Source organism: Cornus florida, unplaced genomic scaffold (genome assembly GCF_030987335.1).
Source record: "Cornus florida cultivar Cherokee Brave unplaced genomic scaffold, ASM3098733v1 CherokeeBrave_3.0.0_Hap2_Chr06, whole genome shotgun sequence".
NCBI lineage: Eukaryota > Viridiplantae > Streptophyta > Magnoliopsida > Cornales > Cornaceae > Cornus > Cornus florida.
Window position 1 is genome coordinate 85895740 of NW_026775576.1, and position 127601 is coordinate 86023340.

General features: G+C 34.8%; 12 protein-coding genes and 3 pseudogenes across 15 annotated transcripts; 7 read left to right on the forward strand and 8 right to left on the reverse strand.

Moving 5' to 3' along the window:
• The first annotated feature begins 6482 nt into the window (after window positions 1-6482).
• On the forward strand, window positions 6483-6632 carry LOC132315133 (U2 spliceosomal RNA; annotated as a pseudogene).
• A 4050-nt stretch (window positions 6633-10682) lies between these two features.
• Window positions 10683-18876, forward strand: LOC132312537 (uncharacterized). 2 transcript variants are annotated; one of them, XM_059810926.1, is made up of 8 exons: window positions 10683-10856; window positions 10947-11138; window positions 12402-12633; window positions 14007-14173; window positions 15430-15554; window positions 16136-16196; window positions 16794-16842; window positions 18489-18876. In XM_059810926.1, exons 2-8 carry the CDS (start codon window positions 10959-10961, stop codon window positions 18563-18565), a joined length of 891 nt encoding a protein of 296 aa, XP_059666909.1. In that variant the 5' UTR covers window positions 10683-10856; window positions 10947-10958; the 3' UTR covers window positions 18566-18876. The 2 variants fall into 2 exon arrangements, with proteins under 2 accessions (XP_059666909.1, XP_059666910.1); XM_059810927.1 differs by having other exon boundaries at window positions 10684-10856; window positions 12420-12633.
• A 155-nt stretch (window positions 18877-19031) lies between these two features.
• Window positions 19032-22917, forward strand: LOC132314490 (F-box protein At5g07610-like). Its single transcript, XM_059813351.1, has 2 exons — window positions 19032-22038; window positions 22069-22917. The coding sequence occupies exons 1-2, from the start codon at window positions 21487-21489 to the stop codon at window positions 22729-22731; spliced, it is 1215 nt and encodes a 404-aa protein (XP_059669334.1). The 5' UTR covers window positions 19032-21486; the 3' UTR covers window positions 22732-22917.
• Window positions 22918-23158: 241 nt separating this feature from the next.
• On the forward strand, window positions 23159-23671 carry LOC132314491 (F-box protein At5g07610-like). Its single transcript, XM_059813352.1, has one exon. The coding sequence runs from the start codon at window positions 23159-23161 to the stop codon at window positions 23669-23671; it is 513 nt and encodes a 170-aa protein (XP_059669335.1).
• A 7376-nt stretch (window positions 23672-31047) lies between these two features.
• On the forward strand, window positions 31048-33671 carry LOC132312538 (F-box protein At5g07610-like). The gene is given in 2 exon segments (XM_059810929.1): window positions 31048-32918; window positions 32920-33671. Coding segments are annotated over 2 exon segments (1314 nt in total). The 5' UTR covers window positions 31048-32189; the 3' UTR covers window positions 33505-33671.
• A 184-nt stretch (window positions 33672-33855) lies between these two features.
• Window positions 33856-35120, forward strand: LOC132314492 (F-box protein At5g07610-like). The gene is made up of 2 exons (XM_059813353.1): window positions 33856-33864; window positions 34257-35120. Exons 1-2 carry the CDS (start codon window positions 33856-33858, stop codon window positions 35118-35120), a joined length of 873 nt encoding a protein of 290 aa, XP_059669336.1.
• A 4752-nt stretch (window positions 35121-39872) lies between these two features.
• LOC132312539 (acid phosphatase 1-like) lies at window positions 39873-43815 on the forward strand. Its single transcript, XM_059810930.1, has 3 exons — window positions 39873-40560; window positions 40739-40948; window positions 43499-43815. Exons 1-3 carry the CDS (start codon window positions 40148-40150, stop codon window positions 43674-43676), a joined length of 801 nt encoding a protein of 266 aa, XP_059666913.1. The 5' UTR covers window positions 39873-40147; the 3' UTR covers window positions 43677-43815.
• Window positions 43816-44604: 789 nt separating this feature from the next.
• LOC132312540 (U-box domain-containing protein 35-like) lies at window positions 44605-52364 on the reverse strand. Of its 2 annotated transcripts, XM_059810931.1 has the most exons (11): window positions 52235-52364; window positions 52049-52135; window positions 51138-51316; window positions 50492-50613; window positions 50287-50408; window positions 49156-49346; window positions 48485-48798; window positions 47656-47757; window positions 46676-47104; window positions 45428-46177; window positions 44605-45053 (listed from the first exon to the last, which is right to left on the reverse strand). In XM_059810931.1, exons 3-11 carry the CDS (start codon window positions 51301-51303, stop codon window positions 44871-44873), a joined length of 2379 nt encoding a protein of 792 aa, XP_059666914.1. In that variant the 5' UTR covers window positions 51304-51316; window positions 52049-52135; window positions 52235-52364; the 3' UTR covers window positions 44605-44870. The 2 variants fall into 2 exon arrangements, with proteins under 2 accessions (XP_059666914.1, XP_059666915.1); XM_059810932.1 differs by lacking the exon at window positions 52235-52364 and having other exon boundaries at window positions 51138-51307; window positions 52049-52204.
• A 3419-nt stretch (window positions 52365-55783) lies between these two features.
• LOC132312541 (uncharacterized Rho GTPase-activating protein At5g61530) lies at window positions 55784-65120 on the reverse strand. The gene is made up of 10 exons (XM_059810933.1): window positions 64975-65120; window positions 64334-64443; window positions 63986-64248; window positions 62539-62601; window positions 62440-62458; window positions 59827-59925; window positions 59655-59732; window positions 59322-59566; window positions 58486-58648; window positions 55784-56571 (listed from the first exon to the last, which is right to left on the reverse strand). The coding sequence occupies exons 2-10, from the start codon at window positions 64392-64394 to the stop codon at window positions 56426-56428; spliced, it is 1137 nt and encodes a 378-aa protein (XP_059666916.1). The 5' UTR covers window positions 64395-64443; window positions 64975-65120; the 3' UTR covers window positions 55784-56425.
• A 1963-nt stretch (window positions 65121-67083) lies between these two features.
• On the reverse strand, window positions 67084-69956 carry LOC132312542 (hexose carrier protein HEX6-like; annotated as a pseudogene).
• A 4914-nt stretch (window positions 69957-74870) lies between these two features.
• Window positions 74871-78747, reverse strand: LOC132314493 (protein TIC 214-like; annotated as a pseudogene).
• Window positions 78748-87345: 8598 nt separating this feature from the next.
• On the reverse strand, window positions 87346-90491 carry LOC132312543 (hexose carrier protein HEX6-like). The gene is made up of 3 exons (XM_059810934.1): window positions 90198-90491; window positions 88987-89309; window positions 87346-88617 (listed from the first exon to the last, which is right to left on the reverse strand). The coding sequence occupies exons 1-3, from the start codon at window positions 90325-90327 to the stop codon at window positions 87547-87549; spliced, it is 1524 nt and encodes a 507-aa protein (XP_059666917.1). The 5' UTR covers window positions 90328-90491; the 3' UTR covers window positions 87346-87546.
• A 3580-nt stretch (window positions 90492-94071) lies between these two features.
• LOC132312545 (hexose carrier protein HEX6) lies at window positions 94072-97351 on the reverse strand. 2 transcript variants are annotated; one of them, XM_059810938.1, is made up of 4 exons: window positions 97016-97139; window positions 96356-96465; window positions 95858-96180; window positions 94072-95287 (listed from the first exon to the last, which is right to left on the reverse strand). In XM_059810938.1, exons 2-4 carry the CDS (start codon window positions 96378-96380, stop codon window positions 94217-94219), a joined length of 1419 nt encoding a protein of 472 aa, XP_059666921.1. In that variant the 5' UTR covers window positions 96381-96465; window positions 97016-97139; the 3' UTR covers window positions 94072-94216. The 2 variants fall into 2 exon arrangements, with proteins under 2 accessions (XP_059666921.1, XP_059666920.1); XM_059810937.1 differs by lacking the exon at window positions 96356-96465 and having other exon boundaries at window positions 97016-97351.
• A 619-nt stretch (window positions 97352-97970) lies between these two features.
• Window positions 97971-100913, reverse strand: LOC132312544 (hexose carrier protein HEX6-like). Its single transcript, XM_059810936.1, has 3 exons — window positions 100571-100913; window positions 99709-100031; window positions 97971-99090 (listed from the first exon to the last, which is right to left on the reverse strand). Exons 1-3 carry the CDS (start codon window positions 100698-100700, stop codon window positions 98011-98013), a joined length of 1533 nt encoding a protein of 510 aa, XP_059666919.1. The 5' UTR covers window positions 100701-100913; the 3' UTR covers window positions 97971-98010.
• A 287-nt stretch (window positions 100914-101200) lies between these two features.
• On the reverse strand, window positions 101201-109975 carry LOC132312546 (hexose carrier protein HEX6-like). The gene is made up of 3 exons (XM_059810939.1): window positions 109815-109975; window positions 102993-103315; window positions 101201-102459 (listed from the first exon to the last, which is right to left on the reverse strand). Exons 1-3 carry the CDS (start codon window positions 109933-109935, stop codon window positions 101386-101388), a joined length of 1518 nt encoding a protein of 505 aa, XP_059666922.1. The 5' UTR covers window positions 109936-109975; the 3' UTR covers window positions 101201-101385.
• Between the last annotated feature and the right edge of the window lie 17626 nt (window positions 109976-127601).

Consider the following 127601-nt stretch of genomic DNA (forward strand, 5'->3'; position numbering starts at 1 on the left):
TTGTTATTTTAGTATTTTATATGTTAATTTTTTATTTACCGACTAAACCACTTGAATATATAAATAAATAAAAATTTATATACTCTATTAAACTACTAATACGGGTACGTTTTTTAGGGGACTTTTATACTCCTGGCATGAGAGAAGGGATGAGAGAGGAAAAGACAGAGAGATGACAGATTTCATTGTTTGATAGGAGGGAAAGTAGGAGGGAGGGAAAGATATGACAAGTTTTTAATTGTTTGCTAACAAATAAATAACTAAATAAAAGAGAATAATACATAAATATGGCACGTCATATTTTATTATCCGATCAATATTAGAAAAGGTTTTATATTTCTATTTTTCAAAAAGATGTCAGCTATTCAAGTTTCACTAGACGCGAAATGCCTGATTGAATTATTTTAACTTTCAAAATAAAATATTTTTGCTAACAATTTAATTGTTTCACTTAAATTTTATTAAACAAAAAGTTTAATAAAATTTAATTTCCTTAAAACATCTCATTCGCCCTTTTCTACTACTCTTCTACTAACTTTACTCATTCTTCTTACCAAACTGAGCACACATTAACTTATTTAATTGATAAATCTTTGTTTAGGGTATATTCTGTAACATAAAATTAGAGTTTTAGAATTGAAATCGGTGAATTTTTAAAAAAAATTGATTCAATTTTCTTAATTAATTTTCTCTAAATTTAATTTTAAAAGTTCAATTCTTAGCAATCGAATATACCTTTACTTTATTTGGATTCTAAATTTTTTTAACGATTTGCACCTTTACAAGCTATTTTTAATGCCCAAGAAGTTAGAAATTTGAAACGTGTGCGCATGAAGCACGTAGTGTGTATAAAAAACATGCACCCGTATGTAGGAATACAGCCTATTCCTTTCACATAGAATTGATGGTGCCCAATATGTCTTATTGTCCAAGGGAAAAAGAAGGGAGAAAAAATATCAACGTTAAACTATTGATTTATGATGAATGTTAGTGCACGCACATAGTGCCGAGGTTTAGTTTGTTCACACTCGATTCATTCATTTGTTTGTTTAGCTTGACTCGGTTTAAGATTTGAATTTCAATGGACAAGTTTGGACTCGAGTTGCTATTCTTTTGAATAGGTTGGATTCGATTCGACTTTGTTTAATTAAAACAACCAATCTCAATATCATTGGTTTAGATTGAATTTGCATTCAAAATCGCTTTGACTTATTTCTTTACCTTATAATAATCTACAAGCTTACATATTCATGAACAAATGCAACTCTGTACAAATTTATGTGTATGAATATTTATTATGAACACATGCGAACTTGTACAAGTTTAGTATTCATTAGTTTGCCATCTGCACCAACTAGCCAAGCCAAAAAAAATTCGAAAACAACTCAAAATTGAAGTTAAACTCAACCCATTAACTCAATGAATGACTTCGTACCGAACTTTAAACAAACCAATCCCCAACTCTTCAAGAACAACCCACTCATTTGCAGCAATTAAATTTGTGAGGCTTTCCTACTTGTTCCCTTGACCTTTACATCAAATATGCATCTTGAGACGTTTTAAGTTTTTTTGTGTTAGTGGTCCCCTGATATATATATATATATATACACACACACACGTTATATACTTTTCAAACTATGATATAATAATATAACACAAAATGACGAGATCCATTTTATAAAATTTAAATAATTTTATCAAGTTTCAATCACATTTTCTATTAAGCAGGACCAAATAATTTCAGATTCCCAATCTTGCAAATGCTATTGTTTGTCACATGTATACACCCTATCCCAATTTTAGGCGACAAGACCATAACCATAGCCATAGTTCATGGTTGACGTTATAGACATCCCTACCACACTTATCCACAGGTACCAAAGTCAAAAAAAAAAAAAAAAAGGACTGTTGCACATGATTGTGGGTTCAACACTCGCCCATTCTTGTATTGTTCTCAATAGTACCAGTACGCTCCAGCTTTCAAGGCCCAAAGTTGAAACACACAAAAAAAGATGTTCTAGTTTGTTCCAACAATTTGTAGCGGTGAGAACAAATTGGCCCAAGATGGAAGTAGGGTTTGTTTTCATCTGTCGTGGGCGATTCGGTAGGCGATTGTAGAGGCGATATTGCGCGCTCTGGTCTGCCGTTCCGGAGGCGAATCCAAAAATCCCACCTGTGCGTTGCTGAAAACGATCTCTATCCCACCTCTGCGTTTTCCGGCGAACCCCACCTCTGCGTTTTCCGTAGATGTGTCACTCCAGCGAGCTCTTGTGCGCTCTCGTATGCCGATTCCGGAGGCGATTCCAAACTATTCGTGCTATGTTGCTGAAAACAATCCTAGATCTGAATATCTGAAGTTTGAAAACGACGACCCACGAGTAGGATTGCGCTCTCGTCTGCCGTTATTTTCAACCTTCGTTATTTTTTGAACTCAATTTTTCTTTGATCCAAATTCTCAAAATAGTGTAGCTGCTATATATATATATTTTTGTTTGATCCAAACTCTCGTCTTGCAATTTCTTCACCTGCTATATATAGATATATATAGTTTACACTCTTGTACTTGAATCCTCATTTTTTATATTTGTCAATCTAAAATTTAAAAAATAAAAAATAAAATGGAGAAAGAAAAGAACGAAGAAACAAATTGTGACTTATTATTAGATAATATAATATGTGATCAAATTTGTTTTTCTATTTTTAGTATAAGGGCACTGTGAAGAAGCAAACTTTCTATTTACAGGTTTTTATAATATTTTAATAAAAAAACTGAACACTCGTAACTTTTTCATGCAATGAAATTTATTGGTAATATTTACAGGTTTTTATTGGTAAATTTTTAACAAAGGAAATATAACAATTTTTTTTGGTAAATTATAATTTTGGAATTTGTCACTTAAAAAAATATATATATATATTTCATATTTTTTTTTTACTAATTTTGGTTACACTTTTACCCTACCAAACATGTTTTGTTCTTGTATTTCTTGAAATGAAATACATTGTCAAACATGTTTTACCATGTTTTTGTTCCAAAAGTCTTAGAGCAAATTTTCGTCGCCAAACATGTTTTGTTTTCATTTCAGAATACCACACTACAAAACACTTGTTTTGTTCTAAGCTAAAGCATTACACTATACCATACAACACTTCCCAAACGGGTGTGACCATGTTCGAGTTCTCTTACTTTCTAGATTATGAGGATAAAAAATAAAAAATAAATTTTTATTCATAATACAAAGTGTAATGACGTGACTTTGTTCGAGTTAGTAATTTAGTAATTCAACAGTACCTTAAAACATTTTAATCAACATAATATCACATTATGTTATCGTGCTAAATTGAATAGTGCTAGGTCCTTAAATGTATAAATCTTGGTTGTAAATATACTGTATTATAGATTCACATGCACTCATTTCAGAGCACATGACCAACTTTCTAATGCAGTTTTTAAGAATAAAGTGCAAAAAAATCCCTTCAAACTATTGTCTTTTAACAAATAACTTGTCTGAACTACAAATTATCTCTCTGAATAATTAATTTGTTATAATTAAGGACATTAGATAAAACTATTTTATCCTTTCTCATTAAATTATTTTTATTTTATATTTCTCTTATAAAAATGTTAATTATACCATTTACCTTAATTTTATTATTAATATCAATTCATCATAAAATGGGGGAAAAAAAAAAAAACAAAACGAAAAAAAACAAATAAAATTTTAACTACCATTTTCTAAAGTATTAATTTATTATTAAAAATTTATTATTTATAATAAAACTTATTATACTAAATTTAAACTTTGTTTAATTAAAACAACCAACCTCAATATCATATATAGTTTGGACTTAGATTGAATTTGTATTCAAAATCGATTTGACTTGTTTCTTTATACCTTATGCTAATCTACAAGCTTATATATTCACGAACAAATGCAATTCCGTACAAACCTATGTTCAGGAATATTTATTATGAATAGATGCGAGCCTGTACAAGTTTAGTATTTATTAGTTTGCTCTCTGCACTAACTAGCCAAGCCAAAAAAAATTCGAACCAACTTAAGATTGAAGTTAAACTCAACCCATTAACTCAATGAATAAGTTCGGACCGAACTTTAAAACAAACCAATCCCTAGCTATTCAACTCATTTGCAGCAATTAAATTTGTGAGGCTTTCCTACTTGTTCCCTTGACCTTTACATCAAATATGCATCTTGAGAAGTTTTAATTTTTCTTGTGTTAGTAGTCCCATGATATATATATATATATATATATATATATATATATATATTCAAACTATGATATAATAATATAATACAAAATGACGAGATCCATTGTATAAAATTTAAATAATTTTATCAAGTTTCGATCACATTTTCTATTAAGTAGGACCAAATAATTTCAGATTCCCAATCATGCAAATGCTTTTGTTTATCACATGTATACACACTATCCCAATTTTATAAAAATCCAAGTAGTAAAGTTAGAAAAGCCTTCAAATAATGACATTTAGGCGATGAGACCATAACCATAACCATAGTTTATGGTTGAAAAATGGACTGTTGCACATGATTGTGGGTTTGACTCTTCCCATTCTTTTATTTGTCACCAATTAAAATGTTGGCGTCAACGTGGAAAATGAAACCCTAAATGAATAATATGATTGAGAACATTTTGACCACTCGTAACTCCTTCATTTGTTCATTTTCGGTTTTTAGACAAAAAGTCAAGCACACGTAACTTAGTGATGGATTGGTAAATTGTCCAACTTTCTGAGTGTGACCATGTTCGAGTTCCGTTACTTCTTTGATTACGAAGATAAAAAGAAAAAAGAACTAAATTTCTATTCGTAACACAAAGTGTAATGACGCGACCTTATTGGACTAAGTGATTTTACAGTATCTTAAAACATTTTAATCGTAATATGACATCATGCTATCGTGCTAAATTGAATGATACTAGGTCCCTAAATGTATAGATCTTGGTTGTAAATGTACTATATTATAGATTCCCATGAACTCATTTCAGAGCACATGACTGGGGTTTCTAATGCACTATTTAAGGATAAAGTGCAAAAAAACTTTCCTTAAACTATTACCCTCAAACAAATAACTCGTCTGAATTACAAATTCTCTCCCTAAACTATTAATTTGCTATAATTAAGGACATCACATAAAACTATTTTATCATTTCTCATTAAATTGTTATTTCTTATTAAATTATTTTTATTATCTTTTCACATGTAAAAATTTTAATTATTACCATTTACCTTAATTTTATTATTAGTATCGATTCATCATAAAATGGGAAAAAAAAACAAATAAATTTGTAACTACCATTTTCTAAAGTACTAACTTATTATTAAAAATTTATCGTTTATAATAAAACTTATTATCCTCAATTTAAACATTATTACCTTAAAAAATACCTTCTTTTTTCATACAATATATTCATGAATAATTAATAAATTTTTTAGATAAAAAATACATTATTTTTTATGCAATATAGTCATAAAAAAAATAAGAAATTACTTAAATTGTTTTAAATTTTCTAATTAAAATTTTTAATTAAATAATTGATTTCAAAAATTAAAGGTAAATTTAATGCAAATTTAATGGAGAATATGCCATCAAATTAGTATGAATTTTTTTTTATATAATTTATTTCAATAAAAAAATAGATTAGGTGTAATTCAATAAGAAATGGTATTGTAGTCATTTAATAAAAAATAGTCTAGGCCAATGGAGTATTTTGCAATAAAATGTGATAGTTCATGAGATATTATGTATAAAGAATACTTAAGAGGGTTATTTATAAATTCAAACATAGTTCAAGTGATTTTTTGCATTTTATCCCAAAAATAATTAATGCTTCCCTACTCTTTTTTTATTATTATTTTTATCTTAGAAAAAAGTGAGTTTAATTTTCTTTTTATATACTTATAAAATTATTGACTTCTTTTGTTTTTAAAATTTTTTCGTTGTTGACTACCAAATAATGGAATTGATAAACGTTAGCCCATGGCCCATATATGAAAATCTTATTCATCGAGTCCAACGAGAAAGTTCAAGTTGGACTGGATTTGAAACTTAGGTTAATATAGCTTACTTTCACGACTAATTTAACTACCATAAATCAGGATTATACAATACTTAATAATATTTACATTTACAAAAAAATAATAATTACAATATTCTGTTGTCACTGCGTATAGCAAATTTAATTTTTTCAAAAACTTATATATCTATAATCTATATCTATACTATTATTAAATGTGCAAAGTGTTTCAGTATTTCAGTATTTATTTATTAATTGATATAAATTTTATAAAATTTAAAATTACCTAATAAAATTAAAATTAATTCAAATTAACAAAATATAAAAAAAGTTTAATTCAAATTACAAAGTCTCACATTGGTTTTAAGTAAAAAGGATTGCATGAAAGTCTCTTATAAAACTATAGAGCTAAAGAAATAATAATCACACATTCTCGGCCTTTTGGCTAAGATCAAGTGTAGTACTAAATTTTTTTAGGTCGGCCTTTTGACTAACCTTTTTTGGTCAAAAATTGAGAATTATAGAAATCCAAAATTTAAGAGTAAAATACAGAAACTCTTTAGAGTTTCAGTATTTATCTATTAGTATTTAAGTATTTATTTATTTATATAAAAAAAAATATTTAAAACACTAAAATCTACATAATAAAATTTAAATTAACCTATTTATCTATTTATTATTATGAATTTTTTAATAAAAGAAAATCTAATTAGACAAGAATTATTAATATAAAAATATTTATTAATTGATATATAAAACAAAATAATTTTTCTAAAACTCTACCATAAATTAACTTTTATTATAAGTTTCTTAATAAAATAAATCTAATTAGACAAAGATATATTTAAAGAAAATAAAATAATTTCTATAAAACTCTATCACAAATTACTTATTTATTTTCAATAAAACTATATTACACTAGACAAAGATATATTTAAAGAGTTTCTATAAAACTCTAACACAAATTACCTATTTATCTATATATTATAAGTTTTTTAATAAAAAAAAATCTAATTAAACAAGTATTTTTAATATAAAAAATTATTTATTAATTGACATAAAAAGAGGTTTTAAAAGTGTTTCTATAAAACTCTAACACAAATTACCTATTTATCTATTTATTATGAGTTTTTTTTTAATAAAAAATAAATCTAATTAGACAAGAATTATTAAAATCAATAATATTTATTAATTGAAAATTACGCAAAGTGTTTCAGTATTTCAGTATTTATTTATTTTATATAAAAAAAATATTTATTAATTAATATAAAAATAGTTTTTGTAAAAATAGTTTATATAAAACTCTAAAAATTACCTAATAAAATTAATCACATTCTATATTAAACTCTAATTTTTAGTTCAATATAAAAAAATGGTTATTTTTTATGGATAATTATCACAATATAACCGGCCCGGCCCAATTATAATTATGTAATTATCAAAAAAGGACGCATGCCATCATCCTATTAATTCAAGAAGCCTATACATAGAGGCATGGAAGAAGGAGGAAAGAGTACAGAAATTGAGAATTCTAGAAATCCATAATTATAAAAAACAGAAACTTTGCCAAAGAGTTTCATTATTTATTTATATAAAAAAAATATTTATTAATTGATATAAAAAGAGTTTTTATCTATACTGTTATTAAATGTGCAAAGAGTTTCAGTATTTAAGTATTTTTTTATTTATATAAAAAAAAATATTTAAAACGCTAAAATCTACATAATAAAATTTAAATTGACCTATTTATCTATTTATTATTATAAATTTTTTAATAAAATAAAATCTAATTAGACAAGAATTACTAATATAAAAAATATTTATTAATTGATAAATAAAACAAAATAATTTTTCTAAAACTCAACCGCAAATTAGCTTTTATTATGAGTTTCTTAATAAAATTAAATCTAATTAGACAAGGATATATTTAAAGAAAATAAAATAATTTATATAAAACTCTATCACAAATTACCTATTTTATTTTCAATAAAACTCTATCACACTGGACAAATATATATTTAAAGAGTTTCGATAAAACTCTGACGCAATTTACTTATTTATTTATTTATTACGAGTTTTTTAATAAAAAAAAATTGAATTAGACAAGTATTATTAATATAAAAAATTATTTATTAATTGATATAAAAAAATGTTTTAAAAGAGTTTATATAAAACTCTAACATAAATTACTTATTTATCTATTTATTATAAGTTTTTTTTTAATAAAAGTAAATCAAATTAGACAAGAATTATTAAAATAAAAATATTTATTAATTAAAAATTACCTAATAAAATAATGTAACGTGTTTTAGTATTTCAGTATTTATTTATTTATATAAAAAAAATATTTATTAATTGATATAAAAATAGTTTCTATAAAACTCTAAAAATTACCTAATAAAATCAATCACATTCTATATAAAACTCTTATTTTTAGTTCAATATAAAAAAAATAGTTATTTTTTTTGGATAATTATCAGAATGTAACTGGTTCAGAAAATGACACATGTCATCATTCTATTAATCCAAGAAGCCTATAAATAAAGGCATAGAGGAAGGAGGAAGGAGTATAGAAATCGAGAATTCTAGAAATCCAGAATTCAAGATTAAAATACATAAACTCTGCTAAAGTGTTTCAATATTTCAGTATTTATTTATTTATATAAAAAAATATTTATTAATTGCTCTCACACCCCCTCAGGTTTTGACTTATTGTTCTTATATTAAACCTCAGCTAAAATTGCTCTCACACCCGTATAAAAAATATGAAAAATGTGTTTTTACTATTATACCCTTAACTTTATTAAACCACATGCTTATGTCATTGCTGACATGTGTAGGTCAAACGTGAAATAACAATATTACCTTTTATTATTTAATTGCCAAAAAAAAAAATTAAAAAGTAAAAATAATATCCTCAATTGCCACCACAGCCACCACTGCGTTGTCTACGACCACAAAGGTCTTTTCTGGGCCATCTTAGATCCTTGACTCCAGTACCTTTATTCATGCCTCATGCTCACCCTTACAGAAGCCTCTTCAGATATTGACTGCATATCAATCTCCACTCTCTGTGTCTCACCACGGAGCCATTACCACTACTGGCGTGCGCAGCCGACTTGCAACCGGATTCTCACTCTCCGGTCCCAATTCAGAGGTCCAATTTTAGGTGCTCTCTAGATTCCAATGTCGCTGCATTAACATTATTTAAATAAATCTTTCCATACATACATACATACATACATATATATATATATATATATATATATATATATATATGTATGTATATTTGTCAATAGGTAAAGTGGTTACATATGTGGTCCAAATCTATATATATTTATATGGTGCAGATCTTGGACCATATATATATGTGTGTGTGTGTGTGTGTGTGTATATATATATAACAGATTAATCAAATAAGTTTGTAACACATGAATCAATCTATATATGTAAGTAGCAAGAGCAAGATAGAAAGATTTTGCATGATATGAGATGTGTAGGGATTTTGAAGGATAATATTATAATTTAATATTTTTATAACAACTTCACTTATTTTCTCTCGTGTCTTTCGCCCAAATTTTTAGACAGATGAAAATTTATAAAGGAGGAGGGATGAGCCATCCCTCCTATTATCCTTTCTCTCTCTGGCTCTTTCCTAGTGAAAAAGGAACTTTCTTCCCTCCTATTTTCCTTCCACCCCTCTTCCTTTTTTTCCCACTGAACAGAGCATTTATCTATTTTTCAATGCTCTCCACTATAAACACTCGTAACATTTACAGTAGCAAATCATACTTTTGAAACATCCATTAACAATTGGTAAAATTATGAAATTAATCAACAATAGTCATTATTTCTTAAACTATAATTAAGTAGTATTAAAAAATTCATAAAAATTACAATCTTATATCTTAAGGAAGATTTTTCAAACAAATCAACTCGTAAAGTATAATAACTATACCTTGGAAATAATGAATAAAAATAAAATTTACAATTTTGTAGTCCTGTCTCTTAGAACCTTGAAGAAAACAATGTATAACATCCGTCCTCAATTCTATCGTATCTTGGTCTTTTAGTTAGTCAATTTAAATAAGTGTTTATTTAGGTTAATGTAGAGGGTAAATTTGTCCACTTACATAATAATATATTATAAAAGGCTATTTAGGTAATAAACAATTAAATGATCACTTAGTATCAATTAAGTTTTAACCTTGGTCAGTATTCACCTTTTGTTGACTTTAAGATCACTATAAAGCAATTATGTTTAATTTTGACCACCAAAATATCATTTTTCATTTTTGGATAAATCAACTCTCTATTTGGTTGCAAAGAAATGAAAGGAAAATAAAATGGATTTAAAAAAAAAAATTTATATCATGTTTTTTTTACTTAATATATAGTAATGTGACACAATTTTATTTATTGATCACTATAAGTTAAAATTATTTTAAATATAAAAAAGCTATGATGCATATAGTGACAACGCTACTAAACTAAAATATCCAGTCACATGCAAATTTACAAGTGAAAAGGCCATTTATGATCTTCTCATAACCGTTAGATTAATCTACTTCGCATTTAACGTTCCAGATATTTTCTTTTTCTCTATTATCATTAGGGTTCAAGTTGCAAAAAGAAAATAAAAAATAAAATTAGGGTTCAAGAGCCATAAGAGAATTTAACAAAAACAAAGAAAACCAAAAAACAGCTTTCCAAAATGAACAGCAACAGCAACAGCAACAGCAACAGCTGAGCAATCAGCAGCAGCAAAAAAAACCCTAGTCATCTCTGTTCGATTTCAGGTTATCTTCTTCAGTCCACACTTGTAATCTTTTCTATTTAATTCATCTTTATTTGAAGTTATCTGAGAAATGTTGTTCTGGATTTGATAGATAACGTCCACAATGTTATCTAGATGGAGCAGAGCAATTACTCATATCTCTAGGGTTGGATCGCAGAAGAGCTTGACATCTATAAGCGATTTACATGTCATTTCATATCGAAACTATTCCAAGGTTGCTGCTGCTGCTGCAGTACCAACATCGCCCGATGTTGCCGAGAAAAGCTATGCAAGTAAACAGGAGGTATAGATACACACAGATAGATATAGTCAGAACTACCATTTTCTTATTTGTGAGAATGTATATGCAGAACATCAATATTTTAGGTCGTTTTGTTGATTAAGGTTAACTTGGGTTACTGATATTAGCTGTCAGTGTTCTTCTGTTGTGTTTCGTGTATGTTAAAGACTGATTAATTATTTGCCTTTTGAATTAACAATAATGAATTCCGCGAGGAGATATATCCGCGTGAGATAAATTTTTATGTTGCTAAATTCGAAATTTATAGCTGCATGCTTTCTCCATTTCAATGGTTTTTCTGTTGATGAATTTATTTTAATTAGACAATTAACTTTTACTTAATTTTGGTAATGAATGCATTTGTTTTGATTTTAAATTTTGGTTGATTTTGTGTGATAATATTCAAAATCCACATTTCCTTTTTATGTTTCTATTTCAAGCACTAAAAACATGCAAGATTAATAAAATATATGAAATGAGAAGAACAGCTAGACAATAAGGCAACTTTTATGAGGCTGGGTAGATTGTTTACATCTTAGGGACTAAGAAAGGACCTTCTCAAGTAGTGAGGCAGAAATGTGAATAAAGGTTGACAGTGCAATCTCGCCTCTTTAATTGAACCCCCAAAATGCTGAATCCCAAGAAAAAAAAAAAAAGGAAAAAGAAAAAAGCAATTGCTGTTATATCCATAATTGTGCACTCCTGTTAGATAAGAGTGGAAACTTTGGTCTCACTTTGCATGAGCTATCTTCCTTAACGTCACAATTTTATCTTGTAACATACATGCATGGACCTTATTTTGACCAAAAAAAGTTCATACTTTATTATTAACATATTCTTGTTCATTATCTTCCACAAATTGATATATGAGGGTTGATATTAAATTTTTGTTTTTTGTTTTTTTGTTTTTTGAACTCTTCCTGATAACACATTGCAAGATACTTCCATGGCTTCTTTCGTGCTAAGGCTACAGATTTTGTTTCATTTATTTTTAATTAATTTGTTCTTTCATGGAAAGTCATTTGCTTCCAAATCATAGTCAGTTTTAGTTTTTCAAAGGTGTTTATATAAAATTCAGGTACACCAATGAGCTATTAGATATTCTCTTGATATTATAAAATTTTTCATATCGATAAGAGAATTAGCTCTTAGATGGTTTAAATGTTGTAGGTTGAGTGAAAGACTATGATTTTGATTTCATCTAATGATTTTCTATACAGCTAAAATGAATATATTGCTGAATGCTGTCCTGATACTGAAAATTAGGGTACATTCTTTGAGCAGGTAAATTTGAGTAAGCAGTTTTGGTCCAAGCCCTGCTCATTGGCTTTGGCCCCTGATTCCCCTCTAAGAATTGAAGAGCCAAAGTATGAAGGCATTCGGCGTATTATCCTCAAGCTTTTGCTATTCTATAGCAAACAAAGCATATCCATTCGAGGAGCAAATGTGGTGTACCGCCGTGTAGTTTCTCAAGTTGATAAACCTGCTATATATAATGGTTGGTCTATCTTTGTTCTTGTTCTCAAGCAATGCAATATATATATTTTTTTCCTTATGCTTTAACAAACTTTAGTTTGCCTGTAATTTTAATATACATATGTTTTTTTTATGTAAGTAAGATTATTCTTTAAAGAGAAATTCTGGATTTACAAATACAAGTAGCATACCGTAGGGGGCTACATGAAAAAAAACAAACAAAGCAATACTTCTAATGAATAAATTATTGGCAAAAAAGAGTGGGAGTCCCATGAAGTTCACATGAACTCTACTCGATTCTGTTCATAGTAGAAAAATACAGTACTTGACATTTCTCTTCCATTTTTAGAAGAGCTGATCTCAATCTTTCATCCCCCACTGCCCTAAGGGGGAAAAAAATGGAAATAAAGTCAATTTGATATAGAAGTTGTCAAATTCCTTTACCATAGAAATTTTAATATCATATTTAATTTTTTAAATTACATTATCTTATCATTTACATCTTTAAATTTATATTTTGTGATTCCATTTTTGTTGTATTGTCCAATTTTTTTGAGGAGATAAGCAAAGAGACACTTCTCAGTGTACCTTTATTTTAATGATGAGAAATTCAAGTTTTTTAGAATGGGAAAGAACGTTTTGAGGCAGCCATTCAACCGAATTACACTATCTATTGTTAATTCAGTCATTAACACTTCGTACCACCATACTTCAAATGATCTCAACCACAGAACTCACAGAGGAATCTCTGAAATGGTGTAAATGACTTATTATTTAACATTTTACATTTAAATCGAAATTATAATATAAATTACAATGAGGGCATCAGTGGTTATATTGGTAATTGATGGTGATCTAAGTAGAAGTGTGATTGGTTGCTGCAACTTTAGTGATTGGGATAGGAATGACACGGACCACAACTTTTATCAACCCGAAGTTGGTGGATCTTCTAATATCTTTGGCCAAATAATTGATTCTAAATTCCATCAATCCATGCTTTGAATCCTTAATGTCTATCCGTTTCAAGTCTCAGATGCCAAGGAAGTCTTACTCAGAAATGGTTAGCAAGTATGGTCATATGTCTTTATGTGGAAACGAGGTTGATGATGTTAAAAGGGTGTAGAGGATAAAGTTCTTAGATATTATAAATGTCTTGGATTAGTTCTTTCATATGAAATATGCATTTCAATCCTATAAGTATAAATGTGATCTCTGCACTGTGCTAATTCTGTGATAGTTAGTGGTGGCTCGTGAGGTCCTTTTTTAACAACATGAATTTAATTTAGAGCTTTGTGTTGCATTTGGGATAGGAATAATATTGATATCTTTGTAATTATTTAGATCTCTGCCATCCTATCTTGAGTTTTAACATGATTTTTACTCCTTCACATGCAGTATTTAGCTTGGAAAAGACATTCAAAACTACATTCTCTTTGCTCGTGCTTCATATGTGGCTTTTCTTACGCCGCTTGAAAGAAGAGGGAAAGGAAGGCTCTGAGTTTGGGCAATATGTGTATGAGATTTTCAATCATGATGTGGAGCTGAGGGTATCTAAGGCCGGGGTTAGCAATCTACACCCATATGCAGAGTTTAAACTTTCAAATTTCAATATATATATATATATTTTATTCCTACTATGAGTAAAAACAAATTTCCAGAAACAACTCTCTTTTCAAATTTAGGATTTAGCATTCTTGATACTTGCAGTGATCTTTCTCTTTCTGGAGAAAGATTAAGGATCCATCAGGTTAACCATCATTTTGGTTTAACATTTGTATGTCAATGAAACAAGCATGGAGTAACGATAAATACAACTACCAGAAATCTTTAGTGGCAATTGCTTTGTTAATGGTAAATTGCTTGATATGCCAAATGTGAAAACGTGGATTTGAGTCTGAGAGCAGATGCTTTTAACAAATAATGCAAAAGCTTACTTCTGTGCCATTATTACACCCCTCCTAGCACCTTGCATTAGCGAAACAAACCCTGATTAATGGGCTTATAACTATTAGTAGTATAATATTTTTGTAGTTGGGTAAGTTTTTCTGTTTGTTACCGATTTGTGTTTATAAAATGGTAAATAAATCAGCGTAGCATCTAGCTTGACTTCCAAGAGTTTAATGTTTGATCGGTTTGGAAGGAAGGAAAAGTAAGAAAGTATGTACAAGGTTTTATATGAAGATGCTAAAAAAAGAAAGGAAAGCAGGGAACAATAAACTGTATTGAGGTGTTCATATACATATGTTGGATATGTTAGAACCAGAAATTTCCTCCTCAGAATGGACCTGTTGCTTTCCGTTTGCTAGGTCATATTTGGGGTTCGCCTTGCACCAAAAATTGACAAAATTGTGTGATTTATCTAGTTTTCATTTTACATTCGTAAAACCATAAGAATAGTTTTAGAAGTAAATGCACCTTTGTCTTTTTATTTATCAAAAAAAAAAAAAAAAATACCCCTTTGTTTTTCACTGTTCAATTTTTGGTGGAAGTGATCTTGACCACATGAGAAATATGATGCAAGTCCATACAAATTTTAGACACGGCGTCCCTATTCCATTGCTGGGCTACGATTACAGTACCTAGGTATGACCTGAAGAGTCTCTGTGTGTGTGTGTATTCACTCCTATTGCTCACTGGGAATCTATCAGTAGTGTTACATATTGATTGATGATATAAAAATTTATGAGATGGGAATCTCTGTGGTCTTTTGTACAATTGAGGAATCTTATTTTGAACCTATATCAGATTGAGTAACATTAAACATGTACATTTTAGGTTAAATAGCCATAACGCCTCCACTTTCTCCTTGGGATGGCAGGTTAACTTACTGTTGCACAGATGGATGAAGGATTTGGAGAAGATCTTTTATGGAAATGTTGTTGCTTATGATACTGCCATGCTTCCCCAAGCTAAACAGGATGAGTTGCAAAATGCGCTATGGAGGTATCGCTTGCACTAGAATTATAACATAAATCTTTTATAAAAGTGTCAATTAGTCTAATTAGGATGTTGTACACTTGCTTTCACATTTAATTAAACTGTGGGGTGGGCTACTCTTATTTATTTATTTTTTAATTAATATTGATAATTCTATCCTATGACTCAAATAATTCCCCTTTACAATCTTAGTAGTCTTAAGGCAACCAGAAATGTTACTCATCTGTTACTGCATGACAATGTATATGTGTATATATGCTGAATAACAATAATCTTTATATGAGATTTTTGAATATAAATTTTCTAGTTTTTAATATTAATTTTATGTAGAAAATTAAGATTCTGCTACAATGAAATGACCCTAAGCCATATTCAACTTGTGTTGCAGTGTACTAAAACCATCAATTTTACTAGTTTGGCATTTTTAGTAAAAATGTAAAATTTGATAATTAATGATATAAGAGCTTGGGACTAATTATTTGATGTTCTCTCTTTTCTGAGATGAATTGCCATGCTGTTCGAGTGACTCCTTGTTTTTACCCTATCCGCTTTGTCTGACTATGCATTGGTACTTACTTGTGTGGCAGGAACATCTTCTCTGATGACGGTTTGTCAAAACCAAATGATGCTGGGTTACGTGCAGTCCAGGCAAGTTCATGTCTGCCTATGTAACTCGAGTTATTAGCTATATAGGATGTCTCTTATTTGGTCAATCTTACCATTTGTGGTAAGATACTATACGCAAACTACTTACCCTCCATCAAACCCCACACCTTCCGGGTCCTCCCACCGCCGGGTTTTGCAGTATGAGAAATCTGTAATCTTCTAGGGAGTGGTTGGTGAAGTAGTTTTCTATTTTGGGTATGGAATCTGCCAGGCAAAGTAACCTGCATTGCTTTCCCCATTAGATAGATACAGTTATTACAGTGGGTGTTGTTCTCATTTTTTGAAACAAAGTCATATGGCAATCATTTGAATTTATTGATGTGGTAAGTACTATTTGTCGTGTAGCTGTAAAGGCTTCTACAGGGATGCATACTTTTCCACACTTTCAACTTCCATCACTGCTTTTATGGTTAAGACCATCGAGTTTCCATCTGTAACAAAATTTGTCAGACTTTAATTGTAGTTTTTCTTTTAGTTCGTCTTACTGTCAATGCATAGGCCTCATCATTCTCTGTACTGTAGGCATAATGCATTTTAAACAAAAAGGTCTAGCACAGTGATTTTTGGATTTATTTGCAGGCTATGTCAAGGTATGTTCGTCGGGAATCTAGTTGCCTGTCGTTAACAGGTAGGCCACCCCTTTTTACGTATCCTTCTTTTCCCTAATTCATATGCATTCTTGTGTGATTTTCTTATGTAGTATATATTAAATTAAGAATGTGTATATCTTTTTTGTTGTTTGGAAAAACTTGAATCTGGTCAAATTAGTCGGCACAATGAACTCAGTGCTTGAATAAGGCAGCTATGTTGATGGGAGGTTGTGGTGCCAAGGGGCAGTGCACAGCCAGCCAAAAACTTCCCATAATTTTATCAATATCTTGCCCGTATGATTTAGGATTGCTGAGCTGCATGAGCCCAGTTTGGTCCTTGTTCTGAGTCTGGAGAAATTATAATTTTTGAAGAAACGTGGGTGGCATTTAAAAATTCTCTCAAAATTGTCAGGATTCATGTCCGCATGAATAATGTTTTTAAATGGCCATTAGCAATCTAAAGAATTCCTCTTTTTTATTTTAACTTTTTATCCTGGCTTGAGATTGACTGTGAAAATAAGACATTGGACGCTTATCTGGGTGATTTATTTGAGTAAATTATATAGATTAGAAATTATATTTTGTCATCTCTTTCTATTTTTTATCTATGTTTATTTATTGTTGAAATTGGACCCCACATCTAGTTGGTAATGGGCAATATATTACCTGTGTAACGATCTGTCTTTTCATGTAGCAACAAAACAACATGCCTTCCCTTGTATCTGCAAATAGAAAGAAATTTTCTTTGGGAGAAAGAAACATCACCCACGCTTGAGACTCATAAATGGTCATAACTAATTCCTCGGGCCTTCGATCCATGAACTGTATATTGCTATGAATTTTAGTGACCTTTTAGCTAACTATCATAATTTCCAGGAGGGGGAACTTATTCCAAACCCTTCAAGGCTGAGTTTGAATTAGGAGGGGTGCACACAGTTCGGTTTGATCTGGTTCTAGGATGAACCAGAACCAAACCGGTCCCAACAGCTCTAGAAACATTAGAACCGAACCGATCTGTCAGAGCTAGTGCAACCAAGTCAAGCCGAACCATAAATGATTGGTTTGGTTCTACAGTTTTGCGCTCTTTTTTTATTATTATTTAATTATTTAATTTTTTTGTAAATATACTACTATATGATTATCCTATGGTAATTTATATTCTCTACCAATAAAAACTGAACACTTGTATTATATCACATATAAATTGACCAGAAATAGTACTTGGGTACGCTTTCAAGCAGCTCACCAAGTCACATAGCGAGCAATACAGATCCGCTTGTGCCAAACTCATTGATGGTCCTTGTGAGTTGTGACAGTATGCAATATTATACACTCAAACTGCAAGAATTAAAATACGGGTTTGGGTTTTAAGGTGGCCACTTTGTGCTGATAAAGCTGTCTACTTGGTCAATAGATGAACCTGTTCTAACCTTTGACTTGCCTCCTTTACAACCCAATGAGCTTCAAAACATGATTTGACCTCACGTATACAGCCCTTGCATGTGTATTTTGTACTGAAAACAAATGTTCTTGTGCTTCATGTCACATCCTTTAATTTTCTGCTTTCTCATGTATTTCAGCTGTGTTTGTATATCTCTGGTAAGGTTGCGTAAACATATGAACACTTTCAAGACATCTAATTCTTTGATTTCTCTTTGATGAAAATGTAATTCTGCCTGGACAGACAATGCAGCTATTTATTCTGGCAACTTCATGTTCACTTCGTTAGAAAACCTGTCACCTGATGCAATAAGACGATAGAGATGAGATGCCAGTGACCTTATCACAAGTCAGGATGGAGGTGAATATTCTACTCTGCGGTATATTTAAGAACAGCAGAATACGTGAAGGTCGATATTCTTATTTTATAGTGAATATCTAATATCTAGTCAAAATCACCGTTCTCTTACCTAAATTATGAATGTAAAGCCTCTATCATGATGGGGACCTTCTTGTTGTATTTCATTTACTTTATTTTTTCCAAAGAAGTAATTTGAGCCGGTGAATGGCTTTGATAATACATTTCTTGGTGTTAGCTGATTTTTGAAAGATCTTAGCTGGTGTTTGGACCTTGGGTGTGGGGCCACTGTGCAATTTCAAGCTTGTTCTCGTCACATTTATCTCTGTGGATGTAGAGTAAAATGCAGTTAACTCCAACTTTCATGTCAAGTAAGCTAAAAAAAACTTTTTTTCTATTTCCGGTGAGTGAAGCTATAAAAGAAACTGGTGCCGTGTGATTTACCACACAAATCATTCTTCCTTTTTGATTGCCGATTCAAGTTAGAGCATAAAAAATTTGACTATCTTTGACTCTCACCAATCACGGTGATCAAAGAAATGCAGAATTTCCCATCAGATGACAATTTATCGAAATAGATCTTTCTGACTATTAGACAAAAATGATAGGTATCGACAGCCTATTTTCTTTTATTTTATTCCTGAAATGGAGCAATCTCTTAGTTGTTAAGTTTCTGTGCTCAGGCTGTGTTGTTGACTTGAATATTTTACCCTTGGGTATATGTTGTATCAAGTGATTTGCTAATTGTTGGAACTGTAGAATCCGTGAATCTTGTACCTCTCATGATCAAAATATTGCAGTGGCAACATAATTTCATCTTTGACATCCAAAGTTTATTCATGAATTTTATATATGTTATTCTTCTCTTTATCTACTATCTGTTGAACTGCATACTTGAATTTATTTGGATGGACTCGTGAATATATATGGATCTTGTATATTTTTAGGATTGAAATTTTCACTCTTTTATGCATTTTAAGCTCTTTAATTTTACATATAATTGTAGTGTTTCATTCCCCTGAAGAGGTAGACCTTTTCTGCTGACTCACTTGAGTCAAATTGTACTCTGCACAATTTCCACCAGATGGGGAAGCTGCGTGCAAAGCAATCTCTGAAAGAGAGGAAAGCTTTATATGCACTTCTAAACAGACTGTTATGTGCAACCTACAATACATCCTTTTCTTCTTACTCTCAACTCTCGAGTCTCTAACAGTACAAATGCTATATGTCAGAAGAAGCCGAACTGTGGATTTACACACTCCAAACCATGCAACATCTGTCCATATGGTTGCTGCTAACAACGACCTCTTAATCCAAATCCTCCTACACATCCCCTTAAGATCTCTACTCCTGATTCAAATCTGTATCCAAATGCTGGTTCTCTCTCATCACCAACCCCCATTTCTCTCCTGCAGACAGAACACCAACTCCCCATAATGCCTGTTCTCGTGGGTCCTTATTCCTCATCAACCCAGAATAAGATTTCGTTTCCCTTGATGATGACAATTCAACGAGAGCTCCTTTCAATAGGCTCACTTCCGTTTTTGCGAATCCTGCTTAGAGGGTAAAACAACCAAAAGGCCTTTTATGCCTAAGGGGCATAGTGCAGGACTGTAGCTCTGTTGTTGTAGCTTCCAAGTGCTTACTGGCAATGCAATTATCACATCTACAATCCAACGTCACCACACTTCCTGATCCTTCTTGCTGAGCTTTCAGGATCACTTGCGGGTTTGAATCGGTTTGCGGCATTTATTTAGCTTTTGATCCATCAAAATCACCTCACTACAAAGTTGTTTGCATTTATTTCTCCTTATCATTGCCTGAGCATCATGAGATTGAGATCTACTCATCCGATACTGGCCTTTGGACACCCTTTCCTTGCAGATGTTTCTTTCTTGAGAGGGGGTCTTCTTGGATGGTGCTATTCATTGAATCAGCACCTATGCTGATTCCTTGTACTTTAATGTCGATGAAGAGCGTCTTGGGACAATGCTGATGCCTCCCCTGCCGGATGACTGGGAGGGGAGGAGGGTCAAGTACTTGGGAGAGCGTCGCGACCATGTGCATCTAGTTTAGATCTCCGGTCCACATTACGCTCTTTAATGTATATGAAATGGAGAGAGGCTATTCTGCGTGGTGGTTCGGGAAATACCATGTTGATCTTGATTCGATACCAGCCGCTTTTCCAGAGATGATTAGTAAACATCTTTTACCATCGGACTTGCATTAATACAAATTTGTTATACTGAGTCTTGTTCAGGAAGAAGATGTTGAGGACTCATTTATGGTTTTGCACGTCCCTGGTTAAGCTATATGCTACAAAATGGGGAACAGAACTTTTAAGAAGCTTTGTGATTTTGTTCCAGGTCTTCCTGTCATCGAAATGCATATAGAGGGTTTTTTACAGTTTGGGTCAGACAATGCTTTTCAATACATTTGAGTCTCTCCAGCATTTGACAGCTTTTCTTGGTTAATCATTTGTGTCATCTTGCATCATTGTATATGTTTGCTGTTTCAGTTTGACATTGTTAGCATGTTTGTTTTATAATAGTACTTCATTATCATGACGATTCCTCATATTTAATCCTTAGAATAAGTCTAAACCTAAGATAGTCAACTTGTAGCTTTGGCTAATGTTCAATGTTAGTCATGAAGCTTTGCTGTCTAATGATTTGTGTATTGTTCTGTCTTGCAAAATTAAGTTTTATACGAGTAAAAAAATTGAAACTTCTGAGTGATGAAGTAGGATGAGAAAAATAATCTAATTTAAAGTTCAATTCTTTGTGGTCAACATTCAAAAGAGGGTGTAATGCGCAAGCACTAATCATCTCTAATTCACTTGCTTGTTAAATATCACAAATCTCTCTCCAGATCTGATGGAAACATGTTATCCTTCAAAACTATTCCAATTGCAAAGGTCTTCAACACCCCCAGGCCACAAAATCCATCACCGGCAGATGAAGTCGCCTCCAACGATGACCTCCTGATCGAAATCCTAATACATCTACCTGTAAAATCACTCCTCCAATTCAAATCCGTGTCCAAACGTTGGCTCTCTCTCATCACCAGCCCCCACTTGTCTAACCGTCGATACCCTTACCCTTGCACCCCCTCCGGCCTGTTCTTGCGCCCACTCTGTGGCAACCCATTCAACCACCACATCTTGGAAGAAGAATTCATCCCAATTGACAACCGTGGAAATCTTACTTCTGCCCCCTTTGGAGCTTGCTCTTATTTTCCGGACCTGTCAAGTGTAAGAATTTTAGATTCTTGCAACGGACTATTGTGTTGTTCGAGCTCTTCTAGAGTTGAGTGTGAAGAAAACTATCATGTCTACAATCCTACTACCAAGCAGTTCATTACGCTTCCTGAACCCGGTCAAGGTGTTCAAAGGAACATTGATTGCTTGAGTTTAGCTTTTGATCCTTCAAAATCACCTAACTAAAAAGTTGTTTGCGTTTGGAGCACTGATTTGGTGTATCGTGAGTGTTTTCAGATTGAGATTTACTCTTCTGAGACCAGACGTTGGAGAAAATCTGTTGAGCTTTTCAATGCAGGCTACGCACAATTTGATAATGGGGTGTATTGGAATGGTGCAATTAACTGGATTAGCTCATGGGGATACTGGTGGTATTTCAATATCGATCACGACCGACTTGGAACAATGCCTATGCAGCCCCATTGTGACGAACGGTTCAAGCGACCATTTAGATATTTCGGTAAGTCTCATGACCATCTGCATCTTGTTGAGATCTATTTCATGACTCAATTCGATGTTTATGAGATGAAGAGAGACTACTCGGAGTGGTTTGTTAAGTACCGTGTTGATCTTGAAGGCGTTGTGAGTGCATTTCCCGAGATGATTCTAAACCACTTTGACCCATTGGACTTGGAAAGTTATGCATTTTCCATACTTTCTCTTGTCAGGGGGGAGAGAGACGAAGAGTCATTTTTGGTGCTGCACACACCTGGGAAGGTCTTGCGATATAACATCGCGGACAAGACATTCAAGAAGCTATGTGATGTTGGTCCACATTGCTGTTTTGCTGAGAATTTGGAGGTCAAGAGTTCTTTAAGATATGCATGGTTTGATGCTTTTCAATATATTGAGTCCCTCTTATGTGTTTGACAATGTTTCTTGCCTAAAATCAGATGGACTCACTCTTGTTATCTGAAACGAGCAAGCTCTGAGTTGGCAAGTTTCTGCGCTCAGGCTCTGTTGTTTGCTTGAATATTTTACTTTTAGGTATGTTGTAGCCCGGAGAAGTCGTCCTGCACGATTTTATCTTTGACATCAAAAGCTTATTCATGAATTTTTATGTATGTTATTCTTCTCTTCCTGCTCTTTATCTGCTATCTGTTCAATTACTTTCTTGAATTTTGGATCGATTATGCATCATTTTAAAATTGAAAGTTTAGCTAAGTAGTAGCCTGCGTGCAGAGCAATCTTGGAAACAGAGGAGAGCTTTATAAACAATTTGAAACAGACTGTTTTGTGCAACCTACAGTACATCTATTTCTTCCTACTTTCAAGTCTCTAGTTTCTAACGGTACTGATGTTTTCTGTCAAGAGAAGCCGAACTGTGGATTTCCACACTCCAAGCCACGCAGCATCTGCCCATACAGTTGCTGCTAACAACGACCTCTTAATCCAAATCCTCCTACACCTCCCCATAAGATCTCTCTTTCGATTCAAATCCATGTCGAAACACTGGCTCTCTCTCATCACCGACCCCCATTTCTCTCGTCTCCAAAACCATAACACTAGGTCTCCCTCAGGTTTGTTCTTGCGCAGGTCCTCATTTGTCATCAACCCAGAATATGATTTCGTCCCTCTTGATGATGGCAGTTCAACCAGAGCTCCTTTCAGAAGTCTCACTTTCGTTAACGATCCTTACGGTCTAATAATTTTACAGTCCTGCAACGGGTTACTCTGTTGTTGTAGCTACCGACTGATTAATGGTAAACGCAAATATTACATCTACAATCCCACTACCAACAACCCGATCCATCTCGCCGAGATTTCAGGATCAATCGTGGGATTGAATCGGTTCACGGTGTTCATTTAGCTTTTGATCCATCAAAATCACCTCACTACAAAGTTGTTTGTGTTTATTCCTTGAGATCATTGCCTGAGCATCATGAGATTGAGATCTACTCATCCGAAACTGGCCTTTGGACACCCTCTGGTCACCCTTTCCTTGCAGATGTTTTTTTCCCTGAGAGGGGTCTTCTGGAATGGTGCTATTCATTGGATCAGCACCTGTTCTGATTCCTTGTACTTCAATGTTGACGAAGAGCGTCTCAGGACAATGCCGATGCCTCCCCTGACGGATGACTGGGAGGGGAAGAGGGTTAAGTACTTCGGAGAGAGTCGTGACCATTTGCATCTAATTTTGATCTCCGGTCCACGCACTACGCTCTTTGATGTATATGAGATGGAGAGAGGCTACTCTGCGTGGTTCGTGAAATACCGTGTTGATCTTGATTCGATAGCAACTGCTTTTCCAGAGATGATTAACGAACATCGTTTACCATCGGACAGATTTTTTATACCGAGTCTTGTTCAGGAAGAAGTTGATGAGGACTCATTTATCGTTTTGCGCATCCCTGGTAAAGCTATTCGCTACAATTTGGGGAAAAAAAAAACTTTTAAGAAGCTCTGTGATTTTGCTCCAGCTCGTCTGCCTATAGAGCGTTTGTTAAGAGTTTGGGTCAGACAATGCTTTTCAATACATCGAGTCTCTCTCCAGCGTTTAACAGCTTTTCTTGGTTAATCATTAGTGTTGCATGTTTTCATTGTATATGTTGTTTATTGTTTCAGTTTGACATTGTTAGCATGTTTGTTTTATAACAATACTTCATTATCATGATGATGCCTCATTTTTTATCCTTTGATTAAATATAAACCCAAGGTAGTCAAATTATAGCTTTGGCTGATATTCAATGTTAGTTAACGAGCAAGTCTAATGAAGCTTTGCTGTCATGTTTTTTTTTTTAATTGTTTTGTCTTTGCACAAGTCACAAATCTCCATCCACAGATCTGATGGAAACATGTTATCCTTCAAAACAAGTCCAAATGCCAATATCTCCAACACCCCCAGGTCACATCACCTATCACCAGCGTTTACTTAGCTTTTGGTCCATCAAAATCACCTCACTACAAAGTTGTTTGTGTTTATTACTCCAAAAAATTGCCTAGCATCATGAGATTGAGATCTACTCATCCGAAACTGGCCTTTGGACACCCTTTCCCTGCAGATGATCCTTTCCTGGGAGGGGTCTTCTGGAATGGTGCTATTAATTGGATCAGCACCTGTGCTGATTCCCTATACTTCAATGTCGACCAAGAGCGTCTCCGGACAATGCCAATGCCAATGCCTCACCTACCGGATGGTCAAGTAGTTCGGAGAGTCTCGTGACCATTTGCTACTAATTCAGATCTCCAATCCACTCTTTGATGTATATGAGATGGAGAGAGACTACTCTGCGTGGTTCGTGAAATACCATGTTGATCTTGATTCTATCCCAACAACTTTTCCACAGATGATTAACGAACATCTTTTACCGTCTCACTTGAATTATTACAAATTTGTTATACTGAGTATTGTTCAGGGAGAAGATGACAGACCACTCATTTATGGTTCTGCATATCCCTGGTAAGGCTATACGCTACAATTTCAAGAACAAAACTTTTAATAAGCTTTGTGATTTTGCTCCAGGTCGTCCTCGTATCGAATTTCATATAGAGGGTTACTTACAATTCGGGTCACATGCTATTCAATACATTGAGTCTCTCTGCAGCGTTGATGATGACCAATGTTAATTCATAGCTTTGGCGAATATTCAATGTTAGTTGATGACCAAGTCATAAGAAGCTTGAACTTCCGGGGAAAAAAAAAAGGTCATAAGAAGCTTTGCTGTCTATTTTTTAATTTTTTGTCTTGCACAGTAGGTTTTATACAAGTAAAAGATTGAAGCTTCTTGAGTGATGAAGAAGATGAGAAAAGTATTCTACGTGTAAAATCCAATACATTGCCTGTTGTCAACAACATTCAACAATGTACTGTATCTTTGAAATAGTCAGATAGAGGAAGACTACATATACACTTAAAAGAGGGTGTTATACACAAACACAAACCACCGCTGGTTCACTTGCCTGTTGAGGATCACAAATCACACAACCAAATCTGATACAAAACATGTTAGCCATCAAAACTAATCCAACTGCCAATGTCTCCAACACCCCCAGGCCACAACACCCATCACTAGCAGATAAAGTTGCCTCCATTGATGACCTCTTAACCGAAATCCTAATACCTGCAAAATCACTCGTCCGATTCAAATCCGTGTCCAAACATTGGCTCTCTCTCATCACCGGCTCCCACTTGTCTCACCGTTGGTACCCCCTCCGGCCTGTTCTTGCACCCACTCTGTGGCAACTCGCTTCGCCACCTACATCACCCTTGCACCTACTCTGGCCTACCCTCACATCCCTTCAAAAACCACATCCCTGAAGTCGAATTCATCCCCATCAACGACTCTGAAAATGCGACTGATGTCCCCTCTAGAGCTCTTAGTTATTTTCTAGGTGTATCAGGTGTAAGAATTTTAAATTCTTGCAATGGATTATTGTTTTGTTCTAGCTCTTCTAGAGTTGAGTGGGCAGAAAACTATCGTGTCTGCAATCCTACAACCAAGCAGTTCGTTACGATTCCTAGACCTGATCAGGGTGAAGCGAGCATTGAGGGCTTGAGTTTTGCTTTTGATCCTTCGAAATCACCTCACTACAAAGTTGTTTGTGTTCTGAGTGCTGCTTTGTTGAAACAACAGCATTTTCAGATTCAGGTTTACTCATCTGAGACTAGATGTTGGAGAAAATGTGGTGAGCTTTTTGATGCAGACTATACACAATTTGAAAATGGAGTCTATTGGAATGGTGGAATTCACTGGATTAGCTCATGGGGGGACTGGTGGTATTTCAATATCGACAACGACCAGCTCGGAACAATGCCGGTGCTGCCGGTTTGTGAAGTACAGGACGAGAGGCCGATTAGGTACTTCGGGGAGTCTCATGGCCATCTGCATCTTATTGAGATCTATTTCATGACTAGATTCGATGTTCATGAGATGAAGAGAGACTATTCAGAGTGGTTGGTTAAGTACCGCGTTGATCTCGAAGGCGTTGTGAGTGCATTTCCTGAGATGATTTTGAACCACCATGACCTAATGGACTTGGAAAGTTATGCATTTTCCATACTCTCACTCGTCAGGGGAGTGAGAGATGATGAGTCATTTTTGGTGCTGCACATACCTGGGAAGGTATTGCATTCCAACATTGTGGACAAGACATTGAAGAAGCTATGTGATGTTGGTCCTCGTTGCTGTCCAGCTGAGAATTTGGAGGTCAAGAGTTCTTTAAGATATGCAGGGTTTTGTGCTTTTGAATATATTGATTCCCAATTTTGTGTTTGACAATGTTTCTTGCTTTGACTCACTCGGGTCATGATTTAAGATGTTAAAATTGGAAACATGCCAGTTTTGATAGTGTGATTTTAGAAATGATGCTTTATTTCATGTTTGTATTGTGAATGTCTCAAAACCTCTTAGGTTAATCAAGTTTCATGCTTTATCTGTGTTACTACATTGTAAATCAACATATAAATTCATACACACACACACACACATATCAACACATATAAAGAGAAGGAGAGAGAGTGACCTGATCTTGACGTAGGGCTCAAAAAGCTCTACCAAGATGAAACAATCTAAGATTCGAATGCCGACCGACATGGAAGTGTTGGGGTTGAGTGAACCAATCATGTTGGTAGAGTGAGTTAAAAATTTGAGATGATTTGGTATTTAAAATCTTTGATTGAATTATGAGATTTAATTTGTTGATTTGGAGTGTTTGGAATTATAATGCAATTTCAATTCCAAAATTCTAATACATTGGTGCTAAACACACCCTAGGTTAATCAAGTTTCATTGATTCAAAAATTCCTAAGAACTTTTTATTGTGTAAGGTTTGAATTTTAATAATTCTTTGTGTTTAGACTTCACAGCCTCTAAAAATTAGATATGGAATAAGAGGGAAAATTGAAAACATGCAAGCATATTTTCTTTTTCTATTTTTAGAAACTCTAAAACAAAAACAATTGAAAACTAACAGATGAAAAATGATTTACAACCTAGTCAAGTCAACAACTCATTTTAATATGACTATATGAGAATTTAATACATACAAACAATCCATTATTTTATTTGTTTGATTTTTTTATGCCATGAGAGTGTTATACAAGTCGAGTCTAACTCTTAAACAAAAAAAATAGGGAGCTGTCACAGTGCTTTAACCAACAAAATGTAATGGTCATATCACTCACTATAGCATTCATTTCTATAACAACCAATTATTTATATAAACAATGCGACTCAAAGATAACCTATTTTTTATGAATGGACTTTTTAATGGGTTGAATCCTCACCAGTTGACCCTATCGAACTTGGCACAAACATCTCCAACCCCATAGAATGGGCCACATCTGGGCCCAACTACATGGACATTGGTTTATGCCCAACAAGCCCATCTTGGGTGATTAATCAACTTAACCGCCAGAAACAAATGGCTTTAACTTCATTCGGCCCAAAATCAACGCGACGTATCAAGTACAATCGACTGTTACTTTCATTGTCTTGTCTAGTTTACGTTTCTTCACACGCCACTCTTCTGCTCTCTCTCTCTCTCTCTCTCTCTCTCTCTCTTCCTCCTCCCCCCCCCCCCCCCAATAACGTTACGGTTTGTAAGGTTTGCATAGTCCCCATTTCAAGACCTCAGGAAAAAGCTGAAAAGTGAAACCCCACTAAGATTCTCTCATCTGTCGTCTGTAAATTGTTTTTGATTACTCCCAATTAGGGATTTATAGATCCCAAAATTCGAATTCTCACCTGCTTCCGAGACACAGAATCCCAATTCAAAGAATCGGAAGAAGAATTTCGATTACACTGTGTCAGTTGGAGATTCGCTGTCGAGACAAATAATTTGAGCCTATAGAAGACAATTCCACATGAATGTGCTGATTATGTGTGAAGGACTCTATCATGAGTCTTGCTTATAGAATTGACCTCGAAAGAGAGTCCAAGAGGCCAGATTTTATGCAAAGAGCTTGGAATTGAGTGGAGATGGGAAAGATGTATGGATATTTGATGTTGGTGTGACTCTGCTTTCGAATCTTCCGTATTATGCAGGGCATGGTTATAGGTAATATTCTTTAAATTTTCTCAAAAGTTGTGTTTGATTGAACTAATTATTCTTAAATTTGTTGATTTATTTATTTATTTTTTGTACTTTTAGTTTTGTGGACAATTTCATGCAATTGGGCTAATGTGTTTTCATGGAATTCGACTCTGAACTTTGGAATTGCTTGTTGTGAAAAAATGATTTGTTTAACTTTTAAGAAGCTTTGTGATTTTGCTCCAGGTCGTCTTGGTATCGAAATGCATATTTAGGTTTCAATACATTGAGTTTCTCTGCAGCATTCTACAGTTTTTCTTGATTAGTCATTTTAGTCGTCCGTTTTCATTGTATATGTTGTTTGTTGTTTCAGTTTGACATTGTTAGTATGTTTGTTTTATAAATTAAAACTTCTTTATAATGATGATGCTTTATTTTTAATCCTTGAATTAAATATAAACCATGATAGTCAATTTGTAGCTTTGGAGTGTATTCAATGTATGAAACTTTGCTGTCTAATGCTTTTTGGTGTTTTGTCTTGCACAATAGGTTTTATACAAGTAAAAGATAGAAACTTAACAGCGACGAAGACCGATGAAAAAAGTATCCTAATGTAATTCAATACTCTGTGGTCAACATTCGACAATGCACAACAATCTTTGAAACAAGAGCGCACATACATAGATACACACTTAAAAAAGAGGGTGTTCTGCACAAACACAAGCCACTTCTGATTCACTTGCCTGTTCAAGATCACAAATCACACATCTAGATCTGATACAAACATGTTATCCGTCAAAACAAGTCCAACTGCCAATGTCTCCAAGTACCTCAGGCCACAGCACCCATCACCAGCAGATGAAGTTGCCTCCAATGATGACCTCTTAGTCGAAATCCTAATACATCGACCTGTAAAATCACTCCTCCGACTCAAATCCGTGTCCAAACGTTGGCTTTCTCTCATCACCAGCCCCCACTTGGCTCACCGATACCCTCACCCTTGCACCCCCTCCGGCCTGTTCTTGCGCCCACTCTGTGGCCACCTATTATTCGACCACCACATTCATGAAGTTGAATTCATCCCTATCAACTACCATGAAAATCTAACTGATGGCCCCTTTAGAGATCTTACTTATTTTCCTGGTCTATCAGGTGTGATAAGAATTTTAAATTCTAGCAATGGACTATTTTGTTGTTCTAGCTCTGCTAGAGTTGATTGTTAAAAAAACTATCACATCTACAATCCTACTACCAAGCAGTTCATTATGCTTCCTGAACCTGGTCAGAATGTTCAAATGAAAACTTTTGTTCATAGGTATATTAATGGTTTGAGTTTAGCTTTTGATCCTTCCAAATCACCTCACTACAAAGTTGTTTGTGTTTGGAGCACTATTTTGTTGTTTCGTCAACATTTTCAGATTGAGATTTACTCATCTGAGACCAGACGTTGGAGAAAATCTGGTGGGCGTTTCACTGGAACTCATACACATTTTCATTGTGGGGTCTATTGGAATGGTGCAGTTAACTGGATTAGCCCATGGGAGGACTGGTTGTGTTTCAATGTCCATCACAAGCGACTCAGAATAATGCCGATGCTACCCATTCGTGAGGGACGGTATAAGCGGCCCTTCAGGCACTTCGGGGAGTCTCATGACCATCTACATCTTATTGAGATCTATTTCATGACTCAATTCGATGTTTATGAGATGAACAGAGACTACTCGGAGTGGTTTGTTAAGTACCGCGTTGATCTTGAAGGCGTTGTGAGTGCATTTCCTGAGATGGTTTTGAACCACCTTGACCCAATGGACTCGGAAAGTTATGCATTTTCCGTACTTTCTCTTGTCAGGGGAGAGAGTGATGAAGAGTCATTTTTGGTGCTGAACATACCTGGGAAGGTCTTACAGTACAACATTGTGGACAAGACATTCAAGAAGCTATGTGATGTTGGTTCAAGTTGCAGTCCAGCTGAGAACTTGATGGTCAATAGTTCTTTAAGATATGCATGGTTTTATGCTTATCAATACATTGAGTCGCTCTTTTGGTTTTGACAATGTTTCTTGCTTGGACTCACTCGTGTCATGATTAAATATGTTAAAATTATAAAAATTTCAATTTTAATTGTGTGATTTTAGAAATGATAGATTCATTTCATATTTGTATTGTGAATGTCTCAAAACCACTTGGTTAATCATGCTTTACCATTTGCTCTGTCTCAAATTCCCATTATTAATTATTTAAGGTAAGAACTTCAATGAACTATGTTGATCATAAATAGATTAAAATTATTTATTGCTTCCTGTGTTAAATGAGTCTCAACAATTACTAACTTGAGCTATTGAATTTGCGAACTTACACATTAGGGTGTTCTGAAAACTTTTATTGATCTCCAACTCGAACTTATTGACTTGCTTCACGTTAAACTTGACTAAACGAGGCAAACAAAACAGAATTGAGCTTCCAAAAACTTAATTAAGCCATGCTCTAATGTTAATTTTTTGATTGGGCTTGCACAATTCAAGTTTAAATCAACGCGGAGTTTGTATGTGTCAAGTATTACTCGATCTTCATTGTCCTCTCTATTTTACTTTTCTTCACACGCCACTCTTCTTCTTTCTCCTTTCTCTCTGGTCAAAAACGTTACTGGTTGTAGGGTTTTTTTATCCACAATTAGAAATGCATTGTCCCCATTTCAAGACCTCGGAAAAAAGCGAAACGCCACCACGCAACTCTTTGGATTCTCTCATCTTTCGTCTGTAAATTGTGTTTGATTTCTCCGATTTAGAGATTTATGGATCCCAAAATTCGAACTCTCACCTGCTTCCGAGATCTTTGATCCTCGAATACATTGTACCGGTAGGAGATTCGCTGTTGAGACAAACAATTTGAGCCCTTGGAAGACAATTCTACAGGAATGTGCTGATTAAGTGAAAGACGATTATGTGAAATACTACATGACGAGTCCTGCTTATAGAGTCGACCTCAAAAGGGTGTCCAAATATACATACATCTGTCGGTTTATTGCTTTGGCTAATATTCAGTGTTGGTTGATGAGCAAGTCATACGAAGCTTGAAGATTTTTGTTGTTGTTTTGTCTCGCACAATAGGTTTTATACGAGTAAAAGATTGAAGCTTCCTAGTGTGAAAAAGGATGAGAAAAGTATTCTAATGTAAAATTCAATACTTTGTGGTCAACAGTCAACAATGTACAACAATCTTTGAAATAATCACACACATAAACATAGAGGAAGTCTTCATATACACTACAAAAGAGGGTTTTTTTCCACAAACACAGACCACCTCTGTTTCACTTGCCTGTTCAAGATCACAAATCACACAACCAAATCTGTGCAAACATGTTATCCTTCAAAACGAGTCCAACTGCCAATGTCTCCAACACCCTCAGGCCACAACACCCATCACCAGCAGATGAAGTTGCCTCCAATGATGACCTCTTAGTCGAAATCCTAATACATCTACCTGCAAAATCACTCCTCCGATTTAAATCCGTGTCCAAACGCTGGCTCTCTCTCATCACAAGCCCCCACTTGTCTCGCCGTCGATACCCTCACCCTTGCGCCCACTCTGGTCTGTTCTTAGCGCCATTCTGTGCAAGCTCGCTTCGCCGCCTAGACCTTCATCCTTGCACCTGCTCTGGCCTACCCCCACACCCATTCAACCACCACATCCCCGAGGTCGAATTCATCCCTATCCACAACCATGAAAATCCAACTGATTCCCCCTATAGAGCACTTACTTGTTTTACAGGCCTATCAGGTGTAAGAATTTTAGATTCTTGCAATGTATTAATATGTTGTGCTAGCCCTTCTAGTGTTGTGTGTGAAGAAAACTATCATGTCTACAATCCTACTACCAAGCAGTTCATTATGCTTCCTGAACCCGGTCAGGGTGTTCTAAAGAACATGTATGGCATGACTTTAGCTTTTGATCCTTCAAAATCACCTCACTACAAAGTAGTATGTGTTTGGAGCACTTTTTTGTTGAATCATGAGCAATTTCAGATTGAGATTTACTCATCTGAGACCAAATGTTGGAGAAAATCTGGTGACCTTTTCACTGCAGATGATATAAGCTTTCATGGTGGGGGTCTATTGGAATGGTGCAATTAATTGGCTTAGCTCTTGGGGGGACTCATTGTATTTCAATGTCGATGACGATCGACTCAGAGCAATGTCGATGCTACCTGTTCCAGATGGACGGTATGAGCGGCCGTGTGGGTATTTTGGGGAGTCTCATGACCATCTGCTTCTTATTGAGATCTCTTTCATGACTCAATTCCACGTTTATGAGATGAATAGAGACTACTGGGGGTGGTTTGTTAAGTACCGCATCGATCTTGAAGGCGTTGCGAGTTCATTTCCTGAGATGATTTTGAACCACCATGACCTAACGGACTTGGAAAGTTATGCATTTTCCATACTCTCTCTTGTCAGGGGAGTGAGAGACGAGGAGTCATTTTTGGTGCCGCACATACCTGGGAAGGTCTTGCGTTACAACATTGTGGACAAGACATTCAAGAAGCTATGTGATGTTGGTTCTTTTTGCTGCCCAGATGAGAATTTGGAGGTCAAGAGTTCTTTAAGATATGCATGGTATTATGCTTATCAATATATTGAGTCCCTCTGGTGTTTGACAATGTTTCTTGCTTAAAATCAGATGGACTCTCTCTCTCTCTTGTGTCATAATTAAATATGTTAAAATTAGAAACCATGTCAGTGTTGGTAGTGTGATTTTTAGAAATTATGTTCCATTTCATATTTGTATTCTGAATGTCTCAAAACCACTTAGGTTAATCAAGTTTCATGCTTTATCCATTACTACTAGCATTACAAATCAAAATATAAATTCATATATATACATATATATAAAGAGAAGAAGAGAGACCTGTTGACTTAGGGGTGGAAGGGCTTGATTGAGATTGAAACATGACATGTATATGTTGTTTGTTGTTTCAGTTTGACATTGTTACCATGTTTGTTTTATAATTAAAACTTCATTATAATGGTGAAGGTGTTTTTTTTCAATTCTTGGATTAAATATTTACCCAAGACAGTCAGTTTATTGCTTTGGCGAATATTCAGCGTTAGTTGATGAGCAAGTCATAAGAAGCTTTGCTGTCTAATTTTTGTTGTTGTTTTGTCTTGCAAAATAGGTAAAAGATTGAAACTTCTTTAGTGTGAGAAAGGATGAGAAAAGTATTCTAATGTAAGATTCAATACTTTGTGGTCAACATTCAACAATGTACAGCAATCTTTGAAATAGTCACACACATATGCACAGAGGAAGACTACATAAACACTACAAAAGAGGAAACACAAACCACCTCTGTTTAACAAATCACACAACCATATCTGTACAAACACGTTACCCTTAAAAACGAGTCCAACTGCCAATGTCTCCAGCACCCATCACCAGCAGATGAAGTTGCCTCCAATGATGACCTCTTAGTCGAAATCCTAATACATCCGCCTACAAAATCACTCCTCCGATTCAAATCCGTGTCTAAACGCTGGCTCGCTCTCATCACAAGCCCCCACTTGTCTCACCGTCGATACCCTCACCCTTGCGCCCCCTCTGGTCTGTTCTTGCTGCCACTTTGTGGCAGCTCGCTTCGCCACCTAGACCTTCATCCTTGCACCTGCTCTGGCCTACCCCCACACCCATTCAACCACCACATCCCTGAAGTCGAACTCATCCTCAGCGACAGCCATGAAAATCTAACTGATTCCCCCTTTAGAGCTCTTACTTGTTTTCCAGGCCTATTGGGTGTAAGAATTTTAGATTCTTGCAATGGACTAATATGTTGTTCTTGTGTTGTGTGTGAGGAAGACTACAATCCTACTACCAAGCAGTTCATTACGCTTCCCGAACCCGGTCAGGGTGTTCGAAGGAACTTTGATGGCTTGAGTTTAGCTTTTGATCCTTCAAAATCACCTCACTACAAAGTAGTATGTGTTTGGAGCATTGTTTTGTTGAATCATGAGCATTTTCAGATTGAGATTTACTCATCTGAGACCAAATTTTGGAGAAAATCTGGTGAGCTTTTCACTGCATATGATACAAATTTTCATGGTGGGGTCTATTGGAATGGTGCAATTAATTGGGTTAGCTTTTCGGGGGACTCATTGTATTTCAATGTCGATAACGATCGGCTCAGAACAATGGCAATGCTACCCATTCGCGACGGACAGTACGAGCGGCCGTTTAGGTACTTCAGGGAGTCTCATGACCATCTGCATTTTATTGAGATCTATTTCATGACTTAATTCGATGTTCATGAGATGAAGAGAGACTACTCGAAGTGGTTTGTTAAGTACCGTGTTGATCTTGAAGGCGTTGTGAGTGCATTTCCTGAGATGATTTTGAACCACATTGACCTAATGGACTTGGAAAGTTACGCATTTTCCATACTCTCTCTTGTTAGGGGAGAGAGTGATGATGAGTCATTTTTTTTTTTTTTTTTGGATAAGTAAGAAATTAATAAAAAGTGCTCAAAAGGGGAGCGCATCCCAAGGGAACAAAAAGGGGCCAAAACAGCCATTACACTTTTAAAGAGGCCAAAAAGTCAACTATTTTATCTAAAGATCTATAATCTCTACTTGAGACCCAACAAAAAAGAGTGGAAATAATAGAGAACTTAAGAAAAAAAATAGGCCTCTTCTTCCCCTCAAAATATCTCTTATTCCTCTTAAGCCAAATACACCACCACACACAAAGAGGAGTAGCCCTCCAAGCATAACGAACATAGCCCCCCACAAAATACCCTCTCCAAGCCTCGACCAACTCTCTGGCGGAGTGAGGCATGACCCATTGGAACCCAAACAAGCCAAGCATCAAATCCCAACAATCCTTGGCCATGGGGCAATGCAAAAGAAGATGGTCCACTGTCTCCTCGTCCCTAGGACACATGTAGCACCGATTGACCACCACCTGATTTTTCCTTTTTAAATTATCCTAAGTTAAAATTTTGCTCAACACAGAAGTCCACGAAAAGAAGGCCACTTTGAGAGGAGCCTTAGAACGCCAAACCGACTTCTACGAGAAGGGCCTTCCAGGCTCCACAGAAAGACACCTGAAGAAGGACCGCACATCAAAACAACCCTGAGCACTGGGAGCCCAAATCCAACCATCAGACTCACCAACCGTGACTCCCTGCTGATACAATAACTCCAATAGACGAATGGCATCCTCAACATCCCAATCCTGAAAGAGACGCCTGAACCGAACATCCTACACCAGTCTCCCGCTATCAAGATGGTAATAGTCAACTATCATAGCTTGCTTATTCGAAGCAATTCTAAACAGCCGTGGAAAAGCGAGAGGAAGAGAAATATCTCCACACCAAACATCCTCCCAGAAACTGATTCTCCCTCCATCCATGAATCTAAAACGGACATTTAAGGATAAATCAAACCAACCCTTCCGAATGCACTTCCAGATCGCCACACCCCTCGGACCACGCACCTCAAGAGAACACCACCCTCCTCTGCTCTCCCCAAACCTACTAGCAACAACCCTCTTCCAAAGTCAATGCCTTTCAACTCTAAACCTCCGCAACCATTTTCCAAGGAGAGCTTTATTGAAAGGCACCAATCTATGAAGCCCCAACCCACCATTACGAATAGGCTTGTAAAACATGCTCCCACCGAACCAAATGAAACTTAAACTCTTCCCCTCTGCCCCCCCCCCCCCCCCCCCCCCCCCCCACACCCCACAGATAATTACGCTGCAAGCGCTCAATTCTCTCAGCCACAAAGATAGGAATCTGGAAAAGCAAAATAAAATAAGTAGGAAGGCAAGAGAGGGTACTCTTAATTAGAGTGACCCACCCTCCCTTGGAAAAATACTGTTTCTTCCAGCCCGCAATCCTCTCAAATCTATCCACAACTGGATCCCAAACTCCCACACATCTCGAAGAATCTCCTAGAGGCAAACCTAAATAAGAGATAGGAAAAGAGCCAGTGCGACAACCAAGAATACTAGCAAACAAGCCGATCTCAGGAACCTCCCCAACTGGCACCAAAACACTTTTGCCAACATTCACCTTCAGGCCGGAAACTACTTGGAACCAGATCAAGACACATCTCAAATACCTGAGCTGGGACTCCTCCGCATCACACAACACGAGCGTATCATCAGCAAACATCAAGTGAGAGATCTCTAACTGGCTAGCAGCATCTCTACCCACCTGGAACCCTCTCAAAAAGCCCAACTCAACAGCCCTCCTCATCAACTTACTCAGAGCCTCCATCTTAAAGAGGAACAAGAATGGGGAAAGTGGGTCACCCTGCCTCAAGCCCCTCGAACTGGAGAAAAAACAGGTCGGAGCTCCATTCACAAGAATTGAGAACCGAGCACTGGAGATACAAAAATGAATCCATTTCTTCCATCTCACTCCAAACCCCATCCTCTCCAATAAATAGAGAAGGAAACTCCAACTCACATGGTTATACGCCTTCTCAATATCCAGTTTACATTGAACACCTGGAACCCCACTACTCAATCTGGAGTCCACACACTTACTAGTAATAAGAACTGAGTCAAGAATCTGAAGACTTCCCACAAAAGCATTCTGAGAATTAGAAATCACACCATCCATCACTTTCTTCAAACGAAGAGCAAGGACTTTGGCAATCAACTTGTAAATGCATCTTACTAAACTGATAGGGCGAAAATCCCGGACATCCAAAGCCTCCTCTTCTTAGGGATGAGAGCAACAAAGGTGGCATTCAAGCTCTTCTCAAAAGACCCCTGGGTATGGAAAGCTTGAAAAGTGCCCATCACCTCCCCTTGAACCACCTCCCAGCACTCCAGAAGGAAAGACATGGTAAACCCATCAGGACCTGGGGCTTTATCCCCGTTATAGCTCTTCAAAGCAGACAAGACTTCCTCTTTAGAAAAAGGCTCTTCCAAGCCCGCACACTCCTCGCAAGAAATGGTGTCGAACTGAAGCCCCTCAAGCAGAGGTCTCCACGTAGCAACCTCTGTGAACAACTCCGCGTAGTACTCAGCAATACCTTTGGCGTTGCACATACCTGGGAAGATCTTGCATTTCAACATTGTGGACAAGACATTCATGAAGCTATGTGATGTTGGTTTTCGTTGCTGTCCAGCTGAGAATTTGAAGGTCAAGAGTTCTTTAAGATATGCATGGTTTGATGCTTTTCAATATATTGAGTCCCTCTTTTGTGTTTGAAAATGTTTCCTTTTTTGGACTCACTCAGTCACTCATGTCATGATTTCGTTCTCCAACCGATACATATCAACACACACATATATAGAGAGGAGAAAAGAGAAAGACCCGAACTTGACCTAGCTTCGCAAGGTTCGACTGAGATGGAACAATCTAAGGTCCTGACGTTGGTTGACATGGAAATGTTGGTGTCGAATGAGCCATCGAGAAGTATCAATCGTGTTAGTCAAGTGATCAATGGAGATCAAGAGATATCAACGATGGAGAGAGAAGGGTTTTGTATCGGATTAAAAATCTGATATGATTTGATATTTGAAATCTCTTATTGAATAGTAGGATTTAGTTTGTTAATTTGGGGTGTTTAGGATTATAATTTGTAATAGTTAAATAGTGTTGAAATCTCTGATTGAATCGTAGGATTTAGTTTGTTAATTTGGGGTGTTTGGGATTATGATTTGTAATATTTAAATAGTGTATTTGAGTTTCTAATTCTAATTTCAAAACTTCAATATACCTACCTTAAGTTAATCAAGTTTATGCTTTATCCAATACTCTGAACCAAAAATTCCTATTTTTTATTATGAAAGGTATGAACTTTAATGAACGAATTTGATTGTGAATAGATTAAAATTGACTCATTGTTTCATTTAATAAAAGAGTCTCAACAATTACTAACTCGAGCTGTGAAGTTCGTGAACTTTTTTTTTTTTTAGTTAAAGTAGTTCGTGAACTTACTAATTAGGATTTGCAACAAAATTTTATCGATCCCCAACTCAAACTTATTAATTTGCTTGACATTAAGTTTTGAAAAAATATTTTACTTCAGAAAAGATTTTACTTGATTTTGGATTTATCAAAAAAAAAATTTGAATTTTTTATTTTTTTATTTTTATCTTCAAACAAGGAGCCTAGATTAAAAATAAACCCAAGATATCAAATTATAGCTTTGGCTAATATTCAATGTTAGTTAATGAGAGTATGGGAAAAGAAAGAAAATTGAAAACATGCTGCAAATATTTTGTTTTGCTATTTTTAGAAACTCTAAAAGCAAAAACAAATGAAAACTAATGATTGAACCTGTTTTTGTTAAAAAAAAATCCTATTTTCTTAACTCCTTTGGAAGTGAAAGTGAAGTAAAACAATAGAGCTCTTTTGCGGTAGACTGCATAGCAATCTTTGAATAAAAAGAGAGAAGAGGTAATGGTTAGAGAGTTAGGTGTTAGTAGGAATTAAGGGGAAAGGGATTCAAACCTAGCAGTATAGGATGGTGGAATTAGAGGTCTGCATCTTTATCATTTGGGCAACACCATTACACGGTCACATCTCTGCCACTATGCATTAACCGACTCAAATTTTATTTTGTACGCATTTTTATTTTTGACTATCCCAAAATAATTGTCCAATTCATGAAGTTATAAAAGCAATGACGGATCTACCGTAGAAGGGATATATTTAAAAATTCATTGCTTACTATCATAATAATAATATAAAAAAAAATGAAAAAGTAAGGACTTTTTGTGGGAAGGAAAGAGTATAAACAATACAAACCAAAATTAATGGGTAAAGTATAACTGGGTTGGTGTCCCCAATAAATTAATGGGTTGAGCAAGTCTTCACCAGCGGACCATGCCTAAATTGCAATTTGGCACAACTGGGCCCTAGAATGGGCCACATCTGGGCCAAACAACATGGACATGGGGTTATAGATTATACCTAAGAAGCCCATCTAAGGTGATCAACCGACTTAACGGCCAGAAACAAATGGCTTAACTTCATTGGGCCCAAATTTAACGCGTTGTTAACTGTTACTATCGTCATTGACTGTTTTACTTTTCCTCACACGGCACTCTTCTTCTCTCTCATCTGCAAAAACGTTACTGTTTCTAGGGTTTTTCTTATCGGCAACAAGAAAAGCATTGTCCCCATTTCAAGACCTCTGAAAAAGGCGAAAACCCACTACGCATTTCTTCAGATTCTCTTATCTATTCTCTGTAAATACATACCATACAAGTGTATATATACACCTATACACATAATATACATATACGAGTTGTGAATTCTTTTTGATTTCTTTGAAGTAGAGATTTTGTAGATCCCAACATGATGTTTCTCAGGGTTTTCCTTATCTTGTCTCTGTTTTCGATCGGTTTTTCTCACGAAAATTCGAACTCTCACCTGCTTCCGAGACCTTTGATCCTCGAATACACTGAAAACGTAGAAACCCAATTCAGAGAATCGGAAGAAGAAATTCGGTTGCACTGTACCAGTTGGAGATTCGCTGTTGAGACGAATAATTTGAGCCCGTGGAAGACAATCCCACAGGAATGTGCTGATTATGTGAAGGACTATGTGACGAGTCGTGCTTATAGAATTGACCTGGAAAGGGTCTCCAAAGAGGCCGGAGATTACGCGAAGAGCTTGGAATTGAGTGGAGATGGGAAAGATGTATGGATATTTGATATTGATGAGACTCTGCTTTCGAATCTTCCGTATTATGCAGATCATGGTTTTGGGTAAGATTTTCTTTAAATTACGCTTAAATTTGATGAAGGAAATTGGACCTCTAGTTTTTCGGTCAATTCCATGCAATTCGGCTAATGAGTTTTCATGGAATTCAATTCTGGATTTTGGAATTGCTTGTTGTGAGAAATTGATTTGCTTCTCATATGGATTGTTGGTGTGAAATTGTAGGCTGGAGGTTTTTGATAGTGTGGAGTTCGATAAATGGGTTGAGAAGGGTGTGGCACCAGCTATCGGGTCGAGTTTGAAGCTTTATGAAGAGGTTTTGAAGCTGGGATTTAAAGTTTTCTTGCTGACTGGGCGCAGTGAGAGGCATAGAAGTGTGACTGTTGAGAATTTGATAAATGCAGGATTTCGGGATTGGGACAAGCTTATATTGAGGTGAGTGTGTATATATATATATATATATATAGGCTAATTTAGTGCAGATAGGGTTTTAATTTTGTGGCATCTATTTGTCTAATATATGTCTTTTGTTTTGCTTTTTGGAAAATTGACATTTTTCTGTTATTAGCTTTGGCCATAGTTCAAGCTTTGGTCGTGGGTTTAAAAAATTATATATTTTTAGGTGAATTGAAGATCTGTCAAGTATCAGCGATTTCAGTTGAATTTATATATTGAAAACATGAAGACCCAATATAGATATATTTTTATAAATGAGGATGTGTAATGCAACCCCTAAAATTCTCTATGTAATTACTTGCTCTACATCTTATTTGGTTAAACTTTATTCAACTATATATTTCCAAGAATTACTGATAATTAAGACCTATTACTGTTATTATAATCGACAAGGATTTGAGTATGCATTAGAGGCAAAGCGATGGACAATTGTGGAAGTGCATGTCCAGAGAACCTTAAAGTTAGTTATCAAAAAAGAAACTTAGAAAGATTTAGGAGCATGCCAAATCCCAGGGTCACATGGGTTTGAGTGCACACCAGGGGCAGGTGTGTTCCTGTGTTATAGGGTTGCAAATAGTCCAATCTCCAAACCTTGAGATACGGTGTCACAATGATACTTTTGCTTCACCTCTAAATTAGGATTAAACGTGGTTTCTACATCAATAATGCTTGTTTGATGTTTGCTTTTGTATTATATTGAAATATAATAGAGGATCATGTTGAGAAGTTATTATTTATTTATTTATTTTTGCACAGAAGTTATTTAGGTAACTCTCATCTGACTAGCAATCTGTGCTTCGTTTCCAAATACATGTCATGCTAATCATAGTTATCCCACAAAACGTAATTCTAAAATAATAAATAAAAAAACTGAAGGCATATGATCAACCCGTTTAAATGGAAAATGGAGGTTTATGTTAGGATTTTATTGGGAACACTTCTTTGGTTTCTCTAAGCTGCCAGATCGGTATCTCTCATTTTGACTGTCATTTAAAAACTTAATTAGGCCTTGGGAATTGGGTACAAGAAAAATATTCATTGCTGTGGAAGCTAATTTGGCTTTATATTTCATAATTTTCATTCGTTAATGATAATCCTTAAAGAGGAGCTCAACTTTTTTGAATTTTGCAATGGAACTCATATGCATGTTAGTTTGGTCTAGTTTGTTCCTTTCTGCAAGGTATACATGGTAGATCAAGGATCTTTATTATTATTTTATTTTATTTTATTTTATATTTTATTTTTATTTTTACTTTATGTATTCGCATTCATAGCTCCTGAAACTGATTCTCCATCTCCAGCACCCTTATCCATGACACCGTATAAGTCTCTATCCTTACTTTCCTCTCTATCAGCTAGTTTATATATGCTTTCCAATATTTTTTTTCCCCGGTAAATATATATGCTTTCCAATATTAATTTTCTTTCAATGAAAAATAAAGACTGTCATGCACTTGAATTTCATTCATTCCTCTCTGGGTTTTGCTTCCACACCTGGATTAACTCTCTCTACTACCTAGCAAAGGTTTCAGTTCAGAAAGGAAGCTTTATACTTTCACTGGTCTGTTGAATTGATGAGTTTCATGAATAAGTGGTTATTTGAATTGGCTTGATCATGATTTTTTCAAGTACAAAAGAGTGTTATTTATGAAAAGGTTTGTACCCTTTGGCGTGTACCTGTGAAAGAGAATATTTATATCATCTGAGAGATTGTTTTCCTTTCAGTTCTTTTTGAAAAGGCACTTTCTTTTTACAAGTTGCTTCTCATGAAGAGACATTTTACCCTTTAATATGCTTTAGAGATATAAATTATCCTTCTCTGGTTATTTTGTGCATGATAATTGCTGGACGTATCCCAGTATATCCTAAAAACCAATACTAGCATGTTTTCCTTTTCAAAATTGAATGCCAGATGATGATCTAAAGTAGATTAGATCTAATCTGTTTATTCTTTGATTAAAATTGGTATAATGATCAATTTGAATCTGATATATATACGGCCTTACCTAGTAGGTCCTAACATTAATATTTCTAAGAACATTTGATAAAAGGATCTTGTAACACAGTACTGGCATCATCTTCTTAAGATGGTTAGCCAATGAGCATCATATCAGGAAATTTACAGCTCAAAATATCATCTGACTAGTTGCATTGTCTTTGCAAAGTATTATTCCTGTTTTATTGGATGCCATAAGGTATCTGTTTCCATTTTCTTGAATGAGTGCCTACTTTTCCCCTTAAATAAATGCAATTGTCACCATTTTCAATTAGTTTTCCATGTGAGCTTGTCACATGTTTTCTGTCCTCTGAGGGCCCAGATTAATGATAGACTGATAGTGTCTACAACATTCAACCCTCGAAATTTGAATGATTGAGCTAAACGCAAAATTTTATGGACTCTTTGGCCTTTCAACTCAAGATATTTTTATGCTTTATATTCTACTAATAGAGATAATTAACTGAAGACTTGTTGCATTTTTGCTGGTGTAAGAGCCTATAACTGAATTTTGAGCCTCTCAAACTGTGCAGAGCCTTGGAGGACCATGTGAAATCAGCAACGAATTTCAAGTCAGAGAAGAGAAGTGAGATGGTAGAAGAGGGACATCGGATTCTGGGGAACTCTGGAGACCAGTGGAGCGATCTATTAGGATACTCAATGTCCAGGCGCTCATTCAAGCTTCCAAATCCCATGTATTACATTCCCTAATTGAACAGACTTTGACATTTCCAATTAAACAAATAAATGTGCTGGCAAAATTGACAGGCCAGTGATTCTTGTCGGTGTTTGTATTCAGACTAAAGATTTCTATACTGAAATAATTGATTATACCGTATTTCCATTTTAAGTTTACAATGTATTATTATGCCTCTCTCTCTCTCACACACACACACACACACACACAGAAACAGTGGCCTCACCAAATACTCGATTTATATAGTGACTAGGTATCTTAGATATCCCAATGGTTTTGAGTTTGAAGAAAATTATGTTCATTATGTTCCTCTCTTTCTCAAATAGATACACTGTGGGTGAATTCATTAACCTCATTGTCTCCTCCAGTGGAGTTGCTGAGATAACATTCTCCTTCTGTATTCTGACCCTATCAGGGAGATCAATATGACAATCAGCCTATATATAAACAAGGCTACAAGTTGAGACATTGGCAGGTGCCGCTCTCACGCATTCGCTCCCACTATTCTTGACTTAATTTTGTCGCTTTCGCACTCTGAATTTGCTCCCACTCCCACTTTATGTGACTTGGGTCACGGTCACACGGGTGGCCATAGTCAGGTACCTGGTTACACTTGACCGCTTAACAAAACACTTCTAGGACTTCGATTTCACTGGTCATCCATGGCCAAACTCATTGTCAAATCATAGGCTAAACCAACCAACATCCTTTTTATGGCCTAAAATGTTAAATAGTTGGACCAATCTCCCTTATTTCACCACAATTATATACCATACATAGTACATTACTTGACAGGGGTTCGTATTAATTTCTCTTCTGAAAAGAATAATTTCACCTTGAAATAGTTCAGTCAACACTACCGTATGAAAGTCCCAGCAAACAAGGATCAAATATTTTCCACAAGCACCATTGATATTACCATTGAGCTTGCGTTCTGGCGTATTCTTTTGCTATAAAAGATCCATGTCTTTGTATTCAAGTATATGTTTCCGTTCACTTACATTTTGAACTTCATATATTTGAGGCAACAACAACATTACATACAATGACCTATTTCGAAAAATCGAACATTTCATCTAACGTATTAAATACAACAACCACCAAGCCTTTTTTGAACTACTTGGAGTTGGCTAATCTAACGAGTAAAATTAAGATAGTAATTAAAGCTGTTCTCAAAGAAACACCCACCTAAACAATAGAAAATGGTATCACTGTCTTCCAGATTTCCACTCCATAATTGCAGAAAGAAGTGTATAATTTGGTATTAAGCTCTTATTTGGCAACATCAAATTTGTCATTGGTGATTTATCATTATCCTCAAGCCATTTCTCTATCGCCTTGCGATCGTAAGTGTACCCATCAGCAGCAACACAAGGGTCATCCATTACATCCTGCAGCAGAAACAAACTTTTCATTATCAAATAAAAACATGAATTCAGGAAAAAAAATATATAAAAGAGGCTTAATCTAGAGTTGAATCAAGTTCAAGGAAAAAACTATAAAAGATCACTAATATCAATCTTCTGAAATAAGTTACATAACAAATTCCACAAAAGCTTGTGGGAAAAGAAAATTGTTTAATGCTCAAAGTTAACTACATTCCTTATGCACCAATTTAAAACTTTGTATTCAATAATTTAGCAAACTTAGTCTACTGATAAACGGAGAAGTAGAGAATCATTCAGCAGCAGAATCTACTTTTCCATTTATAAATCCGTGGATTCAGTTTTGAAAATATTGGCATTAAAATGTAGTACAGGCATACCTTAAGTATGGGGCATATGAAGTGGTTAGGAGGTGCTGGTTGAGCACAGGATGCCATATCTCGAGCCCTGTCAGCAACCTCATTCAATCTCTCCAGTGCAGGAAGCACTTTATCTTTCAAATCGGGCCTATCTCTGCGACGAAGCTCTGCACAGCTCAGACCTAATTTGGCCAATTCCTTTGTCTCTTCAATTGGCCATTTCCCAGCATCTGGATCGAGTATATCTGCAAAATGACCGTCACAAATTGCTGTTTCCACCACATGGGTTATCGCTATGGCCGGTTTTGCAGTCAGCAACTGCAAAATTACCATCCCCAAAGCATAAACATCAGACTTTGGAGAGACTAATCCAGACCTTTGATACTCGGGGTCAATATAGCAAAGGGTGCCCACAGGGCCAGTGTCCTTGTACATGGTGGATGCAGAATACTCTGTGTTGATCATTGTTGCAAGGCCAACATCACCAATCTTGCTCACCAAGTTATGATCAAGCAATATGTTTGCTGGTTTCAGATCACGATGGATAATAGGTTTTGGCCTTGTGTTGTGCAGGAAGACAAGTGCTGAGGCTACTTCCCAGGCGATTCGATACCTCTCAAACCATGGGATTGGAAGTGTATTATTTTTCCGGAGCAACCTGTCCTCCAGGCTGCCATTCTCCATGTACTCGTAAGCTAGGCAACCATGATCAGGACAAGCTCCAAGAAGAATTAGCAAATGGGGATGACGAATTCTGCTCAAGATTTCAAGCTGAAAAACAGAGAACAACCAGCATAAGAATCATAAAATTTTGAGTTGGGGCACCTTATGTTCCCCATTTTCGAGTTTTTTTTTTCAACTCAATGTAAAAGTACAAGAAAAGGAATAAAGAGATGCATGCATTTCAACTAAAAGGCAAAGTGGATAAAATATATACAACACCATCTTCTCTTGGTAATGTGCAGGGTGTACACAAGAAACACATAAAACTTGGAAAATGGAGAAATGAGACTCGTAGTAGTCCCAAAAAATGCTCAAGGAATACACATATTTCACATATTAATCTTAAACACACTACTTTGGTAATCCTAACTTTATACCAGAAATTTACCATGGAAAATAGAGAAACTAGAAGCCTTGCAACATCGACGGGAGACAAGAATCCTCAATGTCACAAGTAAGAACTCCTCAAACACATGTATATTGATGAGTGCTTACATCGTAAAACATTCAATGATCTCAAGTCTATTGATTCGTAAATTGTCATACCTCCTGTTGAAATTGCTTGTTCCTGTGAGCCTCTTTAGAATGGAGGACTTTCACTGCCGCAGTTGTATGATGCAAACTGCACTTATAGACAGTTCCATATGCTCCCATTCCAATTCTAAGATTGTCAGAGAATGATGAGGTAGCAGATATGATTTCTTCCCATGTGAACTTCTGGTACTGCTGCACAGGACCCACCAGAACATTCTCGAGCTTTTCTTTCTCTTTGGCTTCACGTAAGGCTTTAATCTCAGCTTCTTTCCTTTCTGCAGTTTCTCTTTCAACACGTTCCTTCAAAGACCCAGCTTCTTTTTTTGCAGCTTCGTGTTTTTGCTTTTCTTGTATTGCTAATTCTTTGGCTTCCTCCTCCTTAAAGCTTATCTCCTTGAGCTTCATTGCTTCCTCCAACCGGCGCTTGTGAATATCATTTAGCTGACAGAAAGCAAGAAAATGAGCATGCTTCTTAAAAAAACAAGACATGCAGTGTAGTAGTCAATTCTCTGGACACTCAGAAACAAAGGCATGAATATTGTTCTGTTGCCGACAAGTACAAAATTTTCTGTTAATGAGCCACAACTTACATAGATTCTGACTTTGTCTGCGCATAAAAATTTAACATACAAATTTGGTAATCACAAATCATCTCAAATTGTTGGCAAGAATTTCAGTATAACTCCAAAACATGAACACAAAATCAATACATTTCAATAGAGAAACCAGAAAGTCGTTTAGGTAGAAGAAAAAAGAAATTCTGTTATCAAGTATCATTCAGATATATTTGAGATTCATATTTTATTCACAAAAAAATATTATCAAATTTTAAAAATGACTGAAATATGCGCCATAAATTTAAATTACAATTGCTTGATAATTTGAGAATCTTCCTAATAAAGGGGAAAAAAAATGAAATCCAGGCACATTTATATCAACCAAGAAGTGCAAATACTTTTCATCTCATTTATTTAGTGTGAAAGACAATTTACCTTCCTAGAAGCATCAATTGACTCGCACTGAGCTATTGCATACATTCCTCGAACATGTCTCAGTTCAATTCTGAGTTTTTCCAGCTCAAAGTTCATATTGGCCTGCACATGAGAGCAAAAACCTTTATTTAACTTTTACGATAACTCCACATGTCGTTCTGATTGCGATGTATTTAACTTTTTGAAAATATAAGACATGCATTCATATTATAGGTACAGTAAGTAACTGTTGTGATCAAGTTAAACAACTTAAATAGAATTTCACAATATACTCTGAATCTCAAGAACTAAATTGATATGGAAAATATTTTTCACAGAAATACTCCAACCTTTTTCTGTTCTCAAGGACGAGGTGAATTTAACATATTCAGGCATCAGTTGCACCAAAAATGTGTTTTTCTGTGATTCTGGCTTAATTTAAACAAAACTTTTACGTCAATGTTTAGGCTGCTAATGCAACAGCTTTTACTCTTACAACTAGATGTAAGCCCTTCAGATCATGTCAATTATGCAGGAAACTTAGATTTCAAGCATAAGCCCAGATTCTTACACAGCTGAACTTTACAAAATTTCTGAACTACGCTTCTACTAATCAAAGAAATTTTCCCAAGCTCGTATTATGATGAAGGAATGCAGAATTTTTTAACAAACAATAAATATCTGCGGAAATAAAATTAGGATACCCAGGTTGACCATCAGCAGTAAAGTATTATTGGAGTAGAATTGACATTGCAGCCTTTTTATCTTAACAATGCCAAACATGCCTTCCTGTATAATTACTGACAAATGACAAGATTAACCAGATTAAATTAAATACAACTAAAATTACCTGGCTTTCAGATGAAAAATGTGTAGGAGCTCCTGAGGTTGAAGCTTGATCAGATATCCATGACTGGTTGTCTGTTGGCACGCTTCTAAAACTAGACATCTGACTATTTGCGTAACCAACATCTGAGATACTCACAACATCTTCCCCTTCCCTAAAATCTAGAGACGGAATTCTAGAATGGTTGGTCTCAGCTGAATTTGTCCTTTTATGAAGAAGGGTCTGGTTTATAGTTGAAAGAGCTTGGAATCGTTGCATTGGTAGTGAAGGAGAACGAAAATGAGAGTAGGAAGCAGCCGAGCTTGGGTCTGTCCATTCTGAAAAAGAAAAGAACAATTTACTATGCATCTTCAGGATATATTTATCAGCCTGAAAAATATGCGATTTACAATAAACCATCTCTAAGTTGTCAAATTTAGTTTACATTTTCTATTTGGTGTAATGGGAAGTACTATCACAAAAATATGTAGCATGAACACAGACATTTTGTAGAACCTACAAACCACTTGATTAGTCAAGGACCATGACAGAAATTCATGATTAGTCAAGGACCATGACAGAAATTCATTCATTCTTTTTCCTTTTCTTTTTTCCCGTGCAAACCACAATCCTCTGCTAATTAAGTCTTACCTGTTCATCAGAAAGCAAAAATAAAGATAAAGAAGTACAGATACCTGTTTGTGTGCTGGAAGTGTGACTTGATGAATTGTTCGAAGAGGAACTTGTGTCACTACAGTCATCTTTAATGCTTCTATTTGTCTCTGAATCAGATGGGCGCATGGATGACATTTTCCCCTTTGAAACAGCATAGACAGTACAAAAGCTTGGAGTGCTTTCTGATATTTTTGAGGACAAACTTTGCCCCCTAAGTTTCCAAGAAACATTTTAATGTTAACAAGAGATGTACTGATGCTAATAGAAAATTGAGGGAAAGGCAACCTACAAGAAGTATAAATGGATGATATTTTAATTTTAATTTTTTAGAAATTAAAAGCTCGAACTTTGATGCGCTAGTGTCGTATTCTTGCGTCATTGGTCTAAAATCCGGTAAAACAAGGGTTTATGTTAGGTAGCTGATATTTATTATAAAACCTTTATCAGACCTTTTAACAATATTTGAGTAAATAGTAGGCATTGATGTGTTGTGATAAACTTCTGGGCATTACAAAATATAGGCAATGGCATTCAGATGCAGGCTTTATTGAATTGGTTGTACATTTTCTTTTGTCTTTTTCAATTAATTTTTTTTTCTTTTTTTCCCATTTTTTGTGGTTAGTTGGTTGAACAGTATCACAAACACTCCCAGAAGAGGCAGCCTACAGGGTTGAATTCCCCATCTGATTTGCATGTCTTTATAAAGGTCTTAACACCTTCACAAGACAAGATGACATGTACTGGTAATTGAAGTGTTTCGATCTCATAATTGCAACTATGCAAGCCCTATGCTTATGTCATTCCCAAAAGAGGCATGTCCCATGGATGTAAATATCCTCATCCATCAGTATCGTGCGTATTCTATGATTGCTTACTTCTCACTGGTCCATGGTTAAGAGCTTTAACAAAGTAAAATAGCCAATGGCATGATCAGGAAGGAACATCAAAGAACATAGGCTAGGGCCTAGTCAAGGATTGTTACTTGACTTGTATCGCCCTCATTATGTTGGCAAACTAGGAAAGTTCCATTCATCCCTAATACTAGGCAAGATTAATTTATATAACAATAGAATTTAAGATCCTTGGGAATTTAACAAAAGAACCAGAAAACTCATTGCATTATTAACCAGAATAACATTGAAAGCTATTACCTTGAAAAGATGCTACGCGATGAGGCTCCTATAACAAGTTTGTTGATAGAGCATTTAGCTACCTCCCCTGCTATTGCATTTACCACATCGTCTGATTCGATTTGTAAAATTTCTACTGGAACCTGCATTTGAAATCAATCAAGTAAGCCTCTAAACATACCAATTCAGGTTTCACTTGAGAATCACAAGGACAACATATTCTAACCTTTCTTTGAACACACATATTCTTGTATGGAAGAAGCTTTTCACTTGTTTGCCATTCTATTTCCTTTCTGTAAGCAGCTGCTACATCATCTCGCACTTGTGAAAGAAGAATCGAGTTTCCCACTAGAAAAGAAACTACAATGTCAAATTTCTAGAGAAGATAAAATGTTCAAGTTTAGTTGTAAAGAATGTGTTTGGAAGATTGTCTGCTTATATTTTAGCTGTATAATTATAGCTATAACAAAAGGACCCGTGAAAAAAATAAAAAATAAAAAAAATAATAAAAACCTGTTACGTAAAGATTTTATTGCTAATGAGATTTATGCATACTTAAAATGATGCAAAAGGAAAGGGAGTTGTTTTGTGTGTACCAACTAGACTTTGAAACATAGCACAAAAATAAAAAAATAATACTGTAATAATAATAATAATCACGATTTTGGGGAATTGATTTTGTGCACAAGTTAGTTTTTTGGAGTGTGAAGGAAAAACTTTGGTGAGCAAGAAAAGCACTACCAAATTGCAAAAAAAATTGAAACATTTCTCCGATCTTTCTTGTTATACTTATGAATTCTCCAATCTTTGAAACATTTCTCAAACTTTTATCAGAATTCGCCTAATCAAAATTCCAAAGAGGTAGAACTTACTCGGTGTTGGAACTGAAGTTATCGCAGGGCGGACATGTAACAGCTTGAACATAACCTTGTCCTCAGGGACAAATTTCTCCAATGCCCACTTAACCACATATTTACTTTTTTTATCTCCATTGATTGCTATTACCACGCTTACTTCACTTATCTCAGTTTCCTCCATTAGTCTGTTAATTCTTGAAACATGAAGAAAATCATATGAGAATAGTTAGTACGTGCAGTGAAATTAAAAAAAAAAAAGGATATCAATTAAAGCTGAAGACATTAGCTGTTGATAAATCATTTAAAAGGACCTTAAAAATTGTCATTTCTTTCTAAAAATTCCAAACTAAGATACTTTAACCCTGTAAAGTTCAATTTTTTTATTATTATTTTTATTTCTGTTTTTATAAACAGATAATAGGAGTAACAAACATAACCATCTATCCCAAGCTAGAGAATCAAATCAGACCTTTTTTTAGGATTGGAAAGAGAGATTTTAGGATTGGAGAGAGAGAGAAGCATTATTCTGTAACTAAAATTCTAAATTCAATAACTCAAAAGAACTTCAATAACACTGAAAAGCATTCTTCAAATTGTTCCAAGAGCAAAACGGAAAAAGAAATAAAAAGAAGATAGAGAACCTCTGCCCATAAATATATATATATATATATATAGAGAGAGAGAGAGAGAGAGAGAGAGAGAGAGAGAGAGAAGGGCTGTTTCCCAATTCACACACCTCAGATAAAAAGACCAAAGAACAATAAGAATTTCAGAAAGAAAACCACACACACATACACACACAATTTCTTAATAACCCAACTTGGAATTCTACAAACCTTTTATAAAAAGCCACTTGAATATAGAAGAGCAAAAAATAAGAACAACCAGAGAGAGATGCACACAGAAATTTCAAACGAAGACCATACCAGCAGCTTATTACACCTTCAAATTCTGAGATCTCTGAAATCCATCTGAAGTTGCAAAAGCCGGTTAAAACCCATCCTATTCTCTCCCTAAAAAACACAAACGTTGAAGAAATTCAAACAACATGACACACACACACACATATATATACTCATATATAATACTAGTGTGTAAGCAGAGCTTTGTACAGTTTAGCAGAATCCGCTGACGTGAACTTGAAAAGAACCTTCCGACCCTTTACGCGTACAAATCCAGAGGCAACGGTGCCGTAATGCATTACCCATTTCCAATAATGACATCTATTTACATTTTCCACTTAGTCTATGTATGAAATTATTCTTAAAAGATGCGATTATAATAAAAGGTTTTGTTTGTTTTGACTCTCTTGTACTTTTGTATGCTAATATTTCATGTTCCTGCTAATGCTTCGTTAATTCGTTATGTTCTTTACCCAGACGCCAATGATTACTTTAATTCAACGTAAATGAATTTAATATCATGAATAATAATAGTATTACTCAGTTATTATTATTATTATTATAATTTGGATGGTACATGCTCAATTTCGTGAAAATCACTGCCCAGTTGGGTTTAGGTTTCTAATTTTTTATTTTATTTTTCTCTATAGCATATAGATTGAGAACCTATGCGGTGATTTACATGTAATGACTCATTCCATCACATGATATGATATTTTCATGTGAACCACCACATAGTTTCTCAATTACTATAAACTATAAAGAAAAATAAAATAAAAAATTAGAAACCTACACCCAACTGGGTGTGATTTCCACGAAATTGAGTATGTACCATCCAAATTATAATAATCATTGGTGGAGTGAGTCGTTACAAATGTTATCAGAGTCTGACCAGTCAAAAATGTGCCGACGGGAATGTCAGGCCTTCCAAGTGGGGTGGATTGTGCCGACCTTGTGGGCGGGTGCGAGAGACACTGACAGGCTATCATACTGGCGAGGTACGAGTGCACAGTCCCACATTGCCTGGAAAAGAAAAAGCTGAAGTGCTTATATATAGGTGTATCACTCCAATTGGTAAGAGACTTTTTAGGGTGAAACCCAATAACAAAACCATCGTACCATTGGCACTACATCACACTTCACATCAGGAAAAAATAATAATTAAGGATTGTTTGGACAGCATTTAATTTTGCTCTTATCATCCCTAGTGTATTGGTACTTATTATTATTATTTTTTTTCCTAAATACTTATTTGTCTTTCAAACTAAAACTTGGACTATATTGAAACTTCGATGATTCAAACCTTTATAGGAATATATTGGAGAAAGTGTGAGGGTTTCTTTTCGAGATAAAAAAAAATAATAATAATAATTAATATTACACAAGTCCATCTCCAAATCACGTGTTAACGAATTATTAGTTCGCTCGAGAAGAGTAAAAGGAATTATGAAATTTCTCAATCTTATCCAATACACGGTTGAATTTGAAAGGAAAAACAAGAGTCTAAAACCTCTATTATTGCCCATAGTTTTAGCACTTTCTATCTTGCATGAAACACATGCCCAGAAATAGAATGGAATGAAAACCTAACTTTACTTACTCCAAAAATAAAAAATAAAAAGGAGTGAAAACTGATAACAAAAACGACAGAAGCACAATTTTATAGTTTTGGTGGATGAGTCAGCCTCTGGGGAGGATGTGAACATGTTGACATTTGGTGGCTCTCATCTTTAAATGTATGTAGTGATACCTAATATTTTCTGTATTTCATGAGAAGATTTGGGAGACAAGGTCAAAGTCTTTCCTTAGCTCAGAGGATGTTGAATCATGGGATTAAAAATATCACACACACACACACACACACACACTTGATATGATTATCTAATTACAGTAATACCTTGTGGGACCATAACTTCTGTTGAATCATGGGATGAAAAATCTCACACACACATACACAAACTTGATACTATGATTATCTAATTAATACCGTGTGGGACCATAACTTCTGTTGTACCAAATTTGCAATGAATGAGTCCTTTCACTTCTAAAGCCCATAAATTATACAGTTGGGCAATTTTATTGTATTTGTATTTGGGGATTATTGTTTTTGGTAATGAATGACCAAACACCTACCTTGCTTATATTCACTAATTATTATTCTATATATATATATATATATATATACATATGCTTTTTACTAGTCAACCTATTCCAGTGTCATTGGTCACAACTACCAACAGGACCACCTTACCTTGGGGCATATTTAGAAAAGACCAACAAAATTTTGGTCGTAATAGCCACTAGTATTGCCTAGTTTGAATCAACTACAGTTGTAAGATTGAAAATAAACAACATTTGGTAGAATAACCAGTTCTAGAATTGTCATGGTCAGTGATCCAGTTCTAGAACTGAAATTGTGGATCATTGTTTATTCAATTTTAAAATAAATTTTATAGAATTTCTTGCTTTTAAGATTACCTGTTGAAGTAGTCTTTATATATATGTTGAATTATCATAACTTTGCAGTCAATGGATTTGGAGCTCTTTTGGAATTGTTATTAAAATAATGAAAGTGATTTTAAAAGAGTTGTTACAAAACTGTTGGCAATAAAAATCATGTTATGTGTTTGGCAATGCATTTTATAAAATATTTTTATCCTTAAAGCACGTATAAATTTATTTGGTAACAATGTTTTTTAAAGCACTTTTATTTTTAATTTATTATATTAGACATACACTAATAACGATATTGTATGATATTAATGTGAGTAATTCATTCACATGCCATGATTATTGGTTAACATTGTATGATCACAAATTATAAAACTAATTTAAATACATGGTACAACTTAAAAATAGTTTAAAATTTTCACTCTATGCATGATATAGTGCCTATGCGGCTTATCAGATATAATGCGAACAATGACAGTGATCCAGATCAGTAAGGAATAAAATTATATTTATAAAAAGAAGTGAGTGATTATATATGTATATTTTTTAAAAATAATTACCTAACTCTACCTCGAACGCAATTCCAAAAGGTACAATTACTAGCTATACGTAAACATATTTTTTTTTAGGAAATATCTACAATGCGTTTTCTTTTGTCACCAAACACCTCTAACCGCAATTTTTTAAAATCATCGTGCTTTTTAACTGCAGAGAAGCAATCCCAAACAGACACTTAATATTTGTCAATATTTCACCATGGATTCAGCTTTCGGTTCTTTTTCATTACCAACGCCTGCGATGGTATTTACTTTTATTTCAAAGTGAAAGATAGAGGGTTCAAATCTTTCCGAATGCGTTTTGATAGTTATTTGTCAGATTAAAAAAAAAAAAAAAAATGACAAAAATATCAAGATCTGTCACTTATGCTTTAGGGTTTTGGAAGCAAGAGTCGCAGCAATGTTGATTCCCTAATGGTATGTGCACCATATCTCTAGAACATATTGTGTACTGCAAGAGATTTTGATTCTTGAACGTCAGCACTCAAACATCAGCGTAATAAAACTAGTTGAAATATTAGGTGCATAGAGTGTCGTGTTGGTGGAATATGGTCATCGAAATTAAATATACCATTTCATGGTAGGGCCCGTAGGGGACCATTTGTTTTTATGTAGTAAATTGTTTACAATCAATAGACATCCATTGTACTTGGGCCTTTCGTGGCCTCGACCCCATTGCTAGGGGGTCATCAGAGTCGGCCAACCTGTTACCAGCCAGAGCGGTCACATTGAATGCCACAAAACAAATGACTAACAACAAAATTGAAATTTATTTCCAGTAACAAAATTGAAATTTACAACATAATTACAAAGTATAAATAACCTAACACAAATCCCTCTACTCTCCTAAAAAAATTCTATAGAACCCAACTCTTCACATAGGCACCATATATCATGTCATAGGCACCATATAGCGCTCAGGTGTCACTTACGTGGCATAACCTCTCTCCAGGCTATAACATGTCAAAGAATTGCACTCTCTTTAGCTTCCTTCTGATAGAGAAATAGAACATTGGAATTATACAAATGAACTCAATATAGTTGTCTTTAGATTCATCATTTATATACACAGCCAAGTGCAAGTGGATGGATTTCTTTACAAAAATGTCTCATACAATGGATGCTAAAGATCATATGTATTCCTGATGCAACTTAAGCAAGAGCTTCCTTTCCGGGAAAAGGACAACATAACCAATATTTTTTCAGATAAAAGTTTCAATCCCACAACTACCCTAATTTAAAATTTTACAAACACAATTGTGATCACTCCCAAAACTGGCGAAGAACATAGCATTAAACTACTGGGTGGTGAACTCCATCTTGAGAACTTATCGGTTGCTTTATTTACTTCAGTGTATCCCATGCGGTATTTTCAGGAAACGAACTGTCAGTGTCATCTCCAGACAGTTTCGTTTGCATCAGTAAAAATTGAGTTGTGATGTTCTATTAAGCACTGAACAACCTCAATGGCACCAAAGTCAACTGGCAAGCCGTCATCCAAGGGAATGGGGGAGGATGCATCTATGGCTTCGCTCTCCTCTGAAGACACATAAACAGAAGATGAAAGAACACAGAAAAGCAAGAATTAGCTAATTTCAAATGATGTTTTCAATTGAGCGCACCAAATTAACATAGTTAAAAAATATATTTCTAAGCATTTTTTTAATAGATATTCAGAACACTAATACTTTACCAGTAATAGGAGAGATAAGAAGCAAGTGATTAACAATAAATCCTAACTATAATAATTTTGTTCACAAAGTGAACCTTTTTTAGTTATATTTTTCATAATTACATGGGTAATATATATATTTATATAAACATTTTTAGCTGTGTCGTTATCAACAAAAAAGTAATCATCTTATTTGATTTCTTAAATCAAATAGTTCAAAGCTAGAAAGGAGAAAGGGAAATATCTCAAATACTGTTTGAAGTCCACATAGACTAATGACAAGTTGTATCAACTAAATCCAGAAAACAACAAAATTTCCCATTATGCCGTGTCTCACTTGTATCCAAGACTAACATTAACTTATAAAAATTCAACTTTATTTTGAGCATCCAAGCCAAGCAGACCTCAACTAAAACAGAATGTCAATATGACCCGGATTGCCATGTTGCATCCCATCCTCAATGAGACAAACTGGGGGGAGAAACAGGTTGCAGAAGGGGTCCCCCAACACTACCCACCTAATCACGACTATATAAATGAATTTAGAATAATATCCTTAAGCTTAATAACTAAACTATATATTTATATAAACAATACCACTAACCTTTATAAACCCCTTGCTAATATACATAACCTTTTTATATCTTCTATACATACACTTCAAATTGTCCCAAAAAAAAGCATCCTGTACCAAAAAACTTGGCGGGAGGGGGATGAAGTATCCAAATCGGTGGTGAGAATGGAGGTTCCCCAAATGGAGAAAGTTGGGCAGGGGGCACCTTCTTTAAGTGGAAAAAGAAAAGAAGCCCCATCCTTACCAGTCCGGTAGCTAACCCTAGGCCGTCATATTTTATAATAAGCCTTCGCGCATATACGACAGGATAATACCAGAAAGAAGAAACAATAACTTCTAAAAAAGAGTGTGTGATCCAGGTTATAATTTTTGAACTGCAAGAACAATGTATTAATGTTTATCTAGTCTTATGGACTGCCTCTCTCCATTTATTCAATTATATTCCCAGATTATATTTTTGCAGATGGAACATTCAACGTATAACATCCAGTAATATATAAGCATGGAATGAAATTTACTACCAAACAGAAATCCAAGAACTCAAGCAACAACTGAAACTTTTTTTAGAGGGTATATTATGTTTACCAAGGTTGTAGTTTTTTGTATGGGCTGCTGCTTTAGAGAAAAGTTTGACCATTGACAAATCAGTTGGAGGGAAAAAAAAAATTCCCAAGAATGTGCTGTACATTAAGCAGTCATGGTCGCTTTTAAACTCATTTTTGGTGATATGGATTATGCAAGGTCTTCGGCAGATTTGCTAAATTCTAGGTTGGGTAGTGGTGTTAACAAGTGCAAAAGATGTCCAAATCCTTTGTGCAAATTTTGGCATGTATAACATGGGACAGGAGAATGTTTGAGGAAATGTTATCATCAGTGATTAGGTTGAAACATGTCCTTTTGAATACTTTACCTTTGTGGGTAAGCTGGAGGCTGTCACATTCTTTGGATTCTTTCATATATTGTTAACAACATTGTTCTATTAAGTATATTCTTCAGAATCCTTGTATACTTCGTATATGCTTCAGCAGCCCTCTTGGCATCATTCAGAGGATTTTTGGCTTGTTCCCCACCCACCCCAAAAAAAAGGAGCCCCAGCAACAACATAAGACATAAAAACTTCCATGCCCCTCACATGCATACAAACGGAAACTTGTCCAAAGACAAAATTATTTGTTTGCACAGGAAGTGTATAGATCGGATTACTAACCTGCGAGCATGTCCCAAGAACTATAATTAGGTGCAGGATCCATGTTCTTCTTGGAAAACGTTTTAGATGGGTGATTCCAAAACTGTCTATAATATTCTAATCTCTGCCCCTTCTGCCACATAATGATAGGGGCCATTTCCATGGCGAGGCTTCGAGCATCCATCTGTAAGAAGATAACAACCACTGAGCATTCTTATCTAGTAAAAGCGCACTATTAAATATTTGAATATTCAACAATTATTTCAATAACACTATGTTCCCAAACAACTTCAAAATTCAGCCAATTGCAACAATATCATGCTGGAGACCAAAAATAGAACAAATAGAGATGAAGGTAAGGGAGTAGGTAAAGGATCTATCAGTTTCTCTTTTCAAAAGATTCTCAAACCTCAACCCAATGGGGAAGGCAAACAATCTAGGGACAACTAGAGCTTAATTATAAACACATCTAATAATTTCATATTTTGTGAAGCATCAAACAAACGATGGACTGTCACAAAATGTATTTCTTTAGTCAATATCACATCTTTTAAAAAATTACAAACACACAACACATGCACCAAATAATAATTTCATATTTTGTGGAGAATCAAACAAATGATGGACTGTCACAAAATGTATTTCTTTAGTCAATATCACATCTTTAAAAAACTACAAACACACAACCCTTGCACAGGACGGCAATTTTATTAATTGTCTTTAAATAATTGTAGGTTCATTGGAATCACTAAGTTAATAAATATCCTTTTTTTAAGGGAGGGGTTTCATTTCTCATTCTCACACTGAAAAACAATACTACAGACAAGCAGAGAGAGAGTGAGAGGAATGCAGCCTACTTTGTTAAGAAGTGACTTCTGGCTAACACGGAGCAGTAATGCAGTAATCAATTCTAGTGTCATGTAGTTTACTGTAGGAAGCCTCTTCAATATATTCCTCATTGCATGTATGCTGGAACGAGCGCCTCTGATTTCGTTATATAGCTCAAAGGTTGTTAATGGCTCAGGCAGGCTTGCAAGGTAACACTTGATCAAAGCCGCAATATCGACTGAGTTCACGCCCTCTGGCAACAAAGCGTTTGAATCTGTAGATTACAAAAAAAAAAAAAAAAAATAGTGAACAATCATATCGAATTGCCTTAAAGTTAAACATTAGCTTAGCCACTCAGGTACCTTGGTTGTATAATGAAACCAATTGTTGAATAACCTTTTTGTCTCCTTCAGACTTGAACAAGTCTTGCGAGCTTAACCCTAAATCATAACAAGAACAAAATTAAAATGGGCACTGAAATGAAATATTAAAGTGGAGAGCAGTGTCACATTGTTTTCTTCTCATTAAAATCACCTGATAATATGAGATAATCTGCACATTTGACCAAAATATGAGGAATGGACCTGCTGGATTGTTGTCGTTGCACAGTGACCTCTATCGGAACTCCAAATACTGACAATGGAAACAGAATGAGTAACAATTTCCAAATACAGTAAATCTAAAAATTTCAGGAAAAGCTAATGGTTTATAAAGACCAATAGGCCAGTGGCCTAGTGGTACCAGGCCCCCTACTTCCCATAGGGAGGTTAGGGGTTCGAGCTTCGGTGGAGGCATGTGTATGTAAGTACCAACTAAGGGAGAAAAAAAAAAAAAAAAAAAAAAAAAAAAAAAAGGTTTATAAAGCCATTGTTATGCTCCACAATCTACAATACAGTTTCATCACAAGAGAGAGAGAGAGAGAGAAGAGGCAGCTTCCCACATTGTACAAGTGCTGAAGTAGAATAATGTATTAAATTGAGCTTATATCTCGTGAAAAAGCTACTGTGAAGGATTTTCCCTGAGGTCGTGCCTTCACAGTAGTCTTGCTCTATATCTAATTATCTATCATTTCAGAGTCTCGCTAGCCAGTCTGTAATGAGAACAGTTGTATCATGTTCTACCCAGCAGGTGACTAAATAACAAGCATATTTTGCTGCACTTTGACCTCACTAGTAAATTCCATCACATCAAAAAAGATGGAACGAAGGCATGCTAAACCATACAGTATTATAAATATCCGATTAATTGAAAAAAAAAATTGAAAATAGAACTGCATCAACTTAACAAATTCAAGACATGCATGGAAACCTTATTATGCAACGACACAACCCAGACATAAAGCCCTTCTGTAAATCGTTCAAGTGTTCAACCATGGACCTCACGCCTTGACTGTCTGGGTGATGTATGCATATGCTAAATCTTACTATGAGTTCTCTCTCAAGTATTATTGTTTTCTTATTTTGAAGTTATTAACACTGATTTAGTAATAAAATTTAAGACTCACTTGGTTACTACATTATTCAGATTTTTTGAAGCCAACTAACATGCCTATCAACAGAAACCAGGACTAAATGAGATGGAACTAAATAGTAATTGGAAAAAAAGAAATTGATTTGCTAAGAGAAGCAATGAGTTAAAATTATTGACTTTACAGATAGATTTGAATATACCCACCTAAGCCCTCTTCGTTTCATACTTCCACTTCATTTGTCCTCAACTAATTTGCAATCTAAACAAAATTAGCAATCACGATTAACTATGGCACTGCAACTTTGTGAAGCCAAAGTAATGCTTTCTCCAATGTGGAATATTCTAGAATATCAACTCAATAATACAACTAATCCTTAATCCTAAAGAACAAAAAAATTCTAGATCCAGCATTCTCCAACAAGAGAGGTAGGTGCACCCCTGCAGTACATTTATTTGGCTCGGCTATGTGAACTGAGATAAAATAAGCTGCTTATTGAGATCATGTGTTTTTAGGGTTTCACTATCCCTATACAGCGGTCCTGGCTAGATATTGGAAATTGGAATATCGTCTAATAACTTAATTAAAAGGAGACAAAGGAGCATTTGGCTTCTTACATGTGCCATGCTCTTAAAGGCCCATGAATTTCTTGTCCGTTCTTTAAAAAGTAAGTACCATCCTCAAAAAACAATATGACATGAATCTAAATTCACAAGCAAAACCAAGGGAGGTTCTTAATTTTAGTGGGTTGAGTTTGTTAGAGTCCTTCGTAAGTCTTGGTATGTTTATGCATTTAGTTGTTTTGTAATATTAGTAATAGTAGGTTACAATGTTATGTGAGAATTCTTTTTACTTGTAAGAAGGATTTTATGAAGTCTATTATGCATCACCTATGTCTGTGTTCTCGAATATCCCCCCCATTCAAAATATGCCGAGGAATGAAAAACAGGAAACATAAACACAGATGAAACAACTATTTAAATCAACCGAACATTTAAGTTTCAAACTCCATTGATAGACTTGAAGTTTTTCTCCAGCAAGCTGCCCCAGTGCTCTTTCTTCTCAATTATAATGCATTGACCACAAAAAATTTAGTTACTTTGAGATAATCATTTTCTCTTGGTTTAAAGAAATTGCTTCTCTTTTATCATTGTCCTTGCAGGATAGTCACTTCCGAAAATTAGGATAATCAGTAAGCATGAGAACATTTGGATTATATGATGGAAATTACTGATTCTGCCAAGTCGCTAGCTTTTTGGCAAATAAAGTGAAGACTTAAATCAGATCAAGTGTTGTCTAGAGCGCAGAAATGTGTGTTTTAATTCTTTGGTGCAGTCACTTTCAATCTGAAAGAAAAACCCAAACCTCTATTCCTTCAGTGCATAAACTGAAAGATTAAGAATTGAAATGGATATGAATATCAAACAATGTTAATGTTTCTAGTGAGTGGGAAGCATTTTCGCAAATAAGTATGATTAATGTAACTGATGGCTGGCAAAGAGAGAAAAATAAATTTTCCAACTATGGTCATCCATCTGCATCCCCACAATTGATATTTAACAAAAAAGAAAAAAAAAAAAAAGAAAAAAAAGAATTATGAATATGTGAGAAAATATCATAAAACTGTTAAATAATTTGATAATTCCAGAAAGATATACAAGGTTATTGGAGAAACTTACCATCAGTGCTTGCAACTCCCTGCAAAATTAAAAGGGATAAGCTAAGAATTCTTGAATACGCAATTGCGGGCAAAAGATAAAAGTATTCAAATGACATACCTTCTGCCATCGCTCAATATCAGTCAAAAGAGTCTTACTTTTTTGGGCAGTCTTCTTTGCCACCTGAAGCAAAATTACCATCCCAAATATGTCAATCATCGTCAAACTACCACTCTCTTTCATTAACATGTGACAGTAGAATCATAGAATAAACCTTCATTTGTTTATAGAATAAGAAGAATTTAAAGTTATGACCGAATTTATTTCCTTATGTCCTTTCATGCTCCCTTTTCCACTAAGAGAAGTATGACCTATCATTCGAATAAAGTAAAGCAAGTGAAATCTAATGGGAGAACAAATTTTTTTTTGTGTATCAGCCATAGAAATATAGATGTGAAAGCCAGACACCAAGCCTAAATTGTACTTAGATTTATATGTCCAAATCTTGTGATATTGTTCCAAGTTTTCTTAAATATTCTGATTACTTATACTTCTGTAAATTGTTAAAATAATAAAAATAAATCCATCTTAAAAGAAATTGAGTTTCTACTCTGATATACTTTGTCTTCCATCTAGCAGAGACAGAGAGAGAGAGAGAGAGAGAGAGAGAGAGAGAGTACAAATCTAAAAATGATTATTAAGATTCCATGTTAAAATACTGGTGATCCATTAATGTTTGATTGGCTTTGAGAATCAATATTTGAAAAACATATCACTTTGTCTATAGGCAACCAAATATTATTTGTTAAGCATCTTATCTGTATTGTACCCATGTACTTTTTGAAAGAGCAAATTGTGTTTGATCCACCTGTGGGCCAAAAAGAAGTAACAACCATAGCTTAATGTCAACAAGTAGTAAACCAGAACTATGATCTGATATGAATGGCTTCTGTTTGCTTGAAAAATCCAACCTCCAACCCACTTCCAGGCTACTGGTGGAACTCAAATGACCCTCTTGATTTCAATTGGCAACCTTAACTCTCAAGGTAAGAGCAAAACCAGAGTCCATTCATGAGTACGGGGAAGCAAAGCACTCCACAGTTGTATTATGGCTATTATTTTCAGTGAAGGTCAAATAGTGAAATCTTCATGGTTCTTACTTATGAGATTGAATAATGAGTTTTGAGTCTAGCTCTCTGTATCTCATCTCAGTATATGATCGACTTTTCAACTCAAACGAAATGTAAGAGTTTTAATAAGAGAATCATGTCCACTTAACTTGTCTAAAATAAATGTAGGATGTATCCAATTACACATGGATTACTAGATTTGTCATATTAATGGATCCAGTTTGAATATAAAAGATTGGAACACATAGAATTGGTCAGAACCCAAGCAGGCTGACACACAAATTCCATTTATAGGGCTCTTTCACTAACAAGTCAGGAGTATGCTTCTATCAACTCATTGCAAACAAATTTTGGTATGCAACCTATTATTACTTATACTCTAGCTGATCATACATAAATTCGATAAACTTCCAAATTAAAACTTTTAGCTGCATTACCTCTTCAACTTTTATCTTTCCAACAGCGACTTTATCCTTTGTCTCTGAAATTCCCTTCCTGAACAACATGCCAGTATTAGCAGCAGCAGAAATAAAACTTTCCTGCAAAGCATGTCTCGTGGATGGCTGCTGAAGAAGCGACCATCGACTTTTGACAATTGACCCGACTTTTCCTGCTACATCAGTAACATTACCCTTCGCATCCTTTGCGACCACCCCCACAAAGGTTCCAGCAGATTGCCCAGCTTCTTTAAGCTTCTCCCCTGCATTGAAAACTCAAGTATACATATACAGAAAATAAAACTAATCCTGGTAAACAAGAAACCTATTGAATTTATCAAAATTTACCTGAGGATGAAAAGAAACCACTAGCCTTTTCTTGCCACTGAGGAGCGATTTCCGAAGGCATTGAACCGGCACCCAAGACCAATATTAACTCCAAAAGGAATAAACTTAATCTGTTTCAAAATGCGGGCACAGAACCAAGTTATGGAAGAACAGTAATCACTAGTTTTGTGTCTGCAAAAAGTACATAATAAACAAATTTCCTATGCCTTGTCTGATAAAACTCGATCAAAACAAAAACCTACACTGACTAGAATTAAACTAATACATCAGTTTCACTAAGTTCAATCGAGTTTATCATTTTATTTAAATTTCAATCAATCAAGAGTTACTTTCCGAAAAAAAGAATTTATAATACGGAGTAATAAAAAATAAAACTTAAGAGTTGTTTTGTTTCTTCTCTATTCTCTTCCCACGTTTTCTAAGCACCCAAACAAATTAGAAATATCCAAACAAAATATAGAAATATAAACACCAAACAAATTCTCTCAAGTCAGCAACTCAAATCAACATCAAATAGAGAATTCAATTTTTTTATTTTTTTTCCTTTAACTTTCTTGGCATAAACAAAGGATTAAGCGGAGACCTCTATATGATCGATCTTTCAGAAACCCTAATTTTCAGAAAAAGGAGGTGAAAATTACCTTTGTTGTAAAAAAGAGGGTGCCAATCGATCGAAGCTTTGCAAAAGTCGTAGTCTAGAGAGAGAAATTTATTTTGGTCGTCCGACGAGAGAGAGAGAAAGAGAGAGAGAGAGAGAGAGCGAGAGCGAGAGCGAGAGAGAGAGAGGGGGGAGTTCTTTTTCGGAGTTGGAAAAGTATACTTCTATTGTTTTGTCCGAGTGGTCAGACTGTCTTGGCCAATAGCCTCGAACCACGTGTATGCTTACGGAATGAGTTGACATGGCACTGCTTCTGGAGCCTTCTAACTGATATAACGGCTGTTTCGCGTCTAATTAGGTGAGTTATGTTATAGAGTTTAAGTCTGTTTTTCAAATTCCCTTAATAGTTTTTGAAAATTATTTAATAATTGGCTGGTTACCGGTGAATCAGTTTATAAATAGTTCAGATTTGAATTTGTTACAGAGTTTCAGTTTGTTTTTAAAATTTGTTTAAAAATTGGAGGTCAAGTTCAAACTTGTGAAACATATACAAGAAAATCAATGATTAAAGATTATATATTTCTTCTGATTAACCATGATGTCAGATTAAAGATTAAGAGCTCAAAATTGATTGAATGAGTCGAACTCAAGTTTGATAAAATGATCAGACACAGACCTAACATAGGACCAGTGGGAGTAGTCCTCACTGGATTCTTTACAATTTTATTTTTTACTTCAAAATTTTTTGAATTTATGAAGATATCTCTACTAAAATTATAATTCACTCACACTAAATTATTTTTTTTGCATTTTATACTTTAAATTTTTGAGAATTTTTTAAGATGCCCCTACTAATATTATAATTCGCCCCCACTGGGTTTTTTTTTTTTTTTTTTTTTGTGCATTTTATACTTTAAATTTTTAAAAATTTATGAAAAAAACTCTATTAAAATTATAAAAATGAACCCACTATATAAGTTTTTCTTTACAAATTAAAAGACCGCCCCTTACAAATTTTTCTAAATCCATCACTGAAAATGATGGTATACTCAGAAGTCTTATTTATTATGGAGTAGTATTATTTTTTATTTTTACATATAAATTATAATTTAGTAATAAGTCTAAAAATAATTATTATTGAGGAACCATATATGGTCACTAAAAAGCAATAAAAGTGTAATGATTTTTTCTTCGAAAATTTAATTAAAGTGTAATCATTGCAGTATGTTTGGTTGCACATGGTATTGGGATCTATCACAGAGAATGTGCAATTACTTTTAAATTTGGTAACTAAAAGTCTTCTGATTTTTTTATTTTTTTTTGCTTTTTTCTTTCAACAAATTTGGTGGTTTAATTAACGGTAAAGTAGAGCCAAGACTGAACATTTTCTTTGTCAACTCATTCACTTCAGCTCTAGCAGCCCGAAAAGATCCTTTTTCCCATTATTTCCACAGTTTTAATTTGAGCTCTAGTTGCACCGAAATGGCTTGGATGAAATTTAATTAAAATTCTCAAACTCTAAATTCTAAATATCTATTCGATGCTATCAAACCTAATATGAGTGTAATTCAAATTCAATTCTTTGTGAAATCAATCCCAATGATCAGAAACTTCAAGTTTCAATAGAACGTAAGCATTTACTTTAATTCATTGGTTGTTCTTAGTTTTGTCTGCTCCATTACCATGTCAGAGTTCTAAGTCATTGTGACCAACAATCTGTAAATCATAAAGCTGGACTTGTTGCTTAAGCTTAAAGTTAAAAATAAAGTATTCACTATTATAAATATATATATCTGTACCTACCAACTTATTTTTGGGAAGAGAGTAAATATTAACTAAGAACAAATTGGGAAAATAATAATAATAATCTCCAACCTTTGTTCATGTAAATCATCTTCTCATTTAGCTGAGTTTTCACATATGACCTCCTTTCAACCAGTTGAGTTTAACCATATGGCCTCAATTAGGTCGTTTTCAACTATTCATATACAGTTTGATGAATCATATCAATTGTTTCATTGACCTTAAAAGAAGATTTTTCCACAATTTTGTAGAATGTACAAGCACCAAGTAACAGGGAGCAAGAGCGAATTTCGGAACGGGAGTGTGAAAACGATAAAATCTAAATCACATAGGAATAAGAGGCGAAACGTGAGAGCGAAAGCATGTTTGTAGCATAAGAACAGTACCCGTTGAGAAGATATGTGTAAATCAGGGCAAACATCAACCAAATATAAAAAATGGTAGATGCTTAGCCTGGTTTATGCTACTGTAAAACATGAAAACAAGCACACTAGTGCTTAATTTTTCACGCTGAAATTACATGTTCTAAAAGTGTTTGACAATAGGGTCATGGATAAATTTTCTTCAATTAATCTCAAATCTCCTCCTTACTCGCGTCAAGCTCTTCCTCGACGATCCTCTTCCAGAACCAGTGTTCCCTCCATACTCTATCCATCTTTTCAATAGGCATGTTCTTAGTCTCAGGCAGCAGTAGGTGAACAAACACAGTCATCACCACCACCCATGCCCCGAAAAAGAAGAAAATGCCGTACTTTAAGTGACACAGCATAGACAGAAAAGTTTGAGCAACAATGAAAGCCAAAACAAAGATGACTGCCACTGAAATACTTTGTCCAGCTGATCGAATCTCGAGTGGAAAAATCTCACTCGGAACTAACCATCCTAATGGACCCCATGACCAACCATATCCTGCAGCATAAACGCAGATTAAAATCAAGACCACACCCCACCATGATCCTCTAGCTGAGCTGCCAATATGCCTCCAACCATTATTTGTGACACAAACATCTGTATCCCCCCAATTGTGAACAGAAGTCTTCGGCCTAGTTTATCAACTACCAACATTGATATGAAGCTTGAGCCAGTACCTACAATCCCAGTCACAACTGCAGACATGAGTGACGCGCTTTCTCCTAGACCAATAGTTCCGAAAAGTACTGGAGCATAGAAGGAAATGACATTTATTCCCGTGACTTGTTGGAAGAATGGTATGGCTATTGCCATAACTAATTGAGGTCTATATTTTCTTTGTAGAATTTTCTTGAATGGGTGTTTGGTGGTATTGGATACGGCACTTGCTTTGATGAGATCATCAAGTTCAGCTTGGACATCTTCAGTGCCTCTGACTCGTTGCAGCATCATCTTGGCCTTTTGATGATCGTTGCTTCGCTGAATTAGGCTGTTGGGTGTTTCGGGGAGGAAAAGTGCTCCAAGAGTCAGAATTGAAGCAGGGGCTGCTGCCATGGCTAGGGAGATTCGCCAGCCCCAATTGCCTTTGATTTTTTGAGTACCGTAGTTGATAAGGTTTGCTGACAGAAACCCAATGCCAATGCTGAACTGAAATCCAATGTTGATTGCTCCTCTATATCTTGGTGGTGCCATTTCTGAGAGATATAGTGGGATTGACTGCAGAAGAGGAAGGAAAAAATAAATAAACATAGCTAATAAGCTAGTGTCAAGACCATTCACCTTTTACCTTATGGCATTCAATTTCTTTCTTCCTCAACAATGTAAAGTTTGCACTTACTAGCACTAGGCTTGTCGCGAAAACAATGAACTATAGTAATGGAGGTAGTGGCAGTAAGAAAGAAAGTACTACTACATAACCTTACTATTGCCACATTTATCATGTATGATATAGGAAGGCTGCGTATTAGTCTTTACTTCAATTATCATTAATAGTTGTGATCAGAAGCCTTAGTGCACTGAATTAACCTTTTTTTTAGTTGCGATCAAATAGCAAATGTCAAACGAAAAGAGGGGAGACTGCCCTACCTGATTTGCGAAACCAACCCCAACTCCAAGCAAAACGCGGCCAAATATCAGCATGTACACATTATATGCTGCTCCACCTAAGGCTGCACCAGCAAGGAATGCAGCTCCTCCGGCAAGGATTGATGGCTTGCGGCCAAAGGCTCTAGTGACAGAAGAGGCAAAGAAAGAAGCAATTAGACCGGCCAAGTAGAGTGAGGACGTGAAAGAGGTCAGTAATTGACTGTCGAATTTACAGTAGTTGCTAATCTTGGTGTCTTCTTTCATCTTAGTGTACACCTCTGGGAAGAATTTCTTCAGAAATGGCTCCATGGAGGTCACTCCACCTTCACAATTGCTCGCAAATATTAACATAACTGTTCTAAGTACTTTCTCCTTAAATTGTTATATAATGTAAAATTCAGCTTTCATAGTAATAACAATTCAACAGAGCCTAATTTTGATGGTGGGATCAAATTATATAAGCAGAATTTGAGTTGTTAAAGCTAGAATGCATATCAAACCAGTCACAACTTCTCTCTTCTTCATACTGTCTGAAAATTTATCCCTGTATATATATATCACAATCCTGCTAAAGTAAAACCAATAGTAACTGGTTCTCACTCTTTTCCACCCAACTGAATACAAAATACAAAAATAATAAAATAATATAATAAGTACTAGTGTAATTTCCAATAGGTACATTTATTTCTAAGTAGAAAAGATATTATTGTGTAATAATATACCATAACTCTGTGGAAAGCCTATTAAAGCATTCTGTGGCTCAAGAAAAATATTTACCGCATGCACAACTCTGTGGAAAGCCTATTGGTCCCAACTTTTGGGTGTCAACTAAATTAACTAACATATCTATGGATGATGAAAAACAAAAAACAGAACTGCTTTATCTTATACCATAAAAATCCTTAACAAATCTCCAACTTATGTAATCTGCTAATTAATGGGCAAAAAAGGTAGATTGGTTTTCTATACAGAAAGGAAAACTAAAATGATATCTAGACTTGTAGCATGAGATATATACCTGAAATACCGATATCATAGCCAAAAAGAACTCCTCCCATAGCAGCCGTCATACAGGATAACACAACAAATAGAGTCATCCTGCCATTGTATTCCCCACCTTCACTTGTTATGAATAATCCCCCCGCCATGGCTACCCCCAAGCTTGTAGAGGGGAGAGAGAGAGAGAGAAAGAGGAAGGTCCAATTTGACTGCTAGATATCATCAGTATGGTCAGTGAGGGATATTCATAAAAAAAAGTATCACGTATCTTGGACTTTTAGGACCATGTGGGATATGTTGATTGAATAATGGAGTTTGGAAGATTTTGTAGTCTCGTGGCTTCACTATCAAATATTTTGTAGTCTTGTGGACTTCACTGTCAAAGAAGACCGGTACATATAAGTTAGGGGTGCAACTTGGGCGGGAGCACTATCAAATATTTTGTAGTCTTGTGGACTTCACTGTCAAAGAAGACCGGTACATATAAGTTAGGGGTAACCCGAATCCAGCTTATAAATTTTAAAATCTAGATATATAAATTCACAATTCGGGTTTAAATCCCAATTTTATTCGGTTTGGGCTGGGTTCAACCCAAACCCAACCCAAAAGCCCAAATTAAACATTTCATGCCAGCAAATCTGAATCATCTAATCCACGATAAACACAAACCCTAAGGCTTCGTTTGGATTGAGGGATTTAGAGGGATTTGGAGAGAAAAGAAAGGGAAGGATAGTGATTAGGGTGTTTGGATGGGAAGAAAAAGAGAGAAAAGAAAGGATTGGGAGGGATTTGGAGGGATAGCTTTCATTTGGAATCCCTCCAAAATTGACAAGATTTGGAGCAAATTACAGAAGGGGCAGTTAAGAGACCGCCGGTTATATATATATATATAGTTTACAGTTGCAGAGAGAGAGAGAGTGGGAGGCTGAGAACGAGATGGAGAGAGAGAGTGGGAGGCTGAGAACAAGATGGAGGCTATTGGGGAGGCTGAAATATATATATATGTATATATATATATGTATATATGTAGTTTGCAGTTGCAGAGAGAAAGAGAGAGTTGCAAAATAAGAATTACGGACCTTGATTAGTTGATTTTAGAAAAAAATTTAAAACAAAACCCATACATACAAGTTAGCAATTGCAGAGAGAGAGGGGGGCAAGCTTGAAAGATATGGGTTTTGATTTTTGGAACAATCTGAAATGATATTTTGATATGGGTTTTGAGCTTAAATAAGAGAAGTTGTCATAGAGGCTTTTAGAGCAAACCTCGCTAAGCAAATCAGACCCCTCTCGCCTATCTGCTTTCCAGAGCCAAAGATGCAAGAAGGAAGTTTGAGCTTGATAGTCTCCTTGGTCCTTCACAGGACTCATTGATGAACGAACTAAGGAATTGAAAGGGAAGGGAGCAAGCTATTTTGTAGGTTTCAGTTGGAGAGAGAGAGAGAACGAGAATAGAGAGATGGAGGCGATTAGAGAGGGGGGCAAGCTTGAAAGATATGGGTTTTGATTTTTGGAACAATCTGAAATGATATGCCGATATGGGTTTTGAGCTTAAATAAGAGAAGCTGTCATAGAGGCTTTTAGAGCAAACCTCGCTAACCAAATCAGACCCCTCTCGCGTATTTGCTTTCCAGAGCTAAAGATGCAAGAAGGCAGTTTGAGCTTGATAGTCTCCTTGGTCCTTCGTAGGACTCATTGATGAATGAACTAAGGAATTGAAAGGGAAGGGAGCAAGCTATTTTGTAGGTTTCAGTTGGAGAGAGAGAGAGAGAGAACGAGAATAGAGAGATGGAGGTGATTAGGGAGGCTGAAATGATTTTGCCCTACTAACCCTACCAAAAAGGGTAAGATGGTAATTTCATTATTATCCTTTCCATTCTTTTATCTCATTTGTGTTATCCAAACAACAATATTGCCAATTATTGTCTTTTCTCTCCTATCAATCCAAACATGAATATAAATTATAACTATCAGTTCTTTTATTTTCTTTTCTTTTATCTCATAATCCTTTCATTTCTTTTCACTCCTGTGTATCCAAACGAAGCCTAACTTTCTCTCTCCTCATCCTTCTCTTCTCTTTCTATATCGCCTTCCTACCGATCTCCCGCAAAAGTAGAAACGAGCAGCAAAGCTCGCAACCTACCGGCGACTCCCTCTATCTCACATCTCTCAGCGACTCCTTCACCTCAAACGCCGCTCTCGCCACCAGAGAACAGGTTTTCTTTAAATTCACACTCTTTCCCTATCTAATATGATATAACAGAAACAAACAAGATCAATTTTATTACTCAACATATTAAAGAAAGTTCTTGGAAATAATATTCTAACATAAAAATATATATATATATATATATATATATATATATATATATATATATAGCTCTATGATTTGGCATTTTCACAATTATTGGAAGATAATCTTTGATATTCCCTAACATAAAGAAAGAAAATTGATTTTAATGACAAGGTTAGAGACAAGTATTGTTCGATTTTGGATTTGCTCAGTAGTTGTTGTTTGGAAGGACAAATAGGCCTTGTAAGTGACAGATTGAAATGTTTGACTGATCTTGTTGGTTGATCCTATCATCTTTACTTTTGCATTTTTTAAGTCAGTTATTGCTTACAGTCAATTAGTTGATTAAAAAAATCAAATGATTTTTGGAATGATCTTTGACAAACAGATGCATCAACTAAATATCGAAATGGTAACTATTTAGCTAGGTTTAGGCTTTTGTAAAATATGTGAGCACACCTGCACAAAGAAATTTCTATTGGGTTTAAATAACAAATAGCAAGTAGAAATCAAAATTGATCATGAATTAAAGAGAGGTTTTGATATCATACCTGATTAGAAAATTAAACTTTAGATACCTCTGAAAATTCCTTATCGCACTTTGAGAGATCTGAAAAATAGAGCGTTTTACCCCCTTCTGAAAGTTGTCGATACGATAGGTCTGAATAAGGGTTTTAAAAGCCTTATATATAACAACAACAGGGAGGGACGGCTTCTCTACAAACAAGCATATCTAAGTCTCCCTTCCTATCATGAAAACTTAGATATCAATGGTTAGAATTAAATCACACCAAAATAAGTTGGAAAACCACAATCCAACGGTATAAAACCATACTCCCAATTAGACCATCAAATTGGAAAGTACAACCCAATCCATCAAGTATCAATAATCACATTACAATCCTATTTTAGAAAACGTAGTGCATAGGACCATAAAATAATTTTTATTATTTAAATATATATATATAAATTCCAACAATCTCCCACTTGGTCCATACACTCTAAGTTTTATAAAATGACACTATGGATTGCAACACACTTTATAAAAGTCGAGTGGCCACTTATTTTATTTAAAACACAATTATCAAAATTGATGGATTGAAACTTTAGAACACTCTCATCCGTAAACTTCCTCAATAGTAGATCATGAATGCGTAGGCAAGTAATATATTAGTCTAAACAGTTCCATGGTCTCAAAATTGATTCCATCTAGGATTCAAGCAAATATAGTGGTTTTACTGTATTTCATGAGATGTGCAAACTGCATGGGGTCTAAACACACACCTCACTATCCGTCCTGCTTCATATCATCGCGGTATGTCACCTGAACATATTACAGCAAACCGCCAACCTTCTATTCAGTGTGAGGGTTTACCGATATGGAGACAATCCCATATCTAGCCCAAGCTATCCTCATAGAGTCTGAAAAACTCCCACAGACAGACTTTAATATTTATGTTTGGATTTACTAATGTAGTGTCAATCTCACATCTAGTCCAAACAACATCATGAGTGTATTACCACTCCCAGACAAATCTTATATTTGGATTTACTGATATGGTGTCAATCTCATATCTAGCCCAAACAACCGCATGAGTGAAATATCACTCCCAGGCAAACATAATAGCACGTGCATAAACCATATATATCAAGATAATATAATGATGCATCATAACTTTATTTTGGATGTAAATAACTGTCACCATAAGGTGTAAACTGGAGGAAAATAACTGTCACCACAAGGCGTAAAGAAACTAACTATAATGTAGCATATATAAAAGAAAAACCGGACATCATAACATAATAACTCTCGAACACCTATCCGAATCACGTGCTTTATAAATATTTTATTAACTTCAGTTGAATACTTTTTAGTGAGAGGATCTGCAACAAGACCTTTAGTGAGAGGATCTGCAACAATCTTTCTATAACCATATGGGAAAATTTTAAACTTTAACATTCTCACGCTTGAAAATGTACTTTATGTCAATCAGCTTACTACGCTTGGTCACCATTAAAATTTTCATGTACTGAATTAATGTAAGCCTTTAGAGAAAGTCTAAGTATTCCTGTAGCGTGATCTCTATGGATCCTAATGCCAAAGACATTCTTTGCATACTCATATCTTTCATGTCAAAAACTTTATATAAAATTCTTAATATCATGTATCACATGAATGTCATTGCTACCTTGCAAAATATCATCAACATATAGGACAAGAAAAACAAAATGACTCCCACTGAACTTGAGGTATATGCATTTATCTATAACATTCTCTTTGAACTTACAATTAATAACCATTGAATCAAAATTTTGGATACTACTGTTGTAAAACTTACTTAAGTCATAAATGAGTGATTATGAAAGAATGACTCTTAAAGAGTTCTTTAGTGAAGCTGGAAAAAATCTCAAAGAAATCAACACTTTCTTATATCCACCAGACATCTTAAAATCACCAACTACAACATACTTCCAAGCTTTAGAAGATCTCGTAAGCTAAACTGGCTTAGGAACTAGATTAGAAATTGAAAGAAAGGTCTGCAAAAAAGAAATAACTAATTGAGTGGGAATAAATGAAATAGTGGGAACATGAGTTTTAACTGAAACCACTAAAGAAAGTGGAATGAAGCCTGAAATAAATAGAATAATTGCTAAAAATGCTTTTCTGCAAAAGAGACTACAATATCTTAAACTCCCACCGGATTCACCACTCGCATTAAATATGCATGACATATTCCAATAATCTCCATAGGTCTACAGGACAGTAAAATCTCGAATCTTTTAATTTTTTAAGATGCCCAATAAAATAATCATTGATAGTGTGAGTATCAAGTTTCTTGATATCTATATTATATAACTATGGTATCCCAGGCTTCAGCTCTTTCTATCCGCGTTTTCTCCTTTCGTTTGTTCTTTTTTTTTTTTTTTCCCTTCTTTTATTGGTTCTTCTGTATAATCTAAAATTTTGAATTCTTCTTTTTTTCCCATCCCATTTTTCAAAATGAGTTTCATTAGTCTGGAGATATCAAAAGAAAAAAGGAGGGATTTGTCTATTCTGTCCAAAAAAAGGGGGGAATGCACATTTGCTTGAAACAGTTCCTCAATAACTATTTTACGTCTTTGAGCGCGCATAGAACCTTTGATTATGTTTCGACGAGAATCCGATTGTTGTGAATAACGTATTAAAGCCACTTCATCTTTTTGATTAGAATTTTCAGTCTCAGTATCGATATTTTGTTGGTTATTAGTAAAAATCACTACACGTTTCGCTTTTCTTGAGCTAATCTGCTGTTGCACCGTCCCGTCTTCTTCATTTTCTCTTTCCTGTTGTTGTTCCAAATCGTTGATTAATTTGTATGACCACCGAGGAACTTTTTTAATGATTTCTTGTATTTCAATAGATTTTTTTTCTCATTTTTTGATCATTAGGATCATTTATAATTCCATTGAATAGAAATTTCAAAAATTTTGCTCCATCAATTCTTTTGTCTATTGATAATAATTTTTTATCAAATGTATTTATTTTTTGTTCAAATTCTCGATAATCTGTATCAGTAAAAAGGATACCGTGAATCTTATTTATCCAAATTTTTTCTATAAAATTTTCTATGTAAGTTTCATTTATGATTGAAGGTGAAAACCCTTTTTTGATTGTTCCACGAGATGATCCGTTCAAGAAAGGATCATACATTTTAGGCAAAAATTCTTGCCTGGTTTCATCATTACACAATCTAGTTTTTTTTTCAAGTAGATTCAAAGAAAGGGATCCTCCGTCTAGAGCCTCGATTCGGTTTATAAATTCGTTGCTTAAGTTCTTACTTTTTTCTTCGTTGGTATAAATCCAATTATTATATAGTTCGTCAGAGGGGGGGGTTTTCTATTGTGTACAAGGACATCTTTTTTTGTATCATTTCCTAAAAGGTTGATAAACTGGGTGGATACGTAAAAGATATTTTTTGTTTTCCATCACTTTGGCATGTATAAAAAAAATATTGTGACATTTCATTTCTTACAGCCTTTTCAAAGTGTTGGTTTTTTATATATCGCAATGGTCGATTCCATCGGTTATAGTCGAAAAGAAGAATCACAAGCGATTTTTCAAACCAGAAGGGGTATTTATTTTCTTCTATATAATTTTCTTTATTTTCAAGTATTTTTAACTTCGAATTTTCTTGATTCCCATCCAGATAAGAAGTCTCAGAAATTGGGCTATTTTGATAGCATGTCTCTTTAAAGTGAAAGTGGAATTCGTCCGTTGTTTTTTCCTTTCCATTCACTCGGATCTCTTCCGTTTCATCGATTTTGTCCGGATCCTCCTTTTCTTCCGAAAAAAGGGAAGGAGAAGGATCTTCTTCGGTGGATTCCACTTGTTCCTGTTTAGTCCCCTTCGTTTCGGAAGCTGTTTCTATTTCTACATCTGTTTCTTCCGCACTTTCCCTCATTTCTTCCGTTTTTGAGGTTTCTTTCAGTTTCTTAGTAAGAATGGGTGACGGTATTCTGCCCAAATAGTAGACACAGGTAATAAATAAAAGAATACTAAAGATCCGAGCCATAGAATTTCTCAATTCTGACACAAGGTACTTATTCGATCTAATAAGTACATTCGATTTAATAGAATGATTTTGCCGTATCCAGACTAATACCAATCCAACCCATTTCATGAATAAAATGTGACCAATTAACCAACCAACAAAACTACTTGTTACAAATAACATCTTGTTGTCGCATCGAAACATATAAATGTTGACTAATCTGGCTAACATTGAACTTGGTAAAATGAAATGGTTGAATAATTAAAAAATGAGATTATTCAGGAATACACATTGAATGCTGAGATTACGCATTGAATTTCTGGTAGTCGATCCATAATCAAAAAAGTGTTTGTGATTGTTCCAGAAGAAATGAAACAAAAGATACGGTAGAGCTAGGACAGTTATTGTATGAGGTCTACCCAATGCTAGATGCAGAGGCGCATAATAGATCGATATGAACATCATGAGCTGTCCCGTAATAAAACCAGTTGTTGCTGATACCTTCTTCTCGGTTCCTTCTTCTATAAAACATACCCACACTTTTTCTTTTCTACAACTTTATTCTGTTCAGGAAAACTAGAAGTGGTGTACTGTGGCACAATGCACTGTTCTTTAAGTATGTACTAAAAGTACTACGATTTACACCCTCCTTACCATTCTCCTATTAAAACTCTCTCGTCTCTTCCCACTTATGCTATGCAATGTTTGCGTCTTCCCAAGAAGAATTATGTTGATTTGACCAGTAAGTTCCTTAATTTTTGGTGGGGGCGGTGAAGAGAAATCTAACAAGATTAAATGGGTGAGTTGGGACAGTCTTTGCTCTTCTAAGGTGGATGGTGGTTTAGGGTTAAAAAATGTTGAAGCCTTCAATCTTGCTCTTCTTGCTAAAATGGCATGGCATATGGAACAAGGTGACGATTCTCTTCTCTATCGTTCTTTTAAGCAGAAATATTTTAAATCATGTGCTTTTGTTAATGCTGTGCCCAAATCCCACTCCTCCTGGGTATGGCGCAATATTTTATCTGCCCAAGCTGTCATTAAGAAGGGATTGAGCTGGAGGATAGGTGACGGATCGAAAGTTAATTGTTGGTTAGATAACTGGCTTCCCGATGTTGCTCATCCTATTGCCACATCAAACCCTCTCGGGTAGCCTTTTTCTTTAGTAGCTAACTCTTAGTCCAATCTTAAAACTATAATCTTTATACCAACTACTTTCAACTTTAGTCTAGTAGATTTTACACAAATCAAGTGCTTCGGACTTCTGATGGATTAAGTACACAATCATACCTTGAGAACCCATCAATGAAGACAATGAAATATCTTTACCGCAAACGAGTTACAATAAGAAATAGACCACAAAAATTGATATAAATATAATCTAAAAGACCAAATGACCGACTAGCCTAAAAATTGCGTTTCTCTGCATCTGTCATTTGATACAACCAACGCATAAAATTTGTGACCCAATAATCTCATCATTGACCAAGCGTTCAAGTCTCTTTGGAGAGACATTCCCCAATATCCTATGCATAGCATAGATGAATCCTCTCTAAGCAAAGCACGATTTTATTCGGAAGGTATCGAGTCTATAGAAAAACAAGAAACAAGTAGGATCACACCCGAATCCATCTACCATGTCTATACCTATACTTTTACCAAGTTAGGCTCAACTATTAACATAGCAATTTTCTTTCCTGCTTTGGTTTTCTTTTCCACCACAATAACCTTTTTCTTTTGATGTCCTGTTATTTCTATAGGATCAACATTTATCATTCCATGATCAATGTCTTTTCATGTATTGTTTTGCCTTTCTTTTTTCTGTTTAGCCTTATTCACTTTCTCGCCACCTAATTTATTCTTGAAATGATTCTTGTTATCATGGCAAGAAGAGCTGACTCAGTTTTAACACCCTTGAGTCTCTCCCCTTCAATCACACAAAGTGCTTACAGCTGGTTAATGTCACATTTAACTTCTTGTGAATTATAATTCACCTTGAAAAATGAAACAATCTAAGTAGAGAATAGATCACCATGTGGACTAATAACTTATCATTAAATATGATTCCCTACTACCTCAGATCATTAACCAAATTGCACATCATATAGATGTACTCCCTCACTGAACCATTGCCATCATATCTGACTAACATAAACCATTTCAGATAATAGTATTGTAGTTGCTTCTTAATCTCCATTAACTCTTTCTTGATAAAAGCAAGAAGTTCCTTTGTAGTATCAAAACCAAAATACCACCCTAAATAGTATCACCAATAGAAGCATAAATTAATCTAATGGCATGGTAGTACCTTTAGTCCACCTAAAAATACAACAACTTTTCTACCTAAGAAGACTCCGCACTAGGCATATGAGTTTCTTCCTCAAAAAAACGTAGAATCGTGGTCTAAGAAACCCAATATAATATCAAAACATGTCTTCTAAGCAATATAATTTTAACCATTCAATGGTTCAATCCCTATGAGCTATCTTTAAACTGCGGAAGCGTCTGTAACTTGAATAAATGTTATAATGAATAACATCACATAAACAACATATAAAATAACATGTCACAACTTTAGGGATTATTACTTTAATTCGTGTTTAGGTTTTAAGCCGAATTTCTCCGAGTGTTTTACTATGTGCAAAACCTGTCCATCCTGCGGGAACAGATAAAATGCCATCTAAAATCACCTTTTAGCAGAATTTTAGATTTTACTTTACCTCCCAAACCTGCAATAAAATCTCACATAGACCTATTTGATTATATTTAAATTATTGCTAAACACTTCCACTACCTTTTGGCAAATGGGTTATTTAGTTATAATCCAAACACTCTCAAATATTCTACTCACTTATCCCACACTAAGACATTGATCACCTTTTGGCAGAACAAACGCCCTTATATAAGTAAGTGCACTGTAAGACCTTAATAAGACCAATGCCTTAAAAATTTAATAAAATAATAACCTCTATTAGCGTGTCACCTTTTGGCAGGTAGCACCCACTTTAGCTATTACCTTTGAAACGGTCACTTTACCAGTCTTCCTAAACCCCAAGGAAAAACCTAAACTGAAGTTCCATTTATTTAAGTTAAACAATTTCTTTACAATGCACATAAACTAAACCCAAATATTATGGAACACTTAATTTCACCGTAATATAAATGGCTTTAATACAAATAAAATAAAGCTCCCTCATACATCTTAAGAAATTACAGTGAACAATATAATAATAGCATGCACTTCAATCGAGATTTAAAAAATCTCAATTCTTTATATACTTTAATTAAAAGAAATCTTAAAACATGATGCATGCATATTATATTTCCGATATATAATTTAAAATACTTTGAATCTTTAAGTCAATTAGGTTGGATATATAATTTAAAGTACTTTGAATCTTTAAATCAATTAGGTTGGATATATAATTTAAAGTACTTTGAATCTTTAAATTAATTAGGTTAATACTACTTGCTTATGACACGCAAGCCCCATAGGTTTTCAACCTAAAATTAAACAAGTATCATTAATTACTCAATGTGACTAAATAGTCACACAACCTCATGTCCTCCTCAAAGGTCACTGATTACATGTAATATAACATGAATTAAAATTCTAAACCTGACATCAACTAGGCAAAACAAATCACACTTTAATACCTCACTGACCATTTATGCATTTGATGTGTGTATGTATAAACACATTCAAATAAACAAGTCCACTTTAAATTCATGAAAGTAAAAACTTTATACATATATTTTTCTTTACTGTTAATCGCACTATTGTACATGCAATCTTGCATATATATATATATATATATATATATATATATATATATATATATATTAAAGTATATATATTCACTATACAAAGGCTTGCTCACAAAACCAATCAGTCAAGTATGTGGGCAAGAAAAGTTTTACATCACTTGTACATGTACATCTCTAACCCATGAATTTATACATACATTAATTAATTATGTGTGCATACCAATATTTGTATCCATAGGACTAGTGTTTCCTAGCAAACTTTCATCACCATTATATGGGATTTCTATCAATTAGTCAATGAGTAATTTAATAAATAATACATGAAATTACTACCTCACATATATAGAATAATTTAAAGAAATAATCAAATATCATCTCTCTATATACCATAAACAGTATGCCTTTCACAATTAAATTCATTGATTTTGTTTCTCGTTCGACGTGCACAGCATAACAACACATAAGGAAACCAACTCATATAAAATATATAGATTTTAAAATATTTATTTCCTTTTATAAGTTCACTTGAATGGAAACCAATTGATATAAAATATATAGACTTTAAACATTTGTTTCCTTTTATAAGTTCACATGGTAATAATATAATTATTGCGGAATCTCGTGCTCAAACCAAAAAAAGGTGCTCAAATCCAAACCAGAGGTGCTCAAATCAGAATACAAAATTGATAACAAATCATGAATGTAAACTGATAACAAAATATATCTTGTTCGTCGTGTATGACTTCATCAAAATACAAATTGATAACAAATTCATGAATACCAAAGTGATAACAAATTATATCTCCTTGATCAGAATAAAATTGATACAAATATGTTATTTTTGTATAAAATATTTTCAAACAAAAGAATCAATTATTACTATTTTGATTTCTACAAACCCTAACCTGGCTCTGATACCAATTGTTGGGTTTAAATAACAAATAGCAAGTCGAAATCAAAATTTATCATGAATTAAAGAGATGTTGTGATATCATACCTGATTAGAAAATTAAACTTTGGATACCTTTGAGAATTCCTTATCGCACTTTGAAAGATCTGAAAAATAGAGCGCTTTACCTCCTTCTGAAAGTTGTCGATACGATAAGTCTGAATAAGGGTTTTAAAAGCCTTATATATAACAACAACAGGGGGGGACGGCTTCTCTACAAACAAGCACATTTAAGTCTCCCTTCCTATCATGGAAACTTAGATATCAATGGTTAGAATTAAATCACACTAAATAAGTTAGAAAACCACAATCCAACGGTATAAAATCATACTCACAATTAGACCACCAAATTTAAAAGTACAACCCAATCCATCAAGTATCAATAATCACATTACAATCCTATTTTAGAAAACGTAGTGTATAGGACAATAAAATAATTTTTATTATTTAAATATATATATAAAAATTCCAACACTTTCTTCATCCTAAATTTGCATGTTAGAATTGATCAACAATGGTGTCGTATCTTCCAATTTATTTAATCTCATGACCCTTCCATTTTACTCCCCTCGTGCTCTTCCCCAACAATTTTCTTCCAAAACCATTGTTCCCTCCATACTCTATCCATCTTTTCAACTGGCATGTTCTTAGTCTCTGGCAACAACACGTAAACAAATCTGGTCATCACCAACAGGATTAAGCGGAGACCTCTATATGATCGATCTTTCAGAAACCCTAATTTTCAGAAAAGGGGGTGAAAATTACCTTTGTTGTAAAAAAGAGGGTGCCAATCGATTGAAGCTTTATAGAAGTCGTAGTCTAGAGAGAGAAATGTAGAGAGAGAACTTTATTTTTGTCGTCCGACGAGAGAGAGAGAGAGGGGGGAGTTTTTTTTCGGAGTTAGAAAAGTATACGTCTATTGTTTTGTCCGAGTGGTCAGACTGTCTTGGCCAATACCCTTGAGCCATGTGTAATTTTACGGATGAGTTGCCATGGCAATGCTTCTGAACCCTTCTAACTGATATAATGGCTCTTTCGTGTCTAGGAGCATCTCCAATGGGCTCTCCAAATTTGCCACATCTGCATTTTTTACATGCCACGTCAGCATTTTTCATAACCACGTTAGTATTTTAGAGTCTCCAAATTTTAGCTATCGCATATACTCCAATGGTGCATTTTCGCTCTCCAAAAATATTAATATTTTAATATTTTTAAAATTTAAAATAAAATTTATTTTTTAACTTTTTCCTAACGGCTATAATTAAATTATTTGTTGATTAAATTATTTAGCCAATATGTATGAAATCTTGTAAACAATACAATATCTAACATCATTTGATTTAATATCATTTGATTTATTAATTTTTAGTAAAAACAAAGACACAATTTTTTTTTTTAATAAAAAAATTATATTTTAAAATAAATTTCAATTTGTTAGGGAAAACAAATAAAAAAATTTATTTTGTTAGTCAATATAGCCGTTAAGGCATTGTTTGGGTCTGCCAAACAGTACCTTAAACGGTTATAATGTCAATAGGAACGTTGAAAAATTTGAAAAGAAAATAAAATCACTTTTTTAAAATTTTTAAAACTTTTTTTTGCCCAAAAAAGCCTTTAAGGCACTATTTGTGTCAGCCAAACAATGCCTTAACTGCTCTTTGGTTCAATTATTTTGAAGAAAGAAAAAGGAAAAAAAAAAAAAAAGAAAGACCAAAATAAGTCAAAAATATGATTTTTAACTTTTATTTTAGCTAAACATATCCCTAGGAACAATGTTCTGGGCTGGTACAATGTTCTTGGCCTGAATTAAAAAAATTTAAAAAAAAAAAAACAAAAAAACAAAAATGGGCCCACATAATTGAGCCTAGAATCGCCTTCAGGTTCGCCTTTTTTAGCGACCTGTTTGAATAACCAAATTTTGGGGCCCACAAAATGGATTGGCCATTAGAGCAGCTGGTATCCAATTCTTTGCCCAATATCGCTATAATCAGCAGTAATGGAGTTGCTCTAATTAGGTGAGTATTGATCAATCAGTTCGTTCTTATTGTTTCTCTCTTCAATTCCAAAGCTTTTTATTTACTTATTGTTGTGAAAGAGGTGACAGAGTTGGAACCTTCAAGAATTCTAGGTAGGTTATTGGTGAATCAAACTGTTTATAAATAAATTTGTTATAGAGTTGTTTTTCGAACTAACTCAATAATTTTTGAAACTTATTTAATAATTGGATGGTTATCAGTGAATCAATTTACAAATAGTTTTAAAATTTGTTTAAAATTTGGAGGTCACTATCAAGTTTAAACTCGTGAAACATATATATGAACATCGATCATTAAAGATTATATATTTCTCCTAATCAACCTTGATGTCAAACTAAAGATTAAGAGTTCAAAATTGATCGAATGAGCCGGGCTCAAGTTTGATAAAATGATCAGATACGGACTTAACATAGACCAGTGGGGCCAAATGCCCCCACTGAATTTTTTATATTTTTATTTTTTACCTTAAACTTTTTGAAATTTATGAAGATGCCTCTACTAAAATTATAATTCACCTCTATTGAATTATTTATTTTGCATTTTATACTTTAAATTTTTAAGAATTTTTTAAGATGCTCCCACTAATATTACAATTCGTCCCACTGAATTTTTAATTTTTTTTTTTCATTTTATACTTTAAATTTTTAAAAATTTATAAAGAAATCTTTATTGAAATTACAAATATGGACCCACTATATAAATTTTCCCCCACAAATTAAAAGACCGCCCCCTTCACAATTTTTTTTAATATGATGGTATATTCCGAAGTCTTATTTATTAAGGAGTGGTATTATTTATTATTTTTACAGATAAATTAAAATTTAGTAATAAGTCTAAAAATTATTATTATTGAGGAACCATATATGGTCACTAAAAAGCAATAAAAGTGTAATGATTTTGTAACGACCCAAACCCGTAGGCCCGAGTTGTTAACCGGGTCCTTACTCGAACCCGAGATCATTTAAGGGCACCATCGTCAATTTACATGCTAAAACACTTTCAATTCAAAATTACAACTCGTTACATGCATTAGAGAACTACTGCAAGACATAGGAATAGTTCTGAAAATGGTGGAACAAGGGTAATGAAGGTTCAGCAATCCGGTCGTCCGAAATGGGACTTCGATCGTCCGGAATACCTATTCCGGTCATTCGAAGTGAACCCACCAGTCGATCGGTTGTGATTCTAAAAACCACATGGCTACTGGAATTGTCCAACATTTCAACCGGTCGTCTGAAATGACCATTTCGATCGTCCAGAATGACCCTGCAAGACGGAAAAATGTAGTTAAGCTGCTATGAACTTAATAATGAAAAATGGTCTCAGTAGAGACCTTGAAACTGGTTCAAAACTTGTCCCAACACATCCCAAACTTGACACCACGTCCCATTCATTCAAAATACAAAATTTACATAACCTTTACATAGTTCCAAAAATCATTTACATGAAAATAAACATTTGTACATCAAGTGGTTCAGAGTTTTCATATTACAAAACCACAAACTGGAAGCTATACAAAATTATCACTGAGTTCTACAAAACTACATGGCATATGCTTCCATACAAAGATAACTAGATACGATTTCCAATCCAGTCTAAGCCTGTGGTGGATTATCATCCGCCACCTCCTTCCCGTGCCTGAAATTGTTGAAAATAAGGGGTGAGCGTAAAGCTCAGTAGAAGTCACCTAAGGCGTTAGTTTTGGACTCCCTTGAGCCAAATAACATATAATGAGATTGAAAAGATGTCGGGATCATGCAATGGGAATTCATGTACCATAAACAACTTAGCAAGAAACAATCTCAACACTTGATACAATTCCACCAAATGATATGCTTGAAATGGAATGTGATGCACCCGTCCCAAATCTAGTCTATACCGACCCAACCCACACTTTTAGAAATTCGCTAACTGACTTTACCGAGGCGAGATTGATAACTATCCCCGGTTCCAATTCTGGCAAAGCCTGACAACCGTTAAAGGGCCTAGTATCAACTTTTTCACGCCCTATACAGGGCCGTGCTCCCTCTAGGTCAAGGTAGCCCCGGACTCGTGAAATCCGGTTCATTTTTAAAAAAACTTCCCTTTCTTAAAAGAAACTCTATTTTTAAGAAAACAAACTTTCCTTTCGAATTTCCTCTAAATCCCTTTTCTATGACATGGTATGCAATGTAATGATTTTCAACCTTAAATCATAAGTTCATCACTATTGCACTAACAATATCATCGATTCATCTTATAAAAGTCAATTAAAATCCATGGTGTACTTTAAAGATCAACACAATAAAGACTTCATTTTCTCAAGTAAGGCATGTTCAAGAATTGTCAAAAAATTTCATATAACAAGGTTAAATAAACCATTAACTCAAGATTGAAACAACTCATAATTTACACATATAGACATTCACAACTCAACAATTTTTAGGTCAAATTTCATGATTCATAACATGTAACAAATGTAATAGAAATATACTCAAGTGAAAGGCAAAACTTCACACATAAGAAAGACCCCTACCTCCAATTGAAGAGCAAACCAAAGGAAGCCAAATTCAGCCCCCAAACAGCCCAAAATTTGAATTCCCAAGGGTTGCCAATTGAAAATCAGCTCCGATCAAAATGATGTCCCTCAACGAGCTTGTCAACTTTGCCTTCTATGGCAAAGTTGAAATCCCAAAGCAAGATGATGAAATCAAGCTTTTAAGGCTTGAAATCAAGAGAGAGAAGATGCAGCTGCCGGCAGATGGAGGAGAAGAAGTGATAAAAAAAAGTGACCATGTGGTCATTAGACAATAGTTACAATAGTGGTGGGTCTCATGGCCACTAAAAATCAACTCCCACTAACATTCACATATACATTAACCAATAATAACGATAAGTATGTCACCACATAAAACACATTAAATAATAATCAATGAAATGTAATGGATCTGAAAATAAAATTCTCATGCACCCGGTACACCCATGGTGTTCGGCACGCAAAACAAGAAAATACAAAAATACCTTCGGAAAAAGAAATTTCTAAAAAATGAAAAATGATAAAAATCGAGAACATTACAAATTTTTTCTTCTAAAATTTAATAAAAGTGTAATCATTGCAGTATGTTTTGTTGCACATGGTATTGGGATCTATATCATAGAGAATGTGCAATAACTTTTAAATTTGGTAACTAAGATTTTTTTTTTTCGCTTTTTTCCTTCAACAAATTTGGTGGTTTAATTAAACGTAAGTAAAGCCAGGACTGAATATTTTCTTTGTCAACTCATTCACTTTAAGTTCCAGCAGCCCGAAAAGATCCTTTTTCCCATTACTTCAACAGTTTTAGTTTGAGCTATCTTATTAGCAGTAGCACCGAAATGGTTTGGATGAAATTTAATTAAAAATTTAAATTATATTTTTTCGAACCCTAAATTCTAAACACGTATTCGATACTCTCAAACGCAACATAAGTGTAATTCAAATTCAATTCTTTCTGAAATCCATTTCAGTGACCAAAGACTTCAAGAGTTCAATTCCAATTCTAGTTTCAATAGAAGGTAAGCATTTACTTTAATTCATTGGTTGTTCTTAGTTTTGCTGCTCCATTACTATTTCAGTGTTCCAAGTCATTGGGACCAACAATCTGCAAATTAATCATAAATCCGGACTTGTTGCTTAAGCTTAAAGTTAAAAATAAAGTATTCACTATTATAAATATATATATCTGTAACTACCAACTTATTTTTGGGAAGAGAGTAAACTGGGAAAATAATAATAATAATAATCTCCAACCTTTAGTGCATGTAAATCGTCTTCTCATTTAACTGACTTTTCACATATGGCCTCAATTAGGTCATATTCATATACAGTTTGATGAATCAAATCAATTGTTTCATTGACTTAAAAGAAGATTTTCTCACAATTTTGTCAAATGTGTAGGCAAGCATTAAATCACACAAAGTGAGAGCAAGGGCGAATTTCGGAACAGGAACGTGAAAGCATCAAAATCTAAATGTGAATAGAAAGTACAGCGCATGCAGAACGTGAGAGCGAAAGCGCACTTCGTAGAGTAACAGTAACACCGGTTGAGAATAATTGTGTGACGTAGTCCAAGCATCAATCAAATATCGAAAATGGTAGATATTTTGCCTGCTTTATGCTACTGTAAAACATGAAAACAAACACAAGAGCTTAATTTTTCACCCTGAAATTCTTGTTCTAAAAGTTTTGACAATAGGGTCATAGATTAATTTTCTGCAATTAATCTCAAGTCTCCTCCTTACTCGCGTCAAGCTCTTCCCCGACGATCCTCTTCCAGAACCAGTGTTCCCTCCATACTCTATCCATCTTTTCAATAGGCATGTTCTTAGTCTCAGGCAGCAGTAGGTGAACAAACACAGTCATCACCACCACCCATGCCCCGAAAAAGAAGAAAATGCCGTACTTTAAGTGACACAGCATAGACAGAAAAGTTTGAGCAACAATGAAAGTGAAAACAAAGCTGACTGCCACTGTAATACCTTGTCCAGCTGATCGAATCTCGAGTGGAAAAATCTCACTTGGAACTAACCATCCTAATGGACCCCATGACAAACCAAATCCGGAAACATAAACGCAGATTAAAATCAAGACCACAAGTGCATACCCTTTGCTCACCCCACCATGATCCTCTAGCTGAGCTGCCAATATGCCTCCAACCATTATTTGTGACACAAACATCTGTATCCCCCCAATTGTGAACATAAGTCTTCGGCCTAGTTTATCGACTACCAACATTGATATGAAGATTGAGCCAGTACCTACAACCCCGGTCACAACTGCAGACATGAGTGACGCACTTTCTCCTAGACCAATAGTTCGGAAAAGTACTGGAGCATAGAAGGCAATGACATTTATTCCCGTGACTTGTTGGAAGAATGGTATGGCTATTGCCATAACTAGTTGAGGTCTATATTTTCTTTGTAGGACTTTCTTGAATGGGTGTTTGGTGGTATTGGATTTGGCACTTGCTTTGATGAGATCATCGAGTTCAGCTTGGACATCTTCAGTGCCTCTGACTCGTTGCAGCATCATCTTGGCCTTTTGATGATCGCTGCTTCGCTGAATTAGGCTGTTGGGTGTTTCGGGGAGGAAAAGTGCTCCAAGAGTCAGAATTAAAGCAGGGGCTGCTGCCATGGCTAGGGAGATTCGCCAGCCCCAACTGCCTTTGATTTTTTGAGTACAGTAGTTGATAAGGTTTGCTGACAGAACCCCAATACCAATGCTGAACTGAAATCCAATGTTGATTGCTCCCCTATATCTTGGTGGTGCCATTTCTGAGAGATATAGTGGGATTGACTGCAGAAGAGGAAGGAAAAAAAATTAATAAACATAGCTAATAAGCTAGTGTCAAGACCATTCACCTTTTACCTTATGGCATTCAATTTCCTTCTTCCTCAACAATGTAAAGTTTGCACTTACTAGCACTAGGCTTGTCGCGAAAACAATGAACTATAGGAATGGAGGCAGTGACAGTAAGAAAGAAAGTACTACTACATAACCTTACTATTGCCACATTTATCATGTATGATGTAGGAAGGCTGCGCATTAGTCTTTCCTTCAATTATCATTAATAGTTGTGATCAGAAGCCTCGTGCACTGAACTAACCTTTTTTTAGTTGCGATCAAAAAGCAAGTGTCAAACAAAAAGAGGGGAGACTGCCCTACCTGATTTGCGAAACCAACCCCAACTCCAAGCAAGACGCGGCCAAATATCAGCATGTACACATTATATGCTGCTCCACCTAAGGCTGCACCAGCAAGGAATGCAGCTCCTCCGGCAAGGATTGATGGCGTGCGGCCAAAGGCTCTAGTGACAGAAGAGGCAAAGAAAGAAGCAATTAGACCGGCCAAGTAGAGTGAGGACGTGAAAGAGGTCAGTAATTGACTGTCGAATTTACAGTAGTTGCTAATCTTGGTGTCGTCTTTCATCTTAGTGTACACCTCTGGGAAGAATTTCTTCAGAAATGGCTCCATGGAGGTCACTCCACCTTCACAATTGCTCGCAAATATTAACATAACTGTTCTAACTTTCTCCTTAAATTGTTATATAATGTAAAATTCAGCTTTCATAGTAATAGCAATGGCAACAGAGCCTAATTTTGATGGTGGGATCAAATTATATAAGCAGAATTTGAATTGTCAAACCAGTCACAACTTCTTTCTTCGTCATACTGTCGGAAAAATTATCCTCTATATATATCACAATTAATCCTGCTAAAGTAAAACCAATAGTAACTGCTTCTCACTCTTTTCCACCCAACTAAATAGTACAAAATACAAAAATAATGAAATAATAATAATAAGTACAAGTGTAATTTCCAATAGCTACATTTATTTATAAGTAGAAAAGATAATATTGTGTGATAATACACCATAATATTATGAAAATTTTACACTACCAAAAAATATTACTAGTAATTACAAGATTAATACTACTATAAAATAAACCAAATATATATGTTCTTATTATAATGCATTATTCATTATACATTATTAGTGTGTATGTGTGTGTGTGAGAGAGAAAGAGAGAGAGAGAGTCCTCCATACAAGTTCCATTCACATGTAGAAGAAAATGAAAACTGCTTTATCTTATCCCATTAAAGCATTCTGTGGCTCAAGAAAAATATTTACCGCATGCACAACTCTGTGGAAAGCCTATTGGTCCCAACTTTTGGGTGTCAACTAAATTAACTAACATATCTATGGATGATGAAAAACAAAAAACAGAACTGCTTTATCTTATACCATAAAAATCCTTAACAAATCTCCAACTTATGTAATCTGCTAATTAATGGGCAAAAAAGATAGATTGGTTTTCTATGCAGAAAAGAAAACTAAAATGATATCTAGACTTGTGGCTAGCATGAGATATATACCTGAAATACCGATATCGTAGCCAAAAAGAATTCCTCCCATAGCAGCCGTCATACAGGATAACACAACAAATAGAGTCATCCTGCCATTGTATTCCCCACCTTCACTTGTTATGGATAATCCCACTGCCATGGCTACCACCAAGCTTGCAGGAGAGAGTGAGAGAGAGAGAGAGAGAGAGAGAGGAAGGTCCAATTTGACTGCTAGATATCATCAGTATGGTCAGTGAAGGATATTCATAAAAAAGTATCACATATCTCTTGGACTTTTAGGACCATGTGGGATGTTGATTGAATAATGGAGTTTGGAAGATTTTGTAGAGTCTTGTGGGCTTCACTATCAAAGAAGACTGGTACATATAACAGAAACAAACAAGATCAATTTTATTGCTCAACATATTAAGAAAAGTTCTTGGAAACAATATTCTAACATATATATATATAGCTCTATGATTTGGCATTTTCACAATTATTGGAAGATAATCTTTGATATTCCCTAACATAAAGAAAGAAAATTGATTTTAATGACAAGGTTAGAGACAAGTATTGTGCGATTTTGGATTTGCTCAGTTGTTGTTGTTTGGAAGGACAAATAGGAAACAATATTGCCAATTCCTGTCTTTTCTCTCCTATCAATCCAAACATAAACATGAATATAAATTATAGCTATCAGTTCCTTTCTTTTCTTTTCTTTTATCTGATAATCCTTTCCTTTCTTTTTCACTCTTGTGTATCCAAACGAAGCCTAACTTTCTCTCTCCTCATCCTTCTCTTCTCTCTCTATATCGCCTTCCTACCGATCTCCGGCGAAAGTAGAAACGAGCAGCAAAGCTCGCAACCTACCGGCGACTCGCTCTATCTCACATCTCTCAGCGACTCCCTCACCTCAAACGCCGCTCTCGCCACCAGAGAACAGGTTTTCTTTAAATTCACACTCTTTCCCTATCTAATATGATATAACAGAAACAAACAAGATCAATTTTATTACTCAACATATTAAGGAAAGTTCTTGGAAACAATATTCTAAATATATATATATATATATAGCTCTATGATTTGGCATTTTCACAATTATTGGAAGATAATCTTTGATATTCCCTGACATAAAGAAAGAAAATTGATTTTAATGACAAGGTTAGAGACAAGTATTGTCCGATTTTGGATTTGCTCAGTAGTTGTTATTTTGAAGGATAAATAGGCCTTGCAAATGACACATTGAAATGTTTGACTGATCTTTTTGGTTGATCCTATCATCTTTACTTCTGCATTTTTTAAGTCAGTTGTTGCTTACAGTCAATTAGTTGATTAAAAAAATCAAGTGATTTTTGGAATGATCTTTGACAAACAGATAATTGAAGTCATGCATCAACTAAATATCGAAATGGTAACTATTTAGCTAGGTTTAGGCTTCTGTAAAATATGAGAGCACACCTGCACAAAGAACTTTCTTCATCCTGAATTTACATGTTAGAAATTGATCAACAATGGTGTCGTAAATTCCAATTTACTTAATCTCATGACCCTTCCATTTTACTCCCCTCGTGCTCTTCCCCAACAATCTTCTTCCAAAACCAGTGTTCCCTCCATACTCTATCCATCTTTTCAACTGGCATGTTCTTAGTCTCTGGCAACAACAACAAATCCGCTCATCACAAACAGGATTAAGCGGAGACCTTTATATGATCGATCTTTCAGAAACCCTAATTTTCGGAAAAAGGGGGTGAAAATTACCTTTGTTGTAAAAAAAAGGATGCTTTGTCCGAGTGGTCAGACTGTCTTGGCCAATAGCCTTGAGCCACGTGTATGCTTGCGGATGATTTGACATGGCACTGCGTCTGGAGCCTTCTAACTGGTATACATCGGCTCGTTCGAGTCTAATTAGGTGAGTTGTGATCAATCATTTTGTTCTTATTGTTTTTCTCTTCAATTCCAAAACATTTGTTCAAACTCACTTAATAGTTTTTGAAACTCATTTAATAATTAAATGGTTACCAGTGAATCAGTTTATAAATAGTTCGGATTTGAATTTGTTATAGAGCTTCAGTTTGTCAAGTTTAAACTCGTTAAATATATGCATGAACAGTAATCCTAATCAATTTTGATGCCAAACTAAAGATTAAGAGTTCAAAATTGGTTGAATAAGCCAACCTCAAGTTTGATAAAATAATCAGACACGAACTTAACATAGGACAAGTGGGGTTAGCCCCCTGAATTTTTTATATTTTTATTTTTTATCTCAAAATTTTTAAAATTTATGAAGATGTCTTCACTAAAATTATAATTCGTCCCACTAGTTTGTTTTTTTTGTATTTTATACTTCAAATTTTTGAAGATGCCCTCCCTCACTAATATTACAATTCGCCTTCACTGAATTTTTTTTTTTTATACTTTAATTTTTTTAAAATTTATGAAGAAAATTTTATTAAAATTACAAAAATTGACCCACTATATAAGTTTTTCCCACAAATTAAAAGATCGCCCTACTCACAAAATTTTTTGGGTCCCTCATTGAAAATGATGGTATACTCCGAAGTCTTATTTATTAAGGAGTAGTATTATTTTTTATTTTTACAGATAAATTATAATTTAGTAATAAGTCTAAAAATAATTATTATTGAAGAACCATATATGGTCACTAAAAAGCAATAAAAGTGTAATGATTTTTTCTTCGAAAATTTAATGAAAGTGTAATCATTACAGTATGTTTGGTTGCACATGGTATTGGGATCTAACACAGAGAATGTGCAATTACTTTTAAATTTGGTAACTAAAAATCATCTTTTTTTTTTCTTTCTTTTTTTTTCATTTTTCCTTCAACAAATTTGGTGGTTTAATTAAAGGTAAAGTAGAGCCATGGCTGAATATTTTCTTTGTCAATTCATTCACTTTAGCTCCGCCCGAAAAGATCCTTTTCCCCCTTATTTCAACAGTTTTAATTTGAGCTATCTTATTAGCAGTAGCAGAGTTGGTAGCCACGACGGCCCTCAAAGTGCTTGGCTATCCATCAAGGCTCTGGCCAAGGTTCGAATCCTAGCGCTTGTCTACGAGTTCTCGACTGACCATTGCACGTGTTGTGGGGCCGGTGCGCGTGGCCTAGGTTTGTAACTTGGGCCCGGGGATTTCCGAGTTCCCAAAAAAAAAAAAAAAAAAAAAATAGTCTGAATGAAATTTAATTAAAATTTTCAATTATACTCTCAAACGTAACATAAGTGTAATTTAAATTCAATTCTTTGTGAAATCCTTTCCAGTAATCAGAAACTTCAAGAGTTCAATTCCAATTCAAGTTTCAATAGTAAGGTAAGCATTTGCTTTAATTCATAGTTTTGTCTGCTCCATTAGTATTTCAGAGTTCTAAGTCATGGTGACCACAATCTGCAAATTAATCATAAATCTGGACTTGTTGCTTAAGTTTAAAGTTAAAAATAAGTATTCACTACTATATATATATATATATATATATATATATATATCTGTACTGTACCTACCAACTTATTTTTGGGAAGAGAGGAAAATAATAATAATAATTTCCGACCTTTGTTCATGTAAATCATCTTCTCATTTAGCTGAGTATTCACATATGGCCTCTTTTCAACCAGTTGAGTTTAACCATATGGCCTCAATTAGGTCGTATTCATATATAGTTTGATGAATTATATCAATTGTTTTATTGAACTTAAAAGAAGATTTTCCCACAATTTTGTCAAATGTAAGCTGGAGCGAGAGCGAAATTCGGAACGGGAGCGTGAAAGCAATAAAATCTAAATCAGATGGGCTGTGAATAGGAAGTAAAGCGCACGCAAAACGTGAGAGCAAAAGCGTGCTCATAGAGTAACAGCAACATAAAGAATTGTGTGACTTAGTTCAAGCATCAACCAAATATCGAAAATGGTAAATGTTTAGCCTGATTTATGCCACTGTAAAACATGAAAACAAACACACAAGTGCTTAATTTTTCACCCTGAAATTACATGATCTAAAAGTGTTTGACAATACGGTCATAGATTAATTTTCTTCAATTAATCTCAAGTCTCCTCCTTACTCGCGTCAAGCTCTTCCCCGACGATCCTCTTCCAGAACCAATGTTCCCTCCATACTCTATCCATCTTTTCAATAGGCATGTTCTTAGTCTCAGGCAGCAGTAGGTGAACAAACACAGTCATCACCACCACCCATGCCCCGAAAAAGAAGAAAATGCCAGACTTGAAATGGCAGAGCATAGACAGAAAAGTTTGAGCAACAATGAAAGTGAAAACAAAGCTGACTGCCACTGTAATACTTTGTCCAGCTGATCGAATCTCGAGTGGAAAAATCTCACTCGGAACTAACCATCCTAATGGACCCCATGACCAACCAAATCCGGCAACATAAACGCAGATTAAAATCAAGACCACAAGTGCATACCCTTTGCTCACCCCACCATGATCCTCTAGCTGAGCTGCCAATATGCCTCCAACCATTATTTGTGACACAAACATTTGTATCCCCCCAATTGTGAACAGAAGTCTTCTGCCTAGTTTATCAACTACCAACATTGATATGAAGGTTGAGCCAGTACCTACAACCCCGGTCACAACTGCAGACATGAGTGACGCGCTTTCTCCAAGACCAATAGTTCGGAAAAGTACTGGAGCATAGAAGGCAATGACATTTATTCCCGTGACTTGTTGGAAGAATGGTATGGCTATTGCCATAACTAGTTGAGGTCTATATTTTCTTTGTAGGATTTTCTTGAATGGGTGTTTGGTGGTATTGGATATGGCACTTGCTTTGATGAGATCATCGAGTTCAGCTTGGACATTTTCGGTGCCTCTGACTCGTTGCAGGATCATCTTGGCCTTTTGATGATCGTTGCTTCGCTGAATTAGGCTGTTGGGTGTTTCGGGGAGGAAAAGTGCTCCAAGAGTCAGAACTAAAGCAGGGGCTGCTGCCATGGCTAGGGAGATTCGCCAGCCCCAACCGCCTTTGATTTTTTGAGTACCGTAGTTGATAAGGTTTGCTGACAGAGCCCCAATGCCAATGCTGAACTGAAATCCATTGTTGATTGCTCCTCTATATCTCGGTGGAGCCATTTCTGAGAGATATAGTGGGACTGACTGCAGAAGAGGAAGAATAAAATATAACTGTTAATTAAATATATATTTTAGGAAACAAACCATCTATGTTGGCTGATTCATTGTTTGCCATTGAAGTTTTGAGAATGTTGCTGATTCTGTTGAGCTGAGGATTGTAATTAGGCATGCAAATGAGTCCAATTATCATTTCCTTTTTCGCGGTAAGTAATTTTTCTAGATAATTCGTTTTCTGCTTCTTTTTGTATCCAGCACATCCTACATTATCAATCACTCAGTAAAAATCATATTTTTACTTCTTTTTTTTAATCTGTTATTCTTCATATTTGTTTATATTTCAGTGCCAGGCAGAAAAATTATCTTCATCTTTCAGTTCGGCGGTGCATTATATGCCGCTTGCATTCATCTGTGATCCAATCTTTTTGGTATGCATTGCTAGCAAATGTAGAGACACTTCACATAACCTAGGCTGCATTAGTCTTTACTTCAATTATCATTAATAGTTGTGACCAGAAGCCTCGTGCACTTAACTAGCCCCTTTTTGAGTTACTGTCAAAAAGCAAATGTAAAACATAAAGAGGGGAGACTACCTACCTGATTTGCAAAACCAACCCCAACTCCAAGCAAGACGCGGCCAAATATCAGCATGTACACATTATATGCTGCTCCACCTAAGGCTGCACCAGCAAGGAATGCAGCTCCTCCGGCAAGGATTGATGGCTTGCGGCCAAAGGCTCTAGTGACAGAAGAGGCAAAGAAAGAAGCAATTAGACCGGCCACGTAGAGTGAGGACGTGAAAGAGGTCAGTAATTGACTGTCAAATTTACAGTAGTTGCTAATCTTGGTGTCTTCTTTCATCTTAGTGTACACCTCTGGGAAGAATTTCTTCAGAAATGGCTCCATGGAGGTCACTCCACCTTCACAATTGCTCGCAAATATTAATAAAACTGTTCTAACTTTCTCCTTAAATTGTTATATAATGTAAAATTCAACTTTCATAGTAATAGCAATGGCAATAGAGCCTAATTTTGATGGTTGGATCAAATTATATAAGCAGAATTTGAGTTGTCAAAGCTAGAATGCATATCAAACCAGTCACAACTTCTCTATTCTTCATACTGTGGGAAAATTTATCCCTGCATATATATATCACAATCCTGCTAAAGTAAAACCAATAGTAACTGCTTCTCACTCTTTTCCACCTAACCAAATACAAAATACAATAATAATAATAAGTAGAAAAATATCATAATATTATGAAAAAATTACACTTCCCAAAAAAAAATTTACTAGCAATTAGAACAAGAGAATACTACTATAAATCAAATATATATATGTTCTTATTATAATGCATTCTTTATTATACATTATTAGTGTGTGTGTGTGTGTGTGTGAGAGAGAGAGAGAGAGAGAGAGAGTCCTCCACACAAGTTCCATTCACATGTAGAAGAATATGAAAACTGCCAAAATCCCATTAAAGCATTATGTGACTCAAGAAAAATATTTGCCACATGCACAACTGTGTGGAAAGCCTATTGGTCCCAACTTTTGGGTGTCAAATAAATTAACTAACATATCTAAATCATGTGGATGATGAAAAACAAAAAACAGAACTGCTTTATCTTACACCATAAAAATCCTTAACAATTCTCCAACTTATTGCTAATTAGTGGGCAAAAAAGATAGATTGGTTTTCTATATGCAGAAGGGAAAACTAAAATGATCTCTAGATTTGTAGCATGAGATATATACCTGAAATACCGATATCGTAGCCAAAAAGAACTCCTCCCATAGCAGCCATCATACAGGATAACACAACAAATAGAGTCATCCTGCCATTGTATTCCCCACCTTCACTTGTTATGGATAATCCCACTGCCATGGCTACCCCCAAGCTTGCAGAGGAGAGAGAGAGAGAGAGAGAGAGAGGGAGGGAGGGAGGGAGGGAGGGAGGAAGGTCCAATTTGACTGCTAGATATCATCAGTGTGGTCAGTGAGGGATATTCATAAAAAAGTATCACATATCTCTTGGACTTTTAGGACAATGTGGGGTGTTGATTGAATAATGGAGCTTGGAAGATTTTGTAGTCTTGTGGGCTTCACTGTCGAAGAAGACTGGTACATATAACAGATACAAACAAGACCAATTTTATTACTCAACATATTAAGGAAAGTTCTTGGAAACAATATTCTAACATATATATATATAGCTCTATGATTTGGCATATTTCACAATTATTGGAAGATAATCTTTGATATTCCCTAACATAAAGAAAGAAATTTGATTGTAATGACAAGGTTAGAGACAAGTATTGTCCCATTTTGAATTTCCTCGATAGTTGTTTGGAAGGACAAATAGGCCTTGCAAGTGACAGATTGAAATGTTTGACTGATTTTTTTAAAAGTTGTCTCTGCCAAGAATACTTTATATATTGTGGCTTCTTTGGAATTACAAAATGAATTGATGTGGGGTTGATCCTATCATCTTTACTTCTGCATTTTTTTTAGTCAGTTGTTGCTTACATTCAATTAGTTGAATAACAAAAATATGATGATTTTTGGAATGATCTTTGACAAACAGATAATTGAAGTCATGCATCAACAAAATATCGAAATGGTAACTATTTAGCCTGGTTTAGGCTTCTGTAAAATATGAGAGCACACCTGCAAAAAGAACTTTCTTCATCATGAGGTTACATGTTAGAAATTGCTCAACAATGGTGTCGTAAATTCGAATTTATTTAATCTCATGACCCTTCCATTTTACTCCCCTCATGCTCTTCCCCAACAATCTTCTTCCAAAACCAGTGTTCCCTCCATACTCTATCCATCTTTTCAATTGGCATGTTCTTAGTCTCTGGCAACAACACATAAACAAATCCGGTCATCACCAACACCCATCCCCCGAAAAAGAAGAAAATCCCAGCCTTAAAGTGGCAGAGCATAGCTAGAAAAGTTTGAGCAATAACAAAGGTGAAGAGAAAGTTCACTGCCACTGCAATACTTTGTCCAGCAGAACGAATCTCCAACGAAAATATTTCACTTGGGACTAGCCATCCCAATGGACCCCAAGACCAAGCAAATCCACAAGTATAAATGCAGATAAAAATCAACACCAGAAGAGAATACCCTTTGCTCATCCCACCATGATCACCTAGCTGAGCTGCCATTATGCTTCCAACCATTAATTGTGACACAAACATTTGTATCCCACCAAATATGAACAGAACTCTTCTGCCAAGCTTATCAACTATCAGCATTGAGACAAAGGTTGAGCCGGTACCCACAACCCCGGTCACAAGTAATGAGGACAAGAGTGATGCACTTTCACCTAGACCAATAGTTCGAAAAAGGACTGGAGCATAGAAGGAAATGACATTGATCCCCGTGACTTGTTGGAAGAATGGTATAGCTATTGCCATGACAAGCTGAGGCCTATATTTTCTTTGTATGATTTTCTTGAATGGGTGTTTGGTGGTATTCGATATAGCACTAGCTTTGATGAGATCATCAAGTTCCGCTTGGACATCTTCAGTGCCTCTAACTCGTTGCAGCATCAACTTGGCCTTTTGATGATCGTTGCTCCTTCGCTGAATTAGGCTGTTGGGTGTTTCGGGGAGGAAAAGTGCGCCAAGAGTCAGAATTGAAGCAGGGACAGCTGCCATGGCTAGGGAGATTCGCCAGCCCCAACCGCCTTTGATTTTTTCGACACCATAGTTAATAAGGTTTGCTGTCAGTACCCCGATAGCTACACAGAGCTGGAAGCCAGTGTTGATTGCTCCTCTGTATCTAGGAGGAGCCATTTCTGAAAGATATAGTGGGACTGACTGCAGAAGAAGCAGAGTAGAGGTAAAGGTTAACCAAACATAGATTTTAGAAAACATGCCATTCAAATTGGGCAGTCATTATTTCCCTATTGAAAATTGAGAATAGTGCATCTCTTTTTTTTCTTTTTTCTTTTTTTTTTTTCTTTTTGTTTTTTAATGACATATAAGTAATTTTTCTACATGATTCTGCTTCTACTTCTGTTTGAAGGACATAAATTATTGTCACTAATCAAAATTATAATTTTTACTTCTATTTAATATGTTATTATTCATACTTTTTCTTTGTCATGAACTGCTATCAAATGTAGATGCATTTGATCACATTTTCATCCCTTTCTGATTCTACAGAAGATGAGTCTTCTTGATGTGAAAATCACTTGCCTTTTCCCTTTTGGCTTTCAAGTTTGCTACCTCCTGATCAATAAACTTTGCACTTATGTCAATAGGCTTGTTGCTAAAATAGTGAACTACGGTAATGGGATTCTAATTGCACTAAGAGAGAGATCAGTACTACTACATTTTGGAGGGTGCATTAGTTTTTAGTTCATTCAGCATTACTAGTTGTTATCAGAAGCCTATCAAACACGATCCCAAACAGAAAGCAGTGAGACTGTCTACCTGATTTGCAAAACCAACCCCAACGCCAAGCAAGATGCGGCCAAATATCAGCATGTACACATTATAAGCTGCACCACCGAGGGCTGAACCAGCAAGGAATGCAGCTCCTCCGACAAGGATTGATGGCTTGCGACCAAAGGCTCTAGTGATCCATGAGGCAAAGAACGAAGCAATTAGGCCGGCCACGTAGAGTGAGGATGTGAATGAGGTCAACAACTGGCTGTCAAATTTGCAGTAGTTACTAATCTCAGTGTCTTCTTTCATCTTAGTGTACACTTCTGGGAAGAATTTCTTCAGAAATGACTCCATGGAGGTCACTCCACCTTCACATGCAATTACCAGCACTTGTCGTTAAAACTTCTCAACTTTTCCCTCAAATGGTTATGCAATGTGATTCAACTTTTATAGTAATAGCAATCACAACAATTTCAAAACTCTTAAATAGCTAGATGTATTTTATGTATGAAAAGATATACTTATTGTGTAAAAGGTAAAACTATAGTAAAGTACTGTATTATGGAACTCTTTTAAAGTACCTAAAACAGTACCCTGTGTGTGTGAGAGAGAGAGATAAGGACTTTCAATTAAGATTCATTCACATATGGCAGCATGAGAAAACTTCCAAATCCTCAAAACAGCATATACTGTGTGGTATCAGTGAAATATGTACGACTCAACAACTATGTAAGAAACCTCAAATAGTCCCAACTTATTTAGTGGCAGCTAACATAAATAAATCATGCGAATTATGAAAAACAATCAACAGAGCAGTTTGTGTATTTTTTAATAAATGGGTAATTGATAGATTGATTTTCTATGCAGAAAAGAAAACTAGAATGATCTGTTTATTTGTAAGAGAGACCTGAAATTCCGATATCATAGCCGAAGATAATTCCTCCTGTGGCAGCCACCATGCAAGATAGCACAACAAATGCTGTCATCCTACCATTGTATTCCATGCCTTCATCCCTTACTGCTAATACCACTGCCATAGCTTCCCCAAGCTCTCTCTCTCTCTCTCCCTCTCTCTCTATGTCTCTCTCTCCCTCCCTCTCTCTCTCCCTCTCTCTCTCTCCCTCTCACACACAGAACAGTCCAACTTGACTGCTCGATATCAGCTTGTCAATGCGGTTAGTGTGGGATATTCACTCCACTGGACTTTTAGTAAGATGCTGAGTTGAATAATGGAGCTACAAGTTTGTACTTTTGTTGGACAAGTAGAGCTAAAGGTTTGTAGTCTTGTGGACTTCACTATCAAAGACATATTACAGGTAACAGAATCAAACGTGACCAATTTTACCGTAGAAGGAAATGTTTTTAGAAACAATATACTAAAATAAATATAACTTTAAGAACTAAATGTAACCCATATTGGGAGAGAGTTCCTTATTTTACTTAAGAAATAAATTTGATTGTACTAACAAGGGATCTTTATTCAATGAAATCAGAAGGCAATATATATATATATATAGTTATATATATGATAAAAAGAGAAAAAATGATATCCATGATTTTTACTGAATTAACTACCATGAAATGGAAATTGAAGTCATGCATCAATAGATCAACTGCATATTGATCATCCTGAAATTACATTGCTTGGTACACATAAAGAACTTTGACCATCCTGAAATTACATAGTAACAATTGCTCAAAAGTATTCATTTCGATTCAATCTCATGCCCCTTCCATTTTACTCACCTCATGCTCTTCCCCAACAATTTTCTTCCAAAACCAGTGTTCCATCCATACTCTCTCCATCTGTTCAATTGGAATGTTCTTAGTCTCCGGCAACAACACGTAAACAAATCCGGTCATCACCACCACCCATCCTCCGAAAAAGAAGAAAATCCCAGCCTTGAAGTGGCAAAGCATAACTAGAAAATTTTGTGCGATAACAAAGGTGAAGAGAAAATTCACTGCCACTGCAATACTTTGTCCAGCAGAACGAACCTCCAACGAAAAAATTTCACTTGGAACTAGCCATCCCAATGGACCCCAAGACCATCGGTATCCTGCAACGTAAGTGCAAATCAAAATCAAAGCCAGATGAGTGTACCCTTTGCTCATCCCACCGTGATCCCCTAGCTGAGCTGCCATTATGCCTCCAACCATGATTTGTGAGACTAACATTTGTATCCCCCCACTTGTGAACAGAACTTTTCGGCCATGTTTATCAACTATCAACATTGATATGAATGTTGAGATATTACCCACAAACCCAATCACAACTGCAGACAAGAGGGACGCGCTTTCACCTAGAACAGTTGTTCGAAAAAGTATTGGAGCATAGAAGGCAATGACATTGATGCCTGTCACTTGTTGAAAGAATGGTATGGCTATTGCCATCACAAGTTGTGGCCTATATTTTCTTTGTATGATTTTCTTGAATGGGTGGTTGATGGTTTTCGAAATGGCACTAGCTCTGATGAGATCATCAAGTTCAGCTTGGACATCTTCGGTGCCTCTAACTCGTTGCAGCATCACCCTGGCCTTTTGATGATCGTTGCTACGTTGAACTAGGCAGTTGGGTGTTTCCGGTAGGAAAACTGCCCCAAGAGTCAGAATTGAAGCAGGGATTGAGGCCATTCCTAGTGAGATTCGCCAGCCCCAACCGCCACTGATCTTTTCCGTGCCATAGTTAATAAGGTTTGCTGCTAGACCCCCAATACCAATGCTGAACTGGAAGCCATTGTTGATTGCTCCTCTGTATCTTGGTGGAGCCATTTCTGAGAGATACAGTGGGACTGACTGCAGTAGCAACATATTATTACTATAAATGTTAGACCAAATAATATACTTTAGAAAAGAATACTATCTTTAATTTATAAAACACTTCATTATTTGCCATTGAAAATTAAGAACATTTTGAGAAATCCACTCTACAGAATATGAAATACTTTGATTACTGTCAAAACCATTTTCCTTTTTCTTTTTTTCTTTTTTTCTTTTTTTTTTCATCTTTCAGTTTGCTTCTTCCTCATCAATGTTTTTGCACTTGCTGAAATAGACTTGTTTTTAAAACAATGAACTGTGGTAACAAAAGGTCTAGTGGCGATAAACACTTACACAATGAACTGTGGTAACAAGGTCTAGTGGCAATGAACACTTACACACAGAGCAGTAATCAAATTATATTGCAAATTGTAATCAATTTCCACCCTTTAATTTTGTCACATTTACACATATTTTATCAAATAGGGAACTCCTTGGGCCTTATTTGAATCAGCATTGACAGTGGCAATTAGAAAAAAATCTTGAACAGAACTGAACAGAGACTATACCTGATTCGCGAAACCAATGCCAACTCCAAGCAAGATGCGGCCAAATATGAGCATGTAGACATCATAAGCCGCGCCACCAAGGGCTGCACAGGCAAGGTATGCAGCCCCTCCGAGAAGGATTGATGGCCTGCGCCCATAGGCTCTGGTGATCGAGGAGGCAAAGAAGGAAGCAACAAGGCCAGCCACATAGAGTGAGGACATGAATAAGGTCAACAACTGGCAGTCAAATTTGCAGTAGTTGCTAACAGTGTTTTCTTCTTTCATCTTAGTGTACCCTTGAGGGAAGAATTTCTTCAGAAATGGCTCCATGGAGGTCACTCCACCTTCAAAATTACAAGCAATTATCACTTAAACATTTCAATTTTCCCTCAAATAATTATACAATATTTAATCTCAACTTTTAGAAATAGATAACACAAAATAAAATCAGTACAGATTTCACAAATCTTTGGATTATTGGATCGGATCACTTATATTTCTTTTTGGATTCAAATAGTATCATACTTTACCAATCCAAATTTAATCCATTGATACGTCTAATACTATCAATTGTTAAAACGCCTTATTCTATAAAATTAAATAAGAAATAATTATTCATCATCACTAATATTATTTTGCAACTTTTTGTATTGTTGAGAGAGAAAAATTAAGATAAAGTGACCTCCAAACAAGAACCATTAACATAGAGCAGCATGTGAAAACTGTCAAACTCCCAATACAAGGGGAGTTTGAATCCCAAGAATTTTTTCGATAATTGCCCTATGAGACAGGACTTCATATGTGTGGTTGTAATGACCCGGTCTTTTTCCTCCTTTTCCATTTTCGGCGATTTTCTTTTTTCATCTTTTTCCTATTTTGTCTTTTCCTTATTTCGTCTTTTACTCGTTTATCGTTTTTCCTTGCTTAATCTCACTTCGGGTGTTCGGATTTGATTCCGGTTTTGCATGCATTCATGATACTTGATTTCCATGACATTAGTATTTTCACTTTTGTTGAAAAGCATGCTAGTTGCTTACTTTATTCATAAAGGGCATGAATGCATACTTTATTATAATTATTCATAACTTTTGGGGTTTTAGTGTAATTATGTAAAATAATTATTTTTCATTTTGGGGACCTTTTTGTAATTTATTTTGGAGGATATTTTGAAAAAGAACCATTTTGCAATTTTTGAAAAGTGTGACAAGTGTCACACTCTCATGGAGCCATTTGTTGGCATTTAGGTGAAGAGACTTGGCACCATGACTTCTTGACATTTAGTGGGTGGATCCATGTGGTAGCCTTAGATTGGTGCACATGTAACCATTGATTATTGACAAGTGTAGGCTTGAGATTAAGCATAATGATAGAGCCTTTGATTTGTGACAAGTGTAGAATCAAGATTTAGTCTTGCAAGTGTGTGTGTAAGAGGTTGTGTAAGAGCACATAGTGAGTGGACGATCTCTAGCCCTTCCACTCACCATTTTTCACTTATCCTCTTCATTTTCCTTAGTTCTTCAAAGTTTTAACCTAGCCACCATTGGAGAAAAGCTTGGTTAATAGCTTTCTTCTTCAATTTTGGTGCCCTTCCATTTATCTTAGATTAAGAACCTTAACTAGTAAAAGTTTCCTCTCATTCTCCTCTTTATTAACCCTAACCTTGTTTTCCATTTAGTGTTTGGTTGCTTGGATTATAGAGATTCAATTTTCTATTGAGGTAGGGGTGGTAATATGTTTATATTTTAAGTGTTTTATAATCTTTTGGGGTTTAATATATATTGTGTACATGTTTCTAATATGATAGTCTTGCATATTATAGGAAATCCCTATGATTGACTTAGGGTTTATTTGATCTAAGCATGTATATTGTGTATGTATCTTGTGTAGGATTATTGTTGTTGTATAGAAGTCTTATTGATTTGAATTACTATACTATTGTGATGATAATTCTACATTTAAGTTGATTACTATTGGTGATTGTAATTATTTTAGAAGCTTAATACTATAAATGTTGTAATCTAATATATAAAGCTTATTGTTGAGACATGGTTTAAATTGATGAGTTTATGGTATTATATTGCACATTATATCATGTTAAGAACTTGTCACTTATTATGTCATTCTAGATTTGGAACTCTAAGACATGGTTTGTGTGGTTTCAAAGATACTTGTACATGGAAGGTGGTTTATATGCCTTAAATTATGATATATAAGTTTTGAACTTGATATATTTTGGATTCTCTTAGGACATTGTGTTACAAGTGACATGGCTAAAGTTTGGCTTTAGTGCGAGAGGTATGAGTTCTCCCCAATTGAGATAGTGCGCACTAGGATAGTCTTCCCAGCAAGTTAATGCCCGGAATAACCATATTGATCTTGGTTTAGTCCAAGACGAGATGTCCAAGTTTTCCATTATGTGATTTCGCATTAAATTTCAAGTTGACAACCAATGTTTAATTGTAACTTGTAATTTTTGGTTGATTGCGAATTGATGTTGTTAAGTACATTAACATTGTTATGTGTTGTTTAAGAATCATTTAAGTTCGCTTAAGATGATCCCTTAGCACACCTTGAACTTAGACGTTAAGTGGAATACTCCCTTGTATTCGTCTATATTGATCTCGCAATGATATTGAAACTTTAGGGTATACGCATATGTTTCTCCTACGAGTAACTTGATTACTCACCCTAGTGGTTTGGGTTGTTTTTCAGGTAAAGAGACCATGTTCATGGATGCTCATCATCCTTAGAAGCTTTTGAGCTAGTTGAAGCATTTTTGTATATTAGTGTAACGACCCTAGCTGATGCCAAGAATTTTACAAAAAATTCGACATAACCCCCCCTAAAAATTGACCTACCGCAACCTGTTTAAATGCATTTTTTTTTTTTTTTCTAACCTGTCATGCAACAAATTTTCGAATTCACGGCAACAGTATATGATCATACACAATCAAATAACACCGATAATTACTTTAACTAAAATTATCCTTCCCATTCGTCAACAAGGTTACATGCTATCAAATTCCCATCCAAAATACCATCAAATACCTTAGTTAAATTACATGACAAAGTTTTGCAAAATATACATATACACCTTTATACTTTTAGTGCTTTGCAAAAATAATGGGAAATATACAAAAGACACAAAAGTGAGCTTCTAGTATCGCTCAAGCTTGAGGTGGGTTGTCGTCCACCGATTCTTTTCCAAAACCTGAAAAAAATGTAAAAATAGTAGGGTGAGCTATATGCTCAGTAGGTGACACTTAAGACACAAATCTTGTGTCCTTGTGAATTCAAGCAAAGCATAGGCCAATGGGAGATAGGATCATACAATGTAGGGGATCAAATACAACATACAATTCAATTCCAATTATAAACAATGCAATGCAATGCAATGAAATGCAATACATGTCAATGACACTCCCTATTTTCATTCTCAAAACCATCACTTTCAAACGTTAATACAGCCCGCTCTTTGGTAACCCCGCCGCGACACGAAAGGAGGATTTGCTAGTGTCCTTGACCCTTGGTAACCCCGCGGCGTCATTATGGGGCCCAGCTAGCTCAACCACGCTAGGGCGACTCCCTAGTCCCCTCTAGGCTATATTAACCTCCGGCCCATTGGTAACCCCACAGCGACCGGGTTTCGCATAAAACCATTTTATCAAAAACACTTCCCTGAAATTCCCCATATTTATTTCAAGAACAATTTCTCCCATTTCATGCAAACCCAATGGTATGTGCATATATATATATTCCATACATTCAATGTCATGGCATTTAAAATTTTCCATCATAAAATTAAACATTCAACATGTTCAACATCTCCCAAGTAATTATTAACACATTGAGATATAACAAAATACATTTAAGCATGTGCATATATATATATATATGAGCTCAACATCATGAATTGGGAAATTTGGCGCAATTTAAATAAGCATACTCTCATACATCAATTTCAGCATGCTAGCACATAGTAAACATAGGAAATCAACAACTAAATATAATTTGCACATGAACCAACCATATTCAAGATCGTGAAAACCCTCTAGACATCATTAATACCATCATAGATATAATTAACTCTAAATTAAGTATATTTAATACAACATGGAGGTAAAATTCACAATAGAACAAGATTAGAGTGGATTAAGATGCCCCTACCTCAAAAATGAGCAAACCCTAGAAAATGGGTCCTAAATTTCGAAGTTCAAAGGGTGTACCTGTAACGACCCTCACCCTGGCCAGACACAATATTGTCCGCTTTTGGCTCACCCAGACCAGAGACTTCCCAGGGGGTCACCCATCCTGGTACTACTCCAAGTTAAGCACGCTTAACTACAGAGTTCTGATGGGTTCACGGCCATCACGGCTTTAAAACGCGTTGTGTCATAGAAGGGTGTTGAATCTACATATAGCACTTGCCCCATCCACACCCAGACGATGTGGGATTGTGCACCTGTAGCTCGCCCAGTGTGGTAGCCTACTGGTGCCCCCTGCACACGCTCACACACACCCGCCCACAAGGTCGCTACAATCACCCCCCCTTTGGGGCCCAACGTCCTCGTTGGCCACACTTCCTGCTGGGTCAGGCTCTGATACCATTTGTAACGACCCTCACCCTGGCCAGACACAATATTGTCCACTTTTGGCTCACCCAGACCAGAGACTTCCCAGGGGGTCACCCATCCTGGTACTACTCCAAATTAAGCACGCTTAACTACAGAGTTCTGATGGGTTCACGGCCATCACGGCTTTAAAACGCGTTGTGTCATAGAAGGGTGTTGAATCTACATATAGCACTTGCCCCATCCACACCCAGACGATGTGGGATTGTGCACCTGTAGCTCGCCCACTGGTGCCCCCTGCACACGCTCACACACACCCGCCCACAAGGTCGCCACAGTACCAAATCTGGAATTGTTGGTATGTATGCCTAGAGCTTGACACAAGCTTCGTTTTGCCTCAAACGGCACCTCAATCTGACAAAAGATGAAGGAGCAATCAACAATGGAAGCTTAAAGTGAAAAAAAAAAAAAAAAAAAAAGAAAAGAAGGAGAAGCAGAGAGCGTCTGTCGGGAGAGAAAGAGAAAGGCAGAGACCAATTTTGGCCTCACAATTCACTTAAAAAGTGATGTGGGTCCCACTTCTTTTATAATTTCTTTTTCTCATTTTCTTTTTCATTTAAATCACACACCACACAATTATATACAGACATCACAATTAGCATGCACTAGTTTAGCATGTTTTATCTTTTGGATGTAATACTTTTGTATATTATGGATGTATGGTATTTTAGAAGCTAAGATGGCTTCCTTCATGTAATGTGTATCTAAGTACTCTTTTTTATGTTTGTTTTGTATGTGTAGCATGACGCTAAAAGCCATTAACATGAAAGATTACAAGTATGTTCTCTTTAAAACTCAAGTAGTGCCATTGTAGCTTATTTGTGAGAAATGTAGGCTTTGTATACTAAACTTGTTAATGGAATGTAAAGAGGACTTAGGCCATGTTGGTACATCTATTTTATCATATTGCTTGCATTTGCATACTCACTTTGGCAAACAATACCTTCCTTGATGAAACAAAAACCTAAAGTTGCATATTTTTTAGTTTTGATCCTATTCTGTTACAGGGGCATTTCGGGTATTTAACAATGAATTTTTTTCATTTTTCCTCGCGCGTCACATAGAAAACTTGATTTTGAGGGGGGTTTATTTTTTGTGTTTTTCCAGAAAACATCATCTTGGCCCTCAAAAGTCAATATTTTTTCAGAAAATCCTTGCTGCCAGGTTTTGCAAATTTTTAGTACAAATGTAGTTGGTACTATTCATCGACTTTTTTTTGAAAATCGTCACGACCGATCCGAAACTTCCGGAGGTCTTGTGGGTGTATTTTAAGATTGCATTTTCAGTTTAGGCAATTTAAAAACCTCCCAAAGCCCTATTTCCAAAACTTGGGCAGTAGCTCGGATTCGTTTTTTTCCTCTTGACCTGATTTTCTTGGGGGCATTCTGGGCATTTTACAATGCATTTTTTTTGTTTCCGTCTGCTATTGGGGTAGGAAACTTGATTTTAGGGGGGGTTTCTTCTTTGAGTTTTTCCAAAAAAGTCCGTTTACATACCCGTTTTTACTCTCAGTTGCAGCAATTGTGGGTTGTCCTCGTCGGGCCGCCATGACATCATTTTTGTTTTTGACCTTTCTCCCCCGTCCGGACTCCAAATTGAGTAAACTTTGTTTTGAACTTGACTAATTTGTCATTGTCTTTCTAGTGGTATGCTCGATAGCACCTGAATCCACTTTTGTAAAATGACCATTTTACCCCTAGGTTCTTTTTGACCGTTTTTAAAACGACACTTCTGCATTTGTTTCCTTTGGGTTCGGTGACCTCATTGAGGGTTACATTGGTGTCTTAGAGACGCATTGTATATCAAGAGACCGTTGTTTCACCTTTCGCTTCCGCATTTTTCGAATCCATTATCGGATCATCTTGTGGTCATCACTGACGCACCGGGTTTACAAAAACTTGGGCCGTCATAGTGGTGGTGGATTATAGATTGTTCTAAGCGTTCCACCACCACCATTGTGGACACACACACACATATATATATTCGCGTGTGGTTCTTAACTTTGTGATAAACCTTCCGTAATCCAAACATGGTGTATATTAAACTAGCATAATTGTTCTATCTTTACACTACAGAAACCTTTAATAATTCATCAATTTGTTTATTACTCTGTTAATTAAACGGTAATAGATATATATAGCTAGAATTAAAAATGATTTTTTATGCAGAAAAGTAAAATAAAAAAGATTTGTAGAGTTGTAAAAAGAGATACCTGCAATGCCAATATCATAGCCAAACATAACTCCTCCCATGGCAGCCATCATACATGATAACACAACAAATGGTGTCATTCTGCCATTGTATTCACTCTTTTTCTCTAATCCCACCGCCATGACTTCCTCCAAACTACACACACACAAAAACACACACACACGCCCAGAGAGAGAGAGAGAGGAGTTCAACTTAAGGTTAATGTCTGGTTTGACTATAAAAGATGTAAAAGTAAAAATTGGTATAAAATTGGTTTGGTTGATAGTCTTTTAAAAATTGATTTTCCGAAATAAATTTAAAATTTTTTGTTTCTCATTTTTGGAGAACAGTTTCTTCTAATTATTAAAAAACAAATAAAACTGCTTTTGTAATTATTAAAACTATTTTCAAATTATTAAATCAAACAGTTCCAAATTCAAAGTGTTTTAAAGCAACACACACTATAGTTATGATTGGAGTAAATTTAGTACCAATTTTAATTAGAAAGTGAAGAGGTCCGAATAAATGTAAAAATTCAACATATTTAGAAAATAGTTGCGAGAATAATTTTAAAATAATCCTTGATATCCTAAAGAAATAAAATTGTTTGTAAAACCAAGGAAATTTATAAAAAGAAATAAAATGAAATATAAAACAAATAATAATTCAAAACAAACTCAACTCAATCCAACTCAGCACAACTTATCTCCAATTTTCTTAAAGTTGGTACATGAGGATGACATATTTAGTTTCTTGGACTATATGACAATGGGGGCTTGAAAAATGGAGCTTCTTTGTCAAAAGTCGTCCATTAATAAGTTTGGACAAAGAAAGAGAAGTTTTGGAAAGCAAAATACTAATAATATGGACTATATAATATATGTGCATGACTTTAATGATTTGACATATGACACAATTATCAATTTTGGACTCTAGCGAATAGGGATTATGATATTATCTTATGAAAGATTTTTTTATATTTTATTATTTAAAAAAAAAAAAAACCAAAAAGTAGATAAATCAATATCATGAATGAACCAAAGGATATGGTGTAAAATTTGTTGTAAGATATTTGAGAGTAAAAAAAATTGAGAAATAAAAATATCTTTTAAAAAGTTTACTTAGATTATTTTTATTTTTATTTTTATTTTTTATGTGTAGTACTGTTCACCACTATAATATTTTTTTTTCTATTTTTTTTTTTTTATTTCCTATTTGAGCCTCTTTTTCACAACAAATGTAGTATTCCATAAACAACATTCAATTTCGTGCCGAGGTGGGGAGATGCCCTATATGGGTCTTTGCAGATTAGTCGGGGCGAAACCTCGGATACTCCGAGTTATCCAAAAAAACACATTCAGACTCCGTTTGTTTCAACATAAAATATTCTTTTTGGAAATTTTTTTTTTTTTTTCAGGTAAAATATTCTTTTATTTTTACTTTATCCGTGTTTGGCAAAAGTCTACGTCAAGGTTGAGATTGAGTCCATCGGGCGAGAAATATAAAATAATTTGCTGAAAATTTATGGATAAATTATTTTTGTTAAATTTTAATATTTTTTTTTTTCGTAAATATTTTACGACAATCTAACACCAAAATAATAAAAAAAATATTTTCTAAAAAATATTTTACGTCCAAACAAACGGAGCCTCAATCTCGTGCTCTTCTCAGAACCAACTGATGGAGGATTATAAATGGATCAAATATTTTTATTCTCAAAACAATTTTGTTTTTCCTATTAGCCACCTAAACATTCACATGACATTAACGGGACTGTAATGTTGGCACTGCAACATGTTTCATAAATTTTTAAGTAAGCCGTCAACTATTCAAATTATAATTAAAATTACTGACCATTTTGTGATGTTTTATTTCGCTACAATATATCAACCTCAACATGATCAAATTACTAAGCTAGCTTTTACATTGTCTTATTTTGTTTTAGGGTAAAGTATAGCCACACCCACTAAGGTTTGGCAAAATGACACTCAAATAAAACTTACCTATTTTTTGGACAAAGACATTCCTTGAAGGTTCAAAAATGGATAAAGACAACCATTTACATGAGAAATTGACCAAATTACTCTTTGACTGTTTTGGAGACTTTTTTAACTTTACAATTTAATAAATTTGACTAATTTACCCTCATGAACAATTTATGCATAAAAAAAAAATTAAAAAAAAAAAATAGTCTCTTCTCTCTTAATAGTTTGGAACACAGGAGTCTGGCCATTCAATAGTTTTCAAGAATAGGTTGAATGTGGATGGTTATATGGCTCATTCATTGATCACGATGTATTCAAGATGTGGTGAATTGGGATATGCCCGAAAAGTGTTTAATGAAATTAGGGAGAGAGATATAGTGTTGTGGAATTCGATGATATCAGGGTACTCGAAGATGGCCGTTGCAGTGGAGGCGGTGGAATTGTTTGGGAGAATGAGAAAGATGAAGGGTTTGACCCCAACCCAGAAACATCGGCGACAGTTCAATCCGACAAGACCCAGAAGCATCGACGACAGAACAGATCCGCTAACGGCGTCGTTTTTTATTTCTATATCTTGGAAATGAGGGACTGTATAACGACCCGAAGCCGAGAGTCCGAATCGCTAACCGGGTCCTTACCCGAACCCGAGGCCAACTAAGGACACTACCATCCTGTCCTATGTCAATACATAATAGACATGTCATCCCAGGATTTATATAAATAATAATAATAAATAAATAAATAAATAATAAAATGAGATCATAACTACAAAGTATGCCAAAACGATCTACTAACCCATCGAACCCTGTGGAGGAACGTCGTCCACCACTTCCCGTCCGTGTCCTGAAAATTGTTAAATATAAGAGGTGAACAAATTGCTCAGTAGGAGGTGCCTAAGACACACCTCTTATGACATCATGAATCCACATAGAGAATAGAAAATATGAAAACGGGATCATACTATACCGGGGATGTAAACCATAACCACAACGTACATCCAATATAAAAATAAATGTCATCCAAGTCACAAATACACCATGTATGCAAATGAAGTGCAATGCCATGCTCATGTCACTCCTCATTTCCGAAACACTCCCGTTTCAACTTCCAAACCGTTAGTGCAATCCGCAATCCAACCCAAGGCACCTCCAAGGTGTCACGAATGGAGGGTTGACTAACTATCCACGACCACAGGCACCTCTAAGGCGTCGCATCCAGCCTAGTTAGCTCAATCATATTCCCTTCTAGACTACACTAATAAAACGGATCACTAAGTGCCTCTTAGGCGTCCTGTTTTCGCAAACACCTTTGAAAATATTTTCCCAAAAATAATTTCATTTTTTTTAAAATAAAATTTTCCTTTTACTTTCCCAATGGTAATACATGAATTATGCAATTCCTTCAATACTATGACAATATAAAAATTTCGTACATATCATCCACATCAATTAGACATGTTTAAAATATGAATTTCCGCACAATATCACATTCTCACATTTCTAATTCATGGCATTTTTTATACTTTCAATTTGTAAATCCAACAACTTAAATACATAAGGCTTAAATTAACATCATTTAAGCATGTATCATCTCAACAAGGCGGCTATCACATAATCACACACTTTCTACAACATAAAAAAATAATAATAATAAAAATTAAAAAAAATAAAAATCATGTATACAATATATAAATTTCATCTCAAGAATTTAGCACAATATAAGCATGCTTGTGCATCAATTAAAAGAAATTTACTCACAAAGCTCAAAGAAATGGGTATTAGAACACCCCTAACTCAATTTTGTAAAAAACCCTCAAATGGGTTCAAATTTTCAGAATTCTTAGAGTGGCCAAAAGTTGAAATTGCTTACATCAACTTGAAGATCTCACTGAGCTCTTCGATTTGCCGCAACCAGCTCCCAAAAACTCCAAGGAATGAAAGAGAAATTGAAGCTTGAATTTTGCAAGGAAAAAAAAAAAAAAAACAGAATAGAGGGAGAGAGAACCAGATCGGGAGAGAGAAAAGTTACCACAAAATGAAGATAAGTGGTGGTGGGTCCCACCACCAAAAAAATCTAAACTTTTCTTTTCTTTTTTTTTAATTTATTTATTTTTATATCATAACCATTACAGACTGCTCTTCAAAACTTCCAACCCTTGGAACTGGCTTCAACGTTGCTTCCGGCCTTGTTGCAGAGAGCTCCACGGTAGCACGTGTAGGGAAGGCAATCTTGTTTTCGGCTCGTGGAACTCTCGCAGTGGGATTTTGCCTCTGATTCACGATTCTCATCTTCGTACACCATCGGTAGTTTTAGATCGGTAGTGGTGGAAGGAAAATGGGTGGTGGTGGAGTAGGGGAAGATAGGTGGTGGTGGTGGCAGCAACAGAGTTAACGTCGTATATATATATATATATATATATATATATATATATATATATATATATATGTATGTACGTATGTGTGTGTGTGTGGAGAGAAGGGAAGATAGGTGGTGGTGGTGGCTCAGTGAACGCCGTGTGTGTGTATATATATAGAGAGAGAACGTGTGTGTGTGTGAAAGAGAGAGAAAGATAGGGGAAAAGGGTGGTGGTGGCGGCACTGCGGCGTGGCAGTGAACGCCGAGAGAATGGGGGAAGAAGGTGGTTTGGTCAAGTGGGGATGGGTGGTCTAATCTAGCACCACTTGAGGGTAGAAAGTTTCTGATTTAATTTGTGGCCTGATTTTCTGAGCACCAGAATAACTTTTCAGGCAACCTCTGTAATACCTCAAGTTTTCCAAAGGATAAAATTGGAATTTGAATTTTATTTAGTGTGAAATTTTAATTTGATTTTGTGGTTAAGTGCTTATGTGTCAAATTGGTTATTTGAGTAGTGGTTTATTTTAATTAATTGTTTGATTTTATTTTAATTAATTGTTTGATTTTGTTCTAATTAATTGTTTGTTTTTATTTTATTGGTTGATTTAAATAGATTGTTTTTACTTGTATTTTTAATTGAATTAATTGATAAATTTTTATTTAATTGGCTTTGTATGTTTAAATGGATTAATTTAGTAATTATTAATTTTAGTATCAATAAGTTAAATGAGGTTTTGATTATTACGTTGTTTACTAGGGTCTCTAGGAAGACAGTGTGTTTACCCAACATGGATAAATCTTGGTTGCTTTATAGGCCGACTTGGGGTAACATTAGGGCTCTGTCTCTAATATTACAAAGATTAGGGTTTTTGTATTAAGTCTATAAATACAACCATTATGCTGTAGCCTAGGGTTTACGCTCATAACTCATAGCACAAAAACGTGAAGTTAATTCTCTAAAAACAGAGGGTAGAAGGAACAAAACACCGTAAGGGTTGGCAAAGAGAAGAATAGAGGGGATGTGACAACCCCCGGATTTCCGAATGCGGGTTGGCCAGGCCCACGCCCGAATACCCTAGGATATCAAAACAAATTGATAATAAACGAACACAGAGTACAAAAGAATAAATAAAATGCTGACAAGAAACTAAAATGATAATCTAAGAATAAATCTCAGAATATATTTTCATTAATTAATAAAAATTTCTGATACAACTGATCCTCCAAAATACAACTCGGGAATCCATACTGTGTGGACCCCTAGAAAATCAAACTAAACAAATGACAGTAATAATTGTCTAAATCAGGAAACTGAATCATAAAAGAACTCCTATGTAGCATCGGAAGAATGAAGTAGACTGATCCCCGCTCAGCACGAACAACCTCTACTCCTGACGAACACCTGAAAAATAATTGTGGGTCAGGCCTACAAACAAGTTCTACTTTACTACAGTCCAAGCAGAGATCCGATACACGTATACATCCTAGTCAATCCAACAGTAACTAGTAGTCCGTATATATATATATATATACACACACACTAAAGGAACCTCACTAGACTATAGGGTTGTCTCAACCTGAATAGTAGGCAACATGCAAAACGCACATATAGTGGGCATGAGTACCTAGATCTACCAGGGTACACAACTACACTATATCTAGCTACACATCCCTAGCGATATACGCACCCTAACCACTGATCCTGAGACTCAAGCTCATATCATGGCACCATACTTATATATATATAATCTAGTAACCATCCTATTCAGTATAAATTAATCCTCCATAAGTCATTCAACTTGTTCAGCTGACCTGACTTGAATATAAGTAGGACTTAACATTTTAGTTAATCCATTCCCTTATATAATAAATTAATCCTCCATAAGTCATTCAACTTATTCAGCTGACCTGAGTTGAATATAAGTAGGACTTAACATTTTAGTTAATACATTCTCTTATATAAAATAGGTAGGACTTAACTGATAAGTTAATCCGTCCCTAGAATGCCACCGTCCCATACCGGTGCATTAAACCACACAATCCAACAATTGATGTCACGATTAAGGAAATACATCAAACAATTCAGAAATAACTATGATAATATGATATCAAGTTATTACAAAATAGAAATGACTTATTATTTATTTAAACTTCCTATATCATATGTTCTACATAAACTGAATCTTATATATATGATGATATTTTATTATACCGTCAAATAAGCATTCTCCATATCCAATTCATCCTACACATTTAATCTCAATTGCTAAAACATATTAACAGATTAAATTCATTCGTTTGTTTAAAACATTCAAATAGCAAGCATCATTATGATTGAGTCTATTTAAATTTATTTAAACCCAAACCTAGTTTCTATTTAATGTTCAGGAATCCTAGGCATATTTCTACGTTCCATCATTCCACAGATATGAAAAATATATAATTTAAACATGTAAAAATTCACACCGGAAATCAAATCAAAATCATGCATTTATCAATTCATAACATAAAAACAGATATGAACAAAATTCATAAAACATATGTTCTAATCCAATTAAACATGCATAATTAATTTAATTTTATGTGTTTAATAAATCCTGGAATTTCCTAGGCATATACAGAAACACGAATCAAAGGGAAAGAGATAGAAGAAGAACTTGCCTTAAACTTTCGGATTGAAAGTTAAACTTCTTCTTCCTTGATCTTCTCTCTAAAGGGTTTTCTCCTCCTTCCTTCCTATTTCTCTTTCTCTCTCTAACTCTCTCTCTCTAGAATATATTACGTGATATATTTTCACTCCTTTTTCAACCTATAGTTGTGTATTTATAGGCTAAATAATAACCATATTCCTTTTCCCAATCCAAGTCAACTTAATAAAGAAAAATAGAAAATGAAAATATTAAAAAAGTAACTTAAAATATGTTACGTATATAACTTATGTATATCCTTATTAATTAAATAAAATATATACATTAGATTATTTAGTAATACTAAAGTTACCATAATATTAAAAGGTAACTTAAAACATGTTACGATCCTCATTAAATAAATAAAATATATACATCAGATTATTTATTTATACTAAAGTTACCATAATATTAAAAAAGTAACTTAAAACATGTTACGTATATAATCTATCTGTATTCTCATTAAATAAATAAAATATATACATCAGATTATTTATTTATACTAAAGTTACCATAATATTAAAAAGGTAACTTAAAACATGTTACGTATAAAATATATGTATATCCTTATTATATAAATATATAAAATATATACATCAGATTATTTATTAATACTAAAGTTACTAAAATATTAATAAATTACTTTCCTTTATATATATATGTATATACATATATATCTATATATATACATATACAACTATCCATGGGTAATTATACATACCCATCCAACCTCCTATCCAAGTAGTCCATGGGACCCAATTAGTTAGCCCATTACCACTAACCATAACCATAAAATAAAATAAAATAAAACATTTAATCATTTAATTTACAATTAATCAAATACATCATTTAAGCACACAATCTAATCAAACAAATAATACAAATAACACCTAGACAAAATACAAATAACACATAGATAAGTAGTCAATTAATCAAGTAACACTTAATTCAATTAAACACATAAACAATTAGTCAAATAATCAATTAAACAATTAAAAAAATATAATAAAAATAAAGAAATAAATACTGAGACTATCCTTTTAAAATTAGGGGTATTACATTCTTCCCCCCTAACAAAAGGGATTCCGTCCTCGGAATTCGCCCTTACTTCCTTCCATTATTCTTCCATTATGCTTGGAAACTGTGAGCGAAAAATATTCTCTTATTCCCAAGTAGATGCAACCTCACTATAAGGGTTCCACTTAACTCCAATATACCAAGTGGTAGACAGGGTTCCTATATTTTAAGAAACACAATAATCATACGATGCGTAGGTTGTATCAAATAGCAACGTAATCCTCCCATGTCGACAAGGGAATGATCTACATACCTCCAAGTGCCATAGAATATACGCACAAACTCCTATGCACCCAGAGCTAATAATTTGGTAACGCTAATTCAGAGGCGACTGCCTCAATTGCGAAACACAATCTTCTAAAAGTCAATGTAATAAGTAAAATTTACCTTTCTCCAAAAATCGCCTTCTTCCTACATAGAAAACAGAACGAGCAAACTACTCCCCGATAGAAAAACTCTAGTATACGTGTTCAACTATTTACAACATCCTACTGTTGTAATACCCCTAATTTTAAAAAGGATATTCCTGGTATTTAATGGTATTTAATTTATTATTTAAGTGTATTTTATTTGATTATGTGTCATTATTTTTTTATTAGGTGCTTAATTGTTTTCTTTTGTGGTGATTTAATTTATTTAAATGATATTTATTTTTAGTTATTTGATTGGAATTACTTGTTAGTGTTTTAATTATTTAATTGGCATTAATGGTTTAAGTGTAATTGGTTTAGTTATTTGATTGGAATTACTTGTTAGTGTTTTAATTATTTAATTGGCATTAATGGTTTAAGTGTAATTGGTTTAGTTATTTGATTGGAATTACTTGTTAGTGTTTTAATTATTTAATTGGCATTAATGGTTTAAGTGTAATTGGTTTAATTATTCTATGTGTGTCTTATTTTATGTGTGTCTTATTTGGTTTAATTGGGTTTACTAATTATTATTTTGTTCAATTAGATTATTTGTTAAGTATTTAATGGTGAATAGGATAATTAGGTAAATACATCTAACTAGGGTTTTAATTACAGTATAAATTAGGGTTTTATATTATAGCCGTCGTAGGTTTCTACGTTAATTGGATGGGCCGGTTAGGATTGTGAGTTGGACTTAAATGAACATAGGGTTTAGGAAAACTCTATAAGTATAAGGTAGACGTCTGTGTAGGGTTTTTTTAAAACAAAGCACACGTTTTGTGGAAGAGGAGAAGGAAAAACGCAGTTTTTCACATTCTGCCAAGGTTTGATCAAAGCTCCCATCCCGCTTCGTCCGTCGTCCGATCGAGCTGAATTTTGGAGGACAGGTTCACGACTCAGTGACGCACAATCTGAACGGTGGAGATCAGAGTTTGACCTCGGGAACAATGATTCGTACTCGTGAACAGTAACTGGGTCGCACAGGTTTTTTTCTATTCTGCCCAGATTTCATCAAACATCCGACCCCGCTTCGTCCGTGGTCCGATCGAGCTAAATTTTGGAGGAGAGGTTCGCGACTCAGTGACGCATAATCTGAACGGTAAAGATCAGAGTTTGACCTCGGGAACAGTGATTCGTACTCGTGAACAGTAACTGGGTCGCACAGGTTTTTTTTCCATTCTGCCCAGATTTCATCAAACATCCGATCCCGCTTCATTCGTGGTCTGATCGAGCTGAAATTTGGTGGATAGGTTCATGACTCAGTGTCGCACAATCTGAACGGTGGAGATCAGATTTTAAGTTTGGGAATAGTGTTTCGTACCCGTGAACAGTAACCGAGTTTTGGAACTCGCCGGGATTTTTTTAAGAAGACGACGTTGAAACTTTGAACAAAAGTTACTAAGGCAAGATTCTATCCTTACTCTTTCCCTTAGGCTTCATACTCTTTGCACTCTTAAATGATTCCAGGATTAATGAAGATTAAACCAAACTAAAATGATATCTGTTTTGCTATGAAACTGATAGTTACAGTAGTGTTGTATGCTTGTTCAACCTAGACTAAGCATGTTTGCATTGTGGTTCTGTGGTTCACGTTTTTCCTTACCACTGCTAGTATAAATTATTGGAATGATGGGTCTAGATGATAGCTATCTTAACTTCTATAATAGCAACTGTTGGAACTTAAATACTAGGAGGATTTGAGTTTAACACTAGATCGGTTTTGTGGAACACTATAATTTAAGCATGTTTACATACATACTGTGAATATTATTTTGATGCTTACATTATCACAGTTAGTATCAACTGTGGAGGTTAGGATTTTGTGATACATACCCTACGTATCTGTATGTCATTCGTAAGGTGTTAAATGAAAGTTTTAATTAATTCTGTCTTTATATCAGACTAAAGGGAACAACTTAAATTGGGCATGTATATGTTGTTGTTGTGACCCTGTTTATCAATGCTTATTTTATCACTGCTAACATTGAATGTTAGATGTTGGAATTTAGTTGATATATACTTGATTTATTGGTATTATTGACTACTGGAGGATTGGAAAGTAGGCACCGGTATGGGACAGTGGCATACTAAGGATGGGTTTGGTTTTTAAAACAATACCATTACCCACCTACTTGGAATAAGGATGGGATTAACTAAAAGTTAAGTCCCGTGGATTTGTATTGTTATGGCAACTACTTGTTGAGCGGCAATACCAGGGATTTTGGATGGATTTTATATATGTACTGTTATGGTGTCTCGGTATGAGCTTGAGCCTCAGGACCGATGGCTAGGGAGCGTATATGCATCGGGATGTGTAGCTGGCTACGATGGTTGGAGGTGTACCCTGTTTAGGTATAGGTACATATGCCCACTTCGTGTGCGTTTTAGCATGTTACCTCTATTCAGGTTGAGACCGGCCTGTAGTCCAGTGAGAGTCCTTTAGTGTGACTATATATATATTTACGGACTATTAGCTATTGTTGAATTGTTTAGGATGTACATGCGTATCGGGCCTCTGTTTGGATTGTAGTAGTATAGAACTTGTGCGTGGGCCTGACCCACTTTTATTTTTCAGGTACACGACAGTTCCAGGCTTAGACGTGTTCGTGCTGAGCAGAGGTCTCTATTCACTCTTCCGACAATGTAGGGCTCTCTCTATAGTTTTATTTCTGGACGTTTATTACAGTTGTTCTATTTTCCATTTGGAGGTTTAATAGGGGTCTACTAGAGATGGATTCCCAAGTTGTAAACTGATGGAGTTTTGGAGTTTGGGTTTGGTGGATTTTAATAATTATAATATTTTGCGGATTCTATTTTTAGTTCCTTCCAGCTTTAATTTCATTTCTTAATTTATTTTGTATTCCGTGTTCATTATAAAATATTAATTGTTTGATATTCCCTCGGATTTAGGCCTGGGCCTGACCAACCCGTGTCTCGGATCCGAGGGGTATCTCAACTGTTGCCTCCCAACCGCGCGCAGTTCAATACAAAGGGAAGTATCTCTTTCCGACATATTTTTAAATGAAGTCAAGGTCTGATTGTACAACCCATACTTCCATTTCCAACCAACAAATGAGAGGTATGCATTGTGAAAGATACAAAACCTCCAAAATTGTCACATTAACCTCCTTGTGCCAACAATATCACAGATAAAATTCCAACAAGTGAAGTAAACACTTCCAACTGTCCATGAAAATCTAAGATATACACCTCAAATATATCCTTTATGGTCTAATTTAATCTCTCGATTAATTCCTCCGTCTATAGATATGAAGTAGAGCTGCTGCTTCAAAATCTTCATAAAGCTCCTTCAAAATAGCACTTTGCATCCACTAATATGGACATCCACATGCTATAACACCACTATCACTGAACTATAGAACTACTATGAAGTTCTAAAATAAGTATCACTCAAATTTATGTCCTCAAGCGATCTTTCTCAATCCACCACTCGGATTCCATATGAAAAATTGAAATTCCAAATCAATGTCGATCCTTCCCACTAACCGTCACTCCTGTTTAGTTCAACTTCCATATTTGTTATAGGAAGTGGCTAAATAATCCTATGATATCCGATGATCAACTTTTCACCTTTGTAGCAGGTTTTACACTTAGGGCAATTATATATGCATCCTTATCCGTATCTATTCACCAAAACTGACATTTGATGTCATGATGTACCTTCTAACCGTTTAATCACACCGAGAAAAATTATAAATTTTCCAGCTCATTCGCCCGACTGTCATATCACTATTTACAGAAACTACTAAATCCTCCTCGAGTACCTTAATCTCATTCTCTAGGGTCAGCTCCAATATTTAAAATTGACCTCCTGAACTACCTTGGTAATAACAAGTGTTATTATTACACCTGCTATACATTCAACTGATAACTCATCAACGAACCGAAAGATTTAAATATCTTATCAGTTGTTAAGAGCATCCACTTCCATAATTGCTTCCACCAGACGGAACTTGATATAAAGTGTGAATTACCACTTCTATCTATCTAAACCGTCTTGTGATCCATTCTATTTGTATGAACTAAAGTCCTACCAGTTCGAAATAGACAAGAACTAAGCTAACCTAACTTATCAATCAACCAATATCCTATCCAGAATCATGACCCTTGTGCGAAGTTAGCAATCCCTCAACTAAATCCGTAGAAAATGCTCTCTCATTTCCACTTCAATATAGGGAATAACTGTAAATGATCTAGTGATCTCTGATGGTCCATCTCGACTATCAAATAAAAATTACAATGGGAGACAAAATCACTATGTCCCCCCTCCGACCTGTCCTCCAAACGTCTGCTTCATACCGTGAAGCATCATATTTCCATTAGGATAAATAAAGAACTAAGAGTTGTGAAACTCAGTCCTTGCATCCTCCATCTAATTTGTCTGTAGAAAGTACCGTTAATCCGGTACCACCAGCTTTTGTCTGTACCCATTGTTTAAATTGGAGCATCTTCAAAAGCGAATTCTGCAACTAAATCTATCCACCACTGATATGTGATAAATTTATCGATATTGAAAGCCAATCGGTAATTCCATTTATTAATATTCAACTATGATTTTAACTCAACAAAAGTCAACAAACTACGACATTTCCATACATACCATGCACCTCATCGTTATATAAGTGTTTGGTCTCACCACCTTGTCTTTGAAACACCCTACTTCTTTAAGACAAGTTAATGACAATCCAACTTCTTTGTCTAACTTCAAAAGAATATGAAATCTTTCCATCCTCTACATAAGTCATTAATTTCCTTGCAATAGTTAATTGTTGCAAATTGTGACTAAAAAAAAAAACTAAAAAAAATAATTTCATATTATTTATGGAAATGAAGAGACTTAGTTTCCTCCTCCATGTGCAACACCGGTAAATTCCTCCTAATGACACACCCTCTTGAATAAATTTTTGATTCTGATGAATATTTATTCAGTCTCCTATCCTCACTTAGTGTCATTCCAATAAGTACTTAATCCAGTACTAAATCCTCCTTCCGACTTGGCAACAACTTCTGAAATTTTCAAGAAGATGTTCAGCAAATCCAAAACCTCTAATATATCATCATGGCGTTACAGTGATCTTTATTTACCACTACCTCATGCATATCGAAACATTAACAACCACCAATATCATGGCGTTGTAATATGATACGAATCCATACCTAACGTAAAGTATATCAAACTAATCGTTCTAGATTGTTTGACTCGTAGTGATGGTTTAATTATCCCATCCCAAAACACAACATAATGACACATGTACAGGTCTAATAGATTGGCTAGATTTATGTGTATCTACCAAATCCTACGATCGTATGCTCACAAATCTAGCGTAAATAGCGCTATTAGTCCATGTTATTAAAACAATAGTTAGCTGATCACACACTTGTATCCCCAACTAAACCACCTACCAAATCAAGAGTAATTAAAAAAAAATTAAAAAAATAAAAATAAATAAATTAAAACACGTACAATAAACACAATAAAACAAGATATACTCCTACTTAGGATATCGTTTTTTCTATAATAAAAAAAAAAAAAAAAAAAAAAAAAAAAAAAAAAAAAAAGTCTCTTTTGAAATCAACTTTACTAGATTTTTTTTCAAAATTTCTTTTTATAGTTTCATAAATAATCATCTAATCTCGAAACATATCCTTTAAAACATAACTTAAAAACCCAAATATTTGCCTAGGCAAATACCAAGGGCTTAACCCTCATATTTCTTATATGCGGAATGTAAACTGTCTAACTTGGCTTTTTAAAGCGAATTAGAACGTCACAACATAATACAAATACCCTCTTGTATGTGATTTAAAAATTATGTATTTCATTCTGATAAGAACACATCCGATCCCCAAACTCCTGGACAATACTTTTTATATACCTCTTTTAGAGATGATAAGAAAGCTTAATTATTTGTAAATCCCAATTCTACTAATAACATTCGCTATACTATTAGCAATTCAGATCACCTCGCGCGATCATCCATCTTCAAGATTTAGTACCCTCTCTATTGGATGCACATAAATCTCCTCCATTAGGATCCTCTTCGGCTCCTACTCCTCGTTTGTCTCCTTTTTGAGATCAACTGAAGTCGTGTTGGCCCCGATATGCGATGATTTATCACGTACACCTAAAACCTTCCTTGGCTCATACTTTTAAAGTAACGCCAAATGAACATAAACCATCGATCCCTAATTCTGCCTTCGGGCAATGAAATCAATAACGTACTCCTTTACTCCTTTGGATCTTTATCGCTGTCGCCTTGGACCCCATCTTTTTCCTAGTGCCAACCATTCTGTAACTACAGAATACAATTGACATCAGTTCCTCCTAACGAACCGTAAATAGAGTACAATGAATCCTAATACGGGGCTCTAAGTTTTTAAGAGACACAACGCGGAAGTCACATAACGAAAGACACTCCTAAGGACACTTGAACCTGGAGTGCTCTGATACCAACTGTGATAACCCCCGGATTTCCAAATGCGGGTTGGCCAGGCCCACGCCCGAATACCCGAGGATATCAAAACAAATTGATAATAAACGAACACAGAGTACAAAAGAATAAAGAAAAATAAATAAAATGCTGACAAGAAACTAAAATGATAATCTAATAATAAATCTCAGAATATATTTCCATTAATTAATAAAATTTTCTGATACAACTGATCCTCCAAAATACAACTCGGGAATCCATACTGTGTGGACCCCTAGAAAATCAAACTAAACAAATGACAGCAATAATTGTCTAAATCAGGAAACTGAATCATAAATGAACTCCTATGTAGCATCGGAAGAATGAAGTAGACTGATCCCCGCTCAGCACGAACAACCTCTACTCCTGACGAACACCTGAAAAATAATGGTGGGTCAGGCCTACAAACAAGTTCTACTTTACTACAGTCCAAGCAGAGATCCGATACACGTATACATCCTAGTCAATCCAACAGTAACTAGTAGTCCATATATATATATATATACACACACTAAAGGAACTTCACTAGACTATAGGGTTGTCTCAACCTGAATAGTAGGCAACATGCAAAACGCACATATAGTGGGCATGAGTACCTAGACCTATCAGGGTATACAACTACACTATATCTAGCTACACATCCCTGGCGATATACGCACCCTAACCACTGATCCTGAGACTCAAGCTCATATCATGGCACCATACTTATATATATATAATCTAGTAACCATCCTATTCAGTATAAATTAATCCTCCATAAGTCATTCAACTTGTTTAGCTGACCTGACTTGAATATAAGTAGGACTTAACATTTTAGTTAATCCATTCCCTTATATAATAAATTAATCCTCCATAAGTCATTCAACTTGTTCAGCTGACCTGACTTGAATATAAGTAGGACTTAACATTTTAGTTACTCCATTCTCTTATATTAAATAGGTAGGACTTAACTGATAAGTTAATCCGTCCCTAGAATGCCACCGTCCCATACCGGTGCATTAAACCACACAATCCAACAATTGATGTCACGATTAAGGAAATACATCAAACAATCCAGAAATAACTATGATAATATGATATCAAGTTATTACAAAATAGAAATGACTTATTATTTATTTAAACTTCCTATATCATATGTTCTACATAAACTGAATCTTATATACATGATGATATTTTATTATACCGTCAAATAAGCATTCTCCATATCCAATTCATCCTACACATTTAATCTCAATTGCTAAAACATATTAAAAGATTAAATTCATTCGTTTGTTTAAAACATTCAAATAGCAAGCATCATTATGATTGAGTCTATTTAAATTTATTTAAACCCAAACCTAGTTTCTATTTAATGTTCAGGAATCTTAGGCATATTTCTACGTTCCATCATTCCACAGATATGAAAAATACATAATTTAAACATGTAAAAATTCACACCGGAAATCAAATCAAAATCATGCATTTATCAATTCATAACACAAAAACAGATATGAACAAATTTCATAAAACATATGTTCTAATCCAATTAAACATGCATAATTAATTTAATTTTATGTGTTTAATAAATCCTGAAATTTCCTAGGCATGTACAGAAACACGAATCAAAGGGAAAGAGATAGAATAAGAACTTGCCTTAAACTTTCGAATTGAAAGTTAAACTTCTTCTTCCTTGATCTTCTCTATAAAGGGTTTTCTCCTCCTTCCTTCCTATTTCTCTTTCTCTCTCTAACTCTCTCTCTCTAGAATATATTACGTGATATATTTTCACTCCTTTTTTAACCTATAGTTGTGTATTTATAAGCTAAATAATAACCATATTCCTTTTCCCAATCCAAGTCAACTTAATAAAGAAAAATAAAAAAATGAAAATATTTAAAAAGTAACTTAAAATATGTTACGTATATAATCTATGTATATCCTTATTAATTAAATAAAATATATACATTAAATTATTTAGTAATACTAAAGTTACCATAATATTAAAAGGTAACTTAAAACATGTTACGTATATAATCTATCTATATCCTCATTAAATAAATAAAATATATACATCAGATTATTTATTTATACTAAAGTTACCATAATATTAAAAAAGTAACTTAAAACATGTTACGTATATAATCTATCTGTATTCTCATTAAATAAATAAAATATATACATCAGATTATTTATTTATGCTAAAGTTACCATAATATTAAAAAGGTAACTTAAAATATGTTACGTATAAAATATATGTATATCCTTATTATATAAATATATAAAATATATATATCAGATTATTTATTAATACTAAAGTTATTATAATATTAATAAATTACTTTTCTTTTTATATATATGTATATACATATATATCTATATATATACATATACAACTATCCATGGGTAATTATCCATACCCATCCAACATCCTATCCAAGTAGTCCATGGGACCCAATTAGTTAGCCCATTACCACTAACCATAACCATAAAATAAAATAAAATAAAACATTTAATCATTTAATTTACAATTAATCAAATACATCATTTAAGCACACAATCTAATTAAACAAATAATACAAATAACACCTAGACAAAATACAAATAACACATAGATAAGTAGCCAATTAATCAAGTAACACTTAATTCAATTAAACACATAAACAATTAGTCAAATAATCAATTAAACAATTAAAAAAAATACAATAAAAATAAATAAATAAATACCGAGACTATCCTTTTAAAATTAGGGGTATTACAGGGGACCAATGTGGGATTTTGGTGGATTATTCTAGAGCACTAGAAGGCTTTACAATGGTTCGTGT

Excerpts from the sequence above, each read along its gene's own strand:
- LOC132312537 (XM_059810926.1), top strand. The coding sequence starts at position 10,959 with ATGTTATCTAGATGGAGCAGAGCAATTACTCATATCTCTAGGGTTGGA. Across the intron at positions 12,634-14,006 it reads TAAACCTGCTATATATAATG|TATTTAGCTTGGAAAAGACA; the intron begins GTTGGTCTATCT and ends CTTCACATGCAG. Across the intron at positions 14,174-15,429 it reads TGAGGGTATCTAAGGCCGGG|GTTAACTTACTGTTGCACAG; the intron begins GTTAGCAATCTA and ends TTGGGATGGCAG.
- LOC132314490 (XM_059813351.1), top strand. The coding sequence starts at position 21,487 with ATGTTATCCTTCAAAACTATTCCAATTGCAAAGGTCTTCAACACCCCC. Across the intron at positions 22,039-22,068 it reads CTTTTGATCCTTCAAAATCA|ACTGATTTGGTGTATCGTGA; the intron begins CCTAACTAAAAA and ends TGCGTTTGGAGC.
- LOC132314491 (XM_059813352.1), top strand. The coding sequence starts at position 23,159 with ATGTTTTCTGTCAAGAGAAGCCGAACTGTGGATTTCCACACTCCAAGC.
- LOC132312539 (XM_059810930.1), top strand. The coding sequence starts at position 40,148 with ATGATGTTTCTCAGGGTTTTCCTTATCTTGTCTCTGTTTTCGATCGGT. Across the intron at positions 40,561-40,738 it reads TATGCAGATCATGGTTTTGG|GCTGGAGGTTTTTGATAGTG; the intron begins GTAAGATTTTCT and ends GTGAAATTGTAG. Across the intron at positions 40,949-43,498 it reads TGGGACAAGCTTATATTGAG|AGCCTTGGAGGACCATGTGA; the intron begins GTGAGTGTGTAT and ends CAAACTGTGCAG.
- LOC132312540 (XM_059810931.1), bottom strand. The coding sequence starts at position 51,303 with ATGGAGGAAACTGAGATAAGTGAAGTAAGCGTGGTAATAGCAATCAAT. Across the intron at positions 47,105-47,655 it reads CAATTGATGCTTCTAGGAAG|CTAAATGATATTCACAAGCG; the intron begins GTAAATTGTCTT and ends GCTTTCTGTCAG. Across the intron at positions 46,178-46,675 it reads ACAAGCAATTTCAACAGGAG|CTTGAAATCTTGAGCAGAAT; the intron begins GTATGACAATTT and ends TCTGTTTTTCAG.
- LOC132312541 (XM_059810933.1), bottom strand. The coding sequence starts at position 64,394 with ATGCCTTCGGAAATCGCTCCTCAGTGGCAAGAAAAGGCTAGTGGTTTC. Across the intron at positions 64,249-64,333 it reads TGGTTTCTTTTCATCCTCAG|GGGAGAAGCTTAAAGAAGCT; the intron begins GTAAATTTTGAT and ends TTTTCAATGCAG. Across the intron at positions 59,733-59,826 it reads AGATTATCTCATATTATCAG|GGTTAAGCTCGCAAGACTTG; the intron begins GTGATTTTAATG and ends GTTATGATTTAG.
- LOC132312543 (XM_059810934.1), bottom strand. The coding sequence starts at position 90,327 with ATGGCAGTGGGATTATCCATAACAAGTGAAGGTGGGGAATACAATGGC. Across the intron at positions 89,310-90,197 it reads CTACGATATCGGTATTTCAG|GTGGAGTGACCTCCATGGAG; the intron begins GTATATATCTCA and ends GCAATTGTGAAG. Across the intron at positions 88,618-88,986 it reads GGGTTGGTTTCGCAAATCAG|TCAATCCCACTATATCTCTC; the intron begins GTAGGGCAGTCT and ends CCTCTTCTGCAG.
- LOC132312545 (XM_059810937.1), bottom strand. The coding sequence starts at position 97,145 with ATGGCAGTGGGATTATCCATAACAAGTGAAGGTGGGGAATACAATGGC. Across the intron at positions 96,181-97,015 it reads CTACGATATCGGTATTTCAG|GTGGAGTGACCTCCATGGAG; the intron begins GTATATATCTCA and ends GCAATTGTGAAG. Across the intron at positions 95,288-95,857 it reads GGGTTGGTTTTGCAAATCAG|TCAGTCCCACTATATCTCTC; the intron begins GTAGGTAGTCTC and ends CCTCTTCTGCAG.
- LOC132312544 (XM_059810936.1), bottom strand. The coding sequence starts at position 100,700 with ATGGCAGTGGTATTAGCAGTAAGGGATGAAGGCATGGAATACAATGGT. Across the intron at positions 100,032-100,570 it reads CTATGATATCGGAATTTCAG|GTGGAGTGACCTCCATGGAG; the intron begins GTCTCTCTTACA and ends TTGCATGTGAAG. Across the intron at positions 99,091-99,708 it reads GGGTTGGTTTTGCAAATCAG|TCAGTCCCACTATATCTTTC; the intron begins GTAGACAGTCTC and ends CTTCTTCTGCAG.
- LOC132312546 (XM_059810939.1), bottom strand. The coding sequence starts at position 109,935 with ATGGCGGTGGGATTAGAGAAAAAGAGTGAATACAATGGCAGAATGACA. Across the intron at positions 103,316-109,814 it reads CTATGATATTGGCATTGCAG|GTGGAGTGACCTCCATGGAG; the intron begins GTATCTCTTTTT and ends GTAATTTTGAAG. Across the intron at positions 102,460-102,992 it reads GCATTGGTTTCGCGAATCAG|TCAGTCCCACTGTATCTCTC; the intron begins GTATAGTCTCTG and ends TTGCTACTGCAG.